Genomic DNA, 144,179 nt, shown 5'->3' on the forward strand with positions numbered 1-144,179 from the left:
GCAGGACCTATCATCCAGTCCTGGTCCCCGGAGGCAAATTGATTAAATAGAAAGGGCGCGAACGGACGCCATTGCTGCAGCGGTCACGGAGCTGCCTAATCCTGATCCCTGCTCAACTATTCTGATATTCCGGACTTTGGTAGTGCTGCAAAGATCCCCTCTCCCCTGGGCAGTATCAATCCGTCTTGCGTTGATTACAGACAGGCACCGCAGGTGAAGGTGAACAGCCATAGAGCTCAGAACTTTACTCCCAGGTCTTGCAGTCCTCAGGGCCAGAGGATAATTGTGAGTACGCATATCATACACTGCAGGCTACCTCGTTTCAGACACAAACTAATGAGAATAGGCAAACACTTATGAGCCAGGGAGATGGGACTGAATTGCTGATACTGACTACTCTAATAACTCTGCCAGCGGTTTTGTTTGTTCTCTCTGGCATCTTTGGAGTAAAGTACACACATCACCTGCCTAGAGACTTGCCTCATATATATAACACTGTGTTAGGGGCGACTTGGTAGCACTGTATGCCTTTTTGTTTTCCCCTTTTTGCCACCTTAACCCTTTAAGGACACAGCTTTCAATTTGCTCAATTGTTTTATGACGGAAAAATTCTGTCATATGTCCTTAAGAGGTTAAAGGGAGTGAGACAGAGGAACTTTGAGAAATAACAAAGTTTGCATTTGTTCGTTTACCATCTGTGGGCGCACATGGATGTTTTAAATTCACTATAACAACTCATCTAAGCAAGCATCATACGCCATCTAGTGGCTTAACCTCACATCCTATCTATGCAACAGTGGACAAATACTACAATCTTGCTAAACATCATTGTTTTAGACATGAGGTACCTGGCTCAAACCTGCTGAACCACTCTGTTGACTATGACCCATATACCAGATATGCTGTAGCCCTGTCATACATTCTCTGAAAATCACCGAAGTAAGCAAGTGTAGTGAATAACTTGGACTTTAATCGTACCCCATTCTGTGTGGGCCCTACACCTCACCCTTCCTAGACTGGGCTTATTGAAATTTCCTGTTGCACACACAGTCTGCCAGCGCTCTATTCTATGAAAGTTGACGACTATTTCCACAGAATCTCCCAGCCTGGGACCGACAATATGAGTTGCAGGTCAAAAACACATGAAAAGCGGCTGAAACAGGTTGCTGAGACCATCCTCCACAGCTCCCAGCAGGAGGGTGAGGGGAGTTCATCAAGTGACCATGCTGCTTTATTGCAGGAGTTGAAGGCCTTTTTCTTACCTAAAATGGACAACCTGCAGGCAGGGGTAGACACGCTCACTACTGAAGTGCGTGCCTTTTCTACTCGCTTGACTACTGCGGAGCAGAGAATCTCTGAGGTAGAGGACAGGCAACAGGAATCTGAAGTGTCTCTGAAGAATCTTTTGAAACAAAACCAATACCTGCAGGATAAGGTTGAAGACTTAGAGAATCGCAGCAGGCGAAATAATCTGCGCATAGTAGGGGTACCAGAAGCGGTTAAAGATAAAGACCTGCTGGATTTCACTGCCTCTACCCTCCCCTCACTTCTTGGCATGCCTCAGGATTGCCTGCCCCTCGACATAGAGAGAGCCCACCGCATTGGTCCCGACAGACATCTGGGAAACTCTAGGGAGAGGCCACGTCAGGTGATTTTCAGGTGTTTAAACTACCAAGACAAGATCACAATACTACGGGCTTATAGAAGTGCAAAGGAGGTCAAATATGAGGAGCACCGTCTTTTACTTTTTCATGACTCTGTGGAAGTAACCAGAAGGCGCAAAGACTTTGCACCACTCTGCTCCCTCCTTCATGAAAAAGGTCGTCAGTTTGCCCTCCTGTACCCAGCTAAGCTCAGGCTGCAAACGTCCTCTGGGCCCAAGATTTTCCATTCTCCTGCAGCAGTACAAGCCTACCTATCATCTGAACGAAGACAGGACAATGGCTGAAGTGTTCTCTAATGAGAGTTTGTACTTTGTATCTGTGAAACATAATTTGTGTTTCTTTACATGATGTGTGCTTTTCTCTTTCAGGTGCTATTGTTTTTTATTTCTCCCCTTTCTGTTATAGGCAGGGGAGTTCAAATTCACGCTTTAATACCATATGTTGGCATGGGTTTCTCAGCCCAAAGTTGCCAGCTTGACCTCTCCTATCTACCTTGGCTGAACCCATTACTTAAAGAATACCTGTGGTGCCCTTTTTTGCACGCTAATTTCCCTTTGGCCTCCCCCTCTCATTTTTGGCACCTAATAGTTCTTTGTTGCCTAGGTAGGGCCCCCCCTCTCTGCCTAGTAGGCATGCTGTTTAACATGCCCCAGTTCTTTTTTATTGCCCATTTAGAATTATTATTCTATGTTCTAGCTTGTTGGAGCCATTGCCATCCTCTGGCTCAGCATCCTAGGTGCACTATATTTTGCTCAGGGCATACCTTGTTAATGTTAATGTTTTTTTATCTTGGATGTCATGTTCTTCATGCTATATGGTTACTGTTTCATGCTAAAATGTATATGCTGGGGATAGTACTGTGCTTCATTCTTGTCTCCCTTTCAGCTCCTGCCATGGGGAGTCCCGGGATCCTCTGAATTTGCCCTCCGCAGACCACCTCATCATGACTTCTGACCAGCTCTTACAACTAACAGCCTATCACAGTGAGTCACCTTGGGCACAGTATGGTACCTGGGGGCTGCTACCCCTTCTTGTTTACAAGAGTGCACTACACGCTACCTTTCCCACTCAGGATGACAATAGGGTACACTCTCTTCACAATCTTAAGACACGACTATCTGGTAACTCTCTGCTTAGCATTATCATTCTTACACTATTTTTATGGCGGTGCCTGTTAGAGTAGTTTCCTGGAATGTGGGAGGCATTACGTCGCCTGCAAAGAGAGGTACTATTTTGCAACATTTAAATTCCCTACAGGCTGACATAGCTTTACTTCAGGAGACTAGATTGACAGCAGACGAACACGATAAGCTAAAGAGGCGTTGGGTAGGTCAGGCATTGTATTCTCCAACAGAGGGTAGAAAGAGGGGGGTGGCTATTTTGGTGAGGAAGGGTCTTCCAATCTCCTTCTCGCAGGTTGACATTGATCAGAGAGGCAGGTATATTATAGCTCTGTTGCAAATTCACCAATTCACTTATACCATTTGCAACATTTATGGCCCGAACGAGGTTAATCCTAATTTCTGGTCAACCCTACTAGCAAAATTATTAACCTACAATGCCCCATTGATTATGGGAGGGGATTTTAACCTGACCCAGGCTGTTCCTCTAGACAGATTTAAAGATCCATCAGTGCTAGGTCACCTGAAACAACGTGCTCCACATAGTAGAGAGGTAACAAATACTACAATCTTGCTAAACATCATTGTTTTAGACATGAGGTACCTGGCTCAAACCTGCTGAACCACTCTGTTGACTATGACCCATATACCAGATATGCTGTAGCCCTGTCATACATTCTCTGAAAATCACCGAAGTAAGCAAGTGTAGTGAATAACTTGGACTTTATTTGTACCCCATTCTGTGTGGGCCCTAAACCTCACCCTTCCTAGACTGGGCTTATTGAAATTTCCTGTTGCACACACAGTCTGCCAGCGCTCTATTCTATGAAAGTTGATGACTATTTCCACAGAATCTCCCAGCCTGGGACCGACAATATGAGTTGCAGGTCAAAAACACATGAAAAGCGGCTGAAACAGGTTGCCGAGACCATCATCCACAGCTCCCAGCAGGAGGGTGAGGGGAGTTCATCAAGTGACCATGCTGCTTTATTGCAGGAGTTGAAGGCCTTTTTCTTACCTAAAATGGACAACCTGCAGGCAGGGGTAGACACGCTCACTACTGAAGTGCGTGCCTTTTCTACTCGCTTGACTACTGCGGAGCAGAGAATCTCTGAGGTAGAGGACAGGCAACAGGAATCTGAAGTGTCTCTGAAGAATCTTTTGAAACAAAACCAATACCTGCAGGATAAGGTTGAAGACTTAGAGAATCACAGCAGGCGAAATAATCTGCGCATAGTAGGGGTACCAGAAGCGGTTAAAGATAAAGACCTGCTGGATTTCACTGCCTCTACCCTCCCCTCACTTCTTGGCATGCCTCAGGATTGCCTGCCCCTCGACATAGAGAGAGCCCACCGAATTGGTCCCGACAGACATCTGGGAAACTCTAGGGAGAGGCCACGTCAGGTGATTTTCAGGTGTTTAAACTACCAAGACAAGATCACAATACTACGGGCTTATAGAAGTGCAAAGGAGGTCAAATATGAGGAGCACCGTCTTTTACTTTTTCATGACTCTGTGGAAGTAACCAGAAGGCGCAAAGACTTTGCACCACTCTGCTCCCTCCTTCATGAAAAAGGTCGTCAGTTTGCCCTCCTGTACCCAGCTAAGCTCAGGCTGCAAACGTCCTCTGGGCCCAAGATTTTCCATTCTCCTGCAGCGGTACAAGCCTACCTATCATCTGAATGAAGACAGGACAATGGCTGAAGTGTTCTCTAATGAGAGTTTGTACTTTGTATCTGTGAAACATAATTCATGTTTCTTTACATGATGTGTGCTTTTCTCTTTCAGGTGCTATTGTTTTTTATTTCTCCCCTTTCTGTTATAGGCAGGGGAGTTCAAATTCACGCTTTAATACCATATGTTGGCATGGGTTTCTCAGCCCAAAGTTGCCAGCTTGACCTCTCCTATCTACCTTGGCTGAACCCATTACTTAAAGAATACCCGTGGTGCCCTTTTTTGCACGCTAATTTCCCTTTGGCCTCCCCCTCTCATTTTTGGCACCTAATAGTTCTTTGTTGCCTAGGTAGGGCCCCCCCTCTCTGCCTAGTAGGCATGCTGTTTAACATGCCCCGGTTCTTTTTTATTGCCCATTTAGAATTATTATTCTATGTTCTAGCTTGTTGGAGCCATTGCCATCCTCTGGCTCAGCATTCTAGGTGCACCATATTTTGCTCAGGGCATACCTTGTTAATGTTAATGTTTTTTTATCTTGGATGTCATGTTCTTCATGCTATATGGTTACTGTTTCATGCTAAAATGTATATGCTCGGGATAGTACTGTACTGCTTACATGTGCTTCATTCTTGTCTCCCTTTCAGCTCCTGCCATGGGGAGTCCCGGGATCCTCTGAATTTGCCCTCCGCAGACCACCTCATCATGACTTCTGACCAGCTCTTACAACTAACAGCCTATCACAGTGAGTCACCTTGGGCACAGTATGGTACCTGGGGGCTGCTACCCCTTCTTGTTTACAAGAGTGCACTACACGCTACCTTTCCCACTCAGGATGACAATAGGGTACACTCTCTTCACAATCTTAAGACACGACTATCTGGTAACTCTCTGCTTAGCATTATCATTCTTACACTATTTTTATGGCGGTGCCTGTTAGAGTAGTTTCCTGGAATGTGGGAGGCATTACGTCGCCTGCAAAGAGAGGTACTATTTTGCAACATTTAAATTCCCTACAGGCTGACATAGCTTTACTTCAGGAGACTAGATTGACAGCAGACGAACACGATAAGCTAAAGAGGCGTTGGGTAGGTCAGGCATTGTATTCTCCAACAGAGGGTAGAAAGAGGGGGGTGGCTATTTTGGTGAGGAAGGGTCTTCCAATCTCCTTCTCGCAGGTTGACATTGATCAGAGAGGCAGGTATATTATAGCTCTGTTGCAAATTCACCAATTCACTTATACCATTTGCAACATTTATGGCCCGAACGAGGTTAATCCTAATTTCTGGTCAACCCTACTAGCAAAATTATTAACCTACAATGCCCCATTGATTATGGGAGGGGATTTTAACCTGACCCAGGCTGTTCCTCTAGACAGATTTAAAGATCCATCAGTGCTAGGTCACCTGAAACAACGTGCTCCACATAGTAGAGAGGTAACTCTAATTAGCTCTTTTAAAGAGACACTGGACTTGGTAGATGTCTGGAGAACAAAAAATCCGGAGGAGAGAGACTTTACTTGTCTATCTAAAACACATCACACAATGTCAAGGATAGACTATTTCCTCACCTCTTCAGCATTAACACCTCAAGTCCACACTACTACCATAGCACAGATTACAATCTCGGACCATGCCCCTATCATATTACTGTTGCAACCTACACCCATAACTCCTCCTAAGAAATCTTGGAGATTCCCCACGTATCTGTATATCAACATAAATTTCCGTAACCATCTAAAGTCCTCATGGTTACACTATATATCAGACAATGATATACATAAAGATACCCCCGATTTATTTTGGCATGCCTCTAGGGCGGTAATGAGGGGCTGTATTACGGCCTTTACGGCCCAATACAACAAAAACAACAGACGAATTGATGGTGACTTCCTTTCGCAGCTAACTGCGGCGTACAATGACTACCTTTCTGACCCCTCCCCCACATCTCAAAAAAAGTATTATGAGCTTAAGCAGGCCAGGGACACGTTTTTAACCCAACAACAAAGTTTGATATACATAGGCAGGGTAGATACTTTCGCCAGGGTAATAAATCTGGTAAACTGCTGGCCAAACTGGTCCACTCTTACCGCCCCAAATCTTATATAGCGGCTATAAACTCCCAGTCCAAACTGACTTCAGACAATAAAGACATTATGACGGAATTTGTTAAGTACTACAGGGAACTATACACTAGTCAGACAATAGATCATGAGGCAAAATTGAGGTTCTGGGGCTCGGTGCAGCTACCCACTATCTCTGAGGAGCAAAAATCGTCCCTCAATGCCCCGATCCACGTACAAGAGATTATTAAGGCCATACGATACAGCAAATTAGGGAAGGCCGAAGGCCCGGATGGGCTGCCCTCTGAGTATTTTAAGCTTTTGTGTGAAGAAATAGCTCCCACCTTAGCCTCTCTATTTTCAGCATACCTGGAAGGGGCGTCGCGATTGGATAAGCGTTTTTCAGAAGCGAACATCTGCTTGATTCCTAAACCTGACAGGGATCACACCCAGACCTCATCATATCATCCAATCTCCCTTCTTAATGGGGATTACAAACTTTTGACAAAGATCCTGGCTGACCGTCTGGCGAAGGTCTTGCCGTCTGTTGTACACATGGACCAGACAGGTTTTGTAAAAGGGAGGTCCTCGGTGCTTAATATCCGGAAATTTCTAGCCATTTCATCACATTATTGGTATAATGCAATATCACAAACCCCTTCCAATCTGCCAGATGCGTTCCTTTTGGCACTTGACGCAGAAAAGGCATTTGATCGGATAGAGTGGGATCATTTGCACACTTCCCTGGAACAATTCGGAATTTCGGGTTGCTTTGCGGACTTCCTCCGTACACTGTATCAGGCCCCTATGGCATCCCTCATAGTCAATGGAGAGCTTTCCCCCGCTTTTGTACTTCAGAGGGGAACTAGGCAGGGCTGTCCCCTTTCCCCCCTGTTGTTTGATCTGGCCATAGAGCCCCTGGCCTCATATATTAGACAACATTGTGCAGGACTTGATGTGCTTGGACATAAATATCATCTCTCATTATACGCAGACGATCTACTCCTGTTTGTAGGTGACCCTCGTAATAACCTCCAGCCCCTCCTAGATATCATCAAGTTATTTGGGTCCTTTTCAGGGTATAAAATCAATGTTGATAAATCAGAGGTAACCTGGTTGCAGAACCTTGGTGACACCACACTATCAGGCAGTGGCCTCAGGGTTACAGAAGGATCTTTCAAATATCTTGGGATCCTTTTGCACATTGATCCCACGAAATTATACCATCTCAACCTCACAGGAGTCATTGCAAACATCAAACAATTGTTGTCAGGTAGAACAAGGCTCCCTTTGTCCCTATCGGGGAGGGTTCAGCTTTTTAAGATGATCGCCCTTCCTAAGCTCCTCTATCAGCTACAAATGTTGCCTCTTCTTTTGACGCGCAAGGACGCTGCCTCTCTCCAGGCCTCTTTAGGTCGCTTTATATGGCAAGGGAAAAAACATAGGATAAGTAAAAAGTATCTATTTATGTCCTCGAGTGAGGGTGGGCTTCGCCTTCCAAACATTATCTGGTATAACTGGTCTACATTGTCTAAGATTGTCTTGGACTGGATGGTAGGGAATGCATATTTCACCGTCCCTGAGTTAGAGGGTGGTCTTGTTAGGCCATTGCATTTAGCTTTCTTGCCCCACTCACCTCTTAAATCGCTTCCCCCATCCATACAATCTCATATATTATTCAAAGATCCTCTGAGGGCGTGGTCCGGGATTTGTAAGCTATGGGGGACACAACATCTAGTGACTAAATATTTGCCGATTCAGGGCAATTTACAGTTCCTCCCTGGTTACACGACTGAAGTGTTTGCTACATGGCACCACCGACATCTTACAAGGCTTCACCAACTTTTTAACCCACTCACTTTAGATATCACACCCTTTTCTGAATTGCAGAGTTCGCACGATCTCCCTGGGACACATAGGTTTGCGTATTTTCAATGCAGGCATTATCTTTATAAACTGATCTCAGACAAGCTGTTGACTACTGAGCCTTCCAATATTGATAAATTGTGTGCTCTGGCTAAGCAGGGCTCTTATAAGATATCGCACACTTATGACCTATTGCATAAACACTGTGAAGGACCTACTAGGCAGGGACTTGTAACAAAATGGGCAAACAGTAGAGAACTGTCGGTGGACTCTGATCTCATTACAGGGAGCCTTGGGAAGGTACACGCTAGTACAATCTCGGCCAATCTAAGGGAGACACATATGAAATTTATCCATCAGTCTTACATTACACCTGGCATTCGAGCTAGATTGGTCCCGGGGGCGGAGAACATCTGTAATAAGTGTAGGTACCCATCCCCAGACTGGATTCACTTATTGTGGGATTGCCCTAAGTTGAGAGGATTCTGGTTTAGAGTTTCTTATTGGTTGGCAAAAGTAACAAATCAACAGGTGACTCTTACAGCACAACATGTGATATTTTTGATACCCAAGGACAGAATTTATAAGTTTGACATTTTTATCACCACTGTCTTAATGATTGCTAGGACGGTCATTTTGAAGGGATGGGCTAGCAATAGAGCACCTCCATTCAGGCAGCTGCTTGGCAGGGTACACACCCAAATGTTGATTGAGCAGGCGGACACAAAATGGGATCCAGAGAAAAGAGTCAGGAAATGTATCCACAAGTGGGAGGCTTATCTTCTATTTCTTTCACCTAGAGTAAGAGACAGTGTTATATACCCATTTAGAAATAGCCTTTTCATTTTGAATGAGAACCTCCCAGGTAAATGGTGCCTACAGACTGACTGACTTGTTTTGCTTATGTGTGAATACTGGAGGCCTTGACATTTGTACAATTACTGGATGTTGCTGCTCGGTCTGTGGGGGGCGAGTCGGAGGGCCCGGGTAAGTGCTAATGTTATTCTTTGTGAATTGTCTGTTACTATTTTTGTTTTGTTTTGTTTTATATTTGGTTGTTTACTTGGAAAAAATGAAAATTGTGTGGACGGTTTGATTCCCTGCCTCTGCAGGAGGAAATCTTCCTTTATTTCATCAGTCACCATGATGGACTTGGCGAATCTTACAAGTGTTTTGGCATTTCTTACTGTTAAACTTGTCATGTATATGGTGGATCATTTTGTCCTCACTATTTATAAATAAAGTTATTAAAAAAAAAAAATGACACCCATTCCTCCCAGTACCTTGAATAATTGATCCAAGTTCTGGCGGCCACAGAACTCTTTACCAGGTCCCATAGGATTCTTTTTGCTCCACCACCTGCCAAAGATAGCATGGGCAAGCCATTCCAATTTTTTCTGCCTTAGGCGCTACTTTCCAGAATACGTCCCACATGCCCCGTGATAATGCGTCAGCTAATATATTTTGAACTCCAGGCACATGTTTGGCCATGAAGGTAATATTACTCTGCATGCATCTCTGCACCAGTATCCTCAGTAATTTAATTACTGGCGGTGATTTTGATGCCAAGTTGTTAATGGCATGCACAACACTCTTGTTACTTAATCGCTGGTACCAAATTTCTACCGCCACCACTATGGGGAAAAGCTCCAAGAGTGTGAGATTTCGCGTCGCCCCTATTTCCACCCATGCTTTCGGCCATTGTTCTGCACACCATTGCCCCTCCAAATATGCGCCAAACCCGTGTGAACCCGCTGAATCAGTGAATAGGTGTAACACTTGGTTTGAATGTGGGCCATCCTGAAAAATCCATACCCCATTAAATTGTCTTACAAACTCCGTCCACATCTGCAAGTCCTGCTTCAATTCTTCCGTTATGTTTATTCTACTCCTAGGGTTGTCATACCCTGCTGTGGCCTGTTCTAAACGCCTATTGAAAACCCTGCCCATAGGTATCACCTTGCAAGTGAAGTTAAGTAACCCAAGCAACGACTGAACTTCTTTAAGTGTCATGTATTGTACTGTGTGTGCCTGATCTAGCTTCTTCCCTAGCTTTTTAAGTTTGTCCATGGGTAGTCGACATTCCTGTGCCACTGTGTCAATTTGAATCCCTAGGAATGCTAGGGACGTCACTGGTCCCTCAGTTTTTTTGTGTGCTATGGGAACTCCCATTAAGTTTAATAACATCTGTAGCTGAACCATTAAATATTTGCACTGCTCCGTTCCCTTCTTCCCAGCAACCAAAAAATCATCTAAGTAATGGGCTACTGTCCCCTTGCCTGTTCTTGCTACCAACATATCATGTATAAACGTACTAAACTCCTCAAAATATGCGCACAAAAGCGAACATCCCATTGGTAAACAACGGTCATAGAAGTATTGGTCCCTAAACTTGATCCCCATCAATCTATAGCTCTCCGGATGCAATGGAAGTAGTCTGAATGCTGACTCTATGTCTATTTTTGCCATCTCTGCACCCGGGCCTATTGATTTTATCATTTCCAAAGCCTGGTCAAACGATTGGTATTTCACTGAACAAATCTGGTCATTTATTGCGTCATTAACCGAGGTACCCCTGGGTGCCGACAAATGGTGGATTAACCTGAACTTCCCTTCCTCTTTTTTAGGCACCACCCCTATTGGTGAAATTATCATATCCCTAAGCGGAGGTGTTACAAAGGGCCCCACCATTCTCTTTAACTGTACTTCCTTTTGTATTTTGCTTTCCACCTCTAACGGGTACTGGTAAGCTGAAATTAAGTTCTGTTGTCTCCCCATTTTAATTTCCCCCTGTGTTGGTATAATAAAACCTTGTCTGAATGACTGTGTAAGAAATGAAGCCCTTGCTGTATTGTGATATGCCCTTAGCATAGCCAGTATTACTGGTATGTGTAGTGGGGTAAAACTACTGAAATCAGTTTGTTTGGGAAGCTGTATTTCCCTTCCCCTGCATGGCCCGAAAGGGACGCTTGCCGTGCCTTGTGCATTCTACCCCTGGATGGCCCTCCTTACAGTACCTGCAAATATGCTTAAAACCGCAACTAGGTCTGTCACATTTTTTGTCATTATACCCCCAACATATTTTTTTCATGTTATCTTCAGCTGCTGTGCCTGTGTAACTGCCGCTAGTATACGCCTGTTTGAACCTCTGACTATTGTCTGGCTTAACCAATCGAGTCCACATATCTAATTCCTTTGCACCAAAGTACTTAACACTAGCCTTTCCTAGCTTCTTCCTAAATTCTGTGTCATAGTCCCTCCAAGCCTGACCCCCAAAAGTGGTGTACACCTCCAAAATAGTATGCAGGTACCTAATAAGGCTCTCCCTTGCGTCGGCCTGTCCCTCAAGTAACATGCCACATAAACAAGAAATCCTTTAACCCACTGTAAAATATCCTTTCTAGGTATCTCTTTCTAATGCATTTTATCCCCTTTTGCCTCCTTGGCCTTCACTGCCTCCTTTGTCAACTGAAACACATCCATATACCGGCCAAGTCTAGCTTTGTTAATTATCTTCTGCTTTAAATGTTCCCATAATGGGTCTAATTCGCATTGCACGCCTAGCCTGTTCCCTGTACTAGGTAACACTGCACCCGGCTCCCCGGTATTGTTAAACTCCTTTGGACATTTGTTCGCTGTTAGTGCATTCCTATGCTCCCTCTTACCTCTTCTCCTCAATTTCTTTACCATTTTCAATATTTTGTTACATGTCTGCTGACTACCCTCTACCTCTTCCAATTCTGAATCAGAACTACTGGATTCTGAACCAGAACTAGAACTACCTCCCCCATCAGAGCATTCAAACAACCTTTCTTTGTACTCACTCAGGTCCCTGGAAGTTGCTGCCCGTTCCACCATATCATCTCCTTGGCTGCGGCTCCTGCTGCTTTGTTCTCTGCCTTCCTTTCCATGTCCTAGTGTTTGTTCTTGATTGTGGCTAGGTGATGCCCATACCGCCGTTTCCTGTAATGATAGCGGGTGGGGGAGGGGAGGGGGGCAGGAAGGTGGATGTAGGTTGCTAATGGGGTCCCTGGATGTGGACGGACCTGGGTGTGAATAATGCATTCCCTCCAATGATGGATGCCAAGAAACAGCTGGGGGATCCCTGCCTGGGATATAGTAAGGTCCCCTGTCTGCCACATGGTGGCTCATATAAAGGGGGTGACTATGGGAAGTGCTAGCCCTACTATGTGGGACCCCCCTGTTGGCCCATGGCACTTCATCACCCCACCTATCAGTGCCCTCTTTTGCTGCCTGTCCATGCCCGCTAACTGAATGTCCCCCTAATTCGGGACCGGAATTGCCCCCTGGTCTGGAGTGATTTATGTAGCCCTCGGCCCTATTCTCATTAACCCCCATGTTGCTTGAGGCCCTGGGGTTAACAAAATGCGCTCGTTTTGTAGGGGAGGGAATGGAGGAGTGAACCCCCTCCTCCAATCCCTGACCGGAGCTTGCTCGTTTACTAAGGGAGGGAGCGGAAGAACGTCCTTTGTCCTCCACTCCCCCGCCGGCCGATTGTGAAGGCCGCGCAACCGGAAGTGACGTTTGCGTACACTTCCGGTTGGATCGTTTCCGGAAAGGAGGAGAGGCATGAGTGCCGGCCGCCATCTTTGAAGTGCCCGATCGTGCCCCATCTGTTCCGGATGCCTGCTCCCCGGAGGGAGCCCCCTTGGAGGCTTGTATTGCAGGTTCCTTATGAGGCCTGCGCGGGGGGGCTTGGAAGGGGGAGGCAGAGGGTGGGAGGACTGCCGGTGGCTGGGATAAATGACGGCCGGGCCGAGGCCTAGTAGGAGGGCCGCAGGCCTGATTTAAGGCCTGGGTATTGTCTCCCTGCCAAGCGCCTGATCCGGGGGAAGCAGAAACGGGTTGGGAAGAAGGGGAAGGTAAAGGAGTTAATTCTCCATAATGTGATGAAACTGAGGGGGAAAAGGGGGAAGCTGACCTGTAATGGCCTACAGCTTCATAGGGACCCTCACTTTCACTGGAGCTTGATGCTTCAGAAGAGAGCGGGGGGGGCAGGGGACCTGGGGGGGCCTGCTTGTGTTTTTTTAGCACAAAACTTGGTAAGTCCCTAATATCCCTGACTCGTTTTCTAATCCCTCCCTCATTCCTATCCTTATCTCTCCCTTGAACCTGCCTACTTCCTTTGTCAGCCTGCAGTTCCCCTCCCCCCCCACGCCCGTTGTAAACAAAAGGGGGGGGGGAACTGCCAGCTTCTTGTGTTCCTCCATTGACCCACCCACTTATTGTGCTCCCTGCCCATCCAGGCACTCCACACTCTAAACTGGAGACAACATGTTGATTCCTTGTGTTCAAGTTTTAGATAGATATACAGAATGCAATCTTGCAAATTAAACAACTTGACTTAATAGACACTAAATCAGATAATTATGTATACATATATAGATGCTGGATAGTGATAAACATTCAATATTAGACATTTCTAAGCTGCTTATTACATATTGGATAACTACAAAGCTTTTATTGTTAATCTTATTGTGTTATTTTGTTATCATTTTCACCTTTCCAGTGGAGGCAGCATTAGCGTTTAACAGAATTATCACTAAACACTGGGCACACATAATTAATGGACGTCCAAAAAATTGGTAATGGGAAATACTTAGAACTTGCTGTACTTTCAAAACCTTACACTACATGTATTCCTTTTGAAATGGCATCTAAAAAAATCTTTATGGCTACCAAAGTTTACCAAAAGTTGATAATATCTGTATTGATATTCAGTCCTAGAGGTCGTCAGAAGGTCTCCTTTTTAAAGAGATCTCTATTCCTATCCCCTCACCTAGGTCATCTAGGTACCACATCTATTACCATCCAGAAAAATAAATTAGTTGTTTGATTATATTCAGAGATAAAGTGTTTTGAAACCCCTGTAGCATTTTTGCCATTGTCTATATCATTTAGGGGCTCACGTATACGCACCCTCACTTCACTTGAGGTACATCCTACATATTGTAGGTTACATCTAGTGCACCTAATCAAGGATATTGCATGATCTTACCTACAGCTGTGTAATTACAAGCCTTGCAGGCTCATGTCCCACAGTGATAGTGTCCCTTACAAGTAAGCCAACTATTAAATGGCTTAGAACACTTTATTGCTGATGGTGAGATTATGTTTCCTATCGTTACATTCCACCTGGAGACACAGTCACAACCTTTCTTAACCAAATCCTTAAATTCCTCATCTGCTAGCAATATTGGCAGATTTGTATACACTATCTAGCAAATGGAATGGTAATGGGTACTATACGTTGCAATAAAGAAAGGTCTGCATTTGTGGTTACGTTTGATTGTGGAACTGTTCAACAGTTCCTTCCTATCCAAATCCTTCACTTCATTAAATGCTTTCTGTATAATGTGTGTCGCGACACGCTGCTCTAGCTATTGCTAGGGACGCGGCGCCTGCTTTCTGCTCATTGCTTTGGGGGAGTCAGCTACTCTCTGCGTGCGGCGGTGATGTCATCACCGCATGTTTCCTCCTTTAGAAGCCAGTCTGGATCTCCTGTGGAGTGACCTATGTAAGTAACTTCAGTCCTACCTATCTCTGCCCAAGTATAGGTGTTACTTACTGTTCTCCTGGGTGTTATTAATTAGTATGCTCGACTGTTACTTTGCTGCTGAACTCTGCTTGTCTGACCACTCTGCCTCTTTATCCCTTAACTGCTGGATTGATACACTGATGCTGAACTCTGCTTGTCTGACCACTCTGCCTGTTTACCCCTTAACTTCTGGATTGATATACTGCTGCTGAACTCTGCTTGTCTGACCATTCTACCTGTTAACCCCTATTGCCCTGGATTGCTTTACTGTTGCCAAACCATGCCGGCCTGACAATCCTAGTGGTTTACCTCTGGACTGTCTTACTGTTGCCAAACCCTGCCTGCCTAACCATCCTAGTGGTTTGCCTCTGGTTTCCTGCCTGTTGCCGCCAAGGACTGTCGTGCCTGTGGTGAGTGCCATTTATCTCATCTTGCAAACCTTCTCTGCTCTGGGATATGCCCTATCATTCCGGCTCAACGCTGGGATAACAAGACTACTGGCCGAGTTCGGTCTGATAGAGGAGTATCCCACGAGCATTACAATATGTGAATTAGAGCCCCTGATCAAGAACTTCTTACAAAGATTATCACTTTCAAGCATGAAGCAGTCATCATCTGAGCAATTTCGTCTTACATACAAAAGTAAACAGGAGCACAACCCGGGAGCCAAATAATTTAAAATCCAAAATTTATTAATATTAAGGTTAAAACATAGCCTGTAACATAGACCATCAGTATATTACAAAATTATTATTATTATTATTATTATTATTATCATTATTAAATCAGCCCTCGGATTGTAAGGGCTTAGTTTACTTTATATATTGGCCAGCAGGCACTTGTTAACTACATGATCTCTCAGCATATTAATTATTACAAGACGGGGTTTAAGTGCTTTTAAACCTTTTTTTCGCAACTTTTGTGTGAATGTTGGTTCCTAGGTATATTAATAAAGATATTAAGGTATGAATGACATGGAACTTTTTAAAAAATATTTGATATAATCCTTATCTGAATCTTCTAATTTGGAGTTTATATGATACTAAATCTGTGGTAATCTCTGCTGTGAATCCTATTGTATTCCTTATACAATTAGTTTTTCTAGTTTTTATATTACAAAATTAATCAGCAATTGAAGCACTAGCTTACGCGTTTTGGCTGTTGCAGTAGTCGTAGCTGCTGGGTTCAAAATCTAAAACTCACCATTTAAAACAAACATGCTGCTTCTAATTGGTTCACAGTTAATTGGATTATTGTTCACATTCATAGCCCAAGGTTAACCCTTGCTGTACCTGGTATGCCTACAACATTGAACTAAACACTTTGTATTCTTATCTAAACACAATTTACAAATGTACTATTTATGTATTCTAACTTATAGTAATAAGTCTCTTCCTCTTGGTTTAATACCACCAGTGGGGACATTTAATGTAAACCTATATGTGTGCATATGCATTATGCATATATGCTTACAGTGCTTGAGAAATTTTGAGGGGTACCAAAATCTTATAAATTATTCATTTCATATCGCTCCTACATACATAAAGACCTAAGGGCACTGAAAAAGGGGGGGGGGGAAGTGTTGGGGGGGTCAAAATCACTTATAACATGGGGGCCCCCCTATTGCCAAAAATTAATCAGATCATAGTCTGAATTTAGCCCTCCTGGGTACCTGGTTTTTAACTTGAATATTCAGAATACCTCTCTTTTGCCTAGGAGTGCCTACCGGTCTCCTCCCCATGTTGGGAGAGTGACTTTTTCAATACATGTCCAACTGAATGATTCTGAGCTTTTATTATTTACCTGTGCAAAATGTTGCACAAGTGGAGTGCTGGCTGTCTCAATTTTATGCTCCCTCTTACCTCTTCTGCTCAATTTCTTTACCATTTTCAATATTTTGTTACATGTCTGCTGACTACCCTCTACCTCCTCCGATTCTGAATCAGAACTACTGGATTCTGAACCAGAACTAGAACTACCTCCCCCATCAGAGCATTCAAACAACCTTTCTTTGTACTCACTCAGGTCCCTGGAAGTTGCTGCCCGTTCCACCATATCATCTCCTTGGCTGCGGCTCCTGCTGCTTTGTTCTCTGCCTTCCTTTCCATGTCCTAGTGTTTGTTCTTGATTGTGGCTAGGTGATGCCCATACCACCGTTTCCTGTAATGATAGCGGGTGGGGGAGGGGAGGGGGGCAGGAAGGTGGATGTAGGTTGCTAATGGGGTCCCTGGAAGTGGACGGACCTGGGTGTGAATAATGCATTCCCTCCAATGATGGATGCCAAGAAACAGCTGGGGGATCCCTGCCTGGGATATAGTAAGGTCCCCTGTCTGCCACATGGTGGCTCATATAAAGGGGGTGACTATGGGAAGTGCTAGCCCTACTATGTGGGACCCCCCTGTTGGCCCATGGCACCTCATCACCCCACCTATCAGTGCCCTCTTTTGCTGCCTGTCCATGCCCGCTAACTGAATGTCCCCCTAATTCGGGACCGGAATTGCCCCCTGGTCTGGAGTGATTTATGTAGCCCCCGGCCCTATTCTCATTAACCCCCATGTTGCTTGAGGCCCTGGGGTTAACATAATGCGCTCGTTTTGTAGGGGAGGGAATGGAGGAGTGAACCCCCTCCTCCAATCCCTGACCGGAGCTTGCTCGTTTACTAGGGGAGGGAGCGGAAGAACGTCCTTTGTCCTCCACTCCCCCGCCGGCCGATTGTGAAGGCCGCGCAACCGGAAGTGACGTTTGCGTACACTTCCGGTTGGATCGTTTCTGGAAAGGAGGAGGGGCATGAGTGCCGGCCGCCATCTTTGAAGTGGCCCATCGTGCCCCATCTGTTCCGGATGCATGCTCCCCGGAAGGAGCCCCCTTGGAGGCTTGTATTGCAGGTTCCTTATGAGGCCTGCGCGGGGGGGCTTGGAAGGGGGAGGCGGAGGGTGGGAGGACTGCCGGTGGCTGGGATGAATGACGGCCGGGCCGAGGCCTAGTAGGAGGACCGCAGGCCTGATTTAAGGCCTGGGTATTGTCTCCCTGCCAAGCGCCTGATCCGGGGGAAGCAGAAACGGGTTGGGAAGAAGGGGAAGGTAAAGGAGTTAATTCTCCATAATGTGATGAAACTGAGGGGGAAAAGGGGGAAGCTGACCTGTAATGGCCTACAGCTTCATAGGGACCCTCACTTTCACTGGAGCTTGATGTTTCAGAAGAGAGCGGGGGGGCAGGGGACCTGGGGGGGCCTGCTTGTGTTTTTTTAGCACAAAACTTGGTAAGTCCCTAATATCCCGGACTCGTTTTCTAATCCCTCCCTCATTCCTATCCTTATCTCTCCCTTGAACCTGCCTACTTCCTTTGTCAGCCTGCAGTTCCCCTCCCCCCCCACGCCCGTTGTAAACAAAGGGGGGGGGGGGAACTGCCAGCTTCTTGTGTTCCTCCATTGACCCACACACTTATTGTGCTCCCTGCCCATCCAGGCACTCCACACTCTAAACTGGAGACAACATGTTGATTCCTTGTGTTCAAGTTTTAGATAGATATACAGAATGCAATCTTGCAAATTAAACAACTTGACTTAATAGACACTAAATCAGATAATTATGTATACATATATAGATGCTGGATAGTGATAAACATTCAATATTAGACATTTCTAAGCTGCTTATTACATATTGGATAACTACAAAGCTTTTATTGTTAATCTTATTGTGTTATTTTGTTATCATTTTCACCTTTCCAGTGGAGGCAGCATTAGCGTTTAACAGAATTATCACTAAACACTGGGCACACATAATTAATGGACGTCCAAAAAATTGGTAATGGGAAATACTTAGAACTTGCTGTACTTTCAAAACCTTACACTACATGTATTCCTTTTGAAATGGCATCTAAAAAAATCTTTATGGCTACCAAAGTTTACCAAAAGTTGATAATATCTGTATTGATATTCAGTCCTAGAGGTCGTCAGAAGGTCTCCTTTTTAAAGAGATCTCTATTCCTATCCCCTCACCTAGGTCATCTAGGTACCACATCTATTACCATCCAGAAAAATAAATTAGTTGTTTGATTATATTCAGAGATAAAGTGTTTTGAAACCCCTGTAGCATTTTTGCCATTGTCTATATCATTTAGGGGCTCACGTATACGCACCCTCACTTCACTTGAGGTACATCCTACATATTGTAGGTTACATCTAGTGCACCTAATCAAGGATATTGCATGATCTTACCTACAGCTGTGTAATTACAAGCCTTGCAGGCTCATGTCCCACAGTGATAGTGTCCCTTACAAGTAAGCCAACTATTAAATGACTTAGAACACTTTATTGCTGATGGTGAGATTATGTTTCCTATCGTTACATTCCACCTGGAGACACAGTCACAACCTTTCTTAACCAAATCCTTAAATTCCTCATCTGCTAGCAATATTGGCAGATTTTTATACACTATCTAGCAAATGGAATGGTAATGGGTACTATACGTTGCAATAAAGAAAGGTCTGCATTTGTGGTTACGTTTGATTGTGGAACTGTTCAACAGTTCCTTCCTATCCAAATCCTTCACTTCATTAAATGCTTGCTGTATAATGTGTGTCGCGACACGCTGCTCTAGCTATTGCTAGGGACGCGGCGCCTGCTTTCTGCTCATTGCTTTGGGGGAGTCAGCTCCTCTCTGCGTGCGGCGGTGATGTCATCACCGCATGCTTCCTCCTTTAGAAGCCAGTCTGGATCTCCTGTGGAGCGACCTATGTAAGTAACTTCAGTCCTACCTATCTCTGCCCAAGTATAGGTGTTACTTACTGGTCTCCTGGGTGTTATTAATTAGTATGCTCGACTGTTACTTTGCTGCTGAACTCTGCTTGTCTGACCACTCTGCTTCTTTATCCCTTAACTGCTGGATTGATACACTGATGCTGAACTCTGCTTGTCTGACCACTCTGCCTGTTTACCCCTTAACTTCTGGATTGATATACTGCTGCTGAACTCTGCTTGTCTGACCATTCTACCTGTTAACCCCTATTGCCCTGGATTGCTTTACTGTTGCCAAACCATGCCGGCCTGACAATCCTAGTGGTTTACCTCTGGACTGTCTTACTGTTGCCAAACCCTGCCTGCCTGACCATCCTAGTGTTTTGCCTCTGGTTTCCTGCCTGTTGCCGCCAAGGACTGTCGTGCCTGTGGTGAGTGCCATTTATCTCATCTTGCAAACCTTCTGTGCTCTGGGATATGCCCTATCATTCCGGCTCAACGCTGGGATAACAAGACTACTGGCCGAGTTCAGTCTGATAGAGGAGTATCCCACGAGCATTACAATATGTGAATTAGAGCCCCTGATCAAGAACTTCTTACAAAGATTATCACTTTCAAGCATGAAGCAGTCATCATCTGAGCAATTTCGTCTTACATACAAAAGTAAACAGGAGCACAACCCGGGAGCCAAATAATTTAAAATCCAAAATTTATTGATATTAAGGTTAAAACATAGCCTGTAACACAGACCATCAGTATATTACAAAATTATTATTATTATTATTATTATTATTATTATTATTATTAAATCAGCCCTCGGATTGTAAGGGCTTAGTTTACTTTAGATATTGGCCAGCAGGCACTTGTTAACTACATGATCTCTCAGCATATTAATTATTACAAGACGGGGTTTAAGTGCTTTTAAACCTTTTTTTTCGCAACTTTTGTGTGAACGTTGGTTCCTAGGTATATTAATAAAGATATTAAGGTATGAATGACATGGAACTTTTTAAAAAATATTTGATATAATCCTTATCTGAATCTTCTAATTTGGAGTTTATATGATACTAAATCTGTGGTAATCTCTGCTATGAATCCTATTGTATTCCTTATACAATTAGTTTTTCTAGTTGTTTTATTACAAAATTAGTCAGCAATTGAAGCACTAGCTTACGCGTTTTGGCTGTTGCCGTAGTCGTAGCTGCTGGCTTCAAAATCTAAAACTCACCATTTAAAACAAACATGCTGCTTCTAATTGGTTCACAGTTAATTGGATTATTGTTCACATTCATAGCCCAAGGTTAACCCTTGCTGTACCTGGTATGCCTACAACATTGAACTAAACACTTTGTATTCTTATCTAAACACAATTTACAAATTTACTATTTATGTATTCTAACTTATAGTAATAAGTCTCTTCCTCTTGGTTTAATACCACCAGTGGGGACATTTAATGTAAACCTATATGTGTGCATATGCATTATGCATATAAGCTTACAGTGCTTGAGAAATTTTGAGGGGTACCAAAATCTTATAAATTATTCATTTCATATCGCTCCTACATACATAAAGACCTAAGGGCACTGAAAAAAGGGGGGGGGGTGTTGGGGGGGGGTCAAAATCACTTATAACATGGGGGCCCCCCTATTGCCAAAAATTAATCAGATCATAGTCTGAATTTAGCCCTCCTGGGTACCTGGTTTTTAACTTGAATATTCAGAATACCTCTCTTTTGCCTAGGAGTGCCTACCGGTCTCCTCCCCATGTTGGGAGAGTGACTTTTTCAATACATGTCCAACTGAATGATTCTGAGCTTTTATTATTTACCTGTGCAAAATGTTGCACAAGTGGAGTGCTGGCTGTCTCAATTTTAATGTTGGAAAGGTGTTCCCTAATCCTGGACCTTATCTCATGTGTCGTGAGAGAGACCCACATACTGTTGTTTTTTTGGGGTTTTTTTTGTAAATAATTTCAGTGAGAGACAAAAAGTTTGTGAAAAAATTAACATTTTTTTTACTTGATTGCATTTGCTGGTGATGTAGTGGCATGAAATATACCAAAATGGGCCAAGATCAATACTTTGGGTTGTCTACTAAAAAAATTATATAGTATATTTAAAAAAAACAAGGCTCTATTTCTGTTTAAATGGAGTGATGGCAAACATGTTAAAAATGCTCTGGTCTTGTGGGGGGAAGTTTTTGTCTGAAATGCCCAGGGATACAGGGACTTATCTTTCATGATTCAGATAGAGCATGTGATTTGAAACAGCTTTCCAATGTAATTATAGTATGTAATTTGTTTTGTTCTCTTGATATCCTTTGTTGAATGGGTTACCTAGGTAGACTCAGGAGCTGCTGATTGGTGGCTGTACATATATGCCTCATGTTATTGGCTCACCCAATGCATTCAGCTAGTTCCCAGTAGTGTATTGCTGCTGCATAAACAAATGATACCAAGATAATGAAGCAAATTAGATAATAGAAGTAAACTGGAAAGTTTTTTTTTTTATTATATTCTCTTTCTGAATCATGAAAGGACAATTTGGATTTTTATGTCAATTTAATTTAAACAGAGATTAATAAGGTTTATCTGGGTAAAGTTATACTCTTTTTCTAAATCTGAATTATTTTGAGTAGTGATAAACTTTGAAATTAACTATAAAACAGTATACAGCAAAGACGACCCAAACAATCCCATAGCACCTCTAAACCCTTCCATGAGCCATCATAGCTCCATTACTCATTATGCAGCTCCACCCAGAAAATGGCAGTAGATCACCACCACAAGTCCCCTAAACTCCCTATGCTGGTAAGCCCCTGGGAGTTGGGAGGTATGCGCAGAATCCCACTGTGTGCTCCATTTATCAAGCTCCAATAGCGGCTTTGCTGCCACAGCTGACATCAAACCACGTCCGCCCGCCTGATGATAAATTGGGACCAGTATGTCATTATGTATTTTTTGAGGCACAGGATCTTTAAATCTAGTTGTTATCAATTGGGAAGAGAAATGAAATACTCTGAGATAAATATATTGCAAAGTGTAAATGTAATATGTGTGTTCTGAATTGAATTGCCCCTTGTTGAGAAGTAGAACATTCTTGGAATATATCAATCTTTTTACCAGATGTTTAAAAAGTCATTGCAATTAAAATAATTTATTCAATGTGAACATTTTTATTTTTTTCTTGATTTGTTTTATATTTATTTTATAATAAAATTACTGGATTCTGCTTAAACTTATTTTTTTTTCTCATTTGTTATAGATTTGTGTACTCATAAAATCCAAATGCCAAAATGACTGCTCATCTAGGTGAACATGCTATAAATATTACTAAAACAGTTAAGTGTATTGAGATAGACGTTGCATACGCTGTGTATATATAATATTAAAACACCATGCAAATAATATATCCAAATCACCTGTTTATAAAACGGATTCACTTTTAAATTAGGAAAGGGAAGTGTTTCCTGTGTTGGAGCAAGCAATTCACTAAATAACCATACCAGATACCAACTCTGCAGACATGAACACATTTCTGGGGCTGCTCATATTAGTGCTGTGTTTCCCAGGTAAGATATGAGCAAATTGATAAATTATCAGAAAATTTGTATTTTTTATAATAGATCATTTGAAAATGAAAATTTTATTATCTGTAATCTTTTTTTTTTTTTTTTTTTTTTTTTTTAGTGGTTTATTCTGATGTTCAACTTTTGCAGTCAGATTCTGTGGTGATAAAGCCAGGAGGCTCTCACACAATTTCATGTACAGCCTCTGGATTCACTTTCAGTGACTATACCATGCACTGGGTTAGACAGGCTCCTGGTAAAGGATTACAGTGGGTGGGTTATATCAGTGGCAGCGGGGGTACTATACAGTATGATGATTCAGTTAAAGGAAGATTTGTTATCTCCAGAGACAACAGTAAAAACATAGCACAACTTCAAATGAAAGATGCAAAAACTGAAGACACTGCAATGTATTACTGTGCAAGAGACACAGTGGCAAAGAGCTCCCAGCACTGTGACAAAAACTTGTCTGCTGCTTCCTTGTTTTAGTGAAGTGTAAAGGGACAGTCAACACTAAAATTGTTATTGTTTAAAAAGATAAATAGTGCCTTTACTACCCATCTCCCAGCTTTGCATAACCAACATTGTTATATTAATATAGTTTATAACATTTAAAACTCTACATTTATGTCTGTTTCTAAGCCACTATAGACAGCCTCTTAATCACATGCATACAGGCTGCATTCACACAGTAACTGAGCAGAAAACTAATTTGTTCCTTTTTCCTTGCAGATTTGCTTGCAGTTACATTTGAACTAAGTTTGTGATTTAAATAAATGTTATTTTACATTTTTGGGTATTTTTTTTAACAATATTCCACGTACGGGATAGCTGCACAAAGGGTTAAGTGCTAATATTGCAGTCGGCTTTACCAAATGTGTTATAACAGCTGCTCTGGCTAAAGTTTGTGCTGCAAAAGCAGAAACTTACTGCAAAAGCAGAAATTCTGTACATTTGTCTATTACAGCCAATTAAAAGTGTCCTAATGGATCCACAGGTTCTTAAGCAAATATGGGCTAGATTATGAGTGCTAGAAGTAAGCTTTATGCGTGCGTCCGGTAGTACGTGTATTAAAAGTTGAATGTAAAACGTTTTCGCTCAAGCACTAACCCAATGCGCACAAAAAGCTGAATTTAGAATATAGCGTGCGTATTAACCTTTTCCCCCATAGAAGTCAATGGAGTAAAAAAAGTGGAAAAAAATTTACTCGCACGCAAAACCGAACGCATAACCCAACATGAAAAAATAAATATTTCACCTTCCAATCATTCCAATGGTTATTTACATTCCAAAAGTGGCCGTCACCCAAGGTGGATAAAGAATATACCTTTTGGCCCATTTCAATGGTTAAAAAGGATTAGTTCAAGAAAAGAATATTTTGAAAAAGCTGCTTCCACTATAAAAGAATAATTCAGGGAAAACATTTTTGATAAAAAAATGCATAGAAGAAGAATACAATAAAGTAAGGGCTCTGGATAGAAAATCCCTATTATATCCCAAAAAAAGATCAGAACAGCAAGCCCCAGAAAAGAGAAGTCAAGTTTCATCACCACATATAATAGTGCAGCAAGACAAATAGAACAAATCCTTTAAAAACACTGGGATATACTAAAAAAGGATCCAATTTTAGGAAAATAACTATCGAGTAAACCAATGGTCATATACAAAAGAATATAAACGTAAAGAATATTCTAGCACCAACTAAATTAAGGAAAAAAAATAATTAATGAAAATGTTCACATCTGGTAAAGGGATTTTTTAAATGTGGTAGAAAAAATGAAATGTGAATGCTGTAAACATTTAAGTCACAATAAAACACAAAACAAATAGATTATAAACACTGGAAACAAAAAAATAAAATTTAGAACTACCTCAGTTGATAATCTGAATATGTAATATACCAGACTGAATGTAGCTGCAAAAAATATTACATAGGATGAACTAAAAGAACTTTAAAAACAAGAGTACTGGAGCACATCAAGAATATAGAAGGGGAGGATTCAGAATATGGACTCAGTACTCACTTTGAGGAATTTCATAATAAAAACTGAAGAGACTTTACCATTAAAGCAATTGAACAAATCCTTCTAGTTGGGGTAAAGGAAGACATTTGCAACTCAGAAGAGAGAAACATACTGGAGACACCAATTAAATACAAGAGAACCTTATGGGCTAAATAGAGATATAGATCTGGCAGCTTTTTAATAAACTATGTGTTTTCTATGGATTATATATATTTTTCTATGGATTATATTATTATTTTTTATGGATTATATATTTTTTATGGATTGCAATTTGGTTTTTTTATAAACTCTTGTTTACCACCTACACTCTCAGTCATCTTCTACAAGGTTTATCATTAAATAAAATAAGGGAAGTGTTATCCAAAAAAATAAACTGATGAAATCCTAAGAAGAAACCTAATTTCTCTTTTAAATCTATTATGCCTAGATTTAGAGTTCTGCGTTAGGCGTCCAAAACAGCATTAGGGGGTCCTAACGCTGGTTTTTACCGCCCGCTGGTATTTGGAGTCAGTCAGGAAAGGGTCTAACGCTCACTTTCCAGTCTCGACTTTTCCATACCCCAGATCCCCCTATGCCAATTGCCTATCCAATCTTTTCAATGGGATCTTTCTAACGCTGGTATTTAGAGTCTTGGCTGAAGTGAGTGGTAGAAATCTAACGACAAGACTCCAGCCGCAGAGAAAAGCCAGGAGTTAAGAGCTTTCTGGGCTAACGCTGGTTCATAAAGCTCTTAACTACTGTGCTCTAAAGTACACTAACACCCATAAACTACCTATGTACCCCTAAACCTAGGCCTCCCCACATCGCCGCCACTCTATTACATTTTTTTAACCCCTAATCTGCCGACCGCACACCGCCGCCACCTACATTATCCCTATGTACCCCTAATCTGCTGCCCCTAACACCGCCGACACCTACATAATATTTATTAACCCCTAATCTGCCCCCCCAACATCGCCGATACCTACCTACAATTATTAACCCCTAATCTGCCGACCGGACCTCACCACTACTATAATAAATGTATTAACCCCTAATCCGCCTCACTCCCGCCTCAAAAACCTATAATAAATAGTATTAACCCCTAATCTGCCCTCCCTAACATCGCCGACACCTAACTTCAAGTATTAACCCCTAATCTGCCGACCGAACCTCGCCGCTACTCTAATAAATGTATTAACCCCTAAAGCTAAGTCTAACCCTAACCCTAACACCCCCCTAAGTTAAAAATAATTTTATTCTAACGAAATAAAATAATTCTTATTAAATAAATTATTCCTATTTAAAGCTAAATACTTACCTGTAAAATAAACCCTAATATAGCTACAATATAAATAATAATTATATTGTAGCTATTTTAGGATTTATATTTATTTTACAGGCAACTTTGTATTTATTTTAACCAGGCACAATAGCTATTAAATAGTTAATAACTATTTAATAGTTACCTAGTTAAAATAATTACAAAATAACCTGTAAAATAAATCCTAACCTAAGTTACAATTAAACCTAACACTACACTATCAATAAATTAATTAAATAAACTATCTACAATTATCTACAATTAAATCAACTAAACTAAATTACAAAAAAAAAAAAACACTAACTTACAAAAAAAACAAACACTTAATTACAAAAAAAAAAAAGATTACAAGAATTTTAAACTAATTACACCTACTCCAAGCCCCCTAAAAAAATAACAAAGCCCCCCAAAATAAAAAAAATTACCAACCCTATTCTAAAATAAAAAGAAAACAGCTCTTTTGCCTTACCAGCCCTTAAAAGGGCCTTTTGCGGGGCATGCCCCAAAGTAAACAGGTCTTTTGTCTGTAAAAAAAAATATACCCCTAATCTAACCCAAACCCCCCTTAAATAAACCTAACACTAAGCCCCTGAAGATCTCCCTACCTTGTCTTCACCATGCCGGGTATCACCGATCCGTCCAGAAGAGGGTCCGAAGTCTTCCTCCTATCCGGCAAGAAGAGGTCCAGAAGAGGGTCCAAAGTCTTCCTCCTATCCGGCAAGAAGAGGATATCCGGACCGGCAAACATCTTCATCCAAGCGGCATCTTCTATCTTCTTCCATCCGGCGCGGAGCGGGACCATCTTCAAGCAGCCGACGCAGAGCCATCCTTCTTTTGGAACAGCCAATAGAATGCGAGCTCAATCTGATTGGCTGATTGGATCAGCCAATCGGATTGAACTTGAATCTGATTGGCTGATTCAATCAGCCAATCAGATTTTTCCTACCTTAATTCCGATTGGCTGATAAAATCCTATCAGCCAATCGGAATTCGAGGGATGCCATCTTGGATGACGTCCCTTAAAGGAACCTTCATTCGTCGTTAGTCCGTCGGTGAAGAAGGATGGCTCCGCGTCGGCTGCTTGAAGATGGTCCCGCTCCGTGCTGGATGGAAGAAGATAGAAGATGCCGCTTGGATGAAGATGTTTGCCGGTCCGGATGTCCTCTTCTTTCCGGATAGGAGGAACACTTTGGACCCTCTTCTGGACGGATCGGTGATACCCGACGTGGTGAAGACAAGGTAGGGAGATCTTCAGGGGCTTAGTGTTAGGTTTATTTAAGGGGGGTTTGGGTTAGATTAGGGGTATGTGGGTGGTGGGTTGTAATGTTGGGGGGGTATTGTATGGTTATTTAAATGCAAAAGAGCTGTTTTCTTTGGGGCATGCCCCGCAAAAGGCCCTTTTAAGGGCTGGTAAGGTAAAAGAGCTGATAATTTTTATTTTAGAATAGGGTAGGGCATTTTTTTATTTTGGGAGGCTTTGTTATTTTTTTAGGGGGCTTAGAGTAGGTGTAATTAGTTTAAAATTCTTGTAATCTTTTTTTATTTTTTGTAATTTAGTGGGGTTTTTTTGTAATTTAGTTTAGTTGATTTAATTGTAGATAATTGTAGATAGTTTATTTAATTAATTTATTGATAGTGTAGTGTTAGGTTTAATTGTAACTTAGGTTAGGATTTATTTTACAGGTAATTTTGTAATTATTTTAACTAAACTATTTAATAGCTATTGTACCTGGTTAAAATAAATACAAAGTTGCCTGTAAAATAAATATAAATCCTAAAATAGCTACAATATAATTATTATTTATATTGTAGCTATATTAGGGTTTATTTTACAGGTAAGTATTTAGCTTTAAATAGGAATAATTTATTTAATAAGAATTATTTTATTTCGTTAGAATAAAATTATATTTAACTTAGGGGGGTGTTAGGGTTAGGGTTAGACTTAGCTTTAGGGGTTAATACATTTATTAGAGTAGCGGCGAGGTCCGGTCGGCAGATTAGGGGTTAATACTTGAGTTAGGTGTCGGCGATGTTAGGGAGGGCAGATTAGGGGTTAATACTATTTATTATAGGGTTTTTGAGGCGGGAGTGAGGCGGATTAGGGGTTAATACATTTATTATAGTAGCGGTGAGGTCTGGTCGGCAGATTAGGGGTTAATAATTGTAGGTAGCTAGCGGCGACGTTGGGGGGGCAGATTAGGGGGTAATAAATATAATATAGGGGTCGGCGGTGTTAGGGGCAGCAGATTAGGGGTACATAGGGATAACGTAGGTTGCGGCGGTGTACGGAGCGGCAGATTAGGGGTTAAAAATAATATGCAGGGGTCAGCGATAGCGGGGGCGGCAGATTAGGGGTTAATAAGTGTAAGATTAGGGGTGTTTAGACTCGGGGTTCATGTTAGGGTGTTAGGTGCAGACTTAGGAAGTGTTTCCCCATAGGAAACAATGGGGCTGCGTTAGGAGATGAACGCTGCTTTTTTGCAGGTGTTAGGTTTTTTTTCAGCTCAAACTGCCCCATTGTTTCCTATGGGGGAATCGTGCACGAGCACGTTTTTCAAGCTGGCTGCATCCATAAGCACTGCTGGTATTTAGAGTTGAAGTGGCGGTAAATTATGCTCTACGCTCCCTTTTTGGAGCCTAACGCAGCCCTTCAGAGAACTCTAAATACCAGAGGTATTTAAAAGGTGCGATGGGGAAAAAAGCACGTGTAGCTAACGCACCCCTTTGGCCGCAAAACTCTAAATCTAGGCGTTATTTATTAAATCTATTAAATTTATAAAACATTTTTATAAAACACTTTTTTTTAGCAAAACCAGATAAAGATGTAAAAAGAATGTATATTAGAAACTTAAGAAAGGCTAAACTAGTGTCCTTTAAATTTTTTGCTTAATTGAATTTAAGCAAATATTTCCTATTTCCGGTTTTCCTGGATGAAAGATGGCAAAGGATTGAAATGGATACACATCTGATGAAGTGGATCAGTAATCCACGAAACACATTAGGTATCAAGAGAAAGTTACGTCACTTCCGGTTTACAAAAATCCACTTCCATTTTCACGAGTGAGCGCCAGCATACAAGGACGCCATACACCCAGCACACATGACCACCAGGATGAAATTAGGATTTTTAGGATTTTTTTACCTAACGACTTCCTTGCACATACTCATTTTATTATTATTATTATTATTATTATTATTATTACTTATTTTTACAGTATACATTTTAGGGTCATTAGCTTTTACCTCATACATAATACGGGTTATAGGTTTCAAGACAACCTTTTGACCTATATAAAATATCTTTTTACTTAACACATAGGTAGATTAGGAGTTGTGGGTTCATGTTTTAACGCTGAAAAAAATGGTAATTTCAGCATTAAAAAAGTAACGCAGCCATTACGAGTCTTGTTCGTATAGCTGCACCACAAGCCTTTTAGACTGTAACGCAACGTCAGTCTCGCACTAACGCTGGTTTTGGGCTACCGCTGGTATTTAGAGTCTTGTAGGTAAGGGTCTAACACTCACTTTCCAGCCGCAACTTTTCCATACCTCAGATCCCCCTACGCCATTTGCGTATCCTATCTTTTCAATGGGATCTTTCTAACGCCGGTCTTGGCTGAAGTGAGCGTTAGAAATCTAACGACAAAACTCCAGCCGCAGAAAAAAGTCAGGAGTTAACAGCTTTCTGGGCTAACGCCGGTTCATAAAGCTCTTAACTACTGTGCTCTAAAGTACACTAACACCCATAAACTACCTATGTACCCCTAAACCGAGGTCCCCCCACATCGCCGCCACTCTATTAAATTTTTGTAACCCCTAATCTGCCGACCGCACACCGCCGCAACCTACGTTATCCCTATATACCCCTAATCTGCTGCCCCTAACACCGCCGACCCCTATATTATATTTATTAACCCCTAATCTGCCGCCCCCAACGTCGCCTCCACCTACCTACAATTATTAACCCCTAATCTGCCGACCGGATCTCACCGCTACTATAATAAAGTTATTAACCCCTAATCCGCCTCACTCCCGCCTCAATAACCCTATAATTTATTTATTTATTTATAAAATATTTTACCAGGAAGGATACATTGAGATTTCTCTCGTTTTCAAGTATGTCCTGGGGAATAAATAAATAATATAATAAATAGTATTAACCCCAAATCTTCCCTCCCTAACATCGCCGACACCTAACTTCAAGTATTAACCCCTAATATGCCGACCGGACCTCGCCGCTGCTATAATAAATTTATTAACCCCTAAAGCTAAGTCTAACCTTAACACTAACATCCCCCTAAGTTAAATATAATTTAAATCTAACGAAATAAATTAACTCTTATTAAATAAATTATTCCTATTTAAAGCTAAATACTTACCTGTAAAATAAACCCTAATATAGCTACAATATAAATAATAATTATATTGTAGCTATCTAAGGATTTATTTTTATTTTACAGGCAACTTTCAATTTATTTTAACTAGGTACAATAGCTATTAAATAGTTATTAACTATTTAATACCTACCTAGTTAAAATAAAGAGAAAATTACCTGTAAAATAAAAACTAACCTAAGTTACAATTACACCTAACACTACACTATACTTAAATAAATTATTCCTATTTAAAACTAAATACTTACCTGTAAAATAAACCCTAAGATAGCTACAATGTAATTAATAATTACATTGTAGCTATTTTAGGATTTATATTTATTTTACAGGTAATTTTGTATTTATTTTAGCTAGTAAGAATAGTTATTAAATAGTTATTAACTATTTAATAACTACCTAGCTAAAAGAAATACAAAATTACCTGTAAAATAAATCCTAACCTAAGTTACAATTAAACCTAACACTACACTATCATTAAATTAATAAAATAAATTAACTACAAATAACTACAATTAAATACAATTACATAAACTAACTAAAGTACAAAAATAAAAAAAATATGTTACAAATATTTTAAAAATATTACAACAATTTTAAGCTAATTACACCTAATCTAAACCCCCTAATAAAATAACAAAGCCCCCCAAAATAAAAAAATTCCCTACCCTATTCTACATTAAAAAAGTTCAAAGCTCTTTTACCTTACCAGCCTTTAAAAGGGCCTTTTGTGGGGCATGCCCCAAATAAAACTGCTCTTTTGCCTGTAAAAGTAAAATATAACCCCCCCAACATTAAAACCCACCACCCACATACCCCTAATCTAACCCAAACCCCCCTTAAAAAAAACTAACACTACCCCCCTGAAGATCATCCTACCTTGAGTCATCTTCACTCAGCCGAGCCACCGATGGAACCAAAGAGGAGATCCGGAGCGGCAGAAGTGATCCTCCAAGGGGCGCTGAAGAAGTCTTCCATCCGATGAAGTGATCCTCCAGGCGGCGCTGAAGAAGTCTTCCATCCGGGCGATGTCATCTTCCAAGCGGGGTCTTCAATCTTCTTGTTCAGGATCCATCTTCATTCCGCCGACGCGGAACATCCTTCTTCCCCGACGGACTACCGACGAATGAAGGCTCCTTTAAGGGACGTCATCCAAGATGGCGTCCCTCGAATTCCGATTGGCTGATAGGATTCTATCAGCCAATCGGAATTAAGGTAGGAAAAATCTGATTGGCTGATTGAATCAGCCAATCAGATTCAAGTTCAATCCGATTGGCTGATCCAATCAGCCAATCAGATTGAGCTTGCATTCTATTGGCTGATCGGAACAATCAGATTTTTCCTACGTTAATTCCGATTGGCTGATAGAATCCTATCAGCCAATCGGAATTCGAGGGACGCCATCTTGGATGACGTCCTTTAAAGGAGCCTTCATTCGTCGGTAGTCCGTCGGGGAAGAAGGATGTTCCGCGTCGGCGGAATGAAGATGGATCCTGAACAAGAAGATTGAAGACCCCGCTTGGAAGATGACATCGCCCGGATGGAAGACTTCTTCAGCGCCGCCTGGAGGATCACTTCATCGGATGGAAGACTTCTTCAGCGCCCCTTGGAGGATCACTTCTGCCGCTCCGGATCTCCTCTTTGGTTCCATCGGTGGCTCGGTTGAGTGAAGACGACTCAAGGTAGGATGATCTTCAGGGGGGTAGTGTTAGGTTTTTTTAAGGGGGGTTTGGGTTAGATTAAGGGTATGTGGGTGGTGGGTTTTAATGTTGGGGGGGGTTGTATTTTTCTTTTACAGGCAAAAGAGCAGTTTTCTTTGGGGCCTGCCCCACAAAAGGCCCTTTTAAGGGCTGGTAAGGTAAAAGAGCTTTGAACTTTTTTAAAGTAGAATAGGGTAGGGAATTTTTTTTATTTTGGGGGGCTTTGTTATTTTATTAGGGGGCTTAGATTAGGTGTAATTAGCTTAAAATTGTTTTAATATTTTTAAAATGTTTGTAACTTATTTTTTTTATTTTTTGTAACTTAGCTTTTTTTATTTTTTGTACTTTAGTTAGTTTATGTAATTGTATTTAATTGTAGTTATTTGTAGTTAATTTATTTTATTAATTTAATGATAGTGTAGTGTTAGGTTTAATTGTAACTTAGGTTAGGATTTATTTTACAGGTAATTTTGTATTTCTTTTAGCTAGGTAGTTATTAAATAGTTAATAACTCTTTAATAACTATTCTAACTAGCTAAAATAAATACAAAGTTACCTGTAAAATAAATATAAATCCTAAAATAGCTACAATGTAATTATTAATTACATTGTAGCTATCTTAGGGTTTATTTTACAGGTAAGTATTTAGTTTTAAATAGGAATAATTTATTTAAGTATAGTGTAGTGTTAGGTGTAATTGTAACTTAGGTTAGTTTTTATTTTACAGGTAATTTTCTTTTTATTTTAACTAGGTAGGTATTAAATAGTTAATAACTATTTAATAGCTATTGTACCTAGTTAAAATAAATTGAAAGTTGCCTGTAAAATAAAAATAAATCCTAAAATAGCTACAATATAATTATAATTTATATTGTAGCTATATTAGGGTTTATTTTACAGGTAAGTATTTAGCTTTAAATAGGAATAATTTATTTAATAAGAGTTAATTTATTTCATTAGATTTAAATTATATTTAACTTAGGGGGGGTGTTAGTTTTAAGGTTAGACTTAGCTTTAGGGGTTAATAACTTTATTATAGTAGCGGCGAGGTCCGGTCGGCAGATTAGGGGTTAATACTTGAAGTTAGGTGTCGGTGATGTAAGGGAGGGCAGATTAGGGGTTAATACTATTTATTATAGGGTTATTGAGGCGGGAGTGAGGTGGATTAGGGGTTAATAACTTTATTATAGTAGCGGTGAGGTCCGGTCGGGAGATTAAGGGTTAATAAGTGTAGGTAGGTGGAGGCGACGTTGGGGGCGGCAGATTAGGGGTTAATAAATATAATATAGGGGTCGGCGGTGTTAGGGGCAGCAGATTAGGGGTTCATAGGGATAACGTAGGTTGCGGCGGTGTACGGAGCGGCAGATTATGGTTTAAAAAAAATATGCAGGTGTCAGCGATTGCGGGGGGCGGCAGATTAGGGGTTAACAAGTGTAAGATTAGGGGTGTTTAGACTCGGGGTACATGTTAGGGTGTTAGGTGCAGACATAGGAAGTGTTTCCCCATAGGAAACAATGGGGCTGCGTTAGGAGCTGAACGCTGCTTTTTTGCAGGTGTTAGGTTTTTTTTCAGCTCAAACTGCCCCATTGTTTTCTATGGGGGAATCGTGCACGAGCACATTTTTGAAGCTGGCCGCGTCCGTAAACACCGTTTTTATTTAGAGTTGCAGTGGCGGTAAATATGCTCTACGCTCCCTTTTTGGAGCCTAATGCAGCCCTTCTGTGAACTCTAAATACCAGCGGTATTTAAAAGGTGCGGGAAAAAAAAGCCAGCGTTAGCTACGCGGGTCGTTACCGACAAAACTCTAAATCTAGCCGTTAGTTTTTTCATGGGATTCCTATAGCACTGCCATTACGAGTTTTGCGGTGAGGCTAAAAAGCTTGCGTTACAGCCTATACCGACAAGATCCAACACTCTTAAAAGAGCTAAATACCCTTTTAAGGGCAGCAAAAGAACTGAATGCCCTTTTAAGGGTAATGCCCATACAAATGCCCTTTTCAGGGCAATGGGTAGATAAGGTTTTTTAGTTAGGTTTTTTTATTTTGTGGGTTTGGGGTGGGGGTTTGTAATGTTAGGGGGTGTTTGTTTTTATTTTGTTGCACAAGAGCTGTTAAACTTAGGGCAATGCCCCACAAAATGCCCTTTTAAGGGCTATTGATAGCTTATTATAGATTAGGGTTTTTTTTTTTTTTTGTTTTTTTTTAAATGGGTTAGAATAGGAATATTTTTTTTATTTTGGATAATTTGTTTGTTATTGTCTGTAATGTTTTTTATTTCTTTTTGTGTAATGTTTTTTATTTCTTTTTGGGGTGTGTTTTTTTAGATTATGGTTTGGGCAGTTGGCAAAGAGCTGAATGCCCTTTTAAGGGCAAAAAAAGAGCTAAATGCCCTTTTAAGGGCAATGTCCATACAAATGCCCTTTTCAGGGCAATGGGTAGCTTAGGTTTAACTTTATTTTTATTTTGTGGGTTTGTGGGGAGGGGGTTTGTATACTGTTAGTGGGTGTTTGATTTTCTTTTATAGCAAAAGAGCTGATTTCTTTAGGCCAATGCCCTACAAAAGGCCCTTTTCAGGGCCCTTGGTAGTTTATTATAGATTAGGGTTTTTTATTTTGGGGTGGGTTTTATTTTTAAACAGGGTATTAGAATAGGAATATTTTTTATTGTTTTGGATATTTTTGTTTGTTATTTTTTATAATGGTAGTTTTTTAAATTTTTTTTAAATTTTAGTGTTTGTTATTTTTTATAATGATATTTTTTTTAATTTTTTTGTAATGTTAGTTGTTAGTGTAAGGCAGCTTAGGTTTTACTTTTATTTCACAGGTAAGTTTGTATTTATTTTAACTAGGTAGTTAGTAAATAGTTAATATCTATTTACTAACTAGTCTACCTAGTTAAAATAAATACAAGCTTACCTGTGAAATAAAAACCTAAGCTAGCTACAATGTAACTATTAGTTATATTGTAGCTAGCTTAGGTTTTATTTTTATTTCACAGGTATTTTGTTTTAAATAGGTCTTATTTAGTTAATTGTAACTTTAATTTAGGTCTATTTTAATTATTTTAAAGTTAGGGGGTGTTAGGGTTAGGGTTAGGTTTAGGGGTTAATAGTTTAATTTAGTGTTTTGCAATGTGGGGGGCTGGCGGTTTAGGGGTTAATAGGTTTATTTAGTGTTAGTGATGTGGGGGGCCAGAGGTTTAGGGGTTAATACCTTTAATATAGTGTGGGCAATGTCGGGGAGTGGCGGAATAAGGGTTAATAATATCTTTATTATAGTGTTGGCGATGGTGGGGTGCAGGGGAATTGGGGTTTATACCTTTAATATAGTGGCAGCGATATCGGGGGTGGCAGATTAGGGTTTAATATCTTTATTTAGGTGGTTGCGATGTCGGGGAGCGGCAGATTAGGGTTTAATAACATAATGTAGGTGTCAGCGATGTCGGGGGCAGCAGATTAGGGGTGTTTAGACGTGGGGTTTATGTTAGGGTGTTAGGTTTAAACGTAACTTTTTTTCCCCATAGATATCATTGGGGCTGCGAGCTTTTCATTCCGCGATTGCAGGTGTTTTTTTCAAACACGTTCTCCCCATTGATGTTTATGGGGAAAGCGTGCACGAGCACGCCAAAACAGCGCTTGTTTTTTGTGCGGTATGGAACGCAACCATAACGCACGCACAAGCCAGCTGTTTCAAAACTTGTAATGGATGCGCTATAGAGGGTGAAAATAACACAACTTTTGTTGCGTTCGTTAAAAACCCTCTAGCTCGCATAACTCGTAATCTACCTGAATATTACTAATATTTTTGCACAGTACTTGTAATCTAGGCCAATATGCAGTTACTAATTGAAACTTATCTATAGTGGAGTTTAAATGTGAAAAGCATCTAAAAACTCCCAAAAACCTCAGCATATGGGTGAAAATTACTTGCAATAGCGTGGCCTTGCTGGCAGCGGGAAGATGCAATATTACTATGCGTCTTACTCCGGGAGGCATTCAGAAATATTGTAGTCACATTTTTGTTGGAAAGAGCGATGCTAATTAATTGCTTAGAATGAAAAGAACAACCAATGTACAGGGATTAAACAATCTGAATGTAATTTGTATATGGATGAAACCTTTTAATTGTATAAAATATTTAATGCAAGTAAACATGCTCCCGTTAAGTACTTTCGCTTCCTCTTTTTCCTAAAATGAAAATATGTCTAGGCTACATGGGAATTCCTTAAGTTGATACTGTTTATACAGTATTAGTAATAAAAGGCATATGTCTTCTGGCCATTTTTTTCCTTAATAATTTATAATCTATATTCAAATGTGAAATTTGCCTATAAGTTTCAAGACAAGTTAAAGGACCCCTGAACACAGTAGAATAGCATTGTCGCTAAATGCATAATTAAAAGACAAAGCAAAAGCATATCTAGATTTCAGCAAAGCATTTAACACCGTCCCACACAACAAACTAATTTACAAATGGTATCCCCTTGGTCTAGACTCAAAAATTGTGAACTGGGTAGAATGCTGGCTTAAGAACAGAAAACAAAGTGCAAGATTCAGTCCTTGCATGCACACATTAAACCAAAAATGGTTAATAAAATATTGGAACAGAGATATGTCAATATTTTTTAACTATCTGTGGAAGCATATCGCGATAAAGAATACAGCGAGGACGGAACAGGCCCTAAGAAGGTGCAAAGGCCGGACATTTTTGAAGAGTGGTGGCGCTGTTTCAGAGTCTTCGCCTCCTGTTACGTGGAACATAGGCCGGAAGCGGTGGTGGATATTATAAAGTACACCAATATCATTGAGTACATTTATAATAGATGCGGTGAGGGGTTGTGGAGAGCCTACGATTGCGAGTTCAAGCGTAAGATGGTAGGGAATCCTGTGCTTTCCTTCAGGGTAAAAGACCTCGACCTATGGCCGCAGCCCTGGGAGGGACACAGCGTTAATGGGTTCAGAAGCAACAGGGCCCCATTAAACGTAGGGGTAGATGCTGGAGATTCAATGAGAAGCAATGTGACAAAGGAGCTTCCTGCTCCTTTTGTCACTAATGCATGTACTGTGGAGGGCTGCACCTGGGCAAAGACTGCATCAAAAGGAGAGAAGGAGCAGCTGGGAGAGAATTCCAAAAGTAGGAATCTAACCTCAAGGGCCCCAACACCTCTGACACTAGTTGCAATGAGACCATGGTTGGCGACCTATCCCGATAAAGAGGCCACTCAGCTATTGCTATAAGGGGTTACAGATTCCAATGCAAGGGGTTGTTTTGGGTTCCCCAACACCTGCAGTCTGCATATGAGTACCCAGGGGAAGTTAAGTTAAAATTGCAAAAGGAGCTATCCTTGGGTGGCTTTGCTGGCCCATTTAAAGAACCGCCGCTTCCTTTGCTGGTTATTTCCCCACTGGGGGTGGTCCCTATGAAGGAAGCTGGGAAATTCCGCCTGATTCAGCACCTGTCCTATCCAAAGGGCAGGTCGGTAAGTGACACAATCGACTGAGATATAAGCTCAGTCAAATACCAATAGTTTGACCAAGCTTTGGATCTAGTCAAAGCGGCAGGACCAAGGGAGCTACTAGCCAAATTGGATATTGAATTGGCATTCAGGCTGTTGCCGATTCACACAGAGTCGATTCGACTGATGGGTTGTAAATTTGAGGGGTATTTTTATGTGGACAAATGTCTACCTATGGGATGCTCCATGTCCTGCGCATACTTCAAGACTTTCAGCTCCTTCCTACACTGGGCAGTAGTCACAGCCGCAAAAGGCACACTAACTGGATGACTTTCAGCTAGTGGGGGAGGTCGGGTCTGGGGAATTTGCCAGACTTATGGCCATTATGCGCAGCTTGATGTCCGAATTTGGTGTTCCTCTGGCTGAGGACAAAACACAGGGCCCATGCACCAGGCTAACATTTCTGGGGATAGAAATTGACACTGCACAAAGGCTCTTTCGGCTACCCAAGGAAAAAGTTCAGAGAATGCTTCTAGAAATAAGGAAAATTGTGGCAGCAAAGGTCATCACAATTAAGCAGCTTCCGACAGTTATTGGGCTCCTTAATTTTGCTTGCAAAGTTATCCCAATGGGTAGGGTGTTCAATAGGAGACTAGAAGCCCCGCTTGGAGGTCGGGCTAGGTGTTGGTGGAGGGTAAGTTAGTATATTTATAGGAGGTTGTTATATTATTGTGTAAGGGTCTGAGGATGGGGCTAGTTACCCTGAAACGTCACCAAATGTTGTATTATTAAATACTTGTTTGTCAAGTCCCGGAGAGTGCATCCTTTATTCTTCTACATGTGTATTCTCTGCATGCACCCCGGTCAGTTTTCAGTTGGTACAGTGAGTGCGGAGCCCTGGCGACTTTGTTTATATATAAATATATATATATATATATCTTCTCCTTTATTTTAACTTTTGGGTCTCTAATATACGGTTTAACACCATATTGTAATCTCCACTCATTATTATGTGTAGATCAGTTACTTATTTTAGCCTTTCATATAAGGAGTTCCAAAATATGTCTTTCTTATTGTTTTGCTAATAAACATTACAAAAAAAATATTGTTCCTTTTCTTTAACTCAATTTCTAATATAATAAATCTACCTAAAGGATCAATATCTTGCATTTTTAATTAATAACTTACTGTACTTTTTTCCTAAACAGAATAGGTACACATTTTGCTCATTCATCCCCAAAAAGGGTATTGCTTTTCCTACCCAAGCTTGTTGTAATTGGGGATGTTCCTGCTGTAAAATGTGTCTTTCGTATAAATGCAACATCTTAAAATCTTACAGTACTCATACAAGAACATTTTAGATTAACCAAAAAATAAACATAAATTAAAAAAAGATTTTCTAAATTCTTTTCTTGTTGCCTACTTTTCCTATGTGATTTATAACTTCTAGTGTAAAAGCTTTGGCATTAGTATGGTAACACAATCCTAATTTCCCCAGCAGAGCATTAAATATTTAACTTAATTATAACACCAACTAATACAAACAACTCTTAATAAAGCAAATACTTTAGATGTTCATCAGTTCCCAGTTCGCTCTATGCTTGCTTTGTACATGTCCTTTTCAAGTTTGAATTTTCAGTTTTGCTGGAGCAAATTCCTCTCTCTTTTAAGACCCCTTATCTGAGTAATCCAGATAAATCAGGAGTCTTTTCCCTTTAAACGATAATTGTGATAATTCTCTGTGTGTTGTCATTAGCATCATCCTGGAAGTTCAAATATTTTATTATTATTTTCCTAGGTACATTTGGATTATTGGTCCTTGCTCATTCTAGGCAATCTGGGCAAATTATAGATACAAACACCATTAAGTCTTGGCCAGTGATGTTTCTGTTACACCAATCAAGTACATATTATACTATATTATTATGTTATACTAAAATTATTTATAATTTTTTCTTCTCTGAAGAGACCCCTTCCATTGTTTTTTGTTTTTGTTTTTCTAAAAAATAAGTTTTAGGGATAAATAAGTCAAATAGCTATTTAACTAATATTAAATGTTTTTAATTATATACAAATTTACAACAAAATATATCCTATGTTCAGTAGCTGTAGCATCAAAACTGTCGATGAGATTTTAGCTGTAAATTAATGTTGTTATCTATATTTTGTATCACTATGTTCAGATGTTCAGAATATGTTTATAGATAATACCCCTGGCACTCAATCTGTAAATACTGGTGGTAGCAATAAAAATAGAAAACTGTCAGTTAAGTGTAATATATTAAATTACAAAGGAATATTGTAGTTATTTTCTGTATGTTTTATGATAAATGTGTGACATGACCTAAAAAAAACCTAGACAAACTATACAGCTCTGTGATAATAAATGTTAACAAGAATAATTACATTTATTGAATATTCATTCATGTACTTTATTTAGTTTCCAAAATAATGATCCCTTTATATACAAGGGTCTCAGAGTACAATAAACCATATCTCATTTTCTTATGCAAATCCTTCTTGAATCTTCATTTAAATAAAAAGCATCAGTTGCTAGTGAGATATGTTCAGGCTCCTGCATAGATTATACTAACATGGGCATCATTCTTTTACTTTTAGTGCTGGTTTCCCCTTTAAGTAAGTGTATTTCTTAGATTATGAATTTGTTTGCACAATGGTTGCTGACTCATTATTATTGCTAATGTCTCACTATTTTACAGATGTTCTGTCTCAGACATTACAGGAGTCAGGTCCAGGAACTGTGAAATCATCAGAACAACTGAAACTGACCTGCACAGTGTCTGGGTTTGAGTTATCCAGCTATGGAGTTAACTGGGTGAGACAACTCCCAGGGAAGGGACTGGAATGGATTGGAGTAATATGGGGTGGTGGAAGCATAGATATCAATGCTTCATTAAAGAGCAGAGTCTCAATCACTAAAGATAATGCAAAAAAACAAGTTTACTTCCAAATGAACAATATGAGAGTAGATGAAACTGGCAAATATTACTGTGCGAGACACACAGTGACAGCAATGAATGAGCAACTCAGACAATATCCTGCAGCTGTATAAAGAGCTTGGAAATGAAAACCACAAGGGGACGTGTCACACAGCCTTGTTCAATATAACCTCAGTGATGAAAATCAGGAGATTTAAAACCAAAATTATTCCATAATAGAACATGGGTTATCTCCAGAAAATAGCCTATAACCGGTATAAAAGTGCATAAAGAAAATGCTGTGATGTTTTAAGAAGTTTTTTTTTAATGTAATTGCACTGTTTCTTGCATTTAATTGTATGTTAATTTAACCTATTGGCAGGGGTTAAATACATGGTTAAAGTCACTTCCATTGAAGCAAAGCACTACTTAGACCTAACTCATTTGGTGAGTAAATGACAAGAATATTTGCGTAGCCACCACAAACCAGCTAGCTCCCAGTAGTGTATAGCTGCTCCTGAGACTACCTAGTACATTGAAAAGTCTTTTAAATTTGATTTCTCTATCTGAACCATGGCAGCTTAATTTTGACTTTCATGTCCCATTAAAACATGCAGTGCAGGAGTCACAGCTTTTGCAAGTAGCAGGTCGTCATTTACTGTTATACATATTGTAAGGTTTGTAAAATTTGGTTTGAACTAAGATAATTTTAAAATTGAAAATAGCAATAAATAAATGTAATTTTTACATAAAAAAATAAATTTAGCATTCCTTTTTGCACTTTAAATATTTTTTGTTTTATTTTATACCAGTGATCTCCTTAAATGCCCTTATCATTTATGTCTGGCCTCCCCAGATTCTAATTCTAGACAACCAAAACCAACATCAGGTTGCCAGATAAATGGCCCCAGTTCAACTTGAGTCAGTCCCTTTTAAATATTGTAAAAAACTATACTCATCAAAGGTTAAAAGCTACAATATATTGATTGAGGCTTTTTTCCCAGTGTACCCATTATGCCAATACACAAATGGTTTTCTGATGGTTAAAGGGACAGTACACTGTAAAATTGTTTTTCCATAAATGTATTTTAAATGACTTGTTATACCAACTGCAGAGTATAAAATATTTGAGAAATTGCATTTTTGGGTTTATTTGTGTACCTGAAGTAGCTGGTTTTGTGCTTTGAAACCAAAGCCTATTACAATGGGTTGAGCTTCAGGTAATATCAGATCTCATTATGTTATCACTTTCATGTACACAGACTTGCTTCCTTATCTTATATTTGTCTGGAACACCAAAGCTCAATACATAGAGAGAACAATGGAAAATTATCATTTTATTACTTAACTATCATGCCCCCCACTGAGGGTGTAATCTCTTCTGCTGGCTGTGTTTACTTAGGCTTGTCAATAGTGTATACGCCAGTATCAAAACTTTCAGTATAGGTTGGGAAACCACAAGCTAAATCAGCTATTTCAAATGCTGAAATATGAGTAAAGGAGCCACTTGCAACCAATTTAATACACTCTAGCAGGTAAAAGGGATCATTGGGAATAATTTAAATGGGAGAAAGTTTTTGGGTGAACTGTCCCTTTAAGCAATGACAAAGATGGAAATTAATTGCAATAGGTGCCTTTTTAATTCTTGATTGATGGAACCCATTTTAAAGGATATTTATAAATAAGCAAGTACTGTTAGTAAGTGTGTCTTAGAAGAAAACATTTACATAAAGATTGCTTCACATCATTTGCAGATGTTGGGATTCTAATGTGACTTTTCCTGTATATCCCCATAGCTGCACAAGATATCACATACTCATCACATATACATATGTAAATTACAGGGCCTAATCAAGAGCCTTGAGATGTTGAATTTCAAAGTCAAACCTAGTGTCAAAAACATGCTGAAAAGTTTCTCAAAAAATGGATTGTGATTGCCGAGAACTTTTTTGCCCCATTGTAAAAATAGAGTTTCAAGTAATTATCAGAAAATATAGTCTTGGGTGTGAGAAAGAGATAAAAGAAGCCTTTTTGGCTAGAAAAAGAAGCAAAAAAGCCTCAGCCGATAGAATGTTATTGACCCCATAATTAGAAAAGGTAATTTATGACACTATATGCAGTGCCTCTTTATTATGCTGAATACATGTATTAAAAAAATAATAATGAAGAACAGATAGTAATCTGTCAGTTAGAATTGTTACTTCTTAAACACACACACACATACAGTGGGGCAAAAAAGTATTTAGTCAGCCACCAATTGTGCAAGTTAGCCCACTTAAGAAGATGAGAGAGGCCTGTAATTTTCATCATAGGTATACCTCATATATGAGAGACAAAATGTGGACACAAATCCAGACAATCACATTGTCTGATTTGGAAAGAATTTATTTGCAAATTATGGTGGAAAATAAGTATTTGGTCAATATCAAAAGTTAATCTCAATACTTTGTTATATATCCTTTGTTGACAATGACAGAAGTCAAACTTTTTCTGTAAGTCTTCACAAGGTTGTCACACACTGTTGCTGGTATGTTGGCCCATTCCTGCATGCAGATCTCCTCTAGAGCAGTGATGTTTTGGGTCTGTTGCTGGGCAACACAGACTTTCAACTCCCTCCAAAGGTTTTCTATTTGGTTGAGATCTGGAGACTTGCTAGGCCACTCCAGGACCTTGAAATGCTTCTTACGAAGCCACTCCTTCATTGCCTGGGTGGTTGTTTGGAATCATTGTCATGCTGAAAGACCCAGCCACCTTTCATCTTCAATGCCCTTGCTGATGGAAGGTGGTTTGCACTCAAAATCTCACGATACATGGCCCCATTCATTCTTTCATGTACATCCCTTTGCAGAGAAACAGCCCCAAAGCATGATGTTGCCACCCCATGCTTCACAGTAGGTATGGTGTTCTTTGGTTGCAACTCAGCATTTTCTCTCCTCCAAACACGACAAGTTGTGTTTCTACCAAACAGTTCTACTTTGGTTTCATCTGACCATATGACATTCTCCTAATCCGCTTCTGGATCATCCAAATGCTCTCTAGCATACTTCAGACGGGCCCGGACATGTACTGGCTTAAGCAGGGGGACACGTCTGGCACTGCAGGATCTGAGTCCCTGGAGGTGTAGTGTGTTACTGATGGTAGCCTTTGTTACATTGGTCCCAGCTCTCTGCAGGTCATTCACTAGGTCCTGTGTGGTTCTGGGATGTTTGCTCACCGTTCTTGTGATCATTTTGACCCCACGGGGTGAGATCATGAGTGGAGCCCCAGATCGAGGGAGATTATCAGTGGTCTTGTATGCCTTCCATTTTCTAATTATTGCTCCCACAGTTGATTTCTTCACACCAAGCTGCTTGCCTATTGCAGATTCAGTCTTCCCAGCCTGGTGCAGATCTACAATTTTGTTTCTGGTGTCCTTCGACAACTCTTTGGTCTTCACCATAGTGGAGTTTGGAGTGTGACTGTTTGAGGTTGTGGACAGGTGTCTTTTATACTGATAACAAGTTCAAACAGGTGCCATTAATACAGGTAATGAGTGGAGGACAGAGGAGCCTCTTAAAGAAGAAGATACAGGTCTGTGAGAGCTAGAAATCTTGCTTGTTTGTAGGTGACCAAATACTTATTTTCCACCATAATATGCAAATAAATTCTTTCCAAATCAGACAATGTGATTGTCTGGATTTGTTTCCACATTTTGTCTCTCATAGTTGAGGTATACCTATGATGAAAATTACAGGCCTCTCTCATCTTCTTAAGTGGGCTAACTTGCACAATTAGTGGCTGACTAAATACTTTTTTGCCCCACTGTATGTGTGTGTGTGTTTAAGAAGTAACAATTCTAACTGACAGATTATATATTATATATATATATTACAAAAGTCTATTTAAATAATTAAGGCATAATTGTAAAATTACCAAAAAAATAAAAAAATACATAAATTCATTATCACATTCCACAAAATCTTGCAGCTTTCTAACTGTATGTTAGAATATATAGCAATACTGACACCATTTTGTCTTTAGTCATCCATATCAGTTAAGAAAAGTGATACCCCCCTTAAGATAATGCCTAACACTGTATAAAAAATGTTTATTGGCATCCTCTGATTCAGCTAAGACCAAACGTATATATTTTTATTATATTTGATCATTTTAAGGTCTTTATCTGCAGCTATGTCTAAAATGAGGCAATGGGGTAACTCTTTCTTTGGTATAATAGAACTGGCCAAATTCTTGAAATTGACCCCCAAAACTATATATATACATTTTTAAAGTAGACTGCCAAAGGTATATGTCATGCCACTGTTTGGTCACCAAATATGATCATATAACAAAATTGTTAACTTTTTTGCAAACTTTTGGGTTCTCACTGACATTATTTACACATAATTACTGCAGTTATAAGACAAATGGATTGCAAGCTTCTCTGTGATCAGAAATAGCAGAAATGCATTTTTTTTGTCACAGTTTTTTTATAGCTAGAAGGCTGCTAATTGCAGATGTGCACCACACTTCTGAAATTCCCGGCTGTGAAGGGGTTAATCAGTTAGCTTGTAGGTTAATATTTGCTGTAATGTAGGGATTATCCTCCCATCTGACACCTCCCACTCCCTGATCCCTATCTGATCTCTCCTCTCCTCCACAGGTCACCACCATCTTAGGTACTGGCAGACAGTCTGCCAGTACGCAGATAGTTTTTTTTTTTAAATTTTTATTTATTTTTATTTCCCTCCTCACCCTCCTACCTCCCTAATCCAAAAAAGCTCTCTAACCCTCCCCCTCCCACTGTTCCTACTATGGGCAAGATTACAAGTCACATGGCAAATCAGTTGCGGAAATCCTGTGCATGTTATAGCTTTTTCGCATTTGTAATCGTGCAGCTATTACAAGTTTCAAAATGACTTTTGCACGCGCATTAAGCCGCATAATCCAAACAGCCAAATCGTGTGCGTGTTCATGTATTCATGTTCATGGAGAAGACAAATAGAAGGAAAAATAACTAACACGCTGCTATGCAAAGCCCATGACGTATTCTTCTCAAAAAGTGGTTATGAAAATGTGAATATTTCATGTTGTGCAAATGTTTTCTTAACGGAATATGTTCGATTTATTTATAAATAAATATTTCTCTATATATGTGATGATTGTTGGATTGCTATATTGAATTATAGCGAGATATGTATATGAATATATATGTCTAGATATTTACAGTATATGCAAATATCGAAAATCCCTCTGAGATATTGTTTAATGTGCATAAGATTGTAATGTAAAATCTTTTCATTGTCTCCCTAGCTAAACATATCTCTATACATATAAATTCATGTTTCTCAATGTATGTGTATGTATGTCAATGTAAAATACCAAATCAGCTTTTTTTCCCTAACACCTGAGATCTCCTATTTTTGAGCTTTTATAACTTATCTTTGCAATATTTTTCTTTTAAATAATAATTGTTAATTTTCAAGACGTATATATCAGAGCAATGGACTTATACTTTTACTTTAAGTAAGTGTATTACTTAAGTTAAGAGTTCCTCTGTAAATAAATGTTTGTTTAGAGGCTCACATGTGTCTCAGACATTACAGGTGTCCGGTCTATATACTGTCAAAACTTCAGAACAAACAAAACAGAAGAACCCGGAAGGAAAAAATTGAGGAAGGGTTCTGTGACCCCCATGGAGGCCAAGTGGAAGGGTCGTACAGGGGCCAGTAGGCTGGGCCTCTTGAAAGTAGGTGGTGTGACGTAGAGGAAGTGAGGCAGTTCAGGAGCAGCGAGGAGAAGCTGCTGCTTTCCTGCGCACAACGGAATGGCGGGACCCGGTGAACGGCAGGTGTTTTACCTGACTTATGGTGGCTGCTTTCCAGGAGCTGTTTCGGGGATGGTCAGAGCGGCCAGGGAGGATGACCGGGAGCATCATATGAGGACCAGAACGGGTGAGGAGAAGCTGCGGTTTCTCTTCGCACAGTGGACCTGTCAGGAGCAGGGTACAGCGGGGGGGCCTCTCCCTGCTTTGGCGGCATTTTGCAGGAGCAGTAACACAATAGTGATGAGGGCTGGTGGATTCTGTCAGGAGGCATCAGGAGGATTTATGGCAGCAGAGGTGGTCCGGATGAGACAAGCCTACAGCAGATGCAAGTAAGTAGTGGAAGGTGTGGATGCAAAGCAGATGATATGGAGAGGTTCTGGAGCTTACAGCAGGCATTTGCCGGTGGGGTGTGATGGTGTAGACTCTGCAGGAGTAGGGCAGCAAGGGCCTGTAAAGGTATGGTTGCGGGTAGAGGGTTGGTCCTGTTGTCCGGAGCACTAGCCGGCAGGCCTGGCTAGCAGATGGGTGCTGCTTTGGGGAGCTGGGACAGGGGTACACGGCAGGGGTATATTAGCCCTGAGCGGGTGGCTAAGTGGATTCATGTCGGGACACGGGTGGCTCGGGGTACCTCATGTGGGGAGCTGATTAGCACGGCTCTGGGAGCTGGTGTAAGCAAGAGGTTTAGCGGACGGGGAGTATCAGTGGCTGGATACAGCCTCCCCCTGCAGTTCTCAGGAGCAGTGATGGACAGGTTTGGCCTGTCGGCTGTTTCTTGGGGGGTATTAGCCAGCCCAGGGGACAATAGAGCGGGGTCCTATCGGAAGAGCCGGATGTCAGCAATGGTGGCTGTAAGGGAGCATGGGCCCTGTATGCCTGACTGGGAGGAGCGGGATGTCAAAGGCGGCATGGGTGAGGGCTTTGCGGGCTTCACAGTGTGGGGCCGAGTGGAATAAAGGAAGGGCCACGGGGATAGAGGGGTGGGGAGCCACAGTGTTTACCCTCCTGGAGCCCGGTAATGGGCTAGTTAGTGGGGTTTCTGGGGGTGGGTACAAGGGAGCTGGCTGGTAGAAAGTATGGAGTCAGGTTAGGGGTGGGAGGTTATCTGGTTGGGTGCAGTAGAGGGGGAATGGGAGCGGCAGTTGGGAGCCCTTGTGGGGGGGTCAGATGAGCTGGTTGCTTAAAGGCACAAGCTGTTCTTGTGGGAGGGGTTTGTGCCCCTGGGGGCTTTGATTGGGGAGGCTCCTCTTGGATACCTGTCCAGGTTTCCAGGTGGGGGGGGGGCTGGGAATTTCCCTGGGTTCAGGAGCATTTGGAGGGCAGAGCTGAGGTCGTGGGGCTAGATCAGATCTATCAGGTGGGGGTACTGGTAGGGTTGAACGGGGAGGAGTTGGTAAAGGGAGGTTAAGGGGGTCAGGGTAGGGGCAAGGGGTGTTATTACTTCATGGGAGAATGCAGGAGGGTTTGTTGGCAGATGGGTCGGGGGGAGCCATGGGCAGCTGTCCTGGAGCTATACGGCTGGTGAGCATGTAAGAAGTCCCAGCTACCGCAGAGGAGGTTAATAAGCATCAGGAAATATTTCACAGATGGCATTGGACAAGTGCAGGAGGGTTGAAGAGGTAAAAGGTCACCTGGAGCAGCACGTTGCGGATGGTGGGAGATTGGGGTTGTTTTCAGGGGGCCCTTGTTGCGGGCTATTTGGAAGAGCTGGGTGTTTGCAGTGGATGGTGGTTAGAAGGAACAAGGGAGTTTGATGTAGGGATATTCCCAGGATTTAGGGTTTTGGGGTTTTGTTGGGAGCATCCTGTTTGGTCCGGTTCGTTAGTTGCCTTAAAAAAAAAAAAAAAAAGTTTCCTGGGGCATAGTGCTTCGATCCTGGTCTCGCCAGTCTGAGGGTGTAGCTAGGGGTCCACCAGCTTGCTTTTCAAGCGGAGAGGCTGGCGCTGTTGCCTTGTATGCAAGAGGTCTGGAGTTCGAATTCAGCGGTGCCGCCGGGTCTCTTTAAGCCCCCCCTTTAAACTCTAGTGGCTCGGGTTAATAGGTGTTTGGTTGTTACGTTGTGGGTTTGTGGGTGTGGCGTTGTGCCTTACCTTTGCCAGTGTTGCAGCATAATGGTCTGCTTAACTATCGTTCAAGCAGAAGATTTGGGATTTGAACCCAGCTACTGCTACTTGCTCCTGGAATGGGGCACTCTAAATTTGTTATATCGAGGAGTGGTTTTGCTGAGATAGCGTTATAGCTGCCGTGTGTATATGGCCCTTAGTCTGTGTAGGTGGGCTTTGCGCTTATGATTGGGTTCAGATGGTGTGGTCTGCGGGTATATCCGTTCAGTCTTTACATCTCATACAGGGCCTTTATGGTAGAGCTCCTCATGAGGTCACTGTCCCATGTTAATTCAACTAGTTAAAAAAAAAAATATATAGTAATCCTCGATTTCCTCAGTTATCCAAGTTGGGCCTGGGCTTATGCTTTATTTAATGGAATTTGGCGTGCATGATTATCCGATCCCTTCAGTTGAGGGTTGGAGTATCAATTGTGTGGGTGGTTTTGGTTAATTGTGGTGGTCCCCCCCCCTCATTCCACGGTTTCTTATTGATTCCTTCCAGATTCTCCTGGGTTTTAAAAATAAAATAAATAAATAAAAAATGTGGGGAGTGATTGGGCTTGCCGATGCCAGTTGCATGTGGCCGGTGTTTTTATACGTATTTGGTGTTTATATGTGGGTATATGTTTGTTATATGTGGATTTATATATAGGTTCATGTGTGTTGGGGCAGGCACCGGGTTATATATGTCCTTATGTGTTGGTAGTTCGGATGTTGTGGTGCTACTGCTTCCATTGAAGAAGGAGGTTCACCTTCCAGATTTAGCTAGGGTTCTTTGGCTGAATCTGGCGTCGTCAGGGTATTGTGATGTCCAAGGCACCTTGCTGGTCTTTCTCTCCGCTGGGGCAAGGCCCAGATCGTTATGGTTTGTGTACATAGGGGGGCTAGTCTTTTGATTAGCTTTTGTTTGGCTTGTTGGCTTTATACAGATATACCTTGGTGGCTAGCATGCCTGGATTGTCAATAGATGGCCAGGAGTTGATTCTACCCTGGGTGCTGATTATTTGGTGTTCCTCTGTGGTCTCATGGGTGTACTTACGTACTGGTAAGTAGGAAATGGAGAGTCTGAGAGTTCTTTGACATAATGTTGTTCTCCTGTCGGTGTCGAGTGCTCCAATGGTCAGGGGGGGTAGTGTGTTTTTAAGGTTCATATTAGATTATCCTGGCTTTACCCAACTAGGGTCAGGCCCCTGTTGTCTTTTTGGCATTTCTCAGTGATGTGGAATCAATTTTCAGTCATGTTTGTTGGAAGGTGGGTGCCGATCTGCGTATCCTGTCTCTCATCTCATTGTATAGGTTTTATTACTGAATTTTGTATACGTTCAGCTCTCCTCCTTCCATAATGATGTTTGTGGTTATGATTTGAGTGTTGTCAATAGTAGCATGTCATTGCAGTATTTCTTCCCTAGGCTTTCATTGGTAAGCGGAGGAGCAGGGGAGGTTGCATAGTCGGTGTTTGGTCATGTTCAGGCTACTGGAATCTTTATCGGCAGTGTGAGTATGCAACACTATTCATGAGGCAGCATTCATGAGTAATTAATTGGGTGGTCCTGTTGATAGCGATTTGTTAAATACATGGGATTTTTGGCTGTTTGTGGGGGATTGCTGAATTTGTCAGTGTTATACGCTGTGGATTAAGGGAGTCTGTTGTGATCCTCCAGGGGGTCTTGGTTTGGGGGGGCGATAGGGACCTCCAGTGGGTTAGTTAATTCGGCTGTGGGAAGCTTTCGCTTCACGCGGGGGTTTGTGAGGGTGGCGTATACTCTGTCAGGGGTGTTGGTGGGGATCCTGGTGTTTTGTTTCCCACCCCGTTTTGACAGCTCTATTAATATGGAGGGTGGGTTGTTTCTATTTGAAGGTGCCTCAATTTTGCAATTATTGGATTATAATGCACGAGGTTGCAAATGAAGTATTTCTTTGCTTTAATATGCCATATTGCCAGGTACTTTATGGTAGGGGAGGATTCCGAGTGTTCATCCTAATAAATTGGGTTGAGCTTGTAATTATAGCGACCCCCATCACTTTATCGCATAGTGTGGATTGGCATGCTCCGTAATATTATATCGGCCAAAAAAGCAAGCCCATTCCTTGGGCGATCGGTGGGATATTAGCATTTTATTCCTTATCTCTGCTTTGACCCAATGGGAGTGTATTTCTTCTGTTGGGGGCGTTAATGCCGTTTTGGCCTCAGGGATGAGAACTTTTAGGGTGGGACGGGAGATCAGGCTGATAAACTAATTCAAATGCCAATATAGGGTTAATGGACACGCTAGCATGGCGTATTGATTAACTCGGATGTTGGTGGATTGGAAGGTTGTGAGTTCGAATCTAACTTGTCATGTTTGATTTGTGAATTATATATATATATATATATATATATATATATACACACCCAATTTATAGGGTATATATATATATATATATAAAATAGGGGCGCTATCTATATATGCCAAATATCTAAATACACCAAGATAGTGATAACCACAGTTCACAGTATATTACATTTACATAGGCATACAAACATATATGTAGATGGTTACAGAAAAAAAGAAAAAAAGAACCTGTATAGTTGATAATATCAAAATAAACAGATCAGAGTCCAAATAATAAACTCTATCAAAGTCCCCAATGGCTATGGGGGTGTGCAAGGCAGCTCTCCTCGATGTATAAGGCCGTCCACAACGAATTAATCTATAAAGAAACAGAGAAGGCGCCACATAGCATAATTCCGTATGGTATACCAAATAATATATTGCAGCTCAATTGCACTCACGTGTAGGAAAGCACCAAGATGTGGTGCTGACTAGGCAGACCGGAACCTCAGAGTTGCCCAGTAAACTCTCCTCTCAGGCTAAAGCTTCCAGCAGCCAAGTTAGTAGTCACCAACAAAGGTAAGGTGTGTGGGTGTCAGGAAGGCCCTTTAATTCCTCAGGGAATTGGAGGCTTACTCCAAGCAGGGATATCCAAATAAAAGGCGAAGTAGCAAGTATGTATCAATAAAAGTGTTTATTTTAACACATTAAAAACACAGCTACGCGTTTCTCAGTATCATGTACTGTTTCCTCAGCCTACTTCGCCTTTTATTTGGATATCCCTGCTTGGAGTAAGCCTCCAATTCCCTGAGGAATTAAAGGGCCTTCCTGACACCCACACACCTTACCTTTGTTGGTGACTACTAACTTGGCTGCTGGAAGCTTTAGCCTGAGAGGAGAGTTTACCGGGCAACTCTGAGGTTCCGGTCTGCCTAGTCAGCACCACATCTTGGTGCTTTCCTACACGTGAGTGCAATTGAGCTGCATGTTTGATTTGTGTATGGGTCTGGCTTTTAATTTCAATACTCGTGGACAATTTGATATTCTTCAGCGGGTTAGGTGGATTGGGGGAGTGGGTAATGAGGAAGGAGAATGTTTGAGTGGTCGGCCTCTTTGGCATTCGCAAAGCAGTGTCAGTTTTGCATCTGGTGGCATGTGGTTACTTGATTTGTTGTAATGGTTCGATAGGTCGGACGGGTTCCATAGTCAGGTTTGGGGTTCTTATGCAATTGGTTTTGGTGATGGATGTTCAGTCTTGGCTTAGTGGTTAGCATTCCTGGCTGGCAAATAGATGGTCGAAATTTTGAATCTACCCATGGGGGCAGAATTTTCAGTCTATTATTTAAAACAAATAAGGGTCATAAACCCCATAAAACCAGCTATAATGGGAGTTGCGTTCGGGGCCGTGTTTGGTTTTGTGGTAATTTTGTTGTATAGTGGTGCTCTGAATTGGTATATGGTTGGAGCATCAGCTTAAGTCTTGGACACCTCAGATCAGGTTTCCATTTTCAGGTAATGCATTCCCCTTGCTCTTTTTAATTGGGATGGGCCTGGGTGTCTGTGTTAAATGAGACGGATTGTTAGGTCTTGTGATTATTGGTTTATGGTAGAGAGATCTGTGGTGTAGTGGTTAGCGCTGCTGCTGCTTGAACCGAAGTGTGAGGGTCCAAAACCAGCAGTAGATGTTTGTTTGAATAGTGGTCTCATGGCCCGTTATGTTGATTAAGTTCCAATTGGGTATTGGTGTTGGGTTTCAGGGGAGTTACCCTGGCGGTTGTTGATGGCCATAGCGGGGTTATAAAGGCTGTTGGGGGTGGCGGGGCTCGACGTGGTGTTGAGCTGTGGCGGAGGGTGTTTGCCTATTTTGTGGTGGTTTTGATCAGAGTGGATTGTTGGTACCTCCTGTTTGATTGGCAGGGGAGAATTTGATAAAATGGGGCGTGCCCTTCTTAGTGGTAGGAACGGCACGTGTTGTGGATGGGCAAGCCCCCCGGGGTTTTATGGATATGATTAATTGACTATTGGTAATGTTATTGATATATTATTTATGGTGTTCAATAAAACAAGCTGCGGCCTTTATAACCCCACCCTATTGTGTCATGAATTTATTTAAGCGGAACGTAAGTGCCTAGTATGGGGTCAAGAAGAACCCGGAAGGAAAAAATTGAGGAAGGGTTCTGTGACCCCCATGGAGGCCAAGTGGAGGGGTCGTACAGGGGCCAGTAGGCTGGGCCTCTTGAAAGTAGGTGATGTGACGTAGAGGAAGTGAGGCAGTTCAGGAGCATAACGTGCAAGGAGAAGCTGCTGCTTTCCTGCGCACAACGGAATGGTGGGACCCGGTGAACGGCAGGTGTTTTACCTGACTAATGGTGGCTGCTTTCCAGGAGCTGTAGGGTTACTTCTTTTGTTCCTTAGCTCTGCTCTGGCTGATAAGGGTGTGGCACACGTTTTCTTCAGGGCCCTGGGGTGACCACTGAAATCACACACACATGCAACTGAGTGTTTTCACAAAAGTCCCGTTTATTTGAAGAACACACAAAGAATTTATAGTGATGTATATGTCATACATGAGGTCACAGGAAATATATAAAAAACATAGTTAACTTCACATCTGCATAAGGGGCCCACAGGAAATAAGAATGTTGTTATAGCACATAACAGAATATGCTCATATAACCATTTGTAGAGAGGGACTTATATTAGAAACATATGTTACAACTTATACAGAAAGAAACTTGTGGAATGCTGCGTTATAAACATTTTACAAGATACAAGATTTAAAGTTACCTTCAATATGCTTAATATGTGAGATTCAAATTACCCATATAACATATATATATAATATATATATATATACAAACATATAAACATATATATATATATTCATATACATATACATACATACACACATATACCCATCATTCCCCTCTTTGATCACATCGTGATCACATAATCTGTAATGTTCCTACAATATAAACTATCTGGGTCTACCTCTAATTAAATTTTGCAGTTGAACTTTTTCTGCATCTTGTATCATACCTGATATTTTCTTTCGTAAAGTACAAGACATGTAACAGTTAAACAATGTTAATAATAGTAAACAAATAGGTGTAAAGTGTTCAACATCTTCAGGTGAGTAGTAACATGCCGTTATTAATACTATTGGGATATACACAAATAACAATATCCCCATTAGGAAAAGGAAGATCTTGCAGAAATGTCTTGGATCCATGATTGAGATCGTCATCCTGGTCATTGTGAGGAGTGATCGATACCTTATCACCCACTTCTCCTCTCTTTGTGAGGGGTGACCGATAGCTTGTCACCCGCTTCTCCTCTCTTTGGACAGAGTTTCACTCGTGAAGCGTGTATCCAGATGTCCTTGTCGTCAGTCAGTACGGCAGTCCTGGTTATAGCGATCACAGTGACTGGCTTGCTGAACGGGAAACCTCCTTTCTTTGCTTTATTCAGCTAGCGAATGCAGACCAGATCTCCAGGCTTGAAAGGATGGGTTGGTTCCTGTGAGGGAAGAGGTAAACGGGAAGACACATCACCATAGATGCCATTCAATTTATCAATCAATTGTTTTACATATTGTTCCTTAATACAATCTAAATCACCATTTTTAATGATAAGTGGGCCTTTTACCCATGGAGTCGGGAATGGTCTACCCATTAGGACCTCAAATGGAGACAACCTGGTTGTCCTATTTGGGGTCATTCTGATTTCTGCTAAAATCGCAGGTAAATAGTTTTGCCATTTAACCCATGTACCTGCTGTTGCCTTTAAAAGTTTTTCCTTGATATTGCGATTCATTCTTTCTACAATCCCTGAGCTTTGAGGATGGTAGGGAATGTGAAAGTTCCAATTAATCTGTAACCATTCTACTAACTCATGTGTGATTTTACTAATGAACGCTGGACCGTTATCAGAATTAATCTGAAGCGGACAACCAAATCTGGGAATTATTTCAGTGGCTAAAATTTTAGCGACTGTTTTTGCATCTTCCCTCTGGGTAACAAAAGCTTCTGGCCACTTAGAAAATTGGTCAACTATTACAAGCAGATATAATTGTTTAGTGCCAGTTTTTGGAATATGTGTAAAATCAATTTGTAGATGTGTGAATGGGGCTGTAGGTGGGGGTAAGTGGTCATGCTGGGCTTTATTGGGGATGGTTGCATTGGTCTGTAAGCAATATACACATCTATTAATATATGCCTTGCAATGATCACCTATACCTCTAATGTAGAAAGATTGCTTCAACAAGTTAGTTGTTGGTTTTATACCTAGGTGTCCAACACCATGGGCTTGTGCTATAAAGAGTGGTGCACTGCTTTCCGGTATGCCCACCTTCCCCTCTTTAGAAAACAAACCATTCTCATCTAAAGTTAACCCATTAGTAGTCCAGAAAGATATGTCACTAGGAGTGGCATGTCCCTGGAGTTCAAGAAGCATATGGTCTGTAGGACATGAAGGTGGGGCTAAAACAGCATACATACGGATGGTGGATCTGGGTGTATGAGAAACATAAGCAGCCTCTTTAGCAATTTTATCTGCAAGTGCATTACCCAAGGAAATAGGGTCAGACTTGTATGTATGTGCACGGCAATGTATGATCGCTATGTCCTTTGGGAGTTGTAGGGCCTCTAAAAGTTCATTAATCAGGTCTGTATGAGAGATGGTCTTGTGGTGTATTACCTCTATACAATCATGATCTGTTGGAAAGTCTGGTGATCCTGTAAGTAAGGCACTAAGTATTTGAGTTGGCCCTGAGGATACACTACTATATTTAATAGTCAGATTTGTATTATTAAGTAATATACATTCATAACCAGAAAGTCTTTGAGAAGTCATGTGTTGGGTAGTGACATCTTTTACAAGATGTAAAACTTGGTGACTAGTGTGTAGTACTATTGGATGGCCTAATGTGATTGTTTCAACCATCTCTACAGCCATGGCGCAAGCCGCCAATGCTCGGAGACATGCCGGCATCCCATGTACCGGTATTGGAACTACTTTGGAAAAGAAAGCTACGGGACGCATATTGCCTCCACCATGCTCTTGGGCACAGACAGCAGCCATGGTTTTACAATTGTCCCTCGCATACAAGTGAAATGGTTTACAATAATCAGGTAGTCCTAAAGCAGGGGCACTAATAATGCTAGTCTTCAGAGCTATGTAGGATTTAGTCATGTCTGTGGTCCATTGTATATGTTCAGGGCTATCCCCTTTTGTGGCTTGCCTTAGAATGGAATCATGATGGGAGCACTCAGGAATCCATTGTCTGCAATAATTAATCATACCTAGAAAGGTGAGCATGTCCTTTCTAGTAACTGGCTTTGGGATCTGTTGAATCGCTTGGATTCGTTTGGGACTAATGGACCGGTGGCCTTGGGAAAGCACAAAACCAAGGTAATCCACTTTTGTCACTCCTACTTGTAGCTTATGTTTTGCTATTTTATGACCTTCAGCAGCAAGGTGTTTTAACAGACTTATTGTATCTACTGTATTAGCCTCCTGGTTAGGACTACACAACAGTAGGTCATCGACATACTGAAGGAGGACGGAACCTTGGCTGGGAGTCCATGACCGCAAGTGACGTTGGAGCACCAGCGAGTAGACCGCAGGTGAGGCCACATAGCCTTGAGGGAGGCGTGTCCAGGTAAGCTGACGCCCATCATAATAAAAAGCCATAAGTAGCTGTGTCTCAGGGTCCAATCGGACTGAAAAAAATGCGTTAGCTAAATCAATGACTGTAAATATACAGGCATCATGTGGAATGGCTGTGAGTAAGGTTGTAACATCTGGGACTATTGGGGCAATTGGGATTACTATTTCATTAATTGCCCTTAGGTCTTGTACTAACCTATATTCATTGTCTTTCTTTGGGATCGGATTTATGGGGGTATTATAGAGAGAAACTACTGGACGGAGGATTCCTTGTTTAAGGAATTCATCTATCATGGGTCTTATCCCTTCTTTCTTTTCTCTAGACAATGGATATTGTTTAATAAACACTGGAGTAGTATTAGGTTTTAATCTGGCTTTATATGGGGTACACTGAACTAAACCAACGTCAAGTTTTGAAGATGCCCAAACAGAGGATGGGACATCTGTCAATATGTCATTAAAAAAAACACAGGTTAGTGGACCCTAGACTCACGTCTAACCCACCCTGTCTAGTGACAGCTACTTTCAAACCAAGGGGACCCATAAGATCACGACCCAAAAGGTTAAGGGGACACCCAGTTATAATACGAAATGAGTGCAAAAGTTGTTGGCCAGTACAGGGTACCCTAACTTCAAGTGGCGGTGTGATGCGAGTCTGAGTCAGCACTCCATTAATCCCAAAAGAAGGTTCAGATTTTCCAGTAATGCCATCATACATATCTGAGCATAAGGCAGAGCATGTAGCTCCTGTGTCTACTAGAAATGGTAGGGGTTCTCCCTCTACTTCTAGGACTAAGTACGGTTGCTCATGATAACTTGTTGACACCACTGGAAAAATTGGAGTGCTACCTTCTAGGCACCCCTATGGCCATTGTATGTTGTGTTTGGGTGCATCCATGGGTGCAGGGGCTATGTAAGGCTGTCTGTTATACTGTCGGGGATTGTAAGGGGGGCCAGAATTATTAGGGGGTTTTGGGCATTCATTTTTCCAATGTCCCTGTTCCCCACAGTTAAAACAATGTGTTCTGTTTGAAGTATAATTCCCTCTAGCTCTTCCTCTAGCTCTCCCTCTCACATACATTCTATTACTCCCTGTATTATCCCTTTCCCTGGCCTGGAATGGATCACAATGTTGTAAATTCTGCTTTTGATAAAAAGCAGCGTTTTTTTCCCTCTTATTTCCTGATGTCAAAACAACCTGCCCCTTCTTTTTCATGAATTCTTTTCAAGAATTCTGCTGGAGTCAACTCTGGCCCATCAGAGACAAGTTGTTTCACCAACAAAGAAAGCTGAGGTTGCATATTATTAATGCAAGTCTGGACCTTCAGAGAGCCCATTGCATCTCCTGATTCCATTCCAGCCTCTTCCTTCCAGCATTTATAAAAACGCTTAACAAATTCTACTACTGTTTCCTTTGTATTCTGTTTGCACGCTAGTGCAATTGACATACTTTGTTTATCCTTCCATATTCTATGCATTTCTATACTTAATTCTGTCCACATTTCATCAAGTCCTTCACGTGTGTTTAGGGCATAGTTAATTGTTGGATCTCGACTCAATTTACTAATACTCTTTACATTACCCCACTCCCAACCTGATTCAGGGTCATAGTCTAGAAGTGCATCAATAATAATTCTTATATCTGTCTGTGTCATGTTTTGTCCTTGTAACATTCTTTTTAAATACATAATACAAGCTGATGGATGTTGACGGGGGTTTGGGGCTCCCTTGGTAATTTCCCTTAATTCACCCGGGGACAAAGGTTTAATAATTAATTGGTCTCCCACAGTAAGAAATGGCATACTAGCTTCTGGTACAGCTGCCTCCTCCTCCTCTACTTCTTCATTCCCTCTTTTATATTGTGGGGTTATTGTAGGGGGGTAGGAAGGTGTTACTGGTTCAACCTTAATCGGGGGTTTGGGCATAATTGGGGGTTTAGTGACCTGGTATTGGGGAGTTACAGAAGGTCCTGGCAAGGTCCATTCCTGGGGTACCTGAGCAGAGGCAATAGCAATAGTCTCTAGATCTATGTCACTAGGGGATGGGAGGCTAGGATATAGTCTGTTATATGATGGCAAAGGTAGGTGAGGGGCATTATATGGCGCAGGGGGGGGTGAATATGCTTTCTGTTTTTGCTTCTCACTTTTACCCTTCTTTTTATTCCCATCTATATCAATATATCGCCAGTATGGAGCAACAGTCAGCCAATTTTCCCCACCCTTTTTCATATAATCCATATTCCATCTTGGATCACCTTTATACCATGGAAATGCCTCTTCATCACCTAGACACAACCCTTTTACCATATTCATATGAAATTTATCATTATCCCCCTCTCTGGGGAATGGATCAGAGCTTCTCATAGCTTCTGTCCAATCTGCCATATTCTGAACCCAAGGAATAATATACATAAACCCATTGGGCAACACCCTTCCCACATAATCTTTACAATTTTCACCTGGTCTAGGTGATGGAAATTGTTTAGACTGGGATTTGCCCATTCTCAACACCTAACTTATCTTTAAAAACTTTTACAACAAAATATAATACAACACAAAATAAATAAATAAATAATAAAAATAATAAAAATAAAAAAATACAATACCTTTACCTTTAAGAGCAATTAATTATTGAATCTTTTTGCAAAAAAACACATTAACTAGAATGGTTGTACTCCGTTACCAGTTATTGTGCTTAATGCTTAAGTTTACAACAAGAGAAAGAAAAAAAAATATCACTATGCTGATCCTTTCAGTAGTTTCTGGCATTAATTATCTCTAGGTCAAAGGTCACCCTTCACCAGAAAAAATGTAGCCTTTTAACTAACATTCAGAAACAGCAATACATATAAGCAACAGTTTACTTTCTTAATACTTTAAACAATAAGCAGTATTTTACTTCCTTAACACTTTATACAAATAAACAGTATTTTGCCATACAGCATATTTAAAAACAAGCAGCATAAGAATTCATATAAACAATGCAGTATTTATCTTATAACTTTAAAGCAATGTTAGCCTACAGCAATATTTCAAAAGCAAGCAGTAAGAAAACGTGTGTTTTAACCCTTCAGCCAGACTTTATATAACCTGATTTCTACCAAAGAAATCTTTTATTCCCTTTTTATTTTTTTAATCAAAGATTTGATTAGAATCTACCAAAGATTCATATATATATTTAACCTGATTTTTACCAAAAAAATCTATTATTCCTCTTTTAGAATCTACCAAAGATTCACATATATATATTCCCCAACTATTCCTATGTAAAATGAAACTTAAGGGGTCTCGTGGTAAGAGAAAAAAGGTCAGAATAAAAAGACTCTTTGTTCAGCTTACCTTCCGAGAGTTCCCTGTTTCATTCCACTTCTGACGCCAGTTTTGTAGGGTTACTTCTTTTGTTCCTTAGCTCTGCTCTGGCTGATAAGGGTGCGGCACACGTTTTCTTCAGGGCCCTGGGGTGACCACTGAAATCACACACACATGCAACTGAGTGTTTTCATAAAAGTCCCGTTTATTTGAAGAACACACAAAGAATTTATAGTGATGTATACGTCATACATGAGGTCACAGGAAATATATAAAAAACGTAGTTAACTTAACATCTGCATAAGGGGCCCACAGGAAATAAGAATGTTGTTATAGCACATAACAGAATATGCTCATATAACCATTTGTAGAGAGGAACTTATATTAGAAACATATGTTACAACTTATACAGAAAGAAACTTGTGGAATGCTGCATTATAAACATTTTACAAGATACAAGATTTAAAGTTACCCTCAATATGCTTAATATGTGAGATTCAAATTACCCATATAACATATATATATAATATATATATATACACACATATACACATATATATATATATATACATATACATATACATACATACACACATATACCCATCAGGAGCTGTTTCGGGGATGGTCAGAGCGGCCAGGGAGGATGACTGGGAGCATCATATGAGGACCAGAACGGGTGAGGAGAAGCTCCCTCCCATTTTTCTATGTGTTTTGAGCGGCATGTCGCAGCTTGGGGGTGGCGGGGGGTGTTTGCCTATTTTGTGGTGGTTTTGATCAGAGTGGATTGTTGGTAGCTCCTGTTTGATTGGCAGGGGAGAATTTTATAAAATGGGGCGTGCCCTTCTTAGTGGTAGGAACGGCACGTGTTGTGGATGGGCAAGCCCCCCGGGGTTTTATGGATATGATTAATTGACTATTGGTAATGTTATTGATATATTATTTATGGTGTTCAAAAAAACAAGCTGTGGCCTTTATAACCCCACCCTATTGTGTCATGAATTTATTTAAGCGGAACGTAAGTGCCTAGTATGGGGTCATGACATCAACAGTGTTTTGGTTTACATCATCCAGATACAAGTTTAGTGTGAAGCAACTTCCAGGAAAGGGACTGAAATGGATTGGGGCAATATGAAAAGTTGGATCAGTGGAGCCACATTGTACTCAGTTTCTTGCCCTTTGACACCACTAGATAACTGCCAGGCATACTCCCTAGAAGCACATGCAGGTGACCACCTTAAGCTGGAATATGTGTATATCTACTGTATCAGTTATTTTTCCTTTCATCTTTAAAAAGTAGTTGGTGACAGAAGTTTGCTTGGTTGCGAGACATCATTGACAATATTTTTGATGGAAAATTATAGTGAGCTAGCACACCACGTGCTTACGATATCTGATGAAGAGGTCTTCTGTCTTATCTGAATTGAAAACAATGCTTCACAATTATTTTAATCATAAAAAAGACACTATGATACTTAATCCGAAGAATATTACCTGGGGTTGTTATATCTATAAAGTAAAGGAAACATTTGTTTACTTTAAGAGTAAAAATAAGATGCAATAATTTGTATACTCATGAAAAAAAAGGTTTTTTTATAGAAAACTTTTAAAGTATAAATAAATATTCTGCTTCTTTATTTAATATTATGCTTGGACAATAGTTTTTGTTGGGTTATTTAAAATTGGTAGAGTATAAATAAGTACTTTAATACAGCAATTACAAATATTTTTAATGTCCAGCTATAACCTAAGTCAATATTATTTGTACTTTGTATTATTATTATTGTGTTCAGAAGACAATTTTTTTTTAAATCTTAAAGGGACATAATACCTCTTGCTTTTGTGTGAAAAAATATGCCACGTTCCTTATAGAGCCCAACAAAAGAAAATCCTCTAACTTAGGTTTTCTTCAAAATGCTTTGCAGCACAATTTCCTAAATCAGCTATTGATTTGCAAAATTTTGAAGAAACTTTAGGTTAGAGAATTTGCTTTTTGAGCTACCTAAGTAGTTTGGGACAAGTACAACTTTTTATTCAAAAGCAAGGAGTGTTTAATGTCCCTTTAATGATTTCATTAATAATTCCCCTAGTACAAAATGAGTGAAATATTAATAGGCAGAAATAAGGATAACCTGAAATAGGATTTCTTTAATTACCTAGGAAAATCATGATGGTTCTTTTCTGATAGATTTTTGTATGTTTCCTTTAAAGGGACAGTCTACCATAGAATTGTTATTGTTTTAATAGATAGATAATCCCTTTATTACCCATTCCCCAGTTTTGCATAACCAGCACAGTTATATTAATATACTTTTTACCTCTGTGATTACCTTGTATCTAGGAACCTTCTTCCAGCCCCCTGATCACATGACTGACTGTTTATTATCTATTGTCTTAAATTTAGCATTGTTTTGTGCAAAATCTTAAATAACCCCCTGTGCCTGAATACAGTGTTATCTATATGGCCTACGTGTACTTTCTGTCTTTGTGTTGAAAAGAGATTTAAAAAGCAGGTGATAAGAGGCAGCCCTCAAATGCTTAGAAATTAGCATATGAGCCTACCTAGGTTTAGTTTAAACTAAGAATGCCAAGAGAAAAAAGCAAATTTGATGATACAAGTAAATTGGAAAGTTGATTAAAATTAAAAGTCCTATCTGAATAATCAAAGTTTAATTTATACTAGACTGTCCCTTTAAATGTTTAACATAAAACATACATTTATCAAAGTTTCATCCACAAAGCAAACACTTTTGTATAATTATAATATGAGATAGTAAGAACAACAAATGTAATTAATTAAAGAGCTTTTAATTATTCTTAATGGAGTTTCTAAAATAATGATTCCTTTTTATACAAGTATGTCAGACAAGTCATATAAACTGCAATATAAATCATATAAGTTTGTTATGCAAATCACTGTTGTATCTTCATTTAAATAAAAGCATCAACTGCCTGTAAGACATTCATCTGGATCCTGCACATTTCCTGCTAACATGGACATGTTTGTTCTTTTAATTGTAATGTGTGTCTCCCCTTTAAGTAAGTGCATTACATAGATCATGAATTTGTATATATTGCTATGTCATTGCTAATGTCTCACTATTTTACAGGTGTCCTGTCTCAGACGTTACAGGAGTCAGGTCCAGGAACTGTGAAACCATCAGAACAACTGAAACTGACCTGCACAGTGTCTGGGTTTGAGTTATCCAGCTATGGTGTTCACTGGGTGAGACAACTTCCAGGGAAGGGACTGGAATGGATTGGAGTAATATGGACTGGTGGAAGCACAGTTATTGGTGATTCATTCAAGAGCAGAGTCACAGTCACAAAATATAATGCAAAAAAACAAGGTTACTTCCAAATGAACTATATGAGAGTAGATGAAACTGGAAAATATTACTGTGTGAGAGACACAGTGACAACAATGAATGAGCAACTCAGACAATATCCTGCAGCTGTATACAGAGCTTGGAAATGAAAACCACAAGGGGACGTGTCACACAGCATTGTTCAGTATAACATCAGTAACTAAACACAGGATATATAATATAAACAAATTACTTTATATCAAAGGGACATGGTACTCTAAACGTTTCATTATGAGTGTTAAAGAGTAGCACTTAAACATGTTTAAAATGTTTTTGCATGTAAAAAGTTGTTTAATGTAATTTGAAACTTGCAGAAAGTTAATGATTCTGTACAGCTTCACTTTGGACTGTAATCTAATGCTTATTGGCTGAAAGGGACAACCCAAACAGAAAACAAATTGGTTTTATTCAGCACAGGAACAATCAAACTAAGCAAAACACTGTAAAACATCTTGAAACATTTTAGTTTAGACAATGTTGAAATAAAAAATGAAATTCAGAATATTACATTAAATATTACATACAAAATAATTTAACATTTCTTGCTGCACATAAAATAGTTTGTTTTTGTCATTTTTTTTTTTTTAGATTTTGCATTATATTGCAAAGTAATTACTTTATTTAAAATTCCAGCCATAACATTTTATAAGGATTAGTTATAAAATATGGATTTTTAAATAAAGTGTAACCACAAGTTGATAAACAGCAGTTTTAAACCGCTGTTTCCTTATCTCTCCACAACCTCTAAGATAATATGAGTACTTTTAAATCGTCCTGGTCTGATTACCTACAAATGACCTGCACAGTGCCTGGATTTTAGTTATCCAGCTAGAGAGTTAACTTGGGGAGGCAACTTCTAGGGATGCGACTACAATTAGGGCTAGATTACAAGTGGAGCGCTTTGCCCGCAAATGGGCAAATTTGCCCATTGCGGGGGTGCGTGATAATTAATGAGCCATTACAAGTGCTCGTGGTAGCAATTCAGATCTCTGGTTAATTTTATAAAGCAGCATCTTTATTTTTTAATAAAATAACTGCACTATGCAGTATTTGGGGGTTAAAGTTGATGGGAGTGGGGTGTTAGAAAAAAATTGCCTTTACATTACAGTCTATAGTAAAAGTGTGTTCCCAGTAAATATATATGTATATGCTTTATGTGTTAACCCTTAGTGCCATATTCTGGGCTTCTCTCTGCCGCGATGTCGCTCAAAATAGCGAGATCACGCTATTTCTGCAGGAGTGGGCACTGCAGAAATAGATTTGCAGAGTTGTTGATGCAGAAAGGGCCACTCTGTGGCCCTCTCTGCATCGCACAGGGGTGGTGCCGATCGTTGGTGGGTAAGAGTGTAATGAGGGAGGTGGGTTGACGGTCCATCGTTGGAGGAGGAGGCGGAAGGAGGGCGGGAGTGGGTGGAACCACTCGGCCATGCTACAGGGAGTAAAAAAAAAATAATAATAACTGCGTCATTGAGGGGGAAGGAGGGAGGAGGGAATAGGGGCAATGAGGGGGATCCCATGTGGAAAGGGATCTGGGAGAGGGAGGAGGTACGGTATTGAGGGGGGGTAGCTACACTACAGAAAAAAAGTTGTTTTTTTTTTGTTTTGTTTTTAAATACTTAATTTGATGCAAACTGGGTACTGGCAGGCAGCTGCCAGTACCTAAGATGGCAGCAAATAGGTAGAGGGGGAGCTTTAGAGAGCTGTTTAGGGGGGGATCAGGAAGGTTGGGGGGTAAGGGGGCATAATACACTGCAGAAAACCTAAAAAGAAAATAATATATATATAAAAAAAGCAGCCTTTTATTTTAGTACTAGCAGACTTTCTGCCAGTACTTAAGATGGGGTGACCTTTGGGGGATTGGGGAAGGAAGAGAGCTGTTTGAGAGGGGTCAAGGAGGGATCAGGCGGTGGGATGTGTCAGGTGGGAGGCTGATCTCTACACTAAAGCTAAAATTAACCCTTAACCCCTTCACTGCTGGGCATATTACAAGTGTGGTGCGCAGCAGCATTTAGCGGCCTTCTAATTACCAAAAAGCAATGCCAAGCCATATATGTCTGCTATTTCTGAACAAAGGGGATCCCAGAAAAGCATTAACAACCATTTGTGCCATAATTGCACAAGCTGTTTGTAAATAATTTCAGTGAAAAACCTAAAATTGTTAAATAGTTAAAGATTTTTTTTATTTGATCGCATTTGGCGGTCAAATGGTGGCATGAAATATATCAAAATGGGCCTAGATCAATACTTTGGGTTGTCTACTAAAAAAAATATATAGTTTTGATAGATAAATATAAAAAGGCTCTATTTTTGTTTAAATCTAGTGATGGCAAAAATGCTAAAAATGCTCTGAGGAAGTTTTTGTCTGAAATGCCCGGTCCTTAAGGGGTTAAGGGTTACTGAACCCACATTTTTTTCTTTCATGATTCACATAGAGCATGCAATTTAAGCAACTTTCTAATTTACTCCTATTATCAAATTTTCTTTGTTCTCTTGGCATCTTTATTTGAAACCGCAGAATGTAAGCTTACATTTAGCCCTCAAACAGCAAGTACTACCCAGGTGCTGAACCAAAGACGGGCCGGCTCCTTAGCTTACATTCCTGCTTTTTCAAATAAAGATACCAATATAATGAAGAAAAATTCATTTTTGGAGTAAATTAGAAAGTTGCTTAAAATTGCATGCTCTATCTGAATCATGAAAGAAAAAATTGGATTCAGTATCCCTTTAATATGTGTATAAGCACATAGGACACGCCCCATATAAGTAAGAGAAGAGGAGTAAACGGCGGCAATGATTATTCAGTTACATCGTGCTCACAAATTAACTATTTTGTGCGCACAATGTAACTATATATATATATATATTTAAATTCACACTGACATTTTTTTTTCCACATGACACCAGAGGGTCTCTGTACATGTCCTATCTGAATTATGAAAGATTAATTTTGAATAGACTGTCCCTTTAAATAAAAAATGCATACCATGTGTTTATTGCTATAAAATAACATATCACTTTGGAAATGTTTTTAGTATCCAAACTCCACCCATCACATACCATATTTAGAGGAGCTAATTCAGTCTTGAGATGACAAACGACAAAGCTAGCCATGGTCATATTGTTAGCATTAAGTGCATTGTTTTGCAGTTGTTATCTGCTATAACCAGTTAAGAAAATATATGTAGCAGGGTTAGTTCTAGAAGTCTACATTGTGCATTTCCAGTTCTGAGAATTAAAAAAAGCAGAACTAAATTAAATGAAAAGTGGAAAAAATAAATAATAAAAGTATATTGCAAGGCTTATTCTTACTATTATGAATAGAAAGCTTCTAAGGGCAACAACAATCCAGCCAAAATACCTCTGGAAGCAATGTTAGCACAAGTGTGTTGAGAGCTACATGAATAGGGTTTCCCTGGCAGGGCATCTGCAAACAAGCAAGGAATGCTTAGTGTCTACTATAATGTTTGGTGGAGAATGGACAATCAGCTGGGGCTGTTTTTAAGGATTTGGGTTAAGCCCCTTAGTTCCAGAGAAGGGTCATCTTAATGCTACGAGATCCAAAGATATATTAGACAATTGGGGGCTTCCAACTTTGCAGCAACAGTTCGGTCCTTTCCTAATCCAGTATATATATATATAAAAATGTATATATATGCAGAAAGATATGTATACATTTTGGAGCAACATATGCAGCCATCCAGACATCATCTTTTCCAGGGACATCTCTGCATTTTCCTGCAGGACAACGTCAAACCACATTCTGCCCATATTACAAGTGCATGGTTGCATAAGCAGTGGTAGCATGGCCTGCCTGCAGTCCTAACCTGTCTCCGATTGAGAATGTGTGGTGCATTATGAGGCGCAAAATAAGGCAATGAAAGATCCCATAAAGTTGCGCAGCTAAAGACATGCATAATGGATGAATGTGTGAAAATTCCACTTGCTAAACTTAACCAACTGGTGTCTTCAATGCCCAAATGCTTAATAAGTGTGTTACAGTCATCAGATTTGAAATGAGTGTATATTTTCAAAAATACATTAAATTCACAAAGTAAAACATCAAATAATGTATTAATAACATGTTTTCATTATAGTACAGGGTGAATTGAATTTTCAAATGACTCTTTTGATTTTTTTTTTTTTTGCATTTTCCTTACTGTCCCAACTATTAGGAATTGGGGTTGTAGATAGATTATAGATATATAGATAGATAGATAGATAGATAGATAGATGATAGATAGATAGATAAATAAATAAAAAGGGAGAAAAGCTAACTTACTCTCAGTAGGAGGCACCAGAAATCAAGTAAATCAGTATATATATATATATATAAATATATATATATATATATATATTTATATATATATATATATATATATATATATATATATATATATATATCAGGCTTATTCAAATATATAAACATGTGTTTATGTATATGAACCAATCAAACAATAGTACAGTGATCAACAATGTTACCAAGAGTCCAGATAATTCCACATAAAATAGCAAGTCCCAAAATGGGGGACTCTGGTATTCAGTATATCCAATCCAAGAGTGGTGTGTCGCTTCACTCAACAGTTGCTGCTGCTCTCTTCCAACACCATTGGTGTAGAGACTTCTATGCTAGCTCACCCTCTAAAGGTTCTATACGGCTCTGCAACACGTTTCTCAGCATATCACAATGCTGTTTCATCAGGCCTGTTTAAACAGTGTTTGGATACACTGAGAAACTATTGCAGAGCCTTATTGAACATTTAGAGGGTGAGCTAGCAGGCCCTCGTTCTATGTTCGGTTCATTCATTTATTTTTATACCATTTATTGTTTTTTAAATAAATTTCATTTTTATTTTTTGAACCGGTGCCCCTTTTCTGAGTCTCACAGCTGACCGATGATACAGACTTGAAAGTTGGGATTGTAGTGTCACATGTCTCCTGGTGTTCAGCCAGCTGGATTGCTGTAAATTTCCAGCCTGCTCCTTATAGCACTCTGGCATGCTCTACATAAATGTGAGTACCCTGGGTCTGAGTTTTCAGATTTCCCACATTGTGTCTAGACTGATACACACAGGTACCTCTCTTGTTTATCTGTTTTTTATAGATAGATTGATAGATAGATAGATAGATAGATAGATATAGACAGACATATATATAGATGCTTTGATAGATGGTAGATAATAGATAGATAGATAGATAGATAGATAGATAGATAGATAGATAGATAGATAGATAGATAGATAGATAGATAGATAGATAGTTAGATAGATAGATAGATAGATAGATAGATAGATGATAGCTAGCCAGACAGACAGACAGATAGTTATAAATGCATCTGCATATTAAAGGAAGTTTAATCTTTGCATTGCATAACTTATTCTATCTAGCATTTATTTGTTTTTTCCCTTTGTATGCTGAAATTTTAAAGGCAGTTACTATCAGTATTTTAATCGCTGACAGATTTTGAGTGTATGAGTCATATTTGTTTGTGACATGGATGCCAATAGCTCTGGTTGCAAATTGATAGAGATTTAGCCCACTGTACCCTTAAAGGACCATTAAATACAATTGTATAATTAAAGTGTATAATAAAATTAAAGTGTATAATAAAATGACAATGTAATAATGTTTTCTCTGCATTTCAAATAAGGAGTTGATTTTTAGTTTTTTTTGACAAATTTACTTTTTCCTATTCGCCCCTGTATCATGTTATTTAGAATATTGTAATGAAAGACAGCACCTCTGGTAATGTACTGGGGCACAGGAAAGGATTAGCCAAATCCCCAATGCAAAGTCCAAAAAAGTAATTTTCCAGCCTCCAGTAAAATTTATAAGACCTTTATTTTCTCTTTACAGGGTCCATCATACAAACAACGTTTCAAACCACAACCTGGTTCTTAATCATGATTAAGAACCAGGTTGTGGTTTGAAACGTTGTTTGTATGATGGACCCTGTAAAGAGAAAATAAAGGTCTTTTAAATTTTACTGGAGGCTGGAAAATTACTTTTTTGGCCCCTGTATCATGTGACAGCCATCAACCAGAATAGTATACGTATACCCTTTGAACTTGTGCACATGCTCAGTAGGAGTTAGTGCTTCAGAAAGTGTGCTTATAAAAAGACTGCAGAATCTAATAATGTAAGTAAATTGGGAGGTCTCTTAAAACTGCATGCTCTTTGTGAATCATAAACGTTTAATTTTGACTTTAGTGTCCTGTCTGCGGATAAGAGTCCTCCTCTCTTATACGGATATAAAAATATGCTTAAAAAAGGGAGAGATTTTCAGTCTTTACCTTTAAAGAACAAAAACCTGTTTGTTAAAACGTATACTTACTTTCATTAAAATAATAATAGATGATATTTTTTTTAAAACTTCATTTATTGAGAGATTCTTGAAGTACAACATCAATCTTATTGGTTTACGTAACAGTAATATCCACTTTCTGACATGTACATTGTTTTCATTATCACATTTCACTAATTAAGCGTGAGCGTGGTACACATTGTTGGCATAGCACATAATTATTTTACATAACATTCATAGTATGTTTTTCCAAGTTGTAATAAAGGTTTTACTAAGTTCTTAAAGTTCTCTGTCTTTTCTCTTTTAATAACTTAAACACTCTAAACTATATCAAACATTACCTAAACTAAAATAATTATATCAACTAGTCCCCTCTTAATTGTCAGCATCTACTATGTAAAACACCAACACCCTCTCAGTTGTTCCTCTAATATGTAGGGAGCTGTAGCAAATGGTGTCACCACTTGTTTTTGTGTGGTAATAGGTAAAATAAGGATAAGCGTTTCCTATTTTTTGAAAAAATGTTTGATGAGAAGTAACACTTCACCTTTAACATCTGCTTGCTCTATGAATAGCTGTTTTGTTAATGACAACTTGAGTAAGTAGGGCTTTGTTATTCAGCCATAGTGTTAATATAAGTTTCCGTGCTGACAGCAAAATGTTATTAATCAATTTGTTATTGTCTTTACCCTGTTCCCTTTCCATCAGTAGCAGAACCTTTTCCCAATTTAACCTGACATCATGTTTCATAATCAATCCTATCCAGTATTCTGTTTACTTCCAGAACCTCACTAGTTTAGGACAACGCCAAAATAGATGCGTAAAAGAAGGGTCCGGGAACAAACACTTTCTACACAGATTCATGCCCGGGCCGGTCCACTTAGACCATTGACTTGGTGTGCAATAATTTGTATTAGGTCTCTCTAAGGTCCGCCAAGATAGTAGCAGATTTTACTCTTTTAAAGCTTTGGATAATTTCCTCTCTTGTTAGGTCTAATTGATCCCCCTCTCTCCATTGCTGGGTTACTTTTTCCAAAGCTATATTTGATTTGGCTTCCAACTGTAAATTATATGGTAATGACATTGATGTATAACCTTGCTTATCTAGTGAGTACAAAGTGTCCCAATGAGAAGTTTCCCAAATAGCTGCATCTAATCGAATAAGTTTGTTGACGTAGTGTCTGATTTGAAAATATGCAAAGCATTGTTTTTGTGGAATATGGAACCTTTCCTTTACCTGATCAAAGGTCATAACACAGTTATGGATTTAATCTAAAAGCTGCCCTACTACTATTAGGCCTTGAGACTCCTATTGCTTGTATGGTCCACCTGTCAGTCCAGGCATGAAGTCCAGATTACCCCGTAAAGGTATGGGTTTTGTGCCAGATCCCTTGTCCTCCCACATCCGTGACATTTTTTGCCACACAGTGATGGGTCCTTTGAAAATTATATTATTTTTTATATTGTCTGGAAGTTGTGTTATATTAAGGAAGGTGAGATACCTAAATGCTATAGGTGCTGTGAGCCCTTCCTCAAGTTCTGTTAAAGTAAAGTTTCCATGTCCAGTCATCCAATCTATCACTATTTTTGATAATGCCGCCCAGTTATACCATCGTATATTCGGTAATTTAAGATTGCCTTGATGTGTGGGGTTGAACAAACCTTTTTGTCTTTTCTTATTCTGCCTTAAAAAAATCAGAGTAGGCTGCGTGTATTTTATTGACATATTTTTGGTTTATCAGCATGGAAAGTGTCTGCAATGCATATAATAATTGGGGGAACACTATCATCTTAATGATGCTCACTCTGCCCATTAAGGACAGTGGAAGATGCATCAATTTCCTCTGTTTTCAGGACTATAGGAGTGATGTTAAGATTATACCAGAGGGATGGGTATGCTGCAATTTAGATGCCAAAATATTTAAAAGAGCGGGTAACTATCTGAGATTTTGTGGCTAAGGGTGACTCTGTTTTTGCCCAGTGTAGCCATAAAAGTTCAGATTTTTCCAAATAAATCTTGAAACCGGAAAAGCAACCAAAATGCAATGCTCTATTTCTTTCATTATTATAGAGATAGTAGATTCAGGATCTTTAACAAACAGCATGTCATCTGCATATAGGGAAATCTTTACATTTGAAGTCTGTATTGGGATACCTTCCATAAGTTTCCTGAGATATATAGCTAATGGCTCTATGGCCAGATCAAATAACAATGGTGATAGTGGGCAATCCATTACGAGTAACCCTCTCCAATTGGAATGGGGATGAGATTTGGCCGTTAACTATGAGTGAGGCATGTGGGTTGCTATATAGCTTATCTAACAGTCACCAAAATTATACCTTAAAACCATAACTCCTTACTGTGTCAAATAGATAGGGCCATTCAATTATGTCCAACGCCTTCTCTGCATCTTATGAGAGGAGACAGGCATCCGGCAGTTTCTTCCCCCTCCCTTCTCTATGCATAGACCAATAAAACTTAATGGTCGCCAAAACTTTCCTAATATTAGTCGTTAATGATCTATTCTTGAAAACCTGTGTCTGATTGACATGTACAACATGGTGGAGTATATTTGCCAGTTTGTTTGCCATTAATTTTGTCAGTAATTTGTAATCACTGTTCAACAGTGAAATTGGTCAGTATGAGTCTGGGAGCTTGTGATCTTTACTAGGTTTGGGTATCAGACAGATGTATGCATCCATGAACGAATTGATTGGGGAGTTGTCAGTAATAAGATATTGATTAGATAAATCTTTGATCATGGGAGCAATCTCTGCCTTTAACAGTTTGTAATACTCAATTGGTTGACCGTCTGGTCCAGGTGTTTTTCCTGATAAGGAATTTTTAATGGTCTGATGTATTTTGCCTAATTCAATAGGGGCATTTATCTGATCTATTTGTTCTTGCGAGATACGCAGTAGATTTACTGCTTCCCAGAATTTGGTCTGTGCTGAAACATCTATGTTTTGGTTCTGATATAGAGATTTGTAATATTCTTTAAGTCCATTAGATATTTCTGGGGTATTTAATTTCCTATTTTCATTTATACACAGTGCCTGAATGTAAGTCCTAGGAGAGTATGTATGTACTACATTTGTTAACAACTTACCAGCCTTATTGCCTAATCTATAAAATATTCCCTATTTGTGTGTGTCACAGGTTTCCTCTAATGTATGCAAATAAGAATCTCTTTCCATCTTTTTGGTGTAGTAGACTTTTCTAGTCTCATTTGTAGGATTATTTACATATTCACTATAGGTCCTAGTCATTTGATTAGATAGAAGAGTTGAGGCTTGTTTTTATTTTCTACAGTAGTCTGCTGTATATGAAGTAATTTAGCCTCTCATAATCACCTTATAGGCATGCCAAAACAAGTCACACCTGGAGCGATCCTCTTCGTTATGTGTTATGTAATTATTTCATTTGGTCTGTAAGTGATTTTTAAATGTCTGGTTATGAGTAGTGATGTCGCGAATAGTTCGCCGGCGAATAGTTCCCGGCGAACATAGCTTGTTTGTGTTCTCCGCGGTGGGTGAACATATGCGATGTTCGGTCCGCCACCTATTCATCATCATTGAGTAAACTTTGACCCTGTACCTCACAGTCAGCAGGCACATTCCAGCCAATCAGCAGCAGACCCTCCCTCCCAGACCCTCCCACCTCCTGGACAGCATCATTTTAGATTCATTCGGAAGCTGCATTCTTAGTGAGAGGAGGGACAGTGTAGCTGCTGCTGATTTAATAGGGAAATCGATAGCTAGGCTAGTGTATTCAGTGTCCACTACAGTCCTGAAGGAGTCATCTGATCTCTGCTGTAAGGACAGTACCCCAAAAAGCCCTTTTTAGGGCTAGAATATCAGTCTGCTTTATTTTTTTTCCCCTGTGTAATCTAATTGCAGTTGCCTGCCTGCCAGCATGTGTGTCAGGCTCACAGCGTATACTGTGCCCACTTGCCCAGTGCCACCACTCATATCTGTTTTAACAGTAGTGCACATTTAAAAAAAAAAACACTTTTTTTACTGTGAAATAATAGCAGTCAGTTTCCTTCACACGTGTGCATTTCAGTGCCTGCCAGGGCACAGTGTCACACCAGTGCAATTCATATCTGGTGTAACAGTAGTGTACATTTAAAAAAAAAAAAAAACACTTTTTTGACTGTGAAATAATAGCAGTCAGTTTCCTTCACACGTGTGCGTTTCAGTGCCTGCCAGGGCACAGTGTCACACCAGTGCAACTCATATCTGGTGTAACAGTAGTATACATTAACCCCTTAATGACCACAGCACTTTTCAATTTTCTGTCTGTTTGGGACCAAGGCTATTTTTACATTTTTGCAGTGTTTGTGTTTAGCTGTAATTTTCCTCTTACTCATTTGCTGTACCCACACATATTATATACCGTTTTTCTCGCCATTAAATGGACTTTCTAAAGATACCATTATTTTCATCATATCTTATAACTTACTATAAAAAAATATATAAAATATGAGGAAAAAATGGAAAAAAACACACTTTTTTTAACTTTGACCCCCAAAATCTGTTACACATCTACAACCACCAAAAAAAAACATGCTAAATAGTTTCTAAATGTTGTCCTGAGTTCAGAAATACCCAATGTTTACATGTTCAATGCTGTTTTTGCAAGTTATAGGGCCATAAATACAAGCAGCACTTTGTTATTTCCAAACCACTTTTTTTTTTCAAAATTAGCGCTAGTTACATTGGAACACTAATATCTTTCAGGAATCCCGGAATATCCATTGACATGTATATATTTTGTTTTAGAAGACATCCCAAAGTATTGATCTAGGCCAATTTAGGTATATTTCATGCCACCATTTCACCGCCAAATGCGATCAAATACAAAAAATAGTTCACTTTTTCACAATTTTTTTCACAAACTTTCGGTTTCTCACTGAAATGAATTACAAACAGCTTGTGCAATTATGGCATAAATGGTTGTAAATTCTTCTCTGGGATCCCCTTTGTTCAGAAATAGTAGACATATATGGCTTTGGCATTGCTTTTTGGTAATTAGACATCCGCTAAATGCCACTGTGCACCACACGTGTATTATGCCCAGCAGTGAAGGGGTTAATTAGGGAGCATGTAGGGAGCTAGTTGAGGTAATTTTAGCTTTAGTGTAGGGTAGTAGACAACCTCAATTATTGATCTAGGCCCATTTTGGTATATTTCATGCCACCATTTCACCGCCAAATGTGATCAAATTAAAAAAAACGTTACATTTTTCACAATTTTAGGTTTCTCACTGAAATCATTTACAAACATCTTGTGCAATTATGGCACAAATGGTTGTAAATGCTTCTCTGGGATCCCCTTTGTTCAGAAATTGCAGACATATATGACTTTGGCGTTGCTTTCTGGTAATTAGAAGGCCGCTAAATGCTGCTGCGCATCACATGTGTATTATGGCCAGCAGTGAAGGGGTTAATTAGGTAGTTTGTAGGGAGCTTGCAGGGTTAATTTTAGCTTTAGTGTAGAGATCAGCCTCCCACCTGACACATCAGACCCCCTGATCCCTCCCAAACAGCTCCCTTCCCTCCCCCACCCCACAATTGTCCCTGCCATCTTAAGTACTGGCAGAAAGTCTGCCAGTACTAAAATAAAAGTTTAAAAAAAAATATATATTTTTTTTTAAACATATTTACATATGCTGTGGTGTAGCATCCCCCCTTAGCCCCCAACCTCCCTGATCCCCCCCAAAACAGCTCTCTAACCCTCCCCAGTGTCACACCAGTGCAACTCATATCTGGTGTAACAGTAGTGTACATTTAAAAAAAAACTAGAAATTTGACTGTGAAATAATAGTTTCCTGTTAAACGTGGAGTTTGGTCTGTCACTGTGAAGCGGGCGTAACCCTTACACTACCTGATCGATACAACATCATACCTGATGTTTTAAAGCACGTTATTCCAAACAATTTAGGAATGTAGGGTGATTTATGCCCTTTATGGATTAAAACCAGACTCTGCATCAACTATGTAATTTTCCATGGGAGTTTTGCCATGGATCCCCCTCCGGCATGCCACAGTCCAGGTGTTAGTCCCCTTGAAACCACTTTTCCATCACTGTTGTGGCCAGAAAGAGTCCCTGTGGGTTTTAAAATTTGCCTGCCTATTGAAGTCTATGGCGGTTCGCCCGGTTTGTCCGTTCGCGAACATTTGCGGGAGTTCGCGTTCGCCGTTCGCGAACCCAAATTTTTATGTTCGCGACATCACTAGTTATGAGACAAAAATGTTGGGAACCTCCACTGTTTCCTAGTACCTTGCTCTAAGTTTTTCCCTATCCTCACCTATATGGGGGGCATGATCAGAAATGACCACATTGGAGATGCCAACGTCCAGTACATTGATGTTGACAAGTTTAGAGGAAAGGAAATAGTCTATTCTTGACATTGTATGAAAGGACTTGGACAGACATGATGAATAATCTCTATTGTCTGGGTTTCTGAATCTCCAACAATTTATCAAGTTGAAGATTAGTTTAAAACTAGTTATAGTAGTTTGATCTGTTTGTGATTGTTTGGTCTTTTTACTTATCTTCCCTGTCTTGATGGAGTCTTGAAAGCGGCCTAATGTCTTCACTTTTAAGGAACAAAAACCTGTTTGTGACTAAAATTGAATAAATGTTTGTTTACTGTTAAAACATACATTTACTTTCATTGAAATAATAATAGATGATAATTTAACTGTACAGGAAAGGTATTTTTTACATAACTCTAAATAAGCATAGGTAAGCATAGGTAAACATAAGGATGAACTGAAAATAGTCTCATATTTTAAATCACATAGGAAAGTGATCACATGATTTTTTTAGCAGCTCCTTGTATTATATATACAGTATATTTATATTTATATATATATATATATATATATATATATATATATATATATATATATATATATATATTTATATAAAACATAGAAAATGAATTTAAAAAGTTGCATGCACAAATATGATAACAAAAATAATATAATGTACTAAGGGCTAGATTTTGTGCGCAAGCAATATTGTTTTTTTGGGGGGGCTTTTTGCACATGACGGAAAGAGCGCTCATAATACAGTACAAGTTGAAAGTAAACGTGAATTCGCAATCGTCATTTACTTTAGTCAGATTAGCGCCCCTTGAAAGCACACGAAAAGGGTTTGGAATTAAAAAAAGGGGGCATTAAACACAATACAAAATTTTAAAATATAGAGTTACACTCATTTATATACTATGTGATAATTATTTATATAAAGTTTTTTTTAAAAGTTATAAGGTCTCAAAGGTATATAGTATATGGCAAGATGTTTGACTAAAAAGGGCTTTATTGTATATATACATAGATATACATGTCTAAAAATGTGTATCTTTTTATATATAAATGTATACATATACATACATGTACACATATAATCACATATATTTATATATAAATGTATACATATACACACATGTATACATATGTATAATACTGTGAACACATATAGGTGTTAGGTTTTTTCAGTTTGCAACCTCCATTGAAGCCTGTGGGAAGAACAAGTTAATGCAGTTGTGATATCTGAAGTCCAACGTTAACTTTTTTCTTTCAACTTGTAATACGTGTGCTACCAGACATTTACAAAAGAGTTAACTTCTTTTGAACTTAAAGCTTTAGTGGGAACGTTAAATAGAGCACCACTTGTAATCTGGCCCTAAAGCAGTATTAAAACAAATATCCATTTGTATACATGAGCCTCAGTCATACCAGCCATTATATAAGCAAGATCTAACCCTGATATGCAAATCATCACTGCAACTTTATTTAAATAGTAGCATTAAGGTGTTTGTGAGACATTAACCTGGAACCTGCATTCCTGCTGCTAACATGGTCATGGTTGTTCTTTTATTTGTAATGTTATTTTCCCCTGTATGTAAGTGTATTACATGAATGATGAACTTGTATGTACCTGCCTGTTTTTTGTAGTATCGTTGTCACTGTTACTCACGAGCAGAGTCACTAAAGATAATGTAAAAAAAGCAAGTTTACTGCCAAATAAGCTATATAAGAACTGAAGACACTGGCAAATATTACTGTGTGAGGGAGACACAGCGGAAAAGACCCATAAGCAACCCAGAAAATATCCTACATATGTATACAGAGCTTGCCAGAAAAACCCACAAGGGGACTTGTTGCACAGCCTGATTTAAATACTTCAGTAGCTGAAATAAGAAGATATAACCCAAAATATAATCATTTGTATAAAAAAAGCTTAACATTATTTTTATTACCTATCATTGCTAAGTAACTATATACAGAACATTACTTTAGCAACAGGCCATTAGTTTACATTTATTTATTTATTTATTTTTAATTTTTATGTTAAGATTTTACAGTCTGAATAGAAAGTGTATTCATATTTCTCATTGCATAGAATGCAAGGCATTTCTAATAGCTAATTAGATTATTTTTAATTAACGAATAGTACGTTTGTAGTGGTCATGTGACCCCTTTAGAAGAAGATGTTTGAAGAAAAGAATACAGAAAGAACAAACATGGTGTGCTTTTTTTTTTCTTGGAATCAGGGGTTGGTTTATAATTGTTTTTATTTTTTATTCTAATTAGTTTAGCAAGTTGTTACAATATTAGATTAGTGTTAGGGGATAAGGTGGGTAGAATTTATGCTGGGTGGTGGGGTGCCTTAGTGGGTGTGGGGATTCTTTCAGTGGGTTTTGAAATTACTTTAGGGTGGGGTCCCTTTGTATGCAGGGTCCTTATGGGGGGAGATAAGTGCAGTGGGTGTTGTGAGAGAAGTTAGTTGCGAGATGGAGCCTAGGGCATAAGGAGTTAAGAATGGTGGGGGTCACAGTCAGGAAGGTTAGTCACAGTGGGGTAGTTAGATTTTGTAGGGGAGTCAGAAGTTAGTGTGTTAAGTTCAATGGGTGGTGTTAGTTTAAATGTGGTGCAGGTCTGGTGATTAGGGAATTGTGTGGTAGGGTTCATATTTATTGGTTTAGTCTCAGTCAGGGGGTCACAGTTTTAGGGGATATATATGGTGTATATAGAGTAGTCAGGGATTAAGTGCATTGAGGGTTTCAAGGTTAGGGAGGTTAGTCTTGGTGGGTGTCCAATGGAGAGGTGGTTATGGTTCAAGGGGGTCATGGTTAGAGGTGTTAGTCTCAGTGTGCAGACTAGCAGGTTAGGTTTGGGGGTAAAGTGTGGTGGAGGATCCCAGTAAGGAAGTTAATGTTGGTAGGGAGTCTAGTAGTTAGGGTGTAAAGTGTAGTAGAAGGGTCATGGTTAGGGCTTGTTTCAGTGGGGGTCCCAAGGGTTAAGTGGCTAAAGGGACATAATACCCACTGGTGCAACACCGCTCCCTGCTGACTCACAGCCAATCGGCCGCCAGCAGGGAGGTGTCAATCAACCCGATCATATTTGATCGGGTTGAATTGCAGCGATTCCTGTCCGCCTCATCAGAGCAGGTGGACAGGGTTATGGAGCAGCGGTCTTTAGACCACTGCTTCATAACTGCTGTTTCTGGCGAGTCTGAAGACTCATCAGAAACACGGCCCTTCAAGCTCCATATGGAGCTTGATAAATGGGCCTCCATGTCTACTATCTCAATTAAATTGTCATAGTATCAGTGATTTTATGCACACATTTGTTACAACATTATATGTATAGGTGATTTTTTTCAATATCCATTGTCCTCTAATGAAAGAGCCTGGACTGATCTAGATATAAAGAAAGGGATTTTTATTATTATTATTATTATTATTGGTTATTTGCAGAGTGCCAACAGATTCCACAGAACTATAAACATAGGCGGTATACAAAGTAGCAATTATAGGGATCAAATGGGTAGAGGGCCCTGCCTAGAGTTGCACTGTTGAAGTCTGCTCTTGTGAAAGTGATCTGCAAGCAGTTGTGGTCTTAGGCTTACATTCTAAGGGGGTTAATGGCAGATAGCAATGGAGGAGAGGGACTAGTATTAGGAAAGGTCAGTGTAGGTTGTGTGGATCCCTGAACAGAAGAGTCTTTAGGGAGTACTTGAAGCTTTCAAAACTAGCAGAGAATTTTTTGGAGTGAGGCAGAGAATTCCACATGATGGGAGCCAATCTGGAGAAGTCATGTAAATGGGATTGTGATGAGGTAACAAGAGAGGAGGAGAGCAGAAGGTTGTGAGTAGAGCGAAGGGGACGGGAGGGAGAGTATCTGGAAAAAAGGTCTGAGATATAGAGGGGAGCAGTTCAGTTGAGGGCTTTGTATGTCAGAGTCATAATTTTGTGTTTAATCCTTGAGGCAAGAGGAAGCCAATGAAGGAATTAGCAGAGAGGTGCAGCAGATGAAGAGCGATGTGTAAGGAAGATGAGCCTGGCAGAGGCATTTATTATGGATTTCAAAGGAGCTAGATAGCAGCTATGGAGACCAGAGAGGACGGAGTTACAGTAGTCAAGGTGGGAAAGGATGAGAGAGTGGATTAAAATCTTAGTTGTGTCTTGTGTAAGGAAATGTGTAAATTTAGAAATGTTTTTAAGGTGGAAGCGGCAGGATTTAGCCAAGGCCTGAATGTGAGGAGTGAAAGAAAGAAAGTGTGACCCCAAGACATAGGTCATGCAGGGTAGGGGTAATAATGGGGTTGTCAACAGTTATAGAGAGATGGGGGGTGGAGATTTTAGAAGAAGGGGAGAAAATAAGGAGCTTAGTTTTGGAGAGATTTAGCTTAAGGTAGTGAGAGGACATTGTCGAATTATGTTTTATTCAATATAATCTTAAACTGATAGCTCAAAGGGATAGTCTACCTAACATTAAACTTTCATGAATAAGATACAGAAGAAATTAAAATCACCTCTTTACTGTCATGCTATTTTCAGTGTTTTTCTTCCTTTTTCTTATATGCTAGCCCATTTTTTAACACCTGTGTAGGGGTGGTGTTTAAAACCAGACTGCAATCAGGAGGGGTTACACAGGTGCAGAGAGAAAACTGGCCCAGCTCTTAAAATATCCATTGATTGCAAATAAATACATATGATACCCTGATTACATGTTATATTCACAATTATTCTTGCTCAGAATAATAATATATTTACACTATATACATATAGTGGTATAAATAAACACAGAGATATGAAAGACAACATTGTTTAGAGCAAAAAAAAAAGGAATTTAGGGACATGTAAATATGTTTGCAAAAGATTTCTGACATAACACACATATATCATGATTTCTAGAAATACAAATATCATATATCAGTTTTTTGTATAGAAATACATAGAAAATAACTATCTATGAGATATTATTGTTTGTTCAGGTATAAATCTAGCTATTTTTTGGACATTAACAGATGAAAAATAAAAGATTAGCTTTAGAGAAATGTGCTTGTTCATGGAAAGTAGTGAAATGGTATAAAAAAAGTTGGAAAAAACAGAATATCCGCAACATTGATGTCTCTTATTTATCAACAGTCCGATGCTCATCACTTTGTACTTGACGAGCGTGTTTTTGATAGACTTTTTAATAAATAAGGCTGTTGTATATAGATTTGTGACAGCGATGTCTGGCAATGTCTTGAGAGTGTATTGACTCTAGTGAATGCGCCGAGATTGACGCTTTGATAAATCGGCGTGAGAGTGTTTAACACTTATTAGTGATGGTTTCATAAGATAAAACTTTACTTTTACACATCTAAACTATCTTCCTTACACATTGTACAAAGCGGGTCAATCCAAACACCTGTAATATTGTCTTTAGAGGTGCCATATGGCCAAAGTATTTGTCAGTTTTTAATCCTAATAACAAGAAATTAACAAGTAAAACAACTTACTATGATGCATACTTTATTTTTTGCAGAATTCTGCAGTAAGTCTCTGGAGCTTAGACAGAACCAATATAACCAATATAAAAGCCTGAGGTACCTTTAATGGTTTCCTTGTTGATTCATAAATAGATCAGAGTAAAAGTCACTCATGGCTAATTTTATGGACTAGATTTTCTTCTAGTAGCCTATGGTAAACTTGTCAAATAAAATATTGACTTCAAAACTTTCAAATTCTCTTTTCTGAATCACAGAAAGTTTGAATGTTTGTTCTCATTACCTGGACTATAAAAGATATTTCAGTATTTTTTCTTTAGCTTATTTTGATATTTTTCAGAACATGCGGCTTCATATTAAGGGCATTTTACACTGCTCTTTATCCTAGGTCCTCTTTTGAATAGATGTCCAAGATTCTATGCAAACTACATTTTTAGGCTTACAAGCTGTGTGCTGCTATTGAATAACATCAGCCAAGTGTAAACCTGTTTAAAAACAAATTTACATTGAGTTTGCTGCTATTGTTTTTCAAAAGACAAACCACCAAACACTTGTTTTTTCTCAGAATAGGCAGTCTAGGCTTGAGTCTGGAGATAACGAGGCTAATCACCATCATAATGTTAGTATTGTACCTTTTAAAGACAATTAGGGGAATATATGGAGCAGTGTTAACCCTAAGAAGGTTTCAGTGGGCATTTCCATTCAGAGAATTAGAAAATCTACAATTTCCAGAGCTAAATTACATGAGAAAAGGGCAAAATAAATAACACATTTATATTGCAAAGTTGTTTTACTGTGAATCATTAAACATTATATATCTCCTAAATCTTTTATAACTCCTTAAAAAAAACACTAAGTACTAGTTTACGAGTGGTGCACAAACTGTCTAGCAAAATTGTGCTCCACTTGGAATATAGCCCTGAGTAAGGTTGTGAATGATGTGCAGCTTCATATGGACTGTAAATTCATTCAAAGTATCCCTATTAAACATAAACTAAAGTGTAAATCATTCAACTGACTAAACTCAGCAACAATCAGCTGTGCTTTTATTGTCTATAATTTTAATGTCTAATGTCCTCCTTAATTTTCAAAATATCCAACTGGTTATTAAAGGTGCATTAAACACTAAATAAATGCTATACATAGTGATACAATCAAAGCGAAGATGAGGCTGATAATCTTAGGCAGATGGGTTTTGGAAAATGACATTAGTTATTTCATAGGGATATAAATCAATAAATAAATGCTGTATATAAAGATAACCATATAAATACAAAAAGAATCTCTTGTGTGCAATTCCCAGACCACTTGTATAATCCACTGGAGACCGGCACTTTACAAGCACATAACAGAGTATTGTGTAAGAAAGTTCATACCTTTATTTTCAGTGTTTACAAACAAAACATGCAGCAAACAGTGAGCAAGGTGATTACCAGGAGACACAGGTGCTAACGGAGTGTGACGTCATCTCACACGCATTTCACACCCTTCTGGCGCTTTGTCAAAGATGTGGGGGTGTGTGTGTGTTGAGTGCTTTTAAGCTATTAACATTTTAAGTTACCAGCCCTATATTGGTGTCACAGTATTTAATATATTTTCGGTGCAGTGAAAATGAAACAATATAGATATTTTTTAAAATCATTCTATATGATGTTACCACATATTACAACTCAGCAAATATGATACTAGTTAAACAGAAAAATACAAAAATAGTAGCGATAGGCAATCGCTTGCCAATTTAGAAATAGCTACAAATAATGGCATTGACTGAAAATAAAGTTGTTACTATGTTTAGTCTATTCAAACTTAGTATCATGGGCTATCAAGGTTTTGTAGACTATGATGTTAGTTTCAAATTTAATTGTCTAAAATATAGACAATAATTAAAACGACTTTAAACCTCTTAAGCTACAAAGTTCTAAACCATATTCTACATATTGAACCATGTAATACTTCAATTCAAATGATTATATTTAAATTTTCGATATAATATGTTCAATATGAAAATATTTATGTAAAAAATATAAAATATTTTCTGGTGACTTAAGTGCAAAATGTGGTCTCAGCAATAAGATTAAAACCAAGTTAACTTTACACCTGAACCATTTGTTAGTCTATTTCAGATTACAATTACAAAATAGTTAGAAAGAATTCTAAGTTGTTCCTTATTTTAAACTTACCGAGGATAATATATTAGTATGATAAATTATTAGAAGTGGATTCACAAAAGAAGAGAAATATTATTAGAAATAAATATGGCATACTATTAATTCCCTTGGTATAGATCTAGGTCCCATCTGGAATTAATTCCTTCGGGTTCTTTAGTTCCTAGTCTAAATATCCATTTGGCCTCCCTGTCTAACAGTTTTCTGAATCTATCTCCTCCTCTCTTGTTGGCCGATATGAAGTCAATTGCTTGAAATTTAAAAGCCTTTTTATTTTGCTCAAATGAAACTCCATGATTGTAGTAATCTTTAGCTACCGGGGTCTTGGGTGGATCCCTTTCAAGTGAGGTTAAATCCTCATGTATCCTGTCCTTTAGAAATCTGCTTGTGCATCCTGTATACTGTTGTTTACAAATTTGACAGGTTATTAAGTAAACAATATATTTGGAACAGCAATCTAGCCTGTATCAAATATTATAACTGTTGTTATTGGCTGAAGACCTAAATGTATCTCCTACTATACAATGCTGACATACATTACAGGGGTGTTTGCTACACTTAAAGAAACCTTTTTTGGACAACCATCTTTCTTTTGATTTCTGAGGTGAATTATTGTATACATACTGGATTACTTTGCTCCCTACTGTTGGCACTTTTCTGGATACAAATTTAATGCCATCAGAGAGACATTGGTTAAGTTTGTCATCTAACTTCAAGATCTACAAATTATTATTTACTATATTTCTAATCTGGTTAAATTGATTACTATATTGAGTTACACAAATTATGCTGTTACTCCTCAAGTTCTCAGGTTGTATCAGTTCTTTGTAGTTAAGGGACACTATACCCAAACATTTTCTTTCATGATTAAGGTAGAGAATATAATTTTAAACAACATTCCAATTTCCTTCTATTTCCTAATTTGCTTCATTCTTTAGATATACTTTAATGAATAAATAGCGATGCACACGGTGAACCAATCACAGGAGGCATCTATGTGCAGCTACCAATCAGCAGCTACTAAGCATATCTAGATATGCTTTTCAACAAAGAATATCAAGAGAATGAAGCAAAATAGATAATAGAAGTAAATTAGAAAGGTGTTTATAATTGTATGCTCTTTCTAAATCATGAAAGAAAAAATTTGGGTTTCATGTCCCTTTAGTTTTGTTATCTTTTCTTTTCGTTTTGTACATAAGATCTTTTTGTTTGATTTTTGCTATTTCAGCTCTAATTTGCATTAGTTTGTTCCTATCATAGCCTCTTTTGGTTAATATATCTACTAATTTCTGGGAGTGGATATGATAGTCTCTATCCTCTGTACATATCCTCCTTATCCTCATTAGTTGTCCCTTAGGTATTCCTTTTGTAGTGTGTTGTGGATGGCATGAGTCAGCCCTTAAAGGGCCATGAAACCCACATTTTTTCTTTCATGATTCAGAAAGAGAATGCAATTTTAAACATCTTTCTAATTTACTTATATTATCTAATTTGTTTTATTCTCTTGATATTCTTTGCTGAAAAGCATATCTAGATATGCTCAGTAGATGCTGATTGGTTGCTGCACATAGAAGCCTCGTGTGATTGGCTCACCATGTGCATTGCTTTTTCTTCAACTAAGGATATCTAAAAAATGAAGCAAAATAAATAATAGAAGTAAATTGTAATGTTGTTTAAATTTGCATTCTCTATCTGAATCATGAAAGAAAGATTTTGGGTTTAGTGGCCCTTTAAGATTGAATCCCCAGATATTTCCTTTCTATATAGTTCTGTGATTATCTTGCCATTTGATGCTCTTAGGGTAATGTCAAGGTAATTAGCTTTTACTTTGTCTAGTTGAAATGTAAACCTTAAGTTTAAATCATTACTATTCAAAAATTTAATGAATTCTTGACATTGCTCATTTGTGCCACGCCAGATAAATAGAAGATCGTCTATAAATCTGGTGTAGAACTCAGTGCATATGCCAAATTTATTTTCTTTTCTTTTAAAGATAACCATATATCTCACAGCGCTTCAACTAGGGATGGGCGAATGTGTACATTTTCGAATTTCGAATGTTAGAACGAATGTTATTATCGAAATTCGAATTATAAATCCGAATGTTGATAAGAACGAATATTCTTAAAAATTCTATAATCGAATGCTATTTACAGTTTTCGAATGTCACTTTCAAATTCGAATGTTTATAAATTATATTAAATGTCCACATTCGAAATTTTGAATTTAACATTCTATTTAACAAATACTATTCAGAAGTTCAATAGTTCATGTGGTAGGGAGGGAGTCTAGTAAATTGATACATAATAGATACAAATATCTCATTTCGAATGTTTCTATATAGAATATTGCATAATTCGAATATTACATTTAAAGAAAGCATTAGAAATACTATTACAAACATATAAATTCAAATTTTTCCAATTTGAATATTGAAACCGAACATTCGAAAATCGAATGTTAGAATGTTATGTCTACATTTGAAATTCGATTTGAACGAACAAATGTGTTAAAATGTGTTTCATTTTTTCGAATGTTGCAAAACATTCACCCATCCCTAGCTTCAACCAATATAAATCCTTCTAGTTCCTAGGAGTAAGGGTACCTAGCTAACCCTAAGCATATACAGTTAACATTAATCAAGATCCAAGAAGCGCCTAATATACAAGGCTAAGGATTTATACTTAAAATTGTATTATTTAATTACTAACATAAAAATAACATACATAAACACATACAGCTAAAAACAAAAACATGGATCCATGTGTTTAAAATAAACTGTATATAAAGATGCCTTCATAGCAAAGATTAGACTGAGAATAGTATGCAGTCGCATTTTTTAAAATTATGGGTCAGATTACAAGTGGTGCGCTAACAGTTACACACAAGCAAAAAGGGTTTTTATAGTGGGTGTTTGAGTGCCTGGTTTTTCGCTCTTATTACAAGTTGAAAGTAAACAAGATATATATATATTATAATAATTTTTAAGTATTGGTGGTAGCAATAAAAATAGCATGAATATAGAAATCTACAGGCAAATCAGTTAAGTGCAAAATATTAAATTACAACGGAATATTGTAGTTCTTTTCTGTATGTTTTATGATAAATGTGTGACATGGCCTAAAATAACCTATTCAAACTAAACAGCTCTGTAATAATAAATGTTAACAAGAATAATTACATTTATTGAATATTAATTCATGTACTTTATTTAATTTCTAAAATAATGATCCCTTTATATACAAAGGTCTCAGAGTACAATAAACCATATCTCATTTTCTTATGCAAATCATTCTTGAATCTTCATTTAAATAAAAAGCATCAGTTGCTAGTGAGATATGTTCAGGCTCCTGCATAGATTATACTAACATGGGCATCATTATTTTACTTTTAGTGCTGGTTTCCCCTTTAAGTAAGTGTATTTCTTAGATTATGAATTTGTTTGCACAACAATGGTTGCCGACTCATTATTATTGCTAATGTCTCACTATTTTACAGGTGTCCTGTCTCAGACATTACAGGAGTCAGGTCCAGGAACTGTGAAACCATCAGAACAACTGAAACTGACCTGCACAGTGTCTGGATTTGAGTTATCCAGCTATGCAGTTAGCTGGGTGAGACAACTCCCAGGGAAGGGACTGGAATGGATTGGGGTAATATGGACTAGTGGAGGTACAGAAATTAATGCTTCATTCAAGAGCAGACTCACAATCACTAAAGATAATGCAAAAAAACAAGTTTACTTCCAAATGAACAATATGAGAGTAGATGAAACTGGCAAATATTACTGTGCGAGACACACAGTGACAACAATGAATGAGCAACTCAGACAATATCCTGCAGCTCTATACAGAGCTTGGAAATGAAAACCACAAGGGGACGTGTCACACAGCATTGTTCAATATAACCTCAGTGATGAAAATCGGGAAATGAAAAACCAAAATCAATAAATTATTTCATAATAGAACATGGGCTATCTCCAGATAATAGCCTATCAATGGCATAAAAGTGGCATAAAAGTGGCATAAAAGTGCATAAAGAAAATGCTGTAATGTTTTAAGACTTTTTTTTTTTTTATAAATGCATTTGCCTAGATTACAAGTTTTGTCGGTGCGTTGCTAACAAGCCTTTTTTTTCAGCGCTCACTTAAAACAACGCTGGTATTACGAGTTTTCTGAATGGCTGCGTTAGCCTCAGAAAAGTGAGCGTTGAGCAATATTTAGCTCCACATCTCACTGTAATACCAGCGTTGCTTAAGTCAGCGGTAACCTGGTGTAACGTGCTCGTGCACGATTTCTCCATAGGAAACAATGGGGCTGAGACGGCTGAAAAAAAACCTAACACCTGCAAAAAAGCAGCGTCCAGCTTCTAATGCAGCCCCATTGTTTCCTATGGGGAAATACTTTTTATGTCTACACCTAACACCCTAACATGAACCCCGAGTCTAAACACCCCTAATCTAACACTTATTAACCCCTAATCTGCCGCCCCCGACATTGTCGCCACGTGCATTATACTATTAACCCATAATCTGCCGCTCCGGACACCGTCGCCACCTACATTATACCTATGAACCCCTAATCTGCTGCCCCTAACATTGCCGACACCTACATTATATTTATTAACCCCTAATCTGCCACCCCCAATGTTGCCGCCACCTACCTACAAATATTAACCCCTAATCTGCTGCCCCAACGTCGCCGCCACTATACTAAATGTATTAACCCCTAAACCTAAGTCTAACCCTAACCCTAACTCCCCTAACTTAAATCTAATTTAAATAAATATAAATAAAATTACTATAATTAAATAAATTAATCCTATTTAAAACTAAATACTTACCTATAAAATAAACCCTAATATAGCTACAATATAACTAATAGTTACATTATAGCTATTTTAGGATTTATTTGTATTTTACAGGCAACTTTGTATTTATTTTAACTTGGTAGAATAGTTATTAACTATTTAATAACTACCTAGCTAAAATAAATACAAAATTACCTGTAAAATAAATCCTAACCTAAGTTACAATTACACCTAACACTACTCTATAAATAAATAAATTAACTAAATTAAATTAAACTAATTACAATTAAATTAAGTAAACTAAATTGCGAAAAAAACACTAAATTACAGAAAATAAAAAAGAAATTACAATTTTTTAATCTAATTACACCTAATCTAATCCCCCTAATAAAATAAAAAGCCCCCCAAAATAATAAAATTCCCTACCCTATACTAAATTACAAACAGCCCTTAAAAGGGCCTTTTGCGGGGCATTGCCCCAAAATAATCAGCTCTTTTACCTGTAAAAAAAAATACAATACCCCCCAACATTACAACCCACCACCCACACACCCCTACTCTAAAACCCACCCAATACCCCCTTAAAAAAAACTAACACTAACCCCCTGAAGATCACCCTACCTTGAGCCGTCTTCACCCAGCTGGGCACAAGTGGTCCTCCATACGGCAGAAGTCTTCATCCGATCGTGGCAAAAGAGGTTTCTTGCATTTAACCTATTTGCAGAGGTTAAATACAGGGTCAAAGTCACATCCTGTGAAGCAAAACACTACTTAGACCTAACTCATTTGGTGAGTCACTAACTAGAGTGTGTAAAGCCACCAAAACCAGCTAGCTCCTAGTAGTGTATAGCTGCTCCTGAGACTACCTAATAAATTGAAAAGTCTTTTGAATTTGATTTCTCTATCTGAACCATGGCAACTTAATTTTGACTTTCATATCCCATTAAAACATGCAGTGCAGGAGTCACAGCTTTTGCAAGTAGCAGGTCATTATTTACTGTTATACATAGTGGGCAAAATTACAAGTTTTGTGGTTTGGTGTGGTACGGCTATACCGCTGATAAATTGGCCATTGCGCGTGGAATGGCAGGTCTCCTGTATAACAAGTCGCGGTGGTACAGCTATACCACAAGCTTTTTAGACTGTATCGCAACGATCCATTCTGCACTCAAAAAATGACATTTGGTGCGGGATTTTCATTGCGCCTGTATTACAGGTTGTGCATTCCGGCTAAAATGCTTGGGTTATGGACTATACTGTCGCAATCTATTCCGCTATCTTAGACTAGTAGTTATGGATTTTGCGAAACAAAAATGTTTCACAAAACTCATAACTAAAATGTTACAAAGTACACTAAACACCCATAAACTACCTATTAAACCTTAAATCGCCACCCCCAGCATCGCAAATACTATGATAAACCTATTAACCCCTAATCTGCCGCCCACCCACATAGTCAACACTAAATAAACCTATTAACCCCTAAACCGTCAACCACCACATTGCAAATAACATAATAAACCTATTAACCCCTAAACCACCGCCCCCCACATTGCTACTACCATTATAAAACTATTATCCCCTAAACCAACGTCCCCCCACATCACAAAACACTAAATTAAACTATTAACCGCTAAACCTATTACCTAACTATTTTAAAATAATAAAAAACTTACCTTTGAAATAAAAAAATACTAAGATTAAACTATAAATTAACGTAACATTACTATATTAAAAATAACAAATAAACGAAAAATACTAAACCTAAGTTAGGAAATTAAAAAATCCTATCACTACAAAAAAAAATAAAACAACCTAACATTACAAAAAAACCCCACTAAAGTTACGAAAAATAACAAAAACCTAACATTACAAAAAATAAAAAAACATTAAGATTACAAAAAATAATAAACAAAATTATCAAAAATAATAAAAATTACAAAAAAAACTTTTAATGATTCAGATAGTTCATTTCATTTTAAACAACTTTCCAATTTACTTTTATCACCAATTTTGCTTTGTTCTTTTGGTATTCTTAGTTTAAAGATAAACATAGGAGGTTCATATACTAATTTCTTAGACCTTGAAGGCCGCCTCTAATCTGAAAGCATTTTGACAGTTTTTCACCACTAGAGGGTATTAGTTAATTTGTTTCACATAAATAACATTGAGCTCATGCATGTGAATTTACAGAGGACTGAGCACTGATTGACTAAAATGCAAGTCTGTCAAATGAACTGAAGTAATGGGGCAGTCTGCAGAGGCTTAGATAAAATGTAATTACAGATGTAACGTGTATTATTATAACTGTTTGTTATGCAAAACTGGGGAATGGGTAATAAAGGGATTATCTATCTTTTCAAACAACACAAATTCTGGTGTTGACTGTCCCTTTAAACCTAAACTAATAGCCCTATAAAAACAAAAAAAGCCACCCCAAAATAAAAACGCCCCCTAACCTAACAATAAACTACCAACAGCCCTCAAAAGGGCCTTTTGTAGGGCATTTCCCTAAAGAATTGCCCTAAAGAATTCAGCTCTTTTACCTCCAAAAATGACAAATTTTCCCCTAAAAGTAAATCTAAAAGTAAATTGGAGGAGGAGTCTGGGTTGTGAGGAGGAGGAGTCTGGGTTGTGAGAGTGTGCTCCAGGCTACCATCCCCTGTAGCTAGTCCCTTGGCGGTTTCTCGCGCCAGGACCTCCCTTGGACAAGGGAAAGTTTGCTACAGCACAGGGAAACAACAAATTTTTACAGCAAGGTGTTCCCCTCGGCAGCGCAAGACTCCAACTGCGCTAAACAAGATCTGTCCCACCAGGAGCTTACACTGCACGGGCAGACTATCCACGTAAGCTCTGTTTTGGGTGGAAGAAATTGGAAAATCAAGTGTGGGCCTCCCACTCACAGTTCTGCCAGTGAGTGGGGTAAGAAGCCCAAAGCAGTGCATATCTACGCAGCCCAGACGCAGTGGCAGCTGTCTGAAACTCACCTCATCTCCATATACCTCAGGGGTCTCCGTGACTTGAAGGGATCAGGCCGAAGTAGTCCCAGCACTCAAAGCGAGGCTCTGCAGGAACAGCTGTTCTCCCCACCCACCAGTGCTGCGCGTGGGGATCGAGCAGCGTGGGTTCCTGACTCCTCTGGCGCCCCAGGCAGGAAAACCCAAGGAGGAAGCATCTCTAACGGCAACGTCGGCTCTCCCCCACCGATGCTGCGAGGCGGAGTCCGCAATCCAAGCCTTTGCTTTACAGGTAGAGGGAGCGGCAAGAGCCTTGGGAAGCAAGAAGAGCAATGAGACCCCTAGGACCAAAAAACAGCATCCATCCAGTGAGCTAAGCAGAAATTGGTCACAGGAATTACGTTGGCTGTTACAAGTGAACCCGACACAGACACAGAGCCTTAAGGTGAAGACGGGTGAGTGCAGGGCGGCTGTCACTGTGTTCGCACATTCCTGCCGGCTGGTGGGGAAGGATGGTCGGATCTGGAACGGACTAGAAAGTTAAGAATACACGGGTGGCAATCAGCTAAAAGCCTCCCCTTAGCAGTATAACTGCAACCCCTGGCTAAATCCCGGCTAACTATTTTAACAAAATCTCATATAAAGTAGGGTTGGAAGGGTTCGGAACTCTCACTAATTTGGGCATGAGAACTATTGTTTTTTTCCCTCCCCTCCTCTTCTTTTTTGCTAAACACGGAGTAGACTTTCCTGCCCTTGGCTTGTTAAAAATTTGCAAAATCAAAAAATGGGGGAAAATTAGCAACTGCTTCTACAAAAGTGTGGTCTGATTGTTCCCTTGAATGCATGGGGAAGGGGGAAGAGGAGAACAGAAGAAGAGAGAAAGGGAAAGGGAATAAGAAGAGCTAAACAGATATATGAATGCCCACTGGAACTCTTTAACACGGAAATATGAGTAAAGCTTAGAAATAACTTAAGGCTTGAACTTTCAACATTCTGAGACTGTTTACTTTTCCTGAGGCAAACAAGATTCAACCCTGCTTTACTACTCTTCAGTAATTACTGATACTACCAAGTGTCATCTTGCTATAAATCTTTGTCAGTGACATTAATAAGCAATTGCAGGGTTAGAAGCTTTTGACTTAGCTTTGTGAGGTGAACAATAGCTGGTTTATCTTTCAATCTACTGTTTTATTGCATAATTTTGAAATATTCTGTGTAGAGGTTAAGGTACATGACTTAGTAAAGGTACTGAAGCAATTCATAGTCTTTCTGAGGCAAACAAGATTCAACCCTGCTTTACTACTCTTCAGCAATTACTGATACTACCAAGCGTCATCCTGCTATAAATCTTTGTCAGTGACATTAATAAGCAATTGCAGGGTTAAAAGCTCTTGACTTAGCTATGTGATGTGAACAATAGCTGGTTTATCTATCAAACTACTGTTTTATTGCATAATCTTGAAATATTCTGTGTAGAGGTTAAGGTACATAACTTAGTAAAGGTACTGAAGCAATTCATAGTCGTTCTGAGGCAAACAAGATTCAACTCTGCTTCATTATTTTACAGCAATTACTGATGCTATTAAGCGCTAACTTGCTATAAATCTTCGTTAATGATACTAATTAACAGTTGCAAGGTCAGAGGTTCTTGACCTAGCTATGAGATGTGAACAATAGCTGGTTTATCTATCATTTTTGCTTTATTGCATAATTTTGAATCATTCTGTGCAGAGATTAAGGTATATGATATGGTAAAGGTACTGAAACAATTCATAGAATACAGAAATTAAACAGGTTAAAAGGGCTGAGGTAAGAGACGAGAACAGTTAGCTGGTGTTTATACCTAAAGGGTATAATAAACATTACTCACACCACTCACCCATGGAACACGACTAACACTGCACACCCTTAAGGTTCAAAACACTACAAAGGTTTTTTCTTGATGTGCATAATAATCAAGAGCAGTTCTGGAGTTTAAGTGACTGTATAGGCCCCTGCGTGAACTCTCATTTGCTTATAGAATACACCCAAATAGGTGTGTATAGCAAATATACTTTGCTTGATGTGACAGGAGCTCATCTAGTGAGCACACTGAAAAAAAGGAACAGTTATATTAAACTGAGAGGTAGAGTGCACCCTATTGACAGGTTAACAGTGAGGGTACTGCAGGTAAACACTCAGTCTTGACTGAGGCTATAAAGCGCCTAAAATCCTGCGTCCTTGATTTTTAGCACCAGAACACACTTAACACGCCGGTACATTCTGGCCTTAAAAGTTGAGGGTTCTCAACTCTTTTCATCTTACTATATGTAATTTCACTCTATTTGCACTTCACTCCTCCCGAAGAGGCACGTCAGCTCTTTTCATTGCACTTCACTTTTGTTGCACTTTACTTTTTTTCACGAATCAGGCACCTTTTTTTTTTTTTTTCTTCTGCACTCCACCCACGATTGGGCTCAACTTATACGTATTCTCCTCACATCAATATTCAAGTCACCTAGCACGTTTGCACGCAACTTTGTTTTTTATCTCTCTTCTCTCTTGCATGGATAAATATATCACCTCACCAGCACCCACGGGAAAAAATAATTTAGGCATGGCAGCCAAAAACAAGGACCGCAGGAATAAAAACCCGCCAGGGACACCTGCAGACCCCCCTACAGAAATGACTCCCTCGAAACCTCAAAATCTATCGATTCCATATGAATCACAAAATCTTGTTGCTAGTATACTAGAAGCCATCACTCCAACATTTGATTTATTAAAAAACAAAATCAGGCAGGATATCTCTCTGCTTACCTTAGAGGTCAGACAATTCTCTAAAAGAATCCAAGAAGCAGAGCAGAGAATTTCAGACCTAGAGGATATATCAAGCGCACATTTTTCTAAAATTGAAGGTAATCAGTCTGAGATCTCGAAACTAAAAGCTAAAGTCGAAGATTTAGAAAATAGATCAAGGAGGAATAACCTCAGGATCATTGGCTTTCCAGAGTCAGCTAAACAAGACGAGCTCATGCAGGTTATGACGCATATTATGCCACAATTGCTGAAAATCCCCTCATCACAAGCACTCATTTCTATTGAAAGAGTCCACAGACTGGGGAGGGCTCCTGACACCTCAACCAATTTGACTAGACCTAGACCAATTATCGCAAAATTCCTGAATTTCCAGGATAAAATGATGTTCCTTCAATTCTATCGTAAGAACCAACCCATTTTTTATAATGGAAATAAAATTTTGTTATTTCAGGACTTTTCTATAGAGACCTCCACAAAGAGGAGGGAGCTCTCCCCGGTTTGTGGCAGGATGCTGAAGCTGGGCTGGCAGGCCACGGTCATCTTCCCAGCCAGACTCAAGATCATACTTGAAGGTCAAACGTTTTTCTTTGATTCAGCAGCTGAAGCTGAGAAAAAAATAGCGGAACATGGGGCTAATCGTTAAATCTATACTAGTTAGACAAATAGCAAGAATTAAGGATTGTATTAGTTATAATCTTGCTCTGTGTGTTTTTTTTTTTTTCTTTTTCTTCCCCTCTCCCTTGCTCTCCCGCCTCCCACCCCCTGCGTCCGCCTCCCACTGCCTAGGATTAACCTTTACATAATTACTGCCCTCTAGAGACATATGAACAATTCTATGAATAAAGATATTAAAATTACCTCATGGAATATAGGCGGGATTGTATCACCTATTAAACGAAAAACAATCTTGGCGCACCTACAAAAAACTAATACCCTCATAGCGCTACTCCAGGAAACACATCTTAATGCAGAGGAATCGCTAAAATTGAAATCTTCCTGGGTGGCCGAATGTATCTTTTCGCCCTCAGCCAACAGGAAAAAAGGAGTTGCAATTCTTATAGGGAAGAAACTAAGTTATGAAAAATTAGACACACTGATTGACCCAAACAGCAGATTCATAATTTTAAAAGTGAAAATTTCAAATTCAATATACACCATATGCAATCTGTATGCACCTAATATAATCGAGTATGGGTTTTGGGACTCTCTTCAGTCGAAAATTCTGCAAATAGCGGAAGGTCACATAATTATAGCAGGGGACTTCAATATGTCCCCACGAGCCCCACTAGACAGATTGAGATATGGGTTGACGCAGAAGATAAATAAGAAAGATAAGCTGGAAAATAAATTATTTAAATCTATCATGCGCAACCTAGCAGTTAGAGATATCTGGAGGGTGCAGAACCCTGACAGTAGAAAATATACATGTTATTCTCAAACAACTAAATCTTTATCGAGAATTGATCTCATGCTAATCAACGATAGTCTTTACAACAGGGGGTCAAAGCACATATCTCAGAAATTCTGTTATCTGACCATGCACCAATCACCTTAAACATCCCAGATCCGAAAGCCGGTTTCAGAAGACAGGCTTTTTTTTACCCTAAATATCTTAACAAGAATTCAGAGATTGGCTCAAGGAAAAGTGGGAGGATTATTTCCAAAATAACAAAGATTCAGTTGCTAGTCCACTGATTCTATGGGAAACAGCAAAAGCGGTATTGAGGGGAGACATAATTGCATATACGGCAAATATCAAAAGGGAAGCCCGCCTGAGAGAGAGACAAGTAATCGTCACGGTAATTAATGCTTATAATAGGTACTTGAACCTATCCTCTGATGAGAACTGGAAGAAATACACTAAAGCTAAAGAGGACAGAGACACTTTTTTAATTCTTAACTCAACACAAGCAGACTTGAGATACCAATCTAATTTTTACAAATTCGGTAATAAATCAGGCAAACTATTGGCTAAACTGGTAAAGAACTTGAGAGCTTCAAAAACAATTGAAGCCATACTAGTTAACAGCATATTGCTTACCTCACCCGAGGAAATAACTGAATCCTTTTTCCAATATTATAAATCAATTTATGCGGCTAACCCAGTAAATACAAATATAAGGGAGAGATTTTGGGAAGATATCGCTATCACGAAAATATCGCCTGAATTCAACCTGGTATTGAACTCCCCAATAACAGAGTTGGAAGTAAGTCAAGCAATTCAAGCTTTGAAAGGGGAGAAAGCGCCAGGTCCTGATTCTCTACCAAATGAATTTTATAAAAGTCTAGATAAAGTAATTACTCCGCATCTGACTATTCTTTTTAATTATCTGTTTCAACAGAACAATCAAATACCTCCTAGCTTTCTAGCATCACATACCATACTTATACCTAAAGCCAGTAAAGATCCACAATGCAGAGTCTTATAGACCCATTGCATTGCTAAACACGGACTACAAAATATTTGCTTCAAATTTGGCCAAAAGAATGCAAAAAGGTTTAGCTGAGGTTATTCATAGCGACCAGGTGGAGTTTCTTGCAAAAAGGAGTTCTTCATCTAAAATTAGACAACTTCTTCTATCTATTGATTATTTTAGAAACAGTGAAAGGAAGTCAGTTGAAAATCTTCCAGATGCTGCGATTATAGCGATCGACGCTGAGAAAGCGTTCGATCGAGTAAGCCATGATCACATTCTAACCACACTGAAACAATATGGTTTCCAAGACAAATTTTTGAACTTAGTAAATAATCTATGCACGCAGACATCATCAAAACTAGTCATGCATGTGCAAGAGTCACAGACCATTCACCTGGAGCAGGGCACGAGGCAGGGCTGTCCACTCTCCCCTCTCCTGTTCAATCTGGCGATCGAACCCCTGGCTATAAAAATTAGAAACCACATCGAAGGTATTAAGATCAACAATCACGAGTTGAAGGTGGCTCTATATGCGGATGACCTGCTGGTGTATGTCTCTAACACTTCTTGGAATATCCCAAAATTGCTCAACATAATCGAACAATTTGGCCAATTTGCAGGGTATAGAATGAACAAACAAAAAACAGAACTACTCTGGTTAAGGAAGACTGACACGTCATATTTAAATAACCCACTTAAGACAGTTCTGGAATCGCTTAGATATTTGGGGATACTAGTTTCGGTCAACCCTCAGGAGTGGTACTCCTTAAATATTACCCCAATTATTGTATGCGCTATTACACTTATGAGAGACTGGCAGAATCTGCCTCTCTCTCTTTCTGGGCGTATTGCTCTATATAAAATGGTAATCTTGCCTAAGATATCATACACTCTTCAAAATCTCCCGCTTTTCGTAAAAGCACAAGACATTAAGAAATTTAATACGGCACTTCGGAAATTCATATGGCAGTCAAGGAAACCCAGAATCGCCTTGCAGAGGTTATACCTGGCAAGGCAATTCGCTGGACTGGCTCTCCCAAATTTATATTTTTATAATTTTGTTTTCTTAGGACGAACTGCGGCAGATTGGGTGGCAGAAGCCGATTATTTCACGGACAACGGGTTAGAGAATAGCATAATCTACCCTTTAAAGCCAGTATCGCTACTACATACACCGATTCATTTAATACCTAAGCAAGTGAAAAATTTTAAAACATTATATGTAATAATCCAGGTGTGGAAGAAGATGGGTGCACTATTGGGAATAAACACCAATATTCCCAGATACCAAACTTTCATAGGTAATATAGAATTTCAAGAGGGATCCCAAGCTCCACATTTGAAAAAATGGCAGGAGCAAGGGCTTAGATTCGTTGCACAGCTTTATCACCCAGAGTCAGGAATCATTAAATCTTTCTAAGAACTGAAATTGGAATTCAATCTTGGCAATCAAGATTTCTTTGCTTATCTCCAAGCTAGGCATTACACTAGTCAGCTGCATGCCCAATTCAATTGGAAATGGACTTGGGGGAAATTGGAGTCATGGCCAGCCTTGATCAAGGCAGGTCATTGCTCTATTTCTCCATGGTATACCCTCCTGAACTCCCAGAAAGGCAACTGCAATGTTGAAAAATTAGCTCAAAAATGGTCAGACCAATTGTCTATGAATATAGATAAGGAAGCACATATTATGAGATCCCTCACGTTACTACATGACACCATGATAGCTGAAACATGGAGAGAGTCACACACAAAGCTCTTATATCAGATATACTACACTCCAGATAAAGCCTACAGATGGAACAACATCGACTTCAAGAAATGTCCAAAATGTAGCCTACTGGCTGCAGACTTATTGCATATGATGTGGTCATGCCCAAAAATTGAACAATTCTGGCACAGACTAGAGTACTGGTTATTAAAAGTGGTGAAAATAAAACCTCTTAAACTTACTCCTCTAAATATAATTTTTCTGTCAAGTAATAAGGAAGATTTCAGAGACGCCAAAATACTAAATTTAGTCGTTCTGGCCGCGAGAAATTTGATTTTTAAAAAATGGAAAACTAGATTTATACCCACAATGAATGAGGTAAAAAATAATCTTAAAAAACAATACCGGGTAGAACAACTCGCCACAGACCTGAATTCAGAGCACGAAATTGTAGCATTTTTCAGCAAATGGTCAAAATTCATTAAAAGTTTCTCTCCGACTGAAATAGAGTATATGATAAACTCATTCCAAAACTCTGAAATAGTTCTATTGGGTATCTGGTAGTGTGGGGCTGACGTGGTGGGGGGATGGGGGGGGGAGGGAGGGAAAGTTTATGCAGTGCCCTCCGAACTCTTTTTTTTTGTCTCTCTTTTTTTTTTTTTTTTTTTTTTTATTATTTTATTTTTTTGTTTGTTTGTCCTTTTATTTTTATTCATGGTTTTCATGATTTTTTCCTGCTATAAAATTAAAAAACCCCAACAATTTTTCAATTTTTTTTATTCAACTGATAAAAGGTGTAGTGTGGTTAGGTCTTTGCTTATGAGGTATTTATGTATCTGATAGATTGAATAGACACAAACACCGCAAAGTTGGTTATATTTCTTTGTTGATTATTGTTTGCTTTTCGTTGATTATGTTAAATTGTTGGTATAAAAAACAATAAAAAAAAAAAAAGTAAATCCCCCACCCAAACCAACCCCCTAAAATAAAAAAACCTAAGTCTAAAAAAACCCTAAACTACCCATTGCCCCTAAAGGGGCATTTGTTCGGCCATTCAGCTCTTTTGTGCCAAATAAAATTAAAAAAGCCCTAATCTTAAAAAAAACACCAAAAAAACACAAAAAACAAAACAAAAAACTAAGTCTAACCCCCAAATAGGTACTTACCATTCCTGAAGTCCGGTGGAGAAGGTCTTCTTCCAGGCGACTCCATCTTCATCCAGAACGGGGACATCTTTTAAGGGCTATTGGTAGTTTATTGTTAGGTTAGTGGGTGTTTTTATTTTGGGCTGGATTTTTTGTTTTTATAGGGCTTTTAGTTTAGGTTTAATTTTTATTATTTTTGATAATGTCGTTTCTTAATTTTGGTATTCTAAGTGTTTTTTTCTTTTTCAAAATTTTACTGTTTGTTATTTTTTGTAATGTTGGGTTTTTTGTAATTTTTTGTAATTTTAGTGGGGTTTTTTTTGTACTGTTAGTTTTTTTTAAATTTTTTGTAGTGTTAGGATTTTTTAATTTTGTAGCTTAGGTTTAGTATTTTTCGTTCATTTGTTATTTTTAATATAGTAATGTTAGGTTAATTTATAGTTTAATCTTAGTTTTTTTTTATTTCACAGGTAAGTTTTTTTATTATTTTAACCCCTTAGTGACCACAAAACTTTTCAATTTTCTTACCGTTTGGGACTAGGGCAATTTTTACATTTCTGCGGTGTTCGTGTTTAGCTGTAATTGTCCTCTTACTCATTTACTGTACCCACACATATTATGTATCATTTTTCTTGCCATTAAATGGAATTTCCAAAGATACCATTATTTTTATCATATCTTATAATTGTTTAGAAAACTAAATTTTTCTAACTTTGATCCCCAAAATCTGTTACACATCAACAACCACCAAAAAAACACCCATGCTAAATAGTTTCTAAATGTTGTCCTGAGTTTAGAAATACACAATGTTTATATGTTCTTTGCAAGTTATAGGGCAATAAGTACAAGTAGCATTTTTTTCCAAAATTAGCTATAGTTACATTTTAACACTATATGTCAGGAATCCCTGAATAAACATTCACATGTATATATTTAAAAAAAAAAAAAAACATTCTAAGGTATTAAACCTGGGGTATTTTGACTCTTTTCATGCAACTATTTTACCACCAATCTATGCCATGATTTTTTGACAAAATATTAATTTAAGATTACATTTACTGAGAATGTTAAAGGTTACTGCCAAATAATACCCCAATATATGTTCAGCAACATCTCCTGAGTACAGTGATACCACCCATGTATAGGTGTGTTGGGTTCTCTGAGGGCTAAAAGGGCTTATTTTTAGGGGGCGCATTCCAGTTTTCCAACTTGGAATTTTCACATCTGTCATCATGCACCCATGTCCTATGTGGGACATTTCTGAAGCCGGCCAATGTAATTTACCCCTTCAGACCATATATTTTTGAAAAGTAGACACCCTAGAGTATTTGAAATGCTGGTATTTTAACATTTTCCATGCACTAATTTGCCTGGTATTTCTGGGCTGGACTGACCTTACTTGGTGGGATCAGACTGATACACTTAAGGAAAGTTTTCTTTTGTGAAAAGCACATTGGTCTAAAAGAGGCTGCTTCCGGGTGGTAAATCACCATAGAACTAGCTAATGAGCTGCTGTTCGTTCCTGGTAGAGCGCTTCTCTCTTTGTATGCAAATTAATATGACCCTGGGGAAGTCTCCCTATGGTTGATGGGGGGAAACCAGACGTGGACTCCTTGCCCAGTGTGCTTTGAGGAATGTGGCTGCACCTCACTGACAAGGCCGAAATGATTGTCTGGGGTTGTCATGTTCCGTGTTCAAAGGAGAATTGCCTGGTATTTCAGGGTTGGACTGACCTTACTTGGTGGGATCAGACTGATATACTTAAAGGGACACTGTACCCAAATTTTTCTTTCGTGATTCAGATTGAGCATGACATTTTAAGTATCTTTCTAATTTACTCCTTTTATCAAATTTTCTTCATTCTCTTGGTATCTTTATTTGAAATGCAAGAATGTAAGTTTAGATGCCGGCCCATTTTTGTTGAACAACCTGGGTTGTCCTTGCTGATTGGTGGATAAATTCATTCACCAATAAAAAAGTGCTGTCCAGAGTACTGAACCCAAAACAAGCTTAGATGCCTTCTTTTTCAAATAAAGATAGCAAGAGAACGAAGAAAAATTGATAATAGGAGTAAGTTAGAAAGTTGCTTAAAATTGCATGCTCTTTCTGAATTACAAAAGAAAAATTTTGGGTACAGTGTCCCTTTAAGGAAAGTTTTCCTTTGTGAAAAGCACACTGGTCTAAAAGAGGCTGCTTCCGGGTGGTAAATCACCATAGAACTAGCTAATGAACTGTTGTTCATTCCTGGTAGAGCGCTTCTCTCTTTGTATGCAAATTAATATGACCCTGGGGAAGTCTCAGTATGGGTGATGGGGGAAACCAGACGTGGACTCCTTGCCCAGTGTGCTTAGAGGAATGTGGCTGCACCTCACTGACGAGGCCCATAGGAGGCCAAAACGATCATCTGGGGTTGTCATGTTCCTTGTTCAAAGGAGAATTGCCTGGTATTTCGGGGCTGGACTGACCTTACTTGGCGGGATCAGACTGATATACTTAAGGAAAGTTTTCCTTTGTGAAAAGCAAACTGGTCTAAAAGAGGCTGCTTCCGGGTGGTAAATCACCATAGAACTAGCTAATGAGCTGTTGTTCGTTCCTGGTAGAGCGCTTCTCTCTTTGTATGCAAGTTTATGAGTGTTAGTGTACTTTGTGACAGTTTAGTTAAGAGTTTTATGTAACGGTTTGTTGCGTAAAACTCATAACTACTGCTCTCAGATGGCGGTACGGATTTTGTCAGTATAGGGTGTAACGCTAGTTTTTTAGCCTCCCAGAAAAACTCATAATACGAGCACTATGGAAATCAATCCCATGCAAAAACGTCATTTTTATGAGTGTGGGACTGATGTTGCGTTACTGGCTAAAAGGCTTGTGGTACACCTATACCGAAAAGACTCATAATGGCTGCATTACTGTTTTAATGCTGAAACTACCATATTTTCAGCGTTAAAAGATGAACGCACAAACTTGTAATCAACCTGAGTAATTTAGGCATGGATTTTCAGCTCCTGTTATGTGCCACTGCCAAAGAAGACCCTAAATATGTGTTCAACAATATCTCCTGACTACAGTGATACCACCTATGCATAGGTTTGTTGGCTTGTTTGGGGGCTGCATTGCTAAACGTCTGACTCGTGTTTGTGATTTTTTTTACATTTAACATATCTTCTTTGCCTATCTTCTTTTTGGTTGCCTATCTTCTTTTTGGGGGCCTTTTTACATACCCCAAATTATTTGTTTGCCATGAATGTGCTTATATTTGAAAAGTTAACACCTCAATGTATTGTATATGGTATGTTTTGATGCCTTTGAATATATAAGTCTGTGGCTCAAGATAATATTCATCCAAGGGTTCTAAGAGAACTTTGATCCGTAATAGCTATTCCATTAGCTGATTTATTTAATCAGTGTCACTGATACCAGACTGTAGGGGTTAAACCTCTACCCCCCCTACCACCAACCCCCTCTTGTTTCTCAGCATTTTTGGGCTCCTCAGAGCAACCGCAATCTCCCAGAGCTATGGTTTCCCTTGTTTTGTCTGTAAACTGGATCTTGGAAGAAGCTGGCCTCTGACCGACCTATCCCTCTCTGGCTGGCTGACCTCCTGGAACTGCTGGTTGGCCGCATCAGCTCTTATTCCCGGTCCCCTTTAACCCTGGTTGCTCCAGCGGCCCTTTGTCCCAGAGCTCCTCTCTTTTGGAGATTGGTAGACCCTAGGAAGGATAAAAGGTGGTGGAATTGCGGAGGGGAGCTACTTTGGGAACTGGGGGTTTTGGACACCCCTACCCCCCAATCTTTACCAGGCTGTAACTCCAAGCCCCAGTAACAAAACATGACACTTTTTGGACGGTAGCATCTGGGGACTAACAGCTTTCAAATGGCACCTTGGAAGTGCCACCGCTGCCCCGGGATCACCCCAAAAAAAAAACCTTGTACTGGGTTTCTCTGGGACTGTGGCTTCTGTGGCAGGTGCCAGCCTGTCTGGAGGGGCGAGAATGGTGGGAGATGTGAAGGTCAGATAAGGCTTGTTATCAAGATCAGTTTCTGTATAAATGTTGTGTGTTTTCCCTAATAAAAGTCACTTCTTGTTTTCACCTGAATGCTAGCCTGTCTAGTTATTTGGGTGAGAATTGCTAAAATCACTTGTTCTCCGCTACATAGCGGCATGTTCCAGGTATAGGAAAGATCCTTTGGAGGAGCTTCCCAGTCGGGGTAGAATGGAATCCATCACATTGGTGGCAGTGGTGGGTAGTGGTCTCTCCGACATAGACCCGGAGAGACCACTGGGATGGTCAGAGAGGATCGTGGAACATAAAAGTAATATCAGACGAAAAATTTTAACATCCCCAATTGTTAGTCATTTTTTGGAGGCAGGTCATACTATTAGTCAGTTATGTTTTCAAATTATTATTTTATTAAATGGATCCATTCTTTTCTCTGTATTTAAATACTAATTTGTATAGTGTAACATGACTATTTGTTCTGTTAGGAATGTAAAATATTTTTTTATTTATTTGTTAAAAGTGGTACTCTGCTCCTCTATATCACTTTATCTATGTATTTATTTTTTACTATTTGTATATTTAGATGTTATGAACAATAATAGCCATTAGGTGGTGTCTCACTCAGATGTGCACAGGTGAGTGGGAGTGTCTATTGACATAATTAGTTGGCTATTTAAGGCATACAGGATGTGATGTAACTATATGCATGATTAAGGGGATGACCCCCAAAACGTTGCAATTTTGTCTCTGCAATTAAAGCTATGTTATAAATTAAGGTGCTGCTATTTTTTGGATGGACTGTATTATTAAGGAGTTAGCCAGTGGTTCCTTTTAGCTTGCACCTATTTATCGTTTGGCTGCCGGACCTACTGTATGTTTGTTAAACTTTCCGGATGAAGCAGTACCACGGAAAGAAGAGTTGAGATCCTTGCTGCAGGCTAGAGGGAAAGTCGCTGGCCACAAAACAAAGGCAGCGCTCCTAGACTAGCGAGCCGGCAGGTGGGTCGGATAGTGACCAACTCAGCAGTCGACCCAGCACTGCCTCTACCCTGGAGACTACCATGTCAGATCTCCAGAGACAGATCCAGTGGCAGCTGGACTTGTATGGATCTATCCCCCAAGGAGATTGTTACTCGGGTCATTGCAGATGCCACTAAGGTACATTTGATGAAGCTACAGAAGTCTATGGGGGGAGTTGTTCCAGATCCCCTGGCTTCACCCACCTGACCCAAGAAACTCCCCCATACCGCCTTCTGGGCTTTCCAGGGTGATGGGGCAGAGGTGATCGAACACTACCTTCAGCTTTTTTAGACCCAGTGTCGGTTGCAAGGGGTCGATAATGTTGACTGAGTCCCTATCCTGCCCCCGAAAATGGCCGGTCGAGCTTTGGAGGCTTTTCACACCATCCCCTCTGAAAACCTAGTCAACTATGACTGGGTGAGGGAATGCATCCTTGCCCGCTATGGACTCATGCTGGAGGCATACTGGCTGAAATTCCGGGAGTTTCAAAGACAAGAGGGGCAACCATACACAGAGTTTGCCCACCAGTTAGCCCAATCCATAGACTCTTGGGTCATCAGCTGCCATATAACCACCCTGGCTGAGGCGATCCAGCTCTTCCTTCTGGAGCAGTTTTACAACAGCACTCCAGCAGAGATACAGGAATGGGTAAAGGATAAAAAGGATAAAAGACCCACCACAGCAGACCAAGCTGCCACCCTGGCTGACCAATATGTAGATGCCCGGAGCCAGGCTACCCCAGGACCCCAGGCCATAACTCGATCTGTTTCCACTCCTGCCCAACCTCCAACAGCACCTTGCCCTCCCCAAGCCCGGCCAGCTCATGTTTCCCCGGCCAGGGCCAGCAACCAAGGGGGCTTCTACAGGTGTGGGCAACTCGTCCACATCCAATGGTTCCATCCGACAAAGCGAAGGAACCCCCCAGCCCAGCAGCTGAGGAACCCTGAACCGGGCCAGTGGGGAGTCCCTCAAGCCAGGACCTATCAGGCCGCTGCCCACTGCATGTATACAGCGGGTCCTGACCACTATGCAGAATGGCCAGATGAGGAAGTGGGCATTCTACACCAAGTTAGCCTTGTGGCTCAGGACAATCGCCAAAACCATCGGCAGGACATCTGGGTCAATGGGAGGGTGGCCCAGGGATTGAGGGATACTGGCGCCACTGTCTCCCTGATCCAACCACACCTAGTCCCCCCTTTGGCCGAACAGGGAAGACCCTAGCTTTTGGAGTAGCAGGAAGTGCCATCCTGGAGGGTCCCACAGTCCGGGTACAACTGAATTGGAAAGCCGGCTCCCGTATTGTGGAGGTGGGTGTTATGCAGCACCTCCCTGCAGAGTTCCTACTAGGGAATGACCTTGGCCACCTTGTTTCAGCCTACATGGGGAATACCTCCCCGGACACCTGCCCAGTGACAACCCATCAACAAGCCAGACTCCAAGTCATCACACCAACTCCAGGGAACCAGGTGAGACATTCTTCCCTGACTACTACATTACCCCAACCTCCAGCCCAGAATATCCCCCTACTCCCTGACCAACCCTCCTTGGGGTTCCCTTTCCGACTTCACCCAGGAGACCCTGAATGACCCATCCCTAGCCCCCTATCAAGACTGCGTGGGTACTGACCCCCAGGGCCCTGGAGAAGAGCATTTCCAATGGGGACAGGGCTCCTGTACCGGATCTCTGAGAGGAGAAAAGGGCCAGGGCCAAAATGGCAGCTGGTTGTGCCAAAGAAGTTTTAGTCCAACCTACTGAGAATAGGACACAACATTCCCCTAGCCAGACACTTAGGAAAGTCCAGGACTCACAACCGCTTGACCCAAACCTTTTTCTGGCCAGGGATTACAGTAGATATTAGAGAATACTGCAAATTGTGTGAAGTGTACCAGAAAGTAGGGAAAACAGGGGACCATATGAAAGCCTCCTACACATCCGCCTATCATTGATGAATCCTTTAGCAGGGTTGCCGTAGACATAGTGGGGCCATTAGTCTGGCCCAGCCCCTCAGGGAAAAGGTACATCCTTACAGTAGTGGACTATACCACTTGATACCCGGAGGCAATCCCCTTGGCGAATATCCAGGCAGAGACAATAGCAGATGCAATGCTCCAGATATTCACCAGGGTAGGCTTCCCCTGGGAAGTGATTTCCGACCAAGGAACACAGTTCACTGCGGAAATCACTCAACAGGTATGGAAATTGTGCAGGATCAAACCCCTGCACAGTGTCCCATACCATCTCCAGATGAATGGGCTATGTGAGTAGTTCAACAGGACCCTAAAGCAGCTACTTAGGACATTCTCAGCCACTCACAAGGACTGGGACAGATTCCTGCCGCACCTCTTCTTTGCATACTGAAATGTGCTTCTCACCCTTTGAGTTAGGTTATGGCCGGAAGATAAGGGGGCCCCTCGACTTATTAAGAGCTCACTGGGAAGGGACTACAGGAGGGGAAGAACACTCCATTGTGGAGTATGTTCTCCAACTCAGAGATCGAATGAAGGACCTCGACAACCAGGTGTGAGAAAACCTTCAGGTCGCCCAATGTAAACAGAAGAGATGGTACGACCGCAATGCTCGTACCTGAACACTGACAGTAGGACAGAAGGTTCTCATCATGAAGCCTGTCAAAACAGACAGGCCTCTTGGCAAGGACCCTGCCGGGTAGTAGAGCAACTAAATGACACCACTTACCTGGTAGCCAAATGTTCAGATCATCGGGTCTGCCGAACCGTTTATGTGAACATGTTGAAGGCATGTGAGAAAGGGCCAGGCATGTGGCTGCTATCTGTGACTTGGTGGTGGAGGACTCTGACAGTCTCCCAATGCCCCCCAAGGAGTGGCCAACATACCCCTAGATGAGAAGTTAGGGACTAAACAGAGAAAGCAGGTCCGGTGACTCCTGGAAAAGAGACAAGATATTTTCTCTACTGTCCCTGGGTACACCACAACAGCTATACACTGAATAGAGACCCCAGGACAGGCTCCCCTGTGACAGGCAGACTACCGGGTCCCAGAGGCAGTCAGGGACAGCATGCACAGAGAGCTCCAGGGAATGTTGGACCTAGGTGTTGTTGAACCATTCAACAGTCCCTGGGCCTCCCCGGTAGTGCTGGTACCCAAAAAGGATGGGACTACCCGGTTCTGCATTAACTACCATAAGCTCAATGACAGAACCACCACTGATGCCTACCCTATGCCCCGAGTCGATGACCTGTTAGATAGAATTGCCCATGGCCACTTCCTGACCACCCTTGACCTCTGCACGGGCTACTGGCAAATCCCCCTAGACTCTGAGTCTATTCCCAAGTCCGCCTTCATCACCTCCTTTGGCCTTTACCAGTTTAAGGTCATGCCGTTTGGGATGAAGAACGCCCCAGTTACATTTCAAAGAATGGTAGATCGCCTTCTAGATGGCCTCCGGAACTATGCCTGTGCATACCTGGATGACATCACCATCTATAGCGACACCTGAGAGGACCATCTGGTCCACCTAGTAATCATTTTAGATCACCTCAGAGCCACCGGACGGACCCTGAAACCTGACAAGTGTACCGTCGGCCACTCTGAGGTCCAGTACCTTAGCCACCGAGTGGGCTGCGAAAGCAGCAGCCCGAACCGGCTAATGTTGAGGCAGTGGCCAATTGGCCCACTCCCCACACCAAAACCCAAGTCCTTGCTTTCTTAGATACTGCAGGTTACCACTGGAGGTTTGTCCCCTATTACAGTGCCCTAACCAAACCTCTTACCAACCTGACCCGCAAGCGACTTTCCCGACAGGTCCTGTGGTCCACCAAGTGTGAAGCTGCCTTCCAGAGCCTTAAGTCTGCCTTAATATCTGCTACAGCACTGGCTGCTCCTAACCCCACCAAACATTTTTCTGTCCACACAGATACCTCCATGTTCGGGTTAGGAGCAGTGTTAAGTCAGGCAGATGAAGACAGGCATAACCACCCCATAGCCTACATCAGTAGGAAGATGTTGCCCAGAGAGGTAGGCTACGTGGCAGTGGAAAAGGAGTGTCTGGCCCTCTTATGGGCCTGAAAAATCTACAGTCCTACCTCTATGGGAGGCCCTCACCATCCTCACAGATCACAACCCCCATGTATGGCTTAACAGAGTGTCTGGGGATAATGGAAGATTGCTGTGGTGGAGTTTAGCCCTGCAGCCCTTTAACTTTGATATTCAGTACAGGCTGGAAAAATGCAACTGAAGTGGAATAAGCTCCTCGAGCAGCCCCAGGCCGGCCCATGTGTGGATCTAGCCGGGTCTGACGAACTGGAAGGGGAGAGTTGTCATGGATACCGGGCTGCAGGGGTTAAACCTCTACCCCCTATCACCTACCCCCTCTTGTTTCTCAGCTATTTTGGGCTCCTCAGAGCAACTGCAATCTCCCAGAGCTGTGGTTTCCCTTGTTTTGTCTGTAAACTGGATCTTAGATGAAGCTAGCCTCTGACTGACCTATCCCTCTCTGGCTGGCCAGCCTCTTGGAACTGCCGGTCGGCTGCATCAGCTCGGATTCCCTGTCCCCTTTAACCCTGGTCACTCCAGCAGCTATTTGTCTCAGAGCTCCGCTCTATTTGGGGATTGGTAGCCCCTCAGAAGGACAAGAGGTGGTGGAATTGCCGGAGGGGAGCTACTTTGGGAACTGGGGGTTTTGGACACCCCTACCCCCCCCAATCTTTATTGGGCTGTAACTCCGGTCCCCAGTAACGAATCATGACACTTTTTGACTGTGGCATCTGGGGACCAAGAGCTTTCAAATGACACCTTGGAAGTGCCACCGCTCCCCACATGATCCCCCGAAACCACCACCCCTGTGTCCTGGGTCTCTGTGGAACTGTGGCTTTTTTGGCAGGAGCCAGCCTGTCTGGAGGGACGGGAATGGCGAGAGATGTGAAGGTCAGATAAGGCTTGCTATCAAGATCAGTTTCTGTGTAAATGTTGAGTGTTTTCCCTAATAAAAGTCACTTCTTGTTTTCACCTGAATGCTAGTCTGTCTAGTTATTTGGGAAAAAAGGTACTCCAGCCTTGGCAGACATCATAAACTGACCTTTATTGCACCATGGTAAACAAAAAAAATAACGTTTCATACCGTCATTAGTCCACATGACTAATGACCAAATGAGGGTCTGAAACATTTTTTAACTATTAGTTATATTGTAGCTATCTTAGGGTTTATTTTACAGGTAAGTATTTAGTTTTAAATAGGAATAATTAATTTAATGCTAATAATATTTATTTAGATTTATTTAAATTATATTTAAGCTAGGGAGTGTTAGGGTTAGGGTTAGACTTAGGTTTAGGGGTTAATAAATTTAATATAGTGGCGGCAGTGTAGAGGGGCAGATTAGGGGTTAATAAATATAATGTAGGTGGCGGCGGTGTAGGGGGGGCAGATTAGGGGTTAATAAATATAATGTAGGTGGCGGCGATGTAGGGGGCAGATTAGGGGTTAATAAATATAATGTAGGTGGTGGCGGTGTAGGGGGGTCAGATTAGGGGTTAATAAATATAATATAGGTGGCGGAGGTGTAGGGGGGGCAGATTAGGGGTTAATAAATGTAATGTAGGTGGCGGCGTGTTCCAGGAGCGGCGGTATAGGGGCTAAACAGTGTAGTATAGTGTGGGTGTTTGGTGACAGTATACCAATAAAGCTGGGAAAAAGTCGAAGAGCAGCGAGATCGATGACTGTTAGTTAACAACAGTCCGCCGCTCCGTACTTGGTGCACGGCTTTTTTACAGCTTTTTTGGTAATTTTAGAGAATGTATTCAGGTCCGCGGCAGCGATGTTAGGTGATCTTAGGCAAGCGTATTGGTGCGGCGAATGCAGGTAGGTTGACAGCTTGATAAGTAGATGCCATAGTCTCAATGGTACATTACTGACTGTAACTAAAGAAAAACGAGACTTGAGAATTATTATTTCAGATGATTTAAAATTTGGTACACAATGCAGCAGTGCAGCCAGTAAGGCCAGTCAAATACTTGGTTGCATTAGAAGAGGTATTAGTAGCAGAAATAGCAAGGTTCTCATGCCACTTTACAGATCATTAGTTAGGCCAAATCTGGAATACTGTGTACAATTCTGGAGACCATATCTTCAGAAAGATATAAATAAACTAGAAGCTGTCCAAAGGAGGTCTACTAAAATGGTACATGGTCTAAAATATAAAATGTACAAAGAAAGACTCTATGATCTAAATATGTAGTTTAGAGGATAGAAGGGAAAGAGGTGACATGATAGAAACCTTCATATATATGAAGGGACTTAATAAAATAGAAGCTGAAAGCATTTTTCACAAAGAGGGTAGCAGATTCAGGTTAAATTTGAGGAAGGATTTTTTTACATAAAGGGTGGTGGATTCATGGAATAAACTTCCATTTGAGGTGGTAAACACAAATACTGTAAAATAATTAAAAAATGCCTGGGACATGCATAAGTCTATCCTATGGAAAAAGTAACATGTAATATACCGTCAAATTCTATGTTTCTATGTTTAACTGTTTTAGCCAAAAGAATTGGAGAAAGTGTTGGAAGTTATTGCAAGAAAACACTCCAGGTTGTTTTCTGCAAGTCCTCCTGAGTACACCCATGCCCCCATGCATAGGTTTGCTAGGATTTTGGGAAGGTTCAGTCACAATTGTATGACTTGTAATTTGAGTTGATAGTGAGAGTATTTCTTCTGATAGGCCTATCTTTAGTTTGGGGCCTATTGCATACTTGGAATTTTATTTAATATTTAATATTTGAGTGCTGGGCTTTGTTTCTATTTTTTGGCCTATTGCATACTCCAGTTTTATTTATTGCCATGAAAGTGTATATATTTGAAACGTTGACACCCCAAGGTATTGTATATGGAGTGCTTTGATGTAATTATTTTAGCCAAAAAAATTGGAGAAAGTGTATGGTGGTAATTATTCAATTTTCATTTTTATACACACATTGCTTTTTGACTATGATTTAGGAGAGCCTACTGTAAGTTATTGCAAGAAAACACTCCAGGTTGTGTTACACCCATGCCCCCCATGCATAGGTTTGACATGGGTTTTGGTAAAATACAGCACTAATTTTAGAACTTATAAAAAATAGAACAGTGAAATTTAAAAAAACTGGCACAGTAAAAGTAAAAAACAAAAAACAAAAACTCAGTAACAGTAAATGTAACCACAAACCCCCCCCCCCCAAAAAAAAAAAAACACAATGGCAAATGTAAAAATATTATTTTACCAGTGTGTGATACCGCTTGAAGCAGTCCCCAATGCAGAGTCCAGGCTGTCCAGGGCAATCAGGACAGTTAAAGGTAGTTTCATTTCTCTACCCCCTCTTGGTACAGACTCTGTATTTTTTTCTGAGGATTCTGCTTTGCTGCAGTAGGGGGGGGGGGTTGAAAAAAGAAATGGGTAGCCCCAACTCTGCTTTTTCCCATCACCGCCCGGGGAGCACTTGTATCTTGGTACAAAATACACGAAATTATCTGGAGCTGAAACTGTAAAAAAGTCAGTTTCATTTCGGGGTTTGCTTCTCTTTTTTTTTTTTTTTAAATTGAGGTTCAACTCATGGCATACATATAAGTAATAGCAGTTAAGTCAATATAGGAATACGTTTCCATACAGAAGAAAATTAAAAAAAAACACTACAAAGTATATAAACTAAACATATCCCATAGGCATATTGATAAAAAAAAAAAAAAGAACATGAGTATGTATAAAGCACGCCAGAAAAACTGTATGCCTTCTAACTGACACAAAAGACCACTCTTGGACCTTGCATAACCATAGGGGAGAAAGAAAAAATACAGAAGGCAATTATGATCAAAATGAGACCACTCTTGGGTCTCGGCTTAAAACCTCAGTTTTCTTATTTTATATCATATGTACCAATATTTTATGAAAAAATAAGTTTGACGTGTGAACAACATACGCTTTAAGAATAAATTAGAAAATGCTCAGAATTGGGAGTCCTAGGTACAGGAGGACATTATAGGCGGTTAATCTAATACAAGCAGATTAGAGTCCAACACGCCTATAAAAGTCAAATCATTCTATGGGAGCATGAACACTGTAAGAGGGAAGAGGACACTGGAGCTTATTTGAAGCAAGGGATAGTAAATACCCCACAGAATATTTGGGGGTAGTCAAACATATGATTGTCACCTACAGAAATTATATGAGTGTACACATTACTCCCTCATGAACTAGGTGTGTGAGCAAAACAAAGGGGGGGGGGGGAAGAGCTAGTAAAAAACTAAACACCCTAAACCTCGCTTATGTAAAGCATGCTGTAAATATATCAAGAGAGCGTTTTGATGGTTGCTGCATTCTGCTAAGCTACATCTTATATATACTATTTTATACTATTATGATAGACTAGGTTAGCTGATGGCAATATAACCATTTGTGGATTGGTGTGCATTTGAACATAATTCTATTTCTATATAGAGATTACCCCATATCAGTTTAATTTGGGCAGGAAAACTGTCTTATAGAGACTGTGAAGCATGTCTGTAGGGGGCTAAGGGAGCTAAGGACCCCCTGCCGGGGTTGGGGAATGAAGCTAGCTATATAAATCTACAGGTTTAATGACAACTAGGATAGACTATATATAAGTATGGGGTTAATCCAATCTTAAAATAATGTGTCTGCAATGGGCTGTCTGATCTTAAAGTAGATAATGCAGTATGCAGGTCATCATAAAAACCTCAGACACCGAAGCAGCCAGTCTGTTCCACCCGTAGGCCTAGGAGTAAAATAATACACCTATATTAAGCTGACTTAGAAGTTTCCCCCCACCAACACACATTTAATAGAAAAAAGAGGTCTGGAGGATAAATGCCAAGAACTAAAAGTAATTGTCCTAGCCGCAGTAATATTAAGTCAGGAATGGGGGTAAATAAAGGTCAGTGTACAGATATTGCTTGAAACAGCACACAAACAGTTCTTCAGGGAATGTGAGGAGATATAGCATGTATCAGGTGTAATGGGGGTGTGAGTGATAACCCTATAGAATATGTTTCTGGGGATCCGGTGTAAAGAGTGTTGACTCACAAACTTTGGAGTCTGTTCTCATCTGTATCAAAGATATTCAACCAATGCTGGTCTTGCTCCATTCTAGTGTGACAGTCGCCTGTTTGGTGAGAGGTGTTTGTGGAGGGCTTTGTCCCCATCGAGTGTGATGACTGTTGTATCTTAGGAGGTGCGTACAACCTATTCCACGGTAGGGAAAAGACACAGCCGCATGGAGGACTCCGTGGATTGTGCTTGCACTGCCAAACCGCTTTCTTGCATGCAATTTCTCCTTGAGGGAGCCTGACTCTCCCAATTCAGGTAGACAATCCTCAGGTGGTTCCCAAGTAAGAGTAAGGTGGAGCGGGAGATGTTCCTGTAGAGTCCGCGGCTTGGAATCACTGTGAGTAGGTTTCTTAGCGTCAGCGGGCAGCACGGACCTCAGTAGAGCTGGGTTATCTACTTCAGGCTGCTGAAGTACAGTATCTGGTGCGCCACTCCTCTAGAAGTATTCAGGACAGCTCGTTCAATGCCAATTTGTGTTAAGGGTCCTTGTTCACAGCTGGGTGTGTTCTCCGCCACCATATCTGTGTTTGGGCCGATTTTATCTTCCTGCGGGATTTAAGATGGTGTGTCTGCTGTGTTTATATTAGGTGCTTGGGTCAGGTAGATGCGTGGCTTGGTTAATAGCACTGGTGAGGGCTGCACCTCTCTTTTTCGCATTAGCACAAGCATTCTTTAGGGAGATGTATTCCTCTTGCAGTACTTCGTGAAGCCTAAAAAATGGGCATCAAGCATGGCTTTCACTTATCTCAGGATTAGTTTGGTATTTAGCGCCATGTTGAAGGAACAGAGTGCTAGGTCTCCCACTACGTAAGACAATAAATTACCAAATGTAATAAATTATAAGGGCTTTTCCACTCCTGTACCACAAACTATCAGTGTCTATGCACTGCATACCCAGCTTACAAGATACCGGGGGGGGAGGGGTGTTGAGAGCCTCTCACTAAAGGATCTGCCTTAGGCCTCAACTCTCCGGATCAGTGTTCTAAAGTAGCAGTCTCAATAAAAACTTATCATCAGAGTCAGCACCGTTTGTAGACTTGACTGTTGAGATAAAATAGTTAAAAGATCCTTTTAGTCACTGATAAAAGGCAGATCATCTGTGAATCCCTTAGAGCATTGTGACCATTCAAGGTGCTGCCCAGAGACACGCCCCAGGGTTTGCTTTTCTGAACAACAAAAAGCATTGTGGGTTGCAATCTGCATTAAGTAAATTGTAACCTTTTTGTACCAGGCCGTTGTCATCCGCATAATTAGGTAGGGCTGCAGCAACTGATCTGCTAGATCAACCCCACCCATATTCCAGTTATAATCCTTGATGCACACTGGCTTCATTGTGCTCTCAGCTCTGCCATGTACAGAGATCTCCACAGTCCTCTCTGTGTGGTTGGTGGTAAGAAGGTATACATCCTTCTTGTCTGTGTACCTAGCTGCCAACAGCTCCTCTTGGCGCAGAGCTGAGGTCTCCCCCCTTCCTGGGAATCCTGCAAGGTTCTTTCGAATTGTACCACACGCTACTGTATCAAAACAATACAGTAGTTTGAACAACAGGACACTTGCCTACATACAAGTGGTACCCTTTGTTCGTCAGGGGTAAAATCAGGTTCCAGACAATCTTGCCAGTTGTTCCCATATGTTCTGGGCACCCTGGAGGGTCAAGGCGAATATCCTTTCCCTCGTACACCCGGAAGGCCTGAGTATACCCAGTCTCGCTCTCACAGAGCTTATACACCTTTACTCCATTCCTGGAGCGCTTTGAAAGAATATACTGCTTGAATCCCATTCTTCCCTTATACTTCATCAGGGATTCATCCACGCATATATTCCTTCCAGGTGTATAAGCCTCTGCAAACCTGGCAGTAAAGTGGGTAATCAGGGGGATTATTTTAAACAGCCTATCAAACTGGGGATGCTAGGGGGCACAGGCTGTTGTCGCTGAGATGCATGAAATGTAGAATCATTTCATGCCTCTTCCTCGACATACTCTTGGAAAAAATGGGGGTAGAGCAAATGAGGCTACTGCTCCAGAAGGAGTGGATGGAGGGTTTCTTTATAATGCCCATCAGCATAGTCAATGCCCCAATTTTTTTAATTCTGGCACATCGATGGGGGCCCATTGCTGCTTTGCCAAAAAAGTGTCAGGCTTTGCAGCATGGAACTGATGGGCATATAAATTAGTTTGTGCAACAATGTTCGATAATACATCATCGCTCAGAAACACCTCTATAAACTGTTGGGGGCTAAATCTTGCCACATCCACATTAATGCCAGGATTTGCAGTGAAAGCTGGGATATCTGACTGTGATGAGAGCAGGATGTGATGTCACTTGTTTGGGGGCGGGGCTTAGGTCCGGTAGTCTGTGTCGCAGTTAGTTAGTGAAATTAACCTGACTAGATGTATGTTTCTATGCTCTGTAATAAAATAGAGTTGTACCATCATTGCTGTGTCCTGCATATGTCCTGCATCTCATGACATGGTGTCAAAAGTTCTGGCCTGCGCTTCTGTTCCTGATCGATGACAATGTCAAAGTTTACCCCACCTGAGCCTTTTGACTTCTCTCAGCCTGCAGCTTGGCCCACATGGCGTCAGCGGTTTCAGCGCTTCAGGATTGCTTCCAAACTGAACAAGGAGAGTGGTGATGTACAAGTTAATTATCTTTTATACTCTATGGGGAAAGATGTGGAGCCAGTGTTCAATGCTTTTACTTTCCAAGAAGGGGAAGAATTTAACTTTGATATAGTTATGGATAAACTCAGTGCCCACTTTGTGCCCAAAAGAAATGTGATTCATGAGAGAGCTTGTTTTCACAAACGTAATCAGTGTGTGGGAGAATCTGTGGAGTCATTTGTGCGCAGCCTGTATGAACTAGCTGAATTCTGTGAGTTTAGTGTTGCTAAAGAAGAGCAAATCAGAGAGGGTCAGGAAGTGTCTTTTGTGGGGTCCGTTGTGGAACGGCCAAGCTCGGAGGAAGATTGGAAAGTTACTTTTACTGTAATGGGAGCCAAAGTTGATTTGAAGATTGACACAGGAGCAGATATCACTGTAATGTCTTTTGCTGCATTTATGAAACTGCCTTGACAGCCCCAGCTGGCGAAGGTTACTACAAACTTCCATAGTCCTGGTGGCCGCATTGATTGTGCGGGGAAATTTCTTGCCAGCTGTGAGTACAAGCAAAGAAAGTTCACTATGTGGGTGCATGTGATTCGAGGTCAGTGTGTTAGCAATTTATTGAGCAGTAAAGCAGCCTGTGACTTGGGCCTCATGGCCAGAGTGAATGAGATTTCTGAAGATATGAGTTGCAAACCAGTCTGTATAGCACTTAAAAGTGATGCAGTCCCATACAGTATTTCTACTCCCCGTAGAATTCCGTTCCCGCTCATGCCTCAAGTGGAGAAGGAGCTTATGCGCATGAAGTCTATGGGGGTTATTGAAGAGGTTGTTGAAGCGACTGATTGGTGTGCCCCCATTGTTCCAGTTGCAAAGAAAAACGGAAAGGTGCGCATCTGTGTAGACCTGAAAAGGTTGAATGAGGCAGTGAAGAGAGAGAGATTTGTGCTGCCGACATTAGAAGATATAGCTCCAAAGTTGGCTGGGGCGAAGTTCTTTTCCATATTAGACGCTTCTAGTGGCTTTTGGCAGATCCCCCTGGATCCAAAGTGTCGCAAACTGACTACTTTTATCACACCGGTAGGTCGGTTCTGCTTCTGCAGACTCCCCTTTGGGATATACTCTGCTCCGGAAAACTTTCAAAGGGAAATGAGTTCTCTCCTGAGTGACCACGTGGGCACAGCGGTCGTCATGGACGACATTCTAGTGTATGGGTCTACAGTGGAGGAGCATGATCAGCGTTTAAGTTGTGTGCTACAGGCTATCAAAGAGTCTGGGCTGAAGCTGAATAAAGAAAAATGCCATTTTAGGAAAACTGAATTATGTTACTTTGGGCATATCATCAATGGGGATGGAATCAAGCCAGACCCCGAGAAAATTTGTGCTATTGAACAGATGAAAAGTCCTTCTGATGTTAATGAGCTGAGACAGATATTGGGCCTTGTAAATTACGTGGGCAAGTTTCTTCCAGATTTATCAACAGTTTTACACCCTATCACAGAGTTGCTTAAGAAAGACGTTGCCTGGGTCTGGGGACCTTCACAAGAAAAAGCTTTTATGCAGGCCAAGTCCCTGCTGGGGTCTTCCCCAGTGCTGGGGTTCTACGACCCTTCAAAAAAGACTGTGGTTAGTGCTGATGCAAGCAGTTATGGGTTGGGGGCTGCTCTCCTGCAGTTAAATGAAAATAAATTACAGCCCATCGCCTACTGTTCCCGCACACTGATGGCTGCGGAATCAAAATACGCTCAAATTGAGAAAGAGTGCCTGGCTGCAGTTTGGGCCTGTGAGCGCTTTCAGCGTTATCTAGTGGGTTTGGAGAAATTTAGTCTGGAAACTGACCACAAACCACTAGTCCCTCTAATTAACTCTTATGATATCGACAAAACACCCTTAATATGCCAGAGACTTTTAATGAGACTGCTCAGGTTCAATGTTCAGGCAGTGCATGTGCCGGGGAAACAACTGGTTGTGGCGGATACCCTATCCAGGCTCCCGCTGGCTGCTGCTGAAGAATCCTCCACTGAATCTGAGGTGAAAGTGTATGTTGATTCAGTTCTGGCCTCTAAGTCCATTTCTTCAAGGAAACTGGAGGAAATAAAGAAAGAGACATATTTGGACACAGATCTGCAAGAGGTTATAAAGTACATAAAAGAAGACTGGCTCGAGAGCCGGGCAGCCTAGATGTCTTTAAGTGCTTACCACTGACCGCAAGACCGCATCGTAATTCCTGTCAGCATGAGGAATGAGATGTTAAACAGGATTCACGATGGCCACTTAGGCATTACAAAGTGCAGAGAAAGAGCAGCTACAGCTGTGTGGTGGCCTGGGATCAGCTCCGACATTGCAAATCACGTGTCTAAATCTGCCTTTTGTCGGGAACGCCGGCCTACTCAGAGAAGGGAGCCCTTGATTTCTACTCTGCTGCCTGCGGGGCCGTGGCAGAAAATAGCTGCTGATTTGTGTGAACTGCACGGGAAAAAGTTCCTTGTTGTGATCGACTACTATTCCAGGTATTAGGAAATTGCACCCCTGAATGATATCACAAGTCAAGCCGTTATCATTCGCCTGAAGAGCTTGTTCGCCCGTTGGGGCATTCCAATGGAGCTGGTGAGTGATAATGGTATGCAGTTCGCTTCTACTGAGTTCAGTGCTTTCAGCAGGGAATATGACTTTGTACATTCCACATCAAGTCCACATTATCCGCAGGCCAACGGAATGGCTGAAAGGGCAGTTCAAACAACAAAATTCATTCTAAAGCAATCTGAGCCGTACCTAGCCCTCTTGTCATACAAGGCGACGCCCATTCAAGCCACCGGGTTTAGTACGGCACAGCTGATGCTAGGATGCCAGATTCGCACCACTTTACCCTCAGTGGGTGTCTTCAAGCCACCTGGCCCTGTTCCTCAGGACGAAGTCCTTAGGAGGGATGAAGAGGCCAAAAAGGGTTATCGTTTCTTCTACAACAGGAGACATTCTGTCAGGCCCTTACCGGAACTGAATGCGGGGCAAAGTGTCAGAATTAAACTGGATGATGAGAAGAAATTGAAGATGCCTGCTACAATAATTGGACGCTCTCCAGAACCAAGGTCTTATACAGTCCTTACTGATGAAGGGACGATTACACGCCATAACCGAAGACATCTTCAGCCTGTACCTGAGAGTCTGGAACTGGATGTCTCATTACCACCACCGGTGGGATCCCCTGTTCTAAGAGAGGTGCTTTACCCTCAGCAAGATCACAGCGGGGATATATATTTGCCTCCAGCGGACTCTTATTCACCATCTTCTGTATCAGAGGACAGTTCATGCAAAGTTACATCAAGCGGAAGAGTGGTGAAACTTCCGGCCCGATATAGGGACTGACTTTAGCTAGAACAGTGACCGGAAGTATGGGCAGAATAATCCCATGGTCACTGTGGACTAGGGTAGTCTACCCCGATGTCCAAGTCAGGATGTAATTTATGTGTTTATTATGTATTTTCTGAACCTATTTGTTTATATATTGTTAAAAAAAAAATGTTGTTCGTATACCTTGTTATTTGTTATATTCAAATGTATGCTTCGCCTTTGAAAAAAGGGGAAGATGTGATGAGAGCAGGATGTGATGTAACTAGTTTGGGGGCGGGGCTTAGGTCCGGTAGTCTGTGTCGCAGTTAGTTAGTGAAATCAACCTGACTAGATGCATGTTTCTATGCTCTGAAATAAAATAGAGTTGTACCATCATTGCTGTGTCCTGCATATGTCCTGCATCTCATGACACTGACCTCTGGTGATGAGGTGTTACCCACTCTTCAACAACAATGGCAGCTGGAGCAACACGTCTCCATCTGGCAGGGGGGCTAGCAGCCACAGATACATCACTATCAGTTAATACTGTATCTAATGATGTATCTGAGCATATGGCAGGGTTAAAATTGGTGTCTGAGTCAGACATAGAGGCATATGATTATGACGCAAGGATGGAATATGCCTCCTCAGCACTATGGCCTCTAGTTATCAAGCCGTCTATTTACCTGCCTTCGCCGGCCCCAATACGCCCGCCTAAGCTCGCCTCACATCACCACTGCGGACCTGAATATGCTCACCAAAGTTATCAAAAAAGCTGTCAAAAAGCCGCGCACCAAGTACGGGGTGATGAGCAGCAGACTGTGATAGTTATCACTCATCCGATCAGCTGCTCTTCGGCTTTTTCACAGCTTTATTGATAAGCTGTCACTAAGCACCCACACTAAACTACACTGTTCTCCCCCTATACCGGCGCCCCCCGCAACTAAATAAAGTTATTAACCCCTAAACCGCCACTCCTAGACCCCGCCGCAACTATAATAAATGTATTAACCCCTAAACCGCCGCTCCCGGAGCCCACCGCCACTCTAATAAACTGATTAACCCCTAAACCACCGCTCCCGGACCCCGCCGCCACCTACATAATACCTATTAACCCCTATCCTGCCCCCCTATACCGCCGCCACCTATAATAAATGTATTAACCCCTATCCTGCCGATCCCGTACCCCGCCGCAACTAAATAAATTGTTTAACCCCTAAACCACAGCTCCCGGACCCCGCCGCCACCTAAATAATACCTATTAACCCCTATCCTGCCCCCCCTATATCGCTGCCACCTATAATAAATTTATTTAATAGCTATTGTGCCTAGTTAAAATAAATTTAAATTTGCCTGTAAAATAATAATAAATCCTAAAATAGCTACAATATAATTATTATTAATATTGTAGCTATATTAGGGTTTATTTTATAGGTAAGTATTTAGTTTTACATAGGAATAACTAATTTAATAAGAGTAATATTTATTTAGATTTATTTAATTAATATTTAAGTTAGGGGGGTGTTAGGGTTAGGGTTAGACTTAGGTTTAGGGGTTAATTATTTTATTATAGGTTGCGGCGGAATAGTGGGGGCAGGATAGGGGTTAATAAATTTATTATAGGTGGCGACGGTGTAGGGGGGGCAGATTAGGGGTTAATAAGTTTAATATTGGTGGCGGCGGGGTCCGGGAGTGGCGGTTTAGGGGTTAAACAATTTATTTAGTTGCGGCGGGGTACGGGATCGGCAGGATAGGGGTTAATAAATGTATTATAGGTGGCGGCGGTATAGGGGGGCAGGATAGGGGTTAATAGGTATTATGTAGGTGGTGGCGGGGTCCGGGAGCAGCGGTTTAGGGGTTAATCAGTTTATTAGAGTGGCGGTGGGCTCAGGGAGCGCCGGTTAAGGGGTTAGCATCTTTAATATAGGTGGCTGCGGTGTAGGGGGGCAGATTAGGGGTGTTTAGACTCGGGGTACATGTTAGGGTGTTAGGTGTACACACTTCCCATAGGAATCAATGGGATGTCGGGCAGAAGCGAACATGAACTTTTGCTATGGTCAGACTCCCATTGATTCCTATGGGATCCGCCGCCTCCAGGGCGGCGGATTGAAAACCAGGTACGCTGGGCCGGAAAAGTGCCGAGCGTACCTGGTAGTCATTTGATAACTCCCAAAAGTAGTCAGATTGTGCCGAACTTGCGTTCGGAACATCTGGAGTGACATAAGAATCGATCTGTGTCAGACTGAGTCCGGCGGATCGAAGCTTACGTTACTATATTCTACTTTTGCCGGGCAGCAGGGCTTGATAACTTAGGCGAATCAGCCTCGACACAAATACGCTGCGGAATTCCAGCGTATTTGAGGTTGACGGCTTGATAACTAGAGGCCTATATGTTCTCTGTGACATGATTTATTTTATCTGTCACAGAGAAAAAAAATATTAAAAAAAATCAGCACAAAGTTTAAATTTAAATTAAATTAATTAAATGGCTCTGAAAATAGCCTTTGGGTTTAAAAAAAATTAATTAAAAAAATTAACCCCTAAAAAAGAGCAAAAAAGTGCAGCTGTGGCAAGCTAGGGGTTAATTGCTCTGAAAAGGGCCTTTGGGTCTCACAATTTTTAACAAATATATTATATAAATCTCTCTCTCCTAAACACAGATCTCTCTCTCTCCCACACAAATTAATTAAAACTAGCTAAATGGCTCTGAAAAGAGCCTTTCGGTCTCACAAAAAAATTACTTAAAAAAATTAACCCTACAAGAATGCACAGAGAGCAAAAAAGTGCTGCTGTGCTACTGCCAGTAATTTATAGTGATCACTGGCAAGCTAGGGGTTAATGGCTCTGAAAAGAACCTTTGTGTCTCACAATTTTAACAAATATATTATCTAAATCTCTCTCTCCTAAACACAGATCTCTCTCTCTCCCACAAAAACACAAGTGAGGAGAAGGAGGGAGATCAACACTGGTCAGAGTCAATATTTACAAACATTGACATGATCAGACAAATGGGATATTTTACTATTAAAAATTAAATTATAGGGGCAAGGTCAGATTGGATGACCCTAGTCTGCCCCTATGATGAGGCAGGCTAGGGACACCCCCACATGGGGGAGGGGCTATATGGGGGGTATATGGGTTATTTTATAAAAAAAAAACATATATTTTTTATTATTTTTTTATTTATTATGTTATTTTACTAAGTGCCTCGACCCACCAAGGCACTTAGCACACTTACAGAGCATCAGAAGCCTGCCTGATGGCTTCCGATGCTCTTCCTGACTGCTGGGTGTGGGAGTGATCAAAACGGAGCCCGGCAGTCAGGAACAGTATTGCAGGATGGCTAAACATCGAGGCATCGATGCAATACTGTTTGAGCAGCTGGAAGCGATCTCGATAGCTTCCATTGCTCAGATTACCCAAGTGTCAGGCACCTCCTTGTTCCTTAACTTACACCCTTTGTAGGACGTGCCTGACACGTCCTCGGTCGCCAAGGGGTTAAGATAGTTATATTGTAAATGTAATTTAAAGTATAGGGGATAGTTAGGTTTAGGGGTTAATAGTTTAATTTAGTGTTTTGTCATGTGGGGGGCCGGCAGTTTGGGGTTAATAACTTTATTATAGTATTTGTGATGTGGGGGGCCGGCGGTTTAGGGATTAATAGGCTTATTATAGTATTTGAGATGTGGGGGGTCAGTGGTTTGGGGGTTAATAGGTTTATTTAGTGTTGGCGATGTTAGAGGGTGGAGGTTTAGGGGTTAATAACTTTAATTAGTGTTGGTGATGTTGGGGGGCGGTGGATTAGCGGTATTTAGACTAGGAGTTTATGTTAGGGTGTTAGATTTATATATAACTTTATTTTCCCTATAGACATCAATGGGATTGCGTTACGGTCCACGATCGCAGGTTTTCTTTGTCCCCATTGATGTCTACGGGGGAAATCACGCACCATACTGCACAACAAAAGCAGGTTTTGCCTTAACTTGTAATATGGGCACTATGGAAAGTGTGGTAGCGCTATTTTTTTTGCGTTATTCACGCACCGGGTATAGTGCATAACTTGTAATTTAGGCCATTGTTAGGATTGTAAACTTTGGTAGTTTGAACTAAGAGAATTTTTATAGTAAAATTAACAAAAAAAATGAATTTAATTTTACATTAAAAATAAATTTAGCATTCCTTTTTGCACTTTAAATATTTTTTTTGTTTTTCTTTCTACCAATCGTCTAGTTTAATTTATACATATTTTACATTATATTTAATTACAGTATATATGAAAAATTCCAGCCATAACATGTTACATTGTTTAGATAAAAAATGTGGCATTGTCTTTTTTACTTAAATGTTGAGTTATATTTGATTTGTGGAGTGTCATTGGCTTAGAATTGAGAAGTGATAATATTTATGCTTCAGTGATCTACTTTAATGTCTTTAAGTATCATTTATGTCCAGTGCCCCCCAGATTCTAAATCTAGACAAACAACCAACATCAGGTTGCCACATAAATAGACACAGTTCTACTTCAGTCAATCTCTATATAAATATTGTAAGAAAACAATACTCATCAAAGGTTAAAAGTGACAATATATTGATTGATCTATTTTTCCCAGTGTGCCCATCATGCCAACATACAAATGGCTTTCTGATGGTTAAGCAGTGTTGAGGATTGAAATGATGTGCAATATGTGCCTTTTGAATTCATGATTGTTTGAGCCCATTTTAAAGGTTGGTCAATGGTCATAAATAAGCCAGTACTATTAGTGAGTGTTACTTTGAAGCAAACATTAACAGAAATATTGCTTTACATCATTTGTAGATGCTGGGATCCTGATGTGACTTTTCCTGTATATCCCCTTAGCTGCACAGGAAATCACATACTCATCACATATACATATGTAAATTCCAGGGGGTAGATTTATCAATTGTGAGGCGAACATGATCCGCTGTAGCGGATCATGTCTGCCCGACATCGCTAAATGCCGACAGCAACGGTCAACAATCTGGCTCCATATGGTAAAGGAACCAGATCAGTGCCCCCTTAACATATGAGGGCAGAATCCTTCTGCCCCATATTTGTGATTCCAGCTGTCAAAACTGACAGCGGGAACTGCAACGTGCACCTCTGTGCTGAACATAGGTACTACGTGAACACAGTATGCTGGGCAAAGTACTGTGTGAAGTTGTACCTATGTTCATTTGGTGCAAGGGGTAAAAGAAAACAAAAATAATATTTAAGAAATGAATCTAATCTAGCATATATCCTTCTCACCTGGAAATGGTTTTAGTTTTTACTTTATTTAAGTGTATTACTTAAGTTAAGAGTTCCTCTGTAAATAAATGGTTTGTTTAGAGGCTCACAGGTGTCTTGTCTTAGACATTACAGGAGACAGGTATATAAACTGTGAAAACTGCAGATCAAATAAACTTCAACAGTGTTTTGGTTTGAATTATCCAGCTACAAGTTTAGCAGGGTGAATCAATTTCCAGGGAAGGGGCTGAAATAGATTGGGGCACTATGAAAAGTGATCAGTGGAGCCACATTGTACACAGTTTCTTGTCCTTTGACACCACTGGCTAACTGCCAGGCATACTCCCAAGAAGCACATGCAGTTGACCACCTGAAGCTTAGATAAAATATATGTACACTCACCGGCCACTTTATAAGGTACATCTGTTCAATTGCTTGGTAACACAAATTGCTATTCAGCCAATCACATGGCAGCAACTCAATGCATTTAGGCATCTAGATGTGGTGAATACGACTTGCTGAAGTTCAAACCAAGCATCAGAATGGGGAAGAAAGGGGATTTAAGTGACTTTGAACGTGGCATGTTCACACACAACCATCTCTAGGGTATACAGAGAATGGTCTGAAAAAGAGAAAATATCCAGTAAGCGGCAGTTGTGTGGCCGGAAATGCTTGTTGATGTCAGAGGTCAGAGGAGAATGGGCAGACTGGTTCGATACAATAGAAAGGCAACAGTAACTCAAATAACCACTGGTTACAACCAAGATATGCAGAATACCATCTCTGAAAGCACAACACATCAAACCTTGAAGCAGATGGGCTACAGCAGCAGAAGACCACAACGGGTGTCACTCCTGTACACTAAGAACAGGAAACTGAGACTACAATTCGCACACGCTCATCAAAATTGGACAATAGAAGATTGGAAAAACGTTGCCTGGTCTGATGAATCTCGATTTCAACTGCAACATTCAGATGGTAGGGTCAGAATTTGGCATAAACAACATGAAAGCAGGGATCCAACCTGCCTAGTATAGACGGTTTAGGCTGGTGGTGGTGTAATGGAGTGGGGTATATTTTCTTGGCACACTTTGGGTCCCTTAGTTTTAATTGAGCATTGTTTAAACACCACGGTCTACCTGAGTATTGTTGCTGACCATGTCCATCCCTTTATGACTACAGTGTACCCGGGGCCTGCGCTCCCAGTAGGCAAGCTAGGCAGCCACCTAGGGAATGCTACCTCCTAGGGCACAGCAGGCCCTGACCCGGTTTCCCCAGACTCCTAAGAGAAGAGCAAATACCTCTGACTAGCGAACCTCTAGTCACCAGGTCTCCTGTACTGAACAGTGTGCAAAAATGCAAGCACCATATTGATCATTCACATGGAGTGGTAAAAAGCAGGAGGGGAAAACACAATCCAACCCCAGACAGTCTGGCCCAGACTACTTATATAAGCGGCATTCTAGGACTGAAAGTTATGGGCATAGTGAGTACAGCAAATTCGGCTGCAAAACTTACTACCATAAGTTTTAAACAGTGGGGTGCACCGGCTGATAAAACCACTCTGTATTGATATGTTTTGTGTTGCCATTTTAATTACTTTGGAGAAATAAACGCTATGTTTTATCAGCTGGTGCGCCCCAGTGTTTTTGTTGTAAGTTTCCTGGGAGATCAGGAGTCCAGAATGGCAAGTGATTAGACTGGTCTTATTCAAGTCCTGAAAGCTCTGTTTGCTCCCCCCCCCCAGCGATTCTCTCCTATTCTCCTATCAAATTGCTCAGGAGCTGCCATGTGGAACAGAGAGCTTAAAGAGGGCTGTCTGCAGAACGTGTAGGGGTTGTGTAAAACGTAGTGGCTTGAGTTTTTTGGTAACACTGCACATCATGAATCTGCCAAAGGTTACAGCCTGTTGACACCCGTCCATTAGTGAGGTGGTGAGCAGTCATTTCATTGCCATAGAGAGTTTGGGTGTTATTTATTTCAAGCTGAGGGGGTAACAATTATTATCCTGTAGGAACTTTGTAGTTAATACTACTGATTCAAATTGATGGTTATAGGGATACACAACAGGTGCTTATGAATTAGCTTGCATTTGTGTTCTCCCTATATGTGCACTAATCCTTTGGTACAACTGCCATTCAGCTAGATTACAAGTTTGTGCGTTCGTCTTTTAATGCTAAAAATATGGCATTTTCAGCATTAAAACAGCAACGCAGTCATTACAAGTCTTGTCGGTATAGGTCTACCACAAGCCTTTTGGCTTGTAATGCAAAGTCAGTACCGCACTCCTAAAAATGACATTTTTTAATGGGACTTCCATAGCGCTGGTATTACAAGTTTTCCTGAGAGGCTAAAAAGCGAGCGGTACACCCTATGCCGACAAGATACGTAATGCCGTCTGAGACCAGCAGTTATGAGTTTTACGCTACAAAGCTGTTACATGAAACTTATAACTAAAGTGTTAAAAAGTACACTAAAACCCATTAACTACCTATTAACCCCTAAACCGAGACCCTCCCGCTTCACAAACACTATAATAAAGTTATTAACCCCTAATCTGCTGCTCCTGACATTGCCGCCACTCTATTAAAATTATTAACCCCTAGATCACCGCCCTCCCGCATATCAAACACTATTTAGATATTATTAACCCCTAATCTGTCGTCTGCCCACACCGCAGCCACTATAATAAACCTAAACCCCTAAACCGCAAGCCCCCCAAAGCAAAATATACTAAAATAAACTACTAACCCCTAAACTGAAAGCCCCCCACAACAAAATAAACTAATTTAGACTATTAACACCTAAACCTAATGGCCCCCTAACTTTATATTAAAATTACAATTTCCCTATCTTAAATTAAATTAAAACTTAAGTAAGTTTAAACTAACAATTAAACTAATATAATTATTAAACTAAAATTAAACTAACTACAAATTAAATAAAACTAATTACAAAAAAAAATACTAAATTACAAAAAATAACTAACACTAAATTATGAATAATATCAAACAAAAATTAAAAAGAATTACACCTAATCTAATAGCCCTATCAAAATAAAAAAGCCCACCCAAAATAAAAAAAAACCTAGCCTACAATAAACTACCAATAATTTTTTTACTACACACAATTAATGCAGTGTTCATTAATGCTCTGTTCCTGCCACTGCTATATGGTTAGTATATGTATCCCTTTCAATTTGGGGCACACATGCCTCACCCTTATCAACTGTACTTTCAACATATGTCTAACTAGTGTGTAGTATATTTAATAAGCAGTGTATGAAATTAGTGTGTCTGTGTGTGTGTGTGTGTATGTGTGTGCGTGTGTGTTAATGTGTGTGCGTGCATGCATGCGTGTGTGTGCATGTGTCTGTTTTCAAGATTGTTTATGTTATTAAAAACATTAGTTTGTAGATTCACTTTTAAACCTCATATGAAAACACAAAAAAACATGGAGACTGAAAAATAAAATAATTAATTATGCATAGTTCGGTAATGAATAGTGGGTGGGGCATTTGACACCATAGCAGGGCAAGTGGAAGTTGGGTGGTAGTTAGTGGGAGGAGCCTGGAGACGGAGGTTTGTTATGGGGAGACGAGGAAGTGCTGCTTCTCTTCACATCCAGACCTGACGGTGAGAAGAAGCTGTGAAACTACTTCTCACTCCATCGAATCCGGACATGTTTTCATGAGGGTTTCCTTACCTGGGCTATGGAGAGACTACAGGACATGATTACGGCGGCTGCAGCTGTGGCCAGGGAGCATGGTCCAGAGTGGTTGCTGGCACAGCTGCAGGCTGCCGGTGTGGTCCCAGACGGGAAGAGCGGGGAGGAGGACCAGATGGAAGAGGCTGGAGACCGGCCTAGGACTATGCCGGCGAGTCAATCAAGGCCGCTGGAGTGGCTAAGTGGAGGTGACGGCGCAGAGAGGGCGCCCAGTGTCAAGTTCCCGCAGAGGGAGGGCGAACGGACGGATGGCTGTGGAGCAGCGCGGCCAGGAAGAGGACGTTGTGGTCTGGTTGGCAAGTCAGCGGAGCGGTGCTGCAAGAGAACAGAGGAGCAGGTGCGGCCATGCGACCAGATCGAGGAGGACAGTGCCAATAGTTCCGTTGGAAGGCCAGATGGCTGTGGAAGGTAGGCTGCTGAGCTATAAAAGTATGGTCTGTTATGGTGTCAGGGAGCGTGGCAGCAGTGTTTAGCTTCAGGGGGGGTTTTGCCAAAGGGGCCCTCAAGCGGGGTAAAGGGAACTCACTCAAGGGGATAAGGATATGTGGTATGGGGGTAGTATAGGGTATAAGCTGGTGGAATACCTGTATAGTCCTTTGAGGGGTTAGCCAGTTAGAGGCGCAGTGGGAGTGCCCTCCAGGTGTGAGTTGTTATTAGGGATCATAGTACTGTGGAGCCTTAGGGTTAGGGTTTCAGTTTAGGTTCTTTCTCTATATAAGGTGGGCGTTTCCCGGGCATTCTGTAAAAAAATATATATTTATATATATATTGATAATAGGTCATGCTCAGGTTTGGGAGTGTAGGATTTTAGCTCAGTCATTGTTATTTTCCCTTTTCTTCCCCCTCTCTTTTTTCCATCCCCCCCTCCCTCTCCTTTTCCCTTCTTCCCCTTTTTGCTTAGGTACCCACCATATTTGTGGGGGAGGCTGTGGTGTTGGTCGTGTTTGGGTGGGGGGTAGGGGCTTTAGAGGTGTATGGTTTTGGAATTTGTGGATTTGGCACTGATTCTCCTTTTATGTTAGTTATACCCACGCCAGGTGGAGATGTTTCGACTGGAGTGGATAGAGTAGCGGTCCTAGGCAGCAGTAGACAGGAGAGAGATGGGGACTCATTAGTCCTGGAGGAGTTCCCCAGCTTTTATGCAGGGACATCGTATGAGCGGAGGAGGAGCGTAGGTGGCAGGGTCAATACTCGGCAAAGTGCTATCACTGGTTCTGTTTCTACTGCCCCTTTGCAGGTGGAGAGAGATCATCAGAGAGGGTCATCCATCAACCACAGAGTGACTTAGGATGTCTGAGAGACAGATCCCATTCCCGGTCTCCAGGAGGGATGGGGGGAATGATAATTTATCGCCTACTTGGGCACGGATCGAGAGGAACTCGAGGGGAGGAGTGGGGACAAGAGTAATTATTCAAGGGTGGGAGGCATTCATCTGAGAGGCAACGGGATCCTTCGACTAGAGGAAGGAGACCTGAGAGTGACCCAGTGGTACAGGAAACAGGGAGGAAGCTGAGCAGCATTCATGAGCAGAGACAGCGCATCAATGCAGACGAAGGAGGGTAATACCAAACAGAGCATAGGTATGGATGGTGTTCAGAATGTGTTTTTGAAGGGGCTCAAGGACTTGGTGGCTCAGGTGGAACAGTCTTTGGGAGTGGGTATGGTGTGTGGACCTGGGTCAGTGTGGGGAAACTTGGGGAGCAGCTGAATTGCCTCAGGTGACAACGAGCGTTGTGGCCCCAGGGGAAACTAACAAAGTGAGTGTGGATATAGGTGTGGATGGTATTCAGAATGTGTTTTTGAAGGGGCTCAAGGACTTGGTGGCTCAGGTGGAACAGTCTTTGGGAGTGGGTATGGTGTGTGGACCTGGGTCAGTGTGGAGAAACTTGGGGAGCATCTGAATTGCCTCAGGTGACAATGAGCATTGTGGCCCCAGGGGAAACTAACAAAGTGAGTGTATTGGCCTTAGCGACCTTGGTTGCGCCCCCCCGGGCGGGGCGGCAGCAGGTACGCTGAAGGTGTCTGAAGAGTTTTTTCGGAGACCGTGGCTGTGTGCCATCGGTCCTCTTGGCCTGTGCAAAAATGCAAGCACCATATTGATCATTCACATGGAGTGGTAAAAAGCAGGAGGGGAAAACACAATCCAACCCCAGACAGTCTGGCCCAGACTACTTATATAAGCGGCATTCTAGGACTGAAAGTTATGGGCATAGTGAGTACAGCAAATTCGGCTGCAAAACTTACTACCATAAGTTTTAAACAGTGGGGTGCACCGGCTGATAAAACCACTCTGTATTGATATGTTTTGTGTTGCCATTTTAATTACTTTGGAGAAATAAACGCTATGTTTTATCAGCTGGTGCGCCCCAGTGTTTTTGTTGTAAGTTTCCTGGGAGATCAGGAGTCCAGAATGGCAAGTGATTAGACTGGTCTTATTCAAGTCCTGAAAGCTCTGTTTGCTCCCCCCCCCCAGCGATTCTCTCCTATTCTCCTATCAAATTGCTCAGGAGCTGCCATGTGGAACAGAGAGCTTAAAGAGGGCTGTCTGCAGAACGTGTAGGGGTTGTGTAAAACGTAGTGGCTTGAGTTTTTTGGTAACACTGCACATCATGAATCTGCCAAAGGTTACAGCCTGTTGACACCCGTCCATTAGTGAGGTGGTGAGCAGTCATTTCATTGCCATAGAGAGTTTGGGTGTTATTTATTTCAAGCTGAGGGGGTAACAATTATTATCCTGTAGGAACTTTGTAGTTAATACTACTGATTCAAATTGATGGTTATAGGGATACACAACAGGTGCTTATGAATTAGCTTGCATTTGTGTTCTCCCTATATGTGCACTAATCCTTTGGTACAACTGCCATTCAGCTAGATTACGAGTTTGTGCGTTCGTCTTTTAATGCTAAAAATATGGCATTTTCAGCATTAAAACAGCAACGCAGTCATTACAAGTCTTGTCGGTATAGGTCTACCACAAGCCTTTTGGCTTGTAATGCAAAGTCAGTACCGCACTCCTAAAAATGACATTTTTTAATGGGACTTCCATAGCGCTGGTATTACAAGTTTTCCTGAGAGGCTAAAAAGCGAGCGGTACACCCTATGCCGACAAGATACGTAATGCCGTCTGAGACCAGCAGTTATGAGTTTTACGCTACAAAGCTGTTACATGAAACTTATAACTAAAGTGTTAAAAAGTACACTAAAACCCATTAACTACCTATTAACCCCTAAACCGAGACCCTCCCGCTTCACAAACACTATAATAAAGTTATTAACCCCTAATCTGCTGCTCCTGACATTGCCGCCACTCTATTAAAATTATTAACCCCTAGATCACCGCCCTCCCGCATATCAAACACTATTTAGATATTATTAACCCCTAATCTGTCGTCTGCCCACACCGCAGCCACTATAATAAACCTAAACCCCTAAACCGCAAGCCCCCCAAAGCAAAATATACTAAAATAAACTACTAACCCCTAAACTGAAAGCCCCCCACAACAAAATAAACTAATTTAGACTATTAACACCTAAACCTAATGGCCCCCTAACTTTATATTAAAATTACAATTTCCCTATCTTAAATTAAATTAAAACTTAAGTAAGTTTAAACTAACAATTAAACTAATATAATTATTAAACTAAAATTAAACTAACTACAAATTAAATAAAACTAATTACAAAAAAAAATACTAAATTACAAAAAATAACTAACACTAAATTATGAATAATATCAAACAAAAATTAAAAAGAATTACACCTAATCTAATAGCCCTATCAAAATAAAAAAGCCCACCCAAAATAAAAAAAAACCTAGCCTACAATAAACTACCAATAATTTTTTTACTACACACAATTAATGCAGTGTTCATTAATGCTCTGTTCCTGCCACTGCTATATGGTTAGTATATGTATCCCTTTCAATTTGGGGCACACATGCCTCACCCTTATCAACTGTACTTTCAACATATGTCTAACTAGTGTGTAGTATATTTAATAAGCAGTGTATGAAATTAGTGTGTCTGTGTGTGTGTGTGTGTATGTGTGTGCGTGTGTGTTAATGTGTGTGCGTGCATGCATGCGTGTGTGTGCATGTGTCTGTTTTCAAGATTGTTTATGTTATTAAAAACATTAGTTTGTAGATTCACTTTTAAACCTCATATGAAAACACAAAAAAACATGGAGACTGAAAAATAAAATAATTAATTATGCATAGTTCGGTAATGAATAGTGGGTGGGGCATTTGACACCATAGCAGGGCAAGTGGAAGTTGGGTGGTAGTTAGTGGGAGGAGCCTGGAGACGGAGGTTTGTTATGGGGAGACGAGGAAGTGCTGCTTCTCTTCACATCCAGACCTGACGGTGAGAAGAAGCTGTGAAACTACTTCTCACTCCATCGAATCCGGACATGTTTTCATGAGGGTTTCCTTACCTGGGCTATGGAGAGACTACAGGACATGATTACGGCGGCTGCAGCTGTGGCCAGGGAGCATGGTCCAGAGTGGTTGCTGGCACAGCTGCAGGCTGCCGGTGTGGTCCCAGACGGGAAGAGCGGGGAGGAGGACCAGATGGAAGAGGCTGGAGACCGGCCTAGGACTATGCCGGCGAGTCAATCAAGGCCGCTGGAGTGGCTAAGTGGAGGTGACGGCGCAGAGAGGGCGCCCAGTGTCAAGTTCCCGCAGAGGGAGGGCGAACGGACGGATGGCTGTGGAGCAGCGCGGCCAGGAAGAGGACGTTGTGGTCTGGTTGGCAAGTCAGCGGAGCGGTGCTGCAAGAGAACAGAGGAGCAGGTGCGGCCATGCGACCAGATCGAGGAGGACAGTGCCAATAGTTCCGTTGGAAGGCCAGATGGCTGTGGAAGGTAGGCTGCTGAGCTATAAAAGTATGGTCTGTTATGGTGTCAGGGAGCGTGGCAGCAGTGTTTAGCTTCAGGGGGGGTTTTGCCAAAGGGGCCCTCAAGCGGGGTAAAGGGAACTCACTCAAGGGGATAAGGATATGTGGTATGGGGGTAGTATAGGGTATAAGCTGGTGGAATACCTGTATAGTCCTTTGAGGGGTTAGCCAGTTAGAGGCGCAGTGGGAGTGCCCTCCAGGTGTGAGTTGTTATTAGGGATCATAGTACTGTGGAGCCTTAGGGTTAGGGTTTCAGTTTAGGTTCTTTCTCTATATAAGGTGGGCGTTTCCCGGGCATTCTGTAAAAAAATATATATTTATATATATATTGATAATAGGTCATGCTCAGGTTTGGGAGTGTAGGATTTTAGCTCAGTCATTGTTATTTTCCCTTTTCTTCCCCCTCTCTTTTTTCCATCCCCCCCTCCCTCTCCTTTTCCCTTCTTCCCCTTTTTGCTTAGGTACCCACCATATTTGTGGGGGAGGCTGTGGTGTTGGTCGTGTTTGGGTGGGGGGTAGGGGCTTTAGAGGTGTATGGTTTTGGAATTTGTGGATTTGGCACTGATTCTCCTTTTATGTTAGTTATACCCACGCCAGGTGGAGATGTTTCGACTGGAGTGGATAGAGTAGCGGTCCTAGGCAGCAGTAGACAGGAGAGAGATGGGGACTCATTAGTCCTGGAGGAGTTCCCCAGCTTTTATGCAGGGACATCGTATGAGCGGAGGAGGAGCGTAGGTGGCAGGGTCAATACTCGGCAAAGTGCTATCACTGGTTCTGTTTCTACTGCCCCTTTGCAGGTGGAGAGAGATCATCAGAGAGGGTCATCCATCAACCACAGAGTGACTTAGGATGTCTGAGAGACAGATCCCATTCCCGGTCTCCAGGAGGGATGGGGGGAATGATAATTTATCGCCTACTTGGGCACGGATCGAGAGGAACTCGAGGGGAGGAGTGGGGACAAGAGTAATTATTCAAGGGTGGGAGGCATTCATCTGAGAGGCAACGGGATCCTTCGACTAGAGGAAGGAGACCTGAGAGTGACCCAGTGGTACAGGAAACAGGGAGGAAGCTGAGCAGCATTCATGAGCAGAGACAGCGCATCAATGCAGACGAAGGAGGGTAATACCAAACAGAGCATAGGTATGGATGGTGTTCAGAATGTGTTTTTGAAGGGGCTCAAGGACTTGGTGGCTCAGGTGGAACAGTCTTTGGGAGTGGGTATGGTGTGTGGACCTGGGTCAGTGTGGGGAAACTTGGGGAGCAGCTGAATTGCCTCAGGTGACAACGAGCGTTGTGGCCCCAGGGGAAACTAACAAAGTGAGTGTGGATATAGGTGTGGATGGTATTCAGAATGTGTTTTTGAAGGGGCTCAAGGACTTGGTGGCTCAGGTGGAACAGTCTTTGGGAGTGGGTATGGTGTGTGGACCTGGGTCAGTGTGGAGAAACTTGGGGAGCATCTGAATTGCCTCAGGTGACAATGAGCATTGTGGCCCCAGGGGAAACTAACAAAGTGAGTGTATTGGCCTTAGCGACCTTGGTTGCGCCCCCCCGGGCGGGGCGGCAGCAGGTACGCTGAAGGTGTCTGAAGAGTTTTTTCGGAGACCGTGGCTGTGTGCCATCGGTCCTCTTGGCCTGCACCTGACGAGCGAGGTTAAGGAAAAGATTTGGAAAAGGGAGTTTTTGGAATTATTTTTGATTCTTCCATTGGACCAATTTTTGGAGGTGAAGGAGGATGCAAAAGAGGACTCTGCAAAGAAGGAAGAGGAGGAAAGTAAGAAGCGGTATCGCAAGTTGCCTAAGAGGTTCGATCATTGGTCCAGGGCGTTCTGCATATTCGCGAGTGTGATGACCAAGAAGTATTCCTGTCAAGGTTCTGCGTTGTACGGCTATTTGGACGAAATTTCTGTGGCTTATCAGACGTATGGGAATATGGCTTTGTGGCGATAAGCTGAGCAGTTTCGACAGCAGATTATGGTTTGGCCTGACATGAGACGAGAGATATTGGGATCTGGCTGGAGATCATTATCCCATTGCGGGATTTCAGTGGGTCCAGCGGGGGAGGCAGCATTGGAAACGGGGCAGCAGTGGCCATCCAAAAAGGGCTTTGCTTCCAGTTCAATAAGGGTCAATGTCGATTTGTATCCTCATGTAAGTATAAGCATGAATGTTCAGGCTGCAGAGGTATCCATTCATATGCCAAATGTTTTAGAAAGGGCAGGGTCGTAGTTAAACCAGGGGAAGTGGGTGTACCGGGCACAGATGCCAGTGCACATCAAAAAGATGGTTCCATGGCTAGAGCTGTACGCTAAGGTGAGGGGTAAGCGGGGGGACGCAGAGGTGCTGCTAACGGGTTTTAGTTCAGGCTTTAGAATCCCATTCGGCCAGCAAGTTGGATTTTCAGTCCCTGGGAATTTGAAGTCTGCAAGGGACTTTCCAGGGGTTTTGAGGGACAAGTTGGCTAAGGAGGTTAGCTTGGGCAGAATGGTTGGCTTTTTTCGGGAATTACCGTTACCTAACCTTAGGTTGTCCCAGCTTGGGGTGGTTCCCAAAAAGGTGCCTGGTCCATTCCGGATGATCCATCATTTATCATATCTGACACGGAAGTTGCGGCGATGCAGTATGCTTCATTTGACAATGTGGTTGACTTGGTGAGGAGGGCTGGCCGAGGGGCCTTACTGACCAAGTTTGATATTGAATCTGCATTCAGGTTGCTTCCAGGTCATCCGGCTTGTCACCATTTGTTAGGGTGTTTGTTTGAAGGGGAGTATTTTGTGAATCTTTGCCTACCAATGGGGTGTTCTATTTCCTGTTCTTACTTTAACATTTTTAGTTGCTTTGTTTATTGGGTTGTCAGGCAAGTTTCTGGGGTCAATTCGTTGGTCCACTATTTGGACAATTTTTTGTTTGTTGGTCCTCCAGAGTCTCAGGTTTGTGGGGAGTTAATGGGGTCCTTCAAAAGTGTGGCAAGGGAGTTTGAGATCCCGGAGGCGAGAGACAAGGCTGAAGGTCCAGGGGTGTTGCTGAGTTTCCTTTGTATCCAAATAGATTTGTCCAGGATGGAATGTAGCCTTCTGCTCAAAATGGTGGTCAACTTGCATGAGATGTTGAGGCGGGCCTTGTCCAAGAAGAAGTTGACTCTAAAGGAAGTTCAGTCAATTCTGGGTAAGTTGAACTTCGCTTGTAGGATCATCCCAGTTTGGAGAGTTTTTTGTCGCAGATTGTCTTTGGCGATGGTGGGAGTGGTGGAATCATTCCATCACATTCCGTTGACTATTCATTTGAGAGCAGACTTGTTAGTCTGGCTCCAATGTTCAATGGCAAATTCTTAATTCAGCAGGTAGTGGGGGGTCCCTAGGATTTGCAGCTTTTTACAGATGCTTCAGGGACCCATGGTGTTGGAGCGTTCCTTGGGGGTAAGTGGTGTGCAAACTCCTGGCCTGAAGCATGGCGTGAAGGGGGTTTAACAGAGAACTTGGTTGTTCATTGAACTGTTTCCGCTGTTGGTTGGCTTGATCACCTGGCCAGAGGACATACAGGATAGGAAGGTTTCATTTCATACAGACAATATGGGGGTTGTAATGGCTATTAACAACCTGACTGCTTCTTCGCCACCAGTGGTTTTTCTCCTCCGGTTGTTTGTATTGGAGTGTTTGAGGTGCAATGTGTTGTTTAGGGCGGTGCATGTACCTGGAAAATTGAATGACATAGCTGACTCTCTTTCCCATTTTCAGTCAGACAGATTCAGGGAGCTGGCGCCAGAGGCAGAAGAACTGGGGGGGAGATGCTCGGAGAATCTGTGGAAGGCGGCCTTTCCTGACTGTTGAAAATGGTGAGGTTGGCATTGTCTGGAAGCACTTGGAGGGCATACTTGCAGGTATGGCTTGAGTGGTTGGAGGTGGTATGGGGGAACGGGGTACCTTTTACGGCCCAAGCATGGCTAGACGTGTTGTTGAAGTGAATGTCGGTCTGGGGGTTAGTAAAGTTTCTAGGTCATTGGTTAGGTGGAGATTGGCGGCTCTAGCCTTTTTATGCAAGTTTTTGGGTTGAGAAGACATTACAAAGTATTTTATGGTTAGGATGTCGGCTAGAGGGCTCTGCAGGATGGGGGTTCCAGGGATGTGATGCGTCCTGTAATTTTTTCCTTCTTACAGAAGGTGGTAGAGGCACTAACAAGGTTATGCGTGGATGGTTATGAAGTGGTCCTCTTCTGTTTGGTGTTTGTTCTTGCCTTTTTTGCTGTTTTCAGGGTGTCTGAGGTGGTAGATGCTTCAAAGTGGGATGTTGGTGGTATCCAGGTTGGTGATGTGTGGCTTCAGGACGGCAGGCTGTTCATTTGGTTGCGGAAGTCAAAGACGGATCAAGTTGGTGTTGGCAAAGTGATACGTCTGACATCCATAGGTGGGGCCTGTTGCCCAGTTATGTCTTTCACAAGTTTTATGCAGGTCCGGCAGAGTGGCGGTGGTCCATTACTGGTTCATGCGAATGGGGACACATTGTCTCGTTTTCAATTTGTGGCAGTAATGAGAAAGGTTTTAACTGTATTGGGGTTGCCTGCCGTTGAATTTTATTCTTATTCCTTCCATATTGGTGTTGCAACTGAAGCCAGAATGCTTGGAATGTCTGATGATAGGATTTAAGGGATTGGGAGATGGGCTTCAGATAGGTTTAAATCGTATGTTAGACAGGAACTAGTTTTGTAGGTGTTGTTCTTTGTTTTCTCCACTTAGGTCCTATGGAGTGCTGGATCTTGGGACATTAATACATCTTCTGGGCCAGAAGGGTGGCAATTGTGAAAGATAATGGAAGTCAGCTGGGTCTAGATAATGATGAGGTCCATATCCGGTGGTTTGGGGTGCGGGGTTTAAGGTGGGACCAAGTGTTGTTTAAAGTTATAGAGTATGCTAGATTATTCAAGCCCCCCAATATGTTGTTGATTCATGCGGGGGGTAACGATATGGGTTTCATTTCGCAAAAAGAGTTAATTGATAGAATAAAAAGGGATCTGTCAAGGTTATTGGATTTGTTTCCGAGCTTAGTTTTAATATGGTCAGAGATTGAGCCTAGGGTGTCATGGAGGGCTGCATGGGATCCTGCCAAACTGGATGCTTCTCAAATAAAACAGAATTTATGCTTACCTGATAAATTACTTTCTCCAACGGTGTGTCCGGTCCACGGCGTCATCCTTACTTGTGGGATATTCTCTTCCCCAACAGGAAATGGCAAAGAGTCCCAGCAAAGCTGGTCACATGATCCCTCCTAGGCTCCGCCCACCCCAGTCATTCGACCGACGGACAGGAGGAAATATATATAGGCGTCATCCTTACTTGTGGGAACCAATACCAAAGCTTTAGGACACGGATGAAGGGAGGGAGCAAATCAGGTCACCTAAATGGAAGGCACCACGGCTTGCAAAACCTTTCTCCCAAAAATAGCCTCCGAAGAAGCAAAAGTATCAAATTTGTAAAATTTGGCAAAAGTGTGCAGTGAAGACCAAGTCGCTGCCTTACATATCTGGTCAACAGAAGCCTCGTTCTTGAAGGCCCATGTGGAAGCCACAGCCCTAGTGGAGTGAGCTGTGATTCTTTCAGGAGGCTGCCGTCCGGCAGTCTCATAAGCCAATCGGATAATGCTTTTAAGCCAAAAGGAAAGAGAGGTAGAAGTCGCTTTTTGACCTCTCCTTTTACCAGAATAAACAACAAACAAGGAAGATGTTTGTCTGAAATCTTTAGTAGCCTCTAAATAGAATTTTAGAGCACGGACTACGTCCAAATTGTGTAACAAACGTTCCTTCTTTGAAACTGGATTCGGACACAAAGAAGGTAGAACTATCTCCTGGTTAATATTTTTGTTGGAAACAACTTTCGGAAGAAAACCAGGCTTAGTACGCAAAACCACCTTATCTGCATGGAACACCAGATAGGGCGGAGAACACTGCAGAGCAGATAACTCTGAAACTCTTCTAGCAGAAGAAATTGCAACCAAAAACAAAACTTTCCAAGATAATAACTTAATATCTACGGAATGTAAGGGTTCAAACGGAACCCCTTGAAGAACTGAAAGAACTAGATTTAGACTCCAGGGAGGAGTCAAAGGTCTGTAAACAGGCTTGATCCTAACCAGAGCCTGAACAAATGCTTGAACATCTGGCACAGCTGCCAGTCTTTTGTGAAGTAAAACAGATAAAGCAGAGATATGTCCCTTCAGAGAATTTGCAGATAATCCTTTCTCCAAACCTTCTTGTAGAAAGGATAGAATCTTAGGAATTTTTATCTTGTTCCATGGGAATCCTTTAGATTCACACCAACAGATATATTTTTTCCATATTTTATGGTAAATTTTTCTAGTTACAGGCTTTCTAGCCTGAATCAGAGTATCTATTACACAATCTGAAAACCCACGCTTTGATAAAATCAAGCGTTCAATCTCCAAGCCGTCAGTTGGAGGGAAACCAGATTCGGATGTTCGAATGGACCCTGAACAAGAAGGTCCTGTCTCAAAGGTAGCTTCCATGGTGGAGCCGATGACATATTCACCAGGTCTGCATACCAAGTCCTGCGTGGCCACGCAGGAGCTATCAAGATCACCGAGGCCCTCTCCTGATTGATCCTGGCTACCAGCCTGGGGATGAGAGGAAACGGTGGGAATACATAAGCTAGGTTGAAGGTCCAAGGTGCTACTAGTGCATCTACTAGGGTCGCCTTGGGATCCCTGGATCTGGACCCGTAGCAAGGAACCTTGAAGTTCTGACGAGACGCCATCAGATCCATGTCTGGAATGCCCCATAATTGAGTTATTTGGGCAAAGATTTCCGGATGGAGTTCCCACTCCCCCGGATGGAATGTCTGACGACTCAGAAAATCCGCTTCCCAATTTTCCACTCCTGGGATGTGGATCGCAGACAAGTGGCAGGAGTGATCCTCTGCCCATTGAATTATCTTGGTCACTTCTTTCATCGCCAGGGAAGTCCTTGTTCCCCCCTGATGATTGATATATGCAACGGTCGTCATGTTGTCTGACTGAAACCTTATGAATTTGGCCTTTGCTAGTTGAGGCCAAGCTCTGAGAGCATTGAATATCGCTCTCAGTTCCAGAATGTTTATCGGGAGAAGAGACTCTTCCCGAGACCATAGACCCTGAGCTTTCAGGGATTCCCAGACCGCGCCCCAGCCCACTAGGCTGGCGTCGGTCGTGACAATGACCCACTCTGGTCTGCGGAAGCTCATTCCCTGTGACAGATTGTCCAGGGTCAGCCACCAACGGAGTGAATCTCTGGTCTTTTGATCTACTTGAATCGTCGGAGACAAGTCTGTATAATCCCCATTCCACTGTCTGAGCATGCACAGTTGTAATGGTCTTAGATGAATTTGTGCAAAAGGAACTATGTCCATTGTTGCAACCATCAATCCTATTACTTCCATGCACTGCGCTATGGAAGGACGAGGAACAGAATGAAGTACTTGACAAGAGCTTAGAAGTTTTGATTTTCTAACCTCTGTCAGAAAAATCCTAATTTCTAAGGAATCTATTATTGTTCCCAAGAAGGGAACTCTTGTTGACGAGGACAGAGAACTTTTTTCTTTGTTCACCTTCCATCCGTGAGATCTGAGAAAGGCTAGGACGATGTCCGTATGAGCCTTTGCTTTTGACAGGGACGACGCTTGAATCAGGATGTCGTCCAAGTAAGGTACTACTGCAATGCCCCTTGGTCTTAGAACCGCTAGAAGGGACCCTAGTACCTTTGTGAAAATCCTTGGAGCAGTGGCTAATCCAAATGGAAGTGCCACAAACTGGTAATGCTTGTCCAGAAAAGCGAACCTTAGGAACTGATGATGTTCCTTGTGGATAGGAATATGTAGGTACGCATCCTTTAAATCCACGGTAGTCATAAATTGATTTTCCTGGATAGTAGGTAGGATCGTTCGAATAGTTTCCATTTTGAACGATGGTACCCTGAGAAATTTGTTTAGGATCTTTAGATCCAAAATTGGTCTGAATGTTCCCTCTTTTTTGGGAACTATGAACAGATTGGAATAAAATCCCATTCCTTGTTCTCTTATTGGAACTGGATGTATCACTCCCATCTTTAACAGGTCTTCTACACAATGTAAGAATGCCTGTCTCTTTATTTGGTTTGAAGATAATTGAGACCTGTGGAACCTTCCCCTTGGGGGTAGTTCCTTGAATTCCAGGAGATAACCTTGAGAAACTATTTCTAGCGCCCAAGGATCCTGAACATCTCTTGCCCAAGCCTGAGCAAAGAGAGAAAGTCTGCCCCCCACTAGATCCGGTCCCGGATCGGGGGCTATCCCTTCATGCTGTTTTGGTAGCAGTGGTAGGCTTCTTGGCCTGCTTACCCTTGTTCCAGCCTTGCATTGGTTTCCAGGCTGGTTTGGGTTGTGAAGTATTACCCTCTTGCTTAGAGGATACAGAATTAGAGACTGGTCCGTTTCTGCGAAAGGGACGAAAATTAGGCTTATTATTAGCCTTAAAAGACCTATCCTGTGGGAGGGCGTGGCCCTTTCCCCCAGTGATGTCTGAAATAATCTCTTTCAAATCAGGTCCAAATAATGTTTTACCTTTGAAAGGAATGTTAAGCAATTTTGTCTTGGAAGACACATCCGCTGACCAAGACTTTAGCCAAAGCACTCTGCGCGCCACGACAGCAAACCCTGAATTTTTCGCCGCTAATCTAGCTAATTGCCAAGCGGCATCTAAAACAAAAGAGTTAGCCAATTTAAGTGCTTGAACTCTGTCCATAACCTCCTCATACGAAGATTCTTTACTGAGCGATTTTTCTAGTTCCTCGAACCAGAAACACGCTGCCGTAGTGACAGGAACAATGCATGAAATTGGTTGTAGAAGGTAACCTTGCTGTACAAAAATCTTTTTAAGCAAACCCTCTAATTTCTTATCCATAGGATCTTTGAAAGCACAACTATCTTCGATAGGAATAGTAGTGCGTTTGTTTAGAGTAGAAACCGCCCCCTCGACCTTGGGGACCGTCTGCCATAAGTCCTTTCTGGGGTCGACTATAGGAAATAATTTCTTAAACATAGGGGGGGGAACAAAAGGTATGCCGGGCCTTTCCCACTCTTTATTTACTATGTCCCCCACCCGCTCGGGTATAGGCAAAGCATCGGGGGCCACCGGAACCTCTAGGAACTTGTCCATCTTACATAATTTCTCTGGAATGACCAAATTGTCACAATCATCCAGAGTAGATAACACCTCCTTAAGCAGTGCGCGGAGATGTTCTAATTTAAATTTAAATGTCACAACATCAGGTTCAGCTTGATGAGAAATTTTTCCTGAATCTGAAATTTCTCCATCAGACAAAACCTCCCTCATGGCCCCTTGAGATTGGTGTGAGGGTATGTCAGAACAGTTATCATCAGCGTCCTCTTGCTCTTCAGTGTTTAAAACAGAGCAATCGCGCTTTCTCTGATAAGTAGGCATTTTGGATAAAAGATTTGCTATGGAGTTATCCATTACAGCCGTTAATTGTTGCATGGTAATAAGTATTGGCGCACTAGATGTACTAAGGGCCTCCTGTGTGGGCATAACTGGTGTAGACACAGTAGGGGATGATGTAGTATCATGTTTACTCCCCTCATTTGAGGAATCATCTTGGGCAATATCATTATCTGTTGCATTGCTGTCCTTACTTTGTTTGGACACTATGGCACAATTATCACATAAATTTAAATGGGGAGACACATTGGCTTTCATACATATAGAACGTAGCTTATCTGATGGTACAGACATGTTAAACAGGCTTAAACTTGTCAACAAAGCACAAAAAACGTTTTAAAATAAAACCGTTACTGTCACTTTAAATTTCAAACTGAAAACACTTTATTACTGAATATGTGAAAAAGTATGAAGGAATTGTTCAAATTTCACCACAGTGTCTTAAAGCATTAAAAGTATTGCACACCAAATTTCAGAGCTTTAACCCTTAAATTAACGGAACCGGAGCCGTTTTTACATTTAACCCCTATACAGTCCCAGAATGAGGCTCTGTCTATAAGTAGAAAGGCCCCCATCTGAAAAAGGTGTCCAACACAGTGCCTGCCGTTTTTCTAAACGTTCCCCAAGATTATAATACCAATAATTAGTTAGAATCTGCATAATATGCCTAGTAAAGCAATTGTTTTAGCCCAGAAAAATGTCTACCAGTTTTTAAGCCCTTTTTGAAGCCCTTTATTCTTTTATGTTTAACTAAGAAAATGGCTTACCGGTCCCCATGAGGGGAAATGACAGCCTTCCAGCATTACATGGTCTTGTTAGAAATATGGCTAGTCATACCTTAAGCAGAAAAGACTGCTAACTGTTTCCCCCAACTGAAGTTACTTCATCTCAACAGTCCTGTGTGGAAACAGCAATCGATTTTAGTTACTGTCTGCTAAAATCATCTTCCTCTTACAAACAGAAATCTTCATCATTTTCTGTTTCAGAGTAAATAGTACATACCAGCACTATTTTAAAATAACAAACACTTGATAGAAGAATAAAACTACATTTAAACACCAAAAAACTCTTAACCATCTCCGTGGAGATGTTGCCTGTGCAACGGCA

General features: G+C 40.6%; 3 gene segments (V, D, J or C); all 3 read left to right on the top strand.

The window, feature by feature from the left end:
• The first annotated feature begins 23,176 nt into the window (after positions 1–23,176).
• LOC128647148 (Ig heavy chain V region 914-like) lies at positions 23,177–23,733 on the top strand. The segment is given in 2 exon segments: positions 23,177–23,247; positions 23,366–23,733. Coding segments are annotated over 2 exon segments (414 nt in total).
• Positions 23,734–40,696: 16,963 nt separating this feature from the next.
• LOC128647149 (Ig heavy chain V region XIG14-like) lies at positions 40,697–63,726 on the top strand. The segment is given in 2 exon segments: positions 40,697–40,752; positions 63,359–63,726. Coding segments are annotated over 2 exon segments (411 nt in total).
• A 23,501-nt stretch (positions 63,727–87,227) lies between these two features.
• LOC128647150 (Ig heavy chain V region MC101-like) lies at positions 87,228–87,744 on the top strand. The segment is given in 2 exon segments: positions 87,228–87,290; positions 87,377–87,744. Coding segments are annotated over 2 exon segments (411 nt in total).
• Positions 87,745–144,179: the final 56,435 nt, after the last annotated feature.

The sequence above is a fragment of the Bombina bombina genome, chromosome 2, assembly GCF_027579735.1.
Source record: "Bombina bombina isolate aBomBom1 chromosome 2, aBomBom1.pri, whole genome shotgun sequence".
In the NCBI taxonomy this organism is placed as follows: domain Eukaryota; kingdom Metazoa; phylum Chordata; class Amphibia; order Anura; family Bombinatoridae; genus Bombina; species Bombina bombina.